Source organism: Podarcis melisellensis (genome assembly GCF_964234715.1).
Source record: "Podarcis melisellensis genome assembly, chromosome: Z".
NCBI classification, from domain to species: Eukaryota; Metazoa; Chordata; class Lepidosauria; order Squamata; family Lacertidae; genus Podarcis; species Podarcis melisellensis.
Window position 1 is genome coordinate 29,139,418 of NC_138547.1, and position 122,154 is coordinate 29,261,571.

The following is a 122,154-nucleotide window of genomic DNA, read 5'->3' on the forward strand; positions in this document are numbered from 1 at the left end:
ACTAAACCGCTTCTGGAGCAACAGAACACCATGACGGAAACCAGAGTGCACGGAAATGCCGTTTACCAGTACCTATTTATCTACTTGCACTGGTATGCTTTTGAACTGCTAGGTTGGCAGGAGCTGGGACAGAGTAACAGGAGCTCACCCTGTCCCGGGGATTCAAACCGCTGACCTTCTGATCAGCAAGCCCAAGAGGCTCATTGTTTTAGACCACAGCACCACCCACATCCCTAAATGGCTACTAGCCATAGTGGGTATGCTCACCTTCCAGTGTTGGGGCCAGCATGTCTCTGAATACTGGTTTCTGGGGATCACAAGCAGGAAGAGTGCCTCTTTGCAGGTTTCCCAGAGGCATCCATTTGTTTAGGAGGCTGGACTAGTTGAACATGATGATGGACTAGAAGGGCCATTAGAATGATACAGCAGGGCTTGTATAAATAATGATTGATTGACTCATTGTTAATTTAAATTAAAATCCATGAGCATTTTTTAAAAAATGTTATTTTTGAAGTAAGTGAAACAAAGGCCATTTACACATCGATGATGATGATGAAGTTTTACTGCTATTTAAGCCTCATTGTGGGACACGGGTGGCACTGTGGGTTAAACCACAGAGGCTAGGACTTGCCAGTCAGAAGGTGGGTGGTTCGAATCCCCACGACGGGGTGAGCTCCGTTGTTCGGTCCCTGCGCCTGCCAACCTAGCAGTTCAAAAGCACGTAAAAGTGCAAGTAGATAAATAGGTACCGCTCCAGCAGGAAGGTAAATGGCATTTTCGTGCGCTGCTCTGGTTCCCCAGAAGTGGCTTAGCCATGCTGGCCACATGACCCGGAAGCTGTACGCCGGCTCCCTCGGCCAGTAAAGCAAGATGAGCGCCACAACCCCAGAGTCAGCCACGACTGGACCTAATGGTCAGGGGTCTCCTTTACCCTTTACCTTTAAGCCTCATGGTGCTGTGGGTCTATGTATCTGGTTGTTAACCAGGTGGCTTGGGTTTTGAGCCACCCAGGGACAGCTGTGGGCAAGATTCCTACATTGCAGGCAGTTGGAGAAGATGACCCTCAGTGTCCCTTCAAATCCTACAATACTATGAAATTTATGAAAAGTCCCTTTTTTTGGACTTTTATTATATCCGCCCCCCCCCCTGCTGAAACCCTGCTCCATAATTCATTGAGCTACCTTAAAAGAATTAAATACCCAACTGCCCAAGGCTCAGAATGTGTTTGTGGAAGTGATGCAAAGTAATAAATGACAACAAATTCTTAAATATTAATTTGGCCTCCAGCACTTAACAGAATGCTTTGCATGAATTAATCTGAGACAAAGCTTGCATCAGTTTCGGTAAGGAATTTGCTAGGAACTTCCAGCTACTACGAATCTTTCAAAAGATGCTAGTTTGAAGTTCTATAACAGCATGCTTCAATTCAGTCATGACCCCCTGCTTGACACATTTTTTTAAAAAAAACTTCCAAAGAGAAATTTTGTAATTTCCTGGGAAATCATGAAAGTTTAACAAATTACTACAGAGCTTATTCCTAATTTTTGTATATGGTAATTTAGAGAATAAATGATGGATATAAGGCTGAACCACTGTTTTTTCACACAGAAGCACTTTTAAAAGTTAGGTCACATCGGTACTATAAATTTAAACCATTAGTTTTGGCTCCTCCAAATGATCCTTGGAACTTTAAGAGCCTCTTCCAAGGGACCTCTTGAGGATGTAGCTTTGGAGAGCAATAGGGGTCTCCTAAAGCTATGGTTTTCCCAGTAGTGATGTATGGAAGTGAGAGCTGGACCATAAAGAAGGCTGATCGCCGAAGAATTGATGCTTTTGAATTATGGTGCTGGAGGAGACTCTTGGACTGCAAGAAGATCAAACCTCTCCATTCTTAAGGAAATCAGCCCTGAGTGCTCACTGGAAGGACAGATCCTGAAGCTGAGGCTCCAATACTTTGGCCACCTCATGAGAAGAGAAGACTCCCTGGAAAAGACCCTGGTGTTGGGAAAGATGGAGGGCACAAGGAGAAGGGGACGACAGAGGACGAGATAGTTCGATAGTGTTCTCGAAGCTACCAGCATGAGTTTGACCAAACTGCAGGAGGCAGTGGAAGACTGGAGTGCCTGGCGTGCTCTGGTCCAGGGGGCCACGAAGAGTCGGACACGACCAAACAACAACAACTCTCAGCACCTTTATAATTCCCAGGATTATTTCGGGGAAGTCATCACTGTCAAAGTGGTATAATAGTACTTTAAAGAAATGATAGGGATATGGCCTTAGACTGTATTGTAGTAAGGAACAGCAAATTTTCTTTTCTTGAGGTGGTTGCCTATTTCTGCCTTATAGTACGATCCACCGCTGGCAAAGCATGAATCACCTTTACTCGTGTAACATATGAAAGGGAATAATCTCCCTCCTCAAATAGCTAGCCAGACAAGGAGGCAGGAGCAGAGCTGTGACGGATTATCCATGTTCACTGCCTCTTTGCAGCTTCCGCAGTTAGCAGCAAAGCAGCTTCAGCAGCTGCAATGCTAAGCCTCATTTTCTAACAGGAAAAAGTATCTGGATCTTTCCTCATCCTTCATTTTGGAGGGGTGGGGTTGGGATAAGTGTCTTTCACCCCTCCCTTAGTGGTGTTTTCCCATTGTTTGAGAACTAATGATTAAAAGGGTATAGAAATTCAGGAGTGGGACTTAAAATAAAGTTACCGGAGTGACTTGCAACAATCAGTAATAGAAAAGTTCCTGCCCTCAATAGAAAAGTTCCTGCCCTCCAAAAAGCCAAGGCACAAGAGAAAAAGGGTTTCAAAGGCAGGAAGAACAGTGCAAACTTGGACACTGCTTCTCACTAGCTAAGTTATTGTAAGTGTTCTTTCCAATAGGATTTGGTGGAAACAAGGCCATTGCTGGCGCTCCGTCATGGGCAAATGGATTATTTACCCCCATGCCATGATGACCTTTCTGGGAGACAGGGGAACAGCTTTCCAGTGGCCCTTGGTCCCCTGGCTGAGACCAGAGCATGCTGTCCTTCAGCTCTGCAGTCCTAGGACAACTTTCCATTGGACTCTGCTAGTGTGCTAGTCTGCTAGGGGAGGGGAGGGGAAACTAAACTGCCTGTATAGGAATACAGGAATCTGCTCTATCAGTTCATCTAACTTTATCAGTTTGTCTAACTCTGTATTAGGACACGGGTGGTGCTGTGGGTTAAACCACAGAGCCTAGGACTTGCTGATCAGAAGGTCGGTGGTTCAAATCCCCGTGATGGGGTGAGCTCCCATTGCTCGGTCCCTGCTCCTACCAACCTAGCAGTTCAAAAGCACATCAAAGTGCAAGTAGATAAATAGGTACCACTCCGGCGGGAAGGTAAACGGCATTTCTGTGCACTGCTCTGGTTCGCCAGAAGCGGCTTAGTCATGCTGGCCACATGACCCGGAAGCTGTACGCTGGCTCCCTTGGCCAATAAAGCGAGATGAGCGCCGCAATCCCAGAGTTGGTCATGACTGGACCTAATGGTCCCTTTACCTTTACTAACTCTTTATTATCTACACTGACAAGCAGTGTTTCACCAGAGTTTCAATCAGGGGAGATTCCAAGCACTGCCTGCCTGAGAATGAACCTCAGACCTTTTGTGTGCAAAGCAGATGTTATTCCACTGAGCTATGACACCCCTTTAAGAGAAGCTGCTGGTCCTCTGGCCAACGGATGGGGGCAGGAGAGTCTCCCCTTTGCAATAAAGCTGCTTTTTTCCCCTTGCAGGACGTGGGTGCAGCCTCCCAACCACCTTTAGGTACTAGGTTATGACACAGTCCATAGTGGGCTGACCAGAAAATGTAGCTCACATGGCTAAAGTGTGATCCTAAGCATACTTACCTGGGTGTAAACACATTGAACACAGTGGGACTTACTTTTTAGCAAACATGCCTAGGATTGCATTGTGTATCAACTCTTTCAAACTGATGGAAAGAAGTTACATTTTTAATTGCAAAAAAGGTGTAATTTTATTACATTTTTGAAAATAAAGAAAAGAAAGATGGTCAATACCCAGTAACAGCAGTGTTTTCTCTTATGTAAACATCTTTCAAAGCAGTTATTTCATTTGTATAACCATGTATGTTCAAAAAGGAAAGTAAAAAAGGATATAACACATACACACACACCCCTGGGGGACTGGTTTATTATTATTATTGTTGTTGTTAATAATAATAATAATAATAATAATAATAATAATAATAATAATAATAATAATAATAATGCTGCAATTAGCCACTGTAAACTGTTCTATTTTTTATTTTCATGGAATCTTTACTTAAAACATTCATTTATTGTTTTTATTATTATTTTAAGTATCTGTTTGGTTTTGGAAAGATGTTGGCTGGCCCAGTTTCAGACTGAAAATAAGAGTGAATAATCAAATGCTACTTTATAATGCCCTAGGGACTAATCCTGCTCTAGTTAAAATATAGCAAGAATCATATAGAATGGAGAATGGCTCCATCTTCTGACCAAAGAAAAGAGTATGAAGAGGAAAAATACAGGGAAATTTCAGCATGAGCAAAAATATAGTGGAACAGTTTTCATATTATCTCTCTGGAACAGTTAATCTGATTTGGAGATCCACCTTGACTGGGGAGGGTTAGCCTCCATTGCTTCATGCTATTGACAAAATGAGCCTATGTGTGCTTACTTGAAAGTAAATCTCAATAGTTCAATGGGGCTTAGTTGATTGAAGAATTGTATTTCTATGGTGTTTTCCATTCAAATGAATGCTGAAGCTGCTTACAAAGAATAAATAACAGTACCAGAACAGAACATTGCAAATACATCATAAATCATATAATATAATTAACAAATCATCAGTTAAACAATTACAATCTATAAAATACTATTTAAAAACCGACAACTAAAGATAAAACAAAAGTCACCATTACAGTAATAATAATAATAATAATAATAATAATAATAATAATAATAATAATAAATTGTATTTATATCCCGCCCTCCTCAGCCGAAGCCGGGCTCAGGGCGGCTAACAACAACAAAACAGTACAAAAGTACAGCAAAAACAACACTCTAAAATCATTCATTATAAAATTAATTAAATTCAAGCCACTGGCCACCATTGTGCCAGAGCTCCGTGAAGATTGCCGAAGGAGGGAGTCAGGCTGTGCCCTGGCCAAAGGCCTGGCGGAACAGCTCTGTCTTGCAGACCCTGCAGAAAGATGTCAAGTCCCGCAGGGCCCTAGTCTCTTGTGACAGAGTGTTCCACCAGGTCGGAGCCACAGCCGAAAAAGCCCTGGCTCTAGTTGAGGCCAGCCTAACTTCTCTGTGGCCTGGGACCTTCAAGATGTTTTTATTTGAAGACCGTAAGTTTCTCTGTGGGGCATACCAGGAGAGGCGGTCCCGTAGGTACGAGGGTCCTAGACCGTATAGGGCTTTAAAGGTTAAAACCAGCACCTTAAACCTGATCCTGTACTCCACCAGGAGCCAGTGCAGCTGGTATAGCACCGGGTGAATGTGATCTCGCAGCGAAGACCCCGTAAGGAGTCTCGCTGCAGCATTCTGCACCCGCTGGAGTATTAAAAAATCAGTGTAACGCTGCTTGTAATGCTGTTTTACATCATTTCCCTTCTCTGATTATCAGTCTCTTGTAAGTAAGGATTGCTGCCTAAGGGGTGGGGGTGGGAAACAGAGCCCCACTTTGGGGAGCTGCATTGTGTTGGGAAACTGGTAACTGTTCAGAACTGTGTAATCAAGAGCAAGGGCAGAAAGAAAACAAATCGAGATCTCCTGGTAGACATCTGGTTGATTTGCAGTCAATCATCAAGAGTTTCTGATTTCCCTGATTGATTGGCATCTTGTCCCTCTCAACCTCTGCACCCCCCCCGCCTGCAAATTAGGACAAGTAGTGAAGATTGCTGACACAGCTTAGGTTTAAGAGAGAGAAAATGCTTGCCTATTTTAATAAATGTTTTAACCTTCCACCTTCTTCTGACCAATGGAACTCAATGGAAGGCAGATTATACAGCAAACATTTAGAATAAAAATTAAAAGACAGTAAAAACACAATACAGCAGGCGGGGGCGGGGAGAGCTTTGTATATCCAAGGTTCACATTTCCCTTTGGGGACAGTATACCAGTAGTGGGTGGAGCTGGAGACAAAAGTAGACAGGAGCTGGAGACAAAAGTAGTGCCTATGTGCACATAGGCACATACTCTCTTCTTTGTGCAGACACAAACATCCATTCATATTTCCTTCCATACATTTCATACTCTTCCCCATTTTTCTCCCACCTCCTTCTTCCATCCCTAGCCTAACTATTGCATTTGGGGAGGGGGGAATCTGTGTTATGGGACAACATATAAATGACGTATTAGTCAATCAATGTTTATTGTGCTAGTCAAAGACAATGACACAAGCAAAAGAACAAACAGTTTCAGACTCAAAATATAAATCAAGGCACTGGCTGAAACAAACAGAATCATCAACTTCTGGTGAGACTATAACCAGGGGGTCTCCACTGCTATATACAAAATGTATTTCAGATTTAGACCTCTGAATACCCCTTACAGTTCACAGCTATTTTGTCCAAATCCTTCTACCTAATCTCCTTAGCCACCAACGCAAAAAGGGTCACTCTATGTGTCACTAATGTGTTGGAATCACTAAGTAACCACAGAACGCATACAATTGTGGGGTGATTGCTTCCTTGAACAAACAAAGGTTTAAAAAAGCTCGGGGGGCGTGTATAAGGGGCAGTATAACAAATAATGAATAATATCTTCTACCTCCAATTACCTGCATATACAAAATCTATCTGTGTATGGAATCTTTTTGTAATAACCAACCAGCACTGCCGAGGGCATTGCTTGAAAGCGCAACTCAATAAAGGGGGATATTAATGATAGGCAGGGGTTTTGACAAGTAACTGGCTCTAAAATGCTCCATTTTCAGTATAGAGGAACATGGGGAGCATTGAGATGATATAATTGCTTCTAAGTTCCCTGGTATGGAGGCTGAGACCCTACCTGCCCGCGGACTGTCTCGCCAGAGTGGTGCGTGCTCTAGTTATCTCCCGCTTGGACTAATGCAATGCGCTCTACGTGGGGCTACTTTTGAAGGTGACCAGGAAACTGCAATTAATCCAGAAAGCAGCAGCTAGACTGGTGACTGGGAGTGGCTGCCGGGACCATATAACACCGGTCCTGAGAGATCTGCATTGGCTCCCAGTATGTTTCTGAGCACAATTCAAAGTGTTGGTGCTGACCTTTAAAGCCCTAAACGGCCTCGGCCCAGTATATCTGAAGGAGTGTCTCCACCCCCATCATTCAGTCCGGACACTGAGATCCAGCGCCAAGGGCCTTCTGGCAGTTCCCTCATTGCAAGAAGTGAGGTTACTGGGAACCAGACAGAGGGCCTTCTCGGTAGTGGCACCCGCCCTGTGGAACGACCTCCCATCAGATGTGAAAGAAATAAGCAGCTATGTTATCTTTAAAAGATATCTGAAGGCAGCCCTGTTTAGGGAAGTTGTTTTTAATATTTAATGCTGTATTGTTTTTAACACTAGATTTGGAGCTGCCCAGAGTGGCTGGGGAAACTCGGCCAGATGGGCGGGGTATAAATAATAATTTTATTATTATTATTATTATTATTATTATTATTATTATTATTATTTATTCAGGAGTCTAACTAGTGACACCAATCCCTGCAGTCCTGCAGGCAACAGTAACCAAGACTGCTTTGAATGTTTAGTTTACCCCAATGTATGTTTAAATTAATGAAATCATTTCATTAATTTAAGCCTTCTTCCATAATCTGCTTTCTTGTTCTTGAGCAGTTTCTTATAATCTGCTCTAGCATTACTCCGTTTCTCCATTGATTTTGCTACAGATTTCTTCTAGAAAGCCTTGTTAAACTTTGCCAGAACTTTCATAACATCTTTACATTCTGCATCAAAACAACTGTATTGAACCATCTGAGTATATTGTTTGAAGTTTTTGAATTTAATAACCTGGGTCTGCTGCAATTTGTGGGAAGGTGTCCACCAGAACTGGCAATTCACTTTCAAAGCTCTTGCACAGAATCATCATACGATCACTAGATAATATCTTTTGAGCGTTATTGCTTAAATTGAGTGACCATTTCAATCTTTTCACACCCAAAAGCTCTCCAGAAACACCTCCTGCCTGGGGAAGACATTTTATTAGGGGACCTAATAAAGGGAAGTGATCACTTTTGTTTGTTTGTTGTTGATCACTTATTTGTTTGTTCTTGCACTTCAAATATTTTCACATAAGAAAATAATGAGGGTGGTACTTTAATATAATCAACAACACTTCCACTGTTTAGATAGCTAGAATAGATCAGTTGGTAGAGCATGAGTCTCTTAATCTCTGGATTATGGGTTCCAGCGTCACCTTTAGCAAAATATTCCTGCATTGCAGGGAGTTGGACTAGATGGCCTTGGGGTCCCTTCTAACTCTACAATTAAATGATTCTAACTATATGAAGAATGGGACGCGGGTGGCGCTGTGGGTTAAACCACAGAGCCTAGGGCTTGCCGATCAGAAGGGCAGCGGTTCGAATCCCCGGGACCGGGTGAGCTCCCATTGCTCAGTCCCTGCTTCTGCCAACCTAGCAGTTCAAAAGCATGTCAAAGTGCAAGTAGATAAATAGGTACCGCTCCGGTGGGAAGGTAAACGGCGTTTCCGTGTGCTGCTCTGGTTTGCCAGAAGCGGCTTAGTCATGCTGGCCACATGACCCGGAAGCTGTACACCGGCTCCCTCGGCCAGTAAAGCGAGATGAGCTCTGCAACCCCAGAGTCAGTCACGACTGGACCTAATAGTCAGGGGTCCCTTTACTTTTACCTATATGAAAGAATGTAAACTGACGATCTGAGGGTTCCATGAAGAATGTTCAAATAATGAATAAAAACCCTATTCAGCAGTTTCATACCCTGCGGATTGTATTTCTTGTCCAGGAAGTAGTGTGGTAAAAGAAAAATGCCCCCCAGCTCTAAACATAAGGGGAGTACGGCTCCTTCTGAAGCCCCTCCTGCAAACAAAGTAAGGAAAGGCAGCTAAAACCACGAGAACATAAACACAGCCCTTCTGGATCAGATCAAAGACCCACAAAGTCCAGTAGCCAACTAGATGCCTTTGAGAAGTCCATAAGCAGGACCTGTGAGCAACATCATTCTCCCTACTCGCTTTCCCCAGCAACTGGCATTCAGAGGCATATTTCCTCCAACAGTGGAGGCAGAGCACAGCCATTGACAGCCTAATCCACCATTTGCCTAACCCCCTTATAAAGCAATCCAAGTTGGGGGTCATTGCTACATCTCATGGTATTGTCAGAGAACTTACTGAAATTATAGCATGAAAATTGAAATGTGTGTTGGAAGGGTTTAGCAAGCGAAGGTTGGAATGTGAAGGTTGTTTTTGCAAAAGAACCATGAGAGAAGAACAAAGCAGCACGTAAGCAAGAGGAAAGAGATAAGGATGAAGGCCATTGCTATTTCAGAAGGCGGTTGAGCTATGCTGTGTGACTTAGCTGGCCAGAACAGTTGTTGTGTAGGAATGCTTAAAGTTTAACTATTGCTATGCTTTTTACATGAGGTGGCACTTTCTGCTCTAGGTGGTTAAATGGTGTCCATTACAATGCTAAATAAACACCTTGTTTTGCTAACCTCTGGAGTCTGGATTTTATTGGCCATTCCGGCCCGAACCTGCAAGGTACTGGCTACTGAAACCCAATATTTCCCCATTAGTAGAACATTCCATAGTTTAAGTACATGCTGTGTGAAGAACTATTTATTTTTGTCTGTCTTGAACCTTCCAACAATCAGCTTCATTAGGTGACCCTAGACATGAAAACTAGTGATCTTTCTCTTTTTAAAAACATTATGTGAGACTTATTGCATATTTAAAATGGTTCTACACTTATCTGATTTTTTTAAAAAAAAATGAAATTGCAGTATACAAGTAACTTTATAAAGAAAGAAGGGCCCTTGCAAAAGGGTCTGTTTTTCATCTTGCATACTGTCATTGCAAGCAGGTTGGAGGTGCTTAATAAACAAGGAGTGGCACATTTTCCTGGTTGTGGTGTGCTCTGATCTGCTTGCAGTTATGATTAAGATGATGAAGAAGATGCACCCTTTGGAAGACCAGGAAGAAGTGCCATTGGAAGGAATTGATTTTGCATGGCAAGCAAGATAGGGCCCATGAGCTATGGGTGCACCGTACAAAATAGCTTTCATTTCTTTTCATTAACACAGCTGTGAAAATTGGCTTGGAATCTCTTTTACCTCCAATCCTTTAATATTGAGATATGGCATGGTTAGAGTGTTGCACTAGGACCCAAGAGGCCAGGGTTCAAATCCCCATTCGGCCATGAAGCTCACTGGGTAACCTAGGGCCAGTCACTGTATTTTGAGGATAAAATGGTGAGTAGAACCACAGCGGGTGGCGCTGTGGGTTAAACCACAGAGCCTAGGGCTTGGCGATCAGAAGGTCTGCAGTTTGAATCCCCGCAACAGGGTGAGTTCTCGTTGCTAGGTCCCTGCTCCTGCCAACCTAGCAGTTCGAAAGCACGCAGTGCAAGTAGACAAATTGGTACCGCTCCAGCGGGAAGGTAAACGGTATTTCCGTGCGCTGCTCTGGTTCGCCAGAAGTGGCTTAGTCATGCTGGCCACATGACCCGGAAGCTGTACGCCGGCTCCCTCGGCTAATAAAGTGAGATGAGCGTCGCAACCCCAGAGTCGGCCACGACTGGACCTAACGGTCACGGGTCCCTTTACCCTTTACCTTTAGAACCATGTATGCCACCGTTCCTTGCAGGAAGGGGGGCATATAAATGTAATTTTAAAAATTGCTTTTTAAAGAGAAAAGCATGGCAATACCTGTGCAAAGTGAAAAGCTGCTTAGTATATATTTTTATAAGCAGAACCAATGTATGTTGTGAGTTGGTGGCAGAATAACATCTGGAGGTTGTGATGTTACTTTTTTGAAAATCTTCATGGTTTTGAAATATTATTTTGACTTATTATTTGCCATGAAGCATAACTGTTACTGGCACTGCTCTTGAACAATAAATGAATCAAGGGCATTCTAGAGCATTCACTTGGGGCAATGGTTCACATTTTAGTTTAAAAATACCAATTGCTGCCAATGTATCTTTGCTTCCCCCTATCTGCTTATTCAGGTGTTGCTCTCCCCCTTCCCTCCATCCCCTTCTATGTATGTCAAAGGGACTATTAATAGGCTTCAGAACTGCCAGAACAAGGACATCCAAATTTGATTCTCATGGGAGAGGAAATAACTGCTCCAGCTTGATGCAGATGGTGAGGTTTATTCCAATGCCACACATTGGGTTTTTGCAAAGTGTTGCAAAAGTGACTTTAAACACACACAGAGAAAGAGAGCAGTGTTCTAGATATAAACCAATGTGCACGTAATTCTGCAAGTCAAGGCTGGTCCAAGACATTTTTCTATCTGAAAGGACAAGACAACCCACCCCCACTTCTATATAGGAATTCACAAGGTCAGTAATTGAATATTACTTCAAAACTGGCAATAATATGCTTTCCTCTGCCATATCCAAGAGCAGCAGACTAAGGTGTGCAGAACACGTTGTGTGACAAATAAATTATCTTCCAACCATGCACATCTGCAGGAACCCCCACACCCATCCCATGAATCATGGAACTTAAGAACATAAGAAGAGCCCTGCTGGATCAGGCCAGTGGCCCATCTAATCCAGCATCCTGATCTCACAGTGGTCAACCAGGTGTCCATGGGAAACCCACAAGCGGGACCTGAGGACAAGTGATTTTGTGCATGGCATCCAAGACACGCATTCCATTTCCATGAGGACCTATGCTAGTGCAATGGAATCCCCCCACCCCCATGTGTGCCCTGCACTCCCCCAAGATCTGTTCTGCAGGGAAGGGGGAACACCCATAACAAATTTAGAGGAACATGGGTGAGGGAGGAGAGGGAGTTCTATTGTGCAAGGGGATGTCACTATGCTAACATAACTAGTTACCTAGAGCTGCACTCGATGCAACCACTTCCTTCCTTCCTTCCTTCCTTCCTTCCTTCCTTCCTTCCTTCCTTCCTTCCTTCCTTCCTTCCTTTTCAAGCAGGTTTCTAGCATTTGTAGAACCCAAGATACGAGACAAAATGTAGACAGTATTCTTCTCATTTTTTGTGAGGTTAGCCTGCTCCCCACTCAGTATTTTACTTTGTGTCCCCCCACTCCTTCCCGGGGGGGGGGGAATCCTATGCACACTTGTGTCCAACACCTTGCAGCTGCTCCCTGCTTCCCATCTCAAGCAGCTACTTCACTCTTCCTTATAGTAGGGCTGACCCTGCAGAAGATTTCATCGACCTTCACATGATCCCCAACACCTGTGGAGGAGCCCCATTTAATTGTTATAGAAAGAAGTGGGAATTGAAACAAATGAGTTCTGAATGGAAAGTTTTATTTCATTTCAGTTGAAGCCCTCCTAGAACAGCCCATACAAGTCACAGAAGGGTTACAAGAGGATTGAAGAGAGCAAGAACACAGTGTCATTTTTAGATTACTTATAAAATGGTGACCCCTTGCTATGCCTTATTATTATTATTATTATTATTATTGAAATCTGATGAGTTGGGAGATAGTATTAAAATGCATAACCATTTCATGCCATCCAATAGGATGGAAAACAGAACTTACAAGCAGAAGAAGAACTGGATCTCCTATGGAAAGCAATAAGAAACATAAAGGATATGCCTCTTTTAAAACTCCTTCTAAAGCAGGAAATCTTTCTCTAATATATCTGCAGTATTGACTTTTTGATGCTTTCAAGGAATAGGGGGAACTCTGGATGTATCTTCAATACCAAAGGTACAGGCAGCAGAACACTGGCTAGTCCCCGCCCCCTGAAAATAATAGCAAATACAAACAGCACTAATGGAAACAAAATGAAATACTGTAGTTCCAAAGTTATGAAAAAGAACAAAAAGGAAACAAATAAAACATTCAATACTGGAAAAAACCGAGTAACCCTCCCCCAAAAGACCATTGTACATCCCTATGTGAAAGTGAGCAGTAAGCCAATGCACATATGCAGATGTCAGATCTCACAGGCATGTTCCAGATTCACATCTATCACTCACTCAGCATTTGCTGCGTTTGTCACAGGTATTCTCCAAAAACTGGATCAGGGTCAAGTCATCCTACTGCTACTGACACATGCAAGTGTGAACATGTACATGCAGCAGGTCTTCACACCAGTTCTTGTATGCAAAAATGCTTCCACGTGGCCTGGAACCCTGAGTGTCTGGGGCTCCAGATCAAGAGGATAAATCTTTGCACAATACATGAAGGCCCTGTCCTTCCAGTTGTTTGTACCGTACGTATAGAAAACAGTTGGGGGACAACGACTATTTATTGGGCATGTAGGGGAAGAGATACTTATTCTGGCCCAGTTCCCCTCTCATGTGTTGGGAGCATGCATGTGGCATTCTTCTGAAGAGGGTCAAACATGGACTTGTTCCTCTTTATGTCAAGCATCCACACCTGTTAACATGAAGTTGCACTTGTTCCAGTCACCCTGTTTTTGTAGCACTCAAACCCAATGTTCTGTGCCTGGGGGAAAGGAAACACTTTACACAGACAGACATTCATTGTGATTTGAGGTACGTAAAGTAGGAGCCTGCTTCATAACCTTTCTCAGCCTCTGAGGCCCTTCCCAGTGTTGCCAGAGTGATATTGGATGGTGGGGACGAGAGGATGGACTTTTTCCAGTGTGTATTTTGTTTACAGCATTTATACCCTGATCTTTAGCCAAGAAGGCTGTCAGTGTGGCTTCCAAAAATCTGTCCTAATAGGGTTTGTGCCCATATCTCTATACTATACTCATCTACTGTTTTTACTTGTATTTTATATTGCTGATTTTATACTTTGGCACCATCTTGAGTTGGATTGTGTCTTGAAAGACAGGGTATAAGTTTTATTATAAATATGTTTTCACAGGAAACTTGTCAAATACTGCTGTACCTTAGTGAGGAACCACCACTACCTGATGAGCTTAAAGGGTTTGCTTTTTAAAAACTTGTAAGTCCTTTGAAACTGTATAATTCCAACACTGGTACTAACAATGGGGGGCGGGGGCGGGCAGCAATTAGATGACATCTCTCTCTCTCCCTTCTCCTCTCAGAAGCACATATGAAGCAAATAGTGTGAATGACACTCTTCTTATGAAAAGGCTTAGAGTCCCAAGAGGACCAGTACAGGTATATGCTATGATTAAGCCCTATAAAAATAAATTAGGGCAGGGGTTGCCAACAATTTTTGCGTCACTGAGCACATTTGAAATTTTGAGAACAGCAGTGACACCAGTTGTACAATGGTGCCACAGGGGTGTGGTATAAGGCAAAATGGCTAGTGTAGAGGCATGTCCTAACACAAAACATCTACCACATCTAAAAGAGCAGAAAAAAATAGACATTTGAAATCTGCTCTAGGGTTGTGGAACTTTATGGAGCACATTAGAGGGGGTGGGCATGGGAAGAGGAGGAAAGGGAAGTATTGTCTGAGTGGAACTCTGATTGTGTAGAATTGGATTTTATGTTAGGAAGAACTGGTGCTGGCAACATGCTCCCAGAATACGGCACCTATTCCTGTGTGACAAAAATTTAATAGGGCTGAAGAGAAGACGTAAATGTCAGCAATGCAGGCTTTGGCACAATCTTTACCTTACTCTTACCTCTGAACACACACACACACACACACACACACACACACACACACTATTCCACAGCATGTGCACAATCTTAGTGGGGCCTCTTACAATTGAGAGGAATTTAAATTCAAGTAACTGTAGGAGCTTTGATGAAAAACTAAGAAGATTCAAAACTAAAAATGATCAAAATTGTTTCACTTGGCAAACCTTATGAGCGAGTGTGAGTGTGTGCATTATAAAATATATCTTGTACCCATGGACCCTTAAATTTAAAGATGTTCCTCACAAAATTTCAACGGAAGCAATAACAAAAACACAGATTTCTATGCTGTCTTTGGCATATGTCATGATTCAGAGAGAGAAAGCATACACTGTCTTTAGCAGCATGGATGCAAAGAACAACATACTATGTAATACAATACCGGCTACATCCTTAAGTAGAATGTAATACAACACAAACTTTAATGTCAATATATACAGAGCCTTAAAAGAAAACTTTTTTTTAAAAAAAGGAAGACAACCTGAACAAAATAAATACAATATGATACAAATCCACAATGTTTTGAGAAATGAATGTTATAACGTTAACAACAGGGTTGAAGTGGGTAGGACTTTTTTGTGACTTTAAATCTGTAAGAAAATGCTGTACCCTCAAATAGCATGTATTTAAACACTGCATAATTTGCTGTCACATGATGCTTTTTCCAGGTTTTGAAATTCACAGCCAGGCACATGCCCAAACAGGTTCAAAAATGTAAACTAGGCAATGGTCTGGTTCCGACATAACACTGAAGACTACCTAGGTTAATTAACCATGGGTTCCCATTATGTCTGAAAGGGGGAAGCTATAGTTACAAAGCTCAGGACAAACCAAGAGCTTCAAACCTTGTTCCAATTTTAGGACCTATAGTTTACCACTTTAGATGTAAGAGGAAACTATGACTAACTCAAGTATGAAGAGGAAGGAAGCAAAGAAAGGGCAGTGAGGACAAGGCCCATGCATATCTTGGCTTTATACACAGAGTTGTGTTATGTCTGAATCAAACCATTCAGTGCAAGAATGCCAAAGTGCTTGGGACGGTGGAAGAATGCAGCATAAGTAAAAGTCAATTGCAACCACAGTTTTCCCACACCCCTTTTAATATGAACATTTCCATCCTAGAAAAGGGATACCGCTTCTGCTCATTTCTTCAGCAATTTAACTCAGCACAAATTTTCAGTTTAATAAAACATTTCTGAAGAGGGTATTCAGGAACTATATCTGGAAGAACTGCCCATTTGTAATTTAAAACTGCATTTACTTACATGAACCCCCCCCCAAAAAAGATGGCTTTTGACTTAAATTTGTTTTTTAAAATTCACCTATTAGTTTCAGCTACTCAGTATCTCTACTTCCACTGCAAGTCTATATTAACACAGATAACTAATTTTATAATTATCCTCTAGCATTACTGCAGAGTGGGAGCAACCATCCCTCAATCCTCATAGGAGACAAGGAGCTGAAAACCACTGAGACCTTTCCCTGTTAAAGTTGTGCTAAAATGAAGGCAACTCTGCAAGGACTCTAATGCATCTGCACAACAACTGCTATTAAGTTCAAAGGGTGTGCATAGTAGAGTTTTCTAGCCGGTTCATAAACTTAGCCATTGTGTAATTGGAAGACCCTTCCCTTGTTGTCTAACACAGATTGGGATCATACTGCCAAGTGCAGAATGAATACATATCTGTACAGGCACAACCACCACTTTCCACCAGCAGGACTATTCTAAATATGGGTAAAATTGGTTTGCCAAAAAATATAGCTCCTATTGGACCACATACTAAAAGTAATCCCTGTATTTAATGCTAATGTATTTAAATGACGTATTTACAACAAAATTAACTAGTGGCTTTAAAAAAATGACAAAGAGTGCCCATTTTCAATAGGGCAGATTCAACAAGTACTATAATATAATATCTGGGCTTTGAAACACACATAATTTGGTTTACTGAAGCCATCTTGAAGTCACACAGGTTATTTCTCTTTATATAATGCATCTGAATACAAGTGTGTGGATCCTTTGCTGCCCCATCAATTGACACAGCTGTGCCTGTAGACTTTTCATGCTACGCTACTGTGTACTTGCCAGGAAACTGTTTCTGGCTTCCTACTTTTTCAGGGTTTCCTCCCTGCCCCAAAGTCAAGGTAGAAAATCAAAGAGGCCATGTGCTGCAAGTTGCACCAGCATTACCCAATCTTTCAGGGTACCACTACCCTAAAAGGAGATCGTCCTAAGCAAGCAGCTTTGCCATGAAGATGTCAGTCACTGTTTTTTTCATGCAGTTTACCAAAGCAAGAGGCAAGAAAAGTGGGCCACAGCTTGGAGAAAGACAAATGTGATTAAACAATACACTGATTTTCCAACAGGTATTTGGGCATGGAGAGCCTCACAGAACCCAAACGATGGGCTGTGATATCATGATAATTTTGTCACATGTCTATGATTTCTTCAGGTGCAGCCTATGCACATGCACCCCAAAGGTAATTTTCCAAATTTGCATTGCATTTTAGCAATGTGCAATAATATTTCAAGATTCCACCTATATATTCAAATTGGAGACAGTATGTTAATCACTCAACAGTGATGCTCTGAATGCAGTAGTCCTCGCATTGGGAGCTCCAATTAAGCATAGGTAGATTTTTAAAGAAGAAATATTTCATGAGAAGCAACACTTTAGATGACAACCAGGACACAGTTGGTGATAGAAAACTCTATGGGGAGGGTGGGAATCTAATCACACAGGCACAATGGAGTCTCAGAGCACATAATCAAGACCATCCAACTGGGATTAGTTGACTCATAGAATGGTTACACAACAGCCAACTCACACTAGTCAGTGGTCCTCATGAATGCTTGCAAATGTACAGGGCCACATTTGAGCTTTGGGTTAGGAGATGCCATTTATATGAACAGACAGCTCCACACAAGGGGCTGTGTTGCAATTTCTACAATGACAGCAGCTCTAGAAATGGGGTTGCTGCAAGTGTGGATGTCGAAACATCCACACTTTGTTTGCCACACAAAGGTGGCAGCTCATTCAAATTTCATCTCCGCATAGAGGTCCTTGTAAAGGTGCCACTACCTAGTGCAAACCAGCTCTAAAATTCATTCTGAGAGCTAAAAGTCAGGATGCTAATCCACTTTAGCATATGGCAACCTATGGTATGATCATTCAGTGTAGGGCTATCACTGTGGATGTTCTGTATGTGCTGATGGCACACACACAGAAATAATTTAGTATCTTTCAAATTGCCTGTCATGAGTCTCTGAATAAGGCACTTCACTCTTTCGGCATAAAAACAAAAAATGAAAACAGAACAGCTTTGCTTGAATCAAAGAAGTGGTCCATTTAGCATGGAACCCTATTCTGGTTTTATAAGGAAGTGCACACTAAATCCTATACTCCATTCCCTGGTATCCACTCTTCTGCCTTTTGGTGGTGAGGATGAAGGGCAACAATACATTTGGCTGGATGCCCTGACCCCCAATCCTAATTGACAGCGATGTTTCTAACTTCCATTACTGCTTTCCCTAGAGAGAATTATCCATGTTCTAGCCATCTTGCAGGAAAACAAACAAAAGTCTGGTGGCACCGTAAAAAGAAACGCATTGTGGCAACTTGCATGGATCACAGTCCATAAAATACAAGTGATGTAACATCACTTTTCAAATCTGCTCCACATTACTTTTGAGGGGGCGGGGAGGTTTAATAGGGAGAATGCCAGTACCCAGGGCTTTTTTTCAGCCGGAACTCACTGCAACTCAGTTCTGGCACCTCTCAGGTGCGCTCCATTGCCATTAGAAGTGAACAAGGGAGGCATTCATGGTGAATTCTGGCATCTCTTTTTCTAGAAAAACAGCACTGTCAATGTCTAGTTTTCCATTGCACAGAAGGCACTCTTGTCTTCTCCTACTCTATTATATTCTGTGCTTTATGCTATGTATGCATAATTACAAACGTGAATAATTTTGTCCTAACAAACAATTCCATCTGCCACCCTCTTCTTTCAACATAGCTGGATGCTTCTATTACCTTACAGTCTCCCACAGATTTAGCTCATTTGGTATTACCAACAAACCACCATTTGTTCATAGCAGCTAGCACAGAACAAGGAAGTTCTGAGCTCAAATCCCCATTCAACCATGGACCATGAGCGAGTCACTATTTCTCAGCTGGTTAATCTCACATGGTTTTTATGTTTCAACTCTAGTTCAAAGGATCTGTTGTGAAAGGTCCCTGCCCAGGACCCAGGAGAGAGTCATCCAGTCAGAATAGACAACACTGGGCTATGTTTGCTGACAAGGCATAAGGCAGTTATATAGATTTGGGGAAAGGGAAGGACACACCAAACACACTATCCAAAATTCTTTGGAAGAGTGGGACTTTAAACTGTAAAATGTTAAGTCACACTTTCACTGATGAAATAAATGAGGGATCTATAATTTTCTTTACTCATATAATTTTATGCTCATAAACTAGGGTATATTATTGTAATGATTTATTGAATTTAGAACCTGCATTCTATTTCAGGTGTTCAGCTCCAGCTGCTCTGTCATTCCCAATGGAAGCATCAACAAAAATGATATGATCTCCCAGCATATTTAACAATATGTAAACAGTTAAAACTAGTTAAGTTCTTCATATTTAGTCACATGGAATGGAGTTTCTTTTCCCTGACTGCATTAGTGGTTATTTCAAGAACTCACATTAAAAAAGGTGATCATATATTATCAACATGAGGGTTTTTATTGGGGGAAGGTTCCATCTGATCTCATCTTGCAATATCTCAGAAGCATATTCTGTGGCCAAATATTGTGAGATCATTATAAAGTCTAGGCTAAGGCTTACTGAAATGTGCTTCTTTTAAAATTCACATCTTTGGGGTAATATACACCAGTTTGTAAATCCAATGTGGGCTAACATGTTCAGCTGCTGACCTTATGCTTAAGATTGGTTATGGCAACAACAGCAAGAAACTGCAGACTTTTCTCTACTTTTTCCATTGAGACAAATTCTCCAGAACAGATTAAAAAAAATATTTAGAACACATTTCAAAGTTTAGATCTGATCCAGGACTTCGAAGGGCTTAAAATGGATATTCATCTTTGAAATGTTTATAAAGGGTCTGGAAAAAAACGATGTACTAATTTTCTACAGAAAGTATGAATAAATTTAAAAACATTATGAAATGTGAATATGTGTTTTTTTAATAAAAAAAATCAGTATCTTATAATTCATGGTGAAATAACATCTAACGGTGGAAAGGGAAGGAAACAAGAACACAGTGGACTATCAAGGTAGCTTCAATTGCCTGTCAAGAGTAATAATGGTAATTCTATAGGTTCTTGCTCTAGAGGGCTTGTATTTAAAACCTCAGTGCAGAAACAATTATCAGCCCTTCTACAGTAAATGAAAGGGCACAGCCCATGTTTTGCAAATGTATACAGTACTGACAATGGAACACACCTAATCCCTTATCACAGAATGATAATATGTTGGAGAGGGGCTCATCTAGATCACCTCACAGTCCTAGATATTCTATACCTAATTGTCTTATTCTATTCCTAAAGCATACCCAAAATGCCTACTCACCCTTTTCTTCAAAGCCTCCGAGGATGGAGATGTCACATGTATGTTAAAAATATAGTAGGCTTTATCATTCTAACCACCAACACCTCACAGCAGTCTTACACAAAAGCACTCCCAGGCTGACCAATCCTACAGTTCTAGTGATGGCTTTCACACTACGATGAAGTGCAGGTTCGTGGCTGATTCCCTTTGTACATTTTCTTCAGTTGCCTGTTACCAGGCATACTTGGGGCTTCCATTTTAACGTACATGAGTTTTGCACCGGCACATCCTTTTCAGTTATCCTTATCTTGCTGTACCAATGAGTTAAGTGAATGGAGTCCATTGGTAAAGTGACCAATTTACAAAACTAGAGCACATAAGTTTGATTTTGTTTCGTTATTTTACAATAGGGCCAGATAGCAAAAATACTAAAACACTGACTATTTTCTTTCAATTTTAAATTTACAACTTGAGCAGTGTTGATGGTCCCCTAAACCATTTATTTATAAACTGGGAAAAACTATACAGTATTTAAAAGTATTAACATAATGCAACAGATCTTTGAAAAGGACCGTGTACAGAAAACTCTTCATGATCATTATGATGTACCCTGATGCTTTGTTTCAATGAATCACTGACACTTCCTACAAAATGTGTGATGAATCCCACTGAACCTGTGGATATCTTCTTTTTCTTCAACAGAATTCAAGTAGTGTAGGAGGAACTTGTATATGCCTTTTAAATCACAGGCCAGGCAGATACAGAGCCACTTATTGAATTTTTTCTCTTGCTCCACTTTGGTTAAGTGCCCCGGTGGAACTATAAGTCGGTTGATGTTAGCTTTTTCATGCTCCGTCGTTGAGCTAAGCTTGAAGCTGCAACAGGCTCCAACACAGGCTGAAATGTCTTGTTATTCAGTGCAGAATAGGTGGCAGCCATGGCACCCTAAAAGATAATGAAATTAAAATAGATACCCTCATGACGAATAACAAAACCAAAACCCCAATCTCCCACAGGTAACAACAGATTAGTTAGTTCCAGTTTTACCTTTACTAGATGAGGTGCATCTTGCCTGTTTAGCTGGTAATGTGGCAACTGGTCCCTACATGCTATCCACGAATGCTTAAGAACTTGCTCTGCAGTATATCGCTGATGTGGATCTACATGCAGCATATGAGATAGCAAATCCTAAAGCAAATTGGACAGATACAACTGTTACAACCAAATCTAAGCAGTGAGAGATTGGACCCTTTTGGTCTTATCAATCATATAATGACATTCAAGTGATCTTTCTTCTGAAGCAGTTAACACTCATACAGAGAGAGAAGCCCAAATGAAAAAGAGCACCATGTGTGCATCAGAGCCCACATGAGTCTCTGAATTTTCCTCAGAGATTTAAACATATAGTAAATTCCAAAAAAGCAATAGAGCATGTTCTAAATCTTAATTTTGTATAAAACAGTCTCATGTTGCTTTATGTTGCTTTTGGCCAACACTCATAACCCACTTAGGCATGCTGCAGATGTAATATTTCCATCTCTTACAGAGAACATTCTATGTGAACTATTAAAAGTCTCAATTGCATTTCATAAATTCAGTAGAATAGTTTCCGAAGTAGTAAATTATACATGTTATCGACTTTTAAATAATTATTGATCAAAGGTGCTATATGTGATGAATATATATACCGCTTGCATTTATTCTATCCTATGGGTGACATCAAATGTTAGTCATACACTGAGTGGAACCACTGACGTCAATTGACTTACGTCCATTTATTTTAATAGGTCTATTCAAAGTTTGATTTAGTTTAATGTCACCCTATGCTTTTAAATGTGACCTTTCATACAGTTTTAAAATTCCACTGCTTACCTATAAATCTAAGCTAAACAAGAACTTCTGATTTCAGAGATAAGGTACAGTAAAAGTCTCAGACATCAAATGCCATAGGAAAACAGGATAATTGAATGTCAAAATAAATGGGCTCATAATTTACATACCATCTATTCATATATATAGAAATTTAATGAGTTTTTAAATAATTAAAGCTCATGCAACACAAATTCTACAACAGCAGCTTGGGTCTGAGTTTCGTAAATAACAAAACAGGTTGCTTTTTCTACCTCCGATAAATACCTTAGGAACCAAAAATGACAGAGACCAAAGTGGTGCTTTCAGTTCTGCTTCAATACAAAATTACTTTTCAAATGCTTAGAGAAAGACCTTAAAGAGAAGTTTGCTGTTGATGTCATAGTTTGAATTATTGATCCTAGCCAAAAATGTTATTCTGATGTTTCACACAGTTACCTTTATTTTATAAATTATAAGATAAAATACATTTACACCTTTGCTGCATCTGAAACAGTGTCCCAGTTGCCTCCACTTAAAGAAAAATTCCCACTGCCTATTCGTAACAGGATTTCCTCAGGGGTATCATTGGGACCATTGGCAAAAGGAGTATACCTGGGTTCCAATACAAAAGAACAAGATTAGAATAATACAATAATTTTAACAGACATCACTGAAGCCTATTGACTATGAGGTGTCAAATTTCATGTAGGATGGCACTTACTTCACCTGTGCTAGACTATAGAGAAATAGCTACAGCCACATAAAAAACACCTGTGTGATATAGTGGTTAGTGTGCTGACTAGGACCAGGGAGACCACTCAGAGATAAAGCTCACTGCATGATCTTGGCCAATCACTATCTCTCAACCTAACCTACCTCACAGGCTTGTTGTGATGGTAAAACAGAGAGAGGGAGAAGTGTGTAGGTTTCAAGGTAGGAGTTGGGAGCAAGTCCGCAAAAACTTACAAGGTGTCTCTTTATTCAAAGAAACAAAACAGGGCAGGCCTAGCGATCATAGCAAATTTTCCCAGTAGGTCTTGCCCCAATTAGGGCGTTACGAGGACTGAAGGTCCCCACCTTCCACTGCTCTCTAAAGGTACCTCCTCCCTTGGATCCTTCCCCAGGAACCTGAAGCTCCTTCATTTTGTCTCTCTTTGCTCTGCCCTATTCATCCCTCTTCATGTTCTGAGAGACCAGGGAGGAGGGGAGCTGGTCACAACAGCAGGAGGAAACATATTGGCTTCTTCAGCAGCCTGTTTCCACTCTGCCTCTTGGTCCCCTTCCTCACCAGCCTACGCTTCTGCTTCTGGACTGCTCTCTGCCACAGCCTTTCCTGCTCACTAAACCCTATTAGCTCTTCAGCTTCTGAAACCTCATCTTCCCAATCTGCTCCCTCTTCTACTACTTATCATTGTCCTGCCACCCATCCCATGGCGCTGAGCCTTCTTCCCCTGGGGGACCCCCAGCTTGTGCCTCCCACCACTCTTCCTGCATCCAGCCAGTCCATGACAGTACAACACCTTGAGCTCCTAGGATAAAAAGTGGGATATAAATGTAATATTATAATAATAATAAACATTCAGTGCAATGATTAAATGAAAAACACTTCTTACCCAGCCAACATTGTATAAAGAAGGACACCCAAGCTCCAGATATCACAAGCAGCATCATATCCCTGTCTCATGAGAACCTAATGAAATAGAGAAGAATAAACAGTTCAATTTTTCTGTCATGAAAAGACTATAATTTGAAAGTCCCAAGTAACAGCTTAAAAGAAAATCTCAAAAACATGCTAGTTACAGTAGCTATGATTTCAGAAATGTTCCGGTTAAAGATGACAACAGTTAATATTGAAAATTGGTTTCTATGCATCTGCTTTAACACTGTTAAAAGAACAAAACGTATTCTTAACATATTTATTTTGCAAAGCTTTGTTAACTGCCTTGAGCTATGAGAACAGCTCTCTATAAATGTAATAAGTAAGCAATTTGATAAAAAAGTAACAAAACTTTACTTCTTTTGCAATTAGAAGATACAAGGCAAATAGATAATATAATGTAACTACTTTCTTGAGATGTCACAAGAGCATGTGCAAATAATATACAAGAAATTCAGCATACCTCTGGCGCTACAAAGTTGGCAGTGTAACAGGGGGTTAAAAGAAGCCCATTCTCCCCCCGAAGTTGTTTTGCAAAACCAAAATCACAGATCCTGATGGAGTCAGCATTATTTGAGTCATCCATATATAAAATGTTACTGGGTTTAAGGTCTCGATGCACCACCTTAAAAATACACAAATGTTAAACTGAAAACTGAAAAAAGCAGGAAATGATCATTTGGAGCTTTTTCAAAAAAATTTTAAAGAAAGAGACAAATACTTCAGATGCAGAATCAATACAACACGCATGTGGGCCCAATATGGGTAATTTAATTAGATACTATTCATAGCATACAGTAAATGCAACTTAACCAGGCTGCTGATTTAGACTGCAATCTTAAGAACACGGGATAAGGAATAAACCCTACTGAGATTGATGAAATTTATTTTTGAGTAAGCATGCTTTCATTAATTTTTTAAGAACTGATGCTTGCTTTTCCATCATGAAAGCAGATCCAGATTTTAGTCACTAGTGAAAAAAGAAAAACTACACATTTTTCTTTTGCCTACAGATTTCAGAATAAATTACTATTGTAAATTTACTTTTACGTTATTGCTTACCTAATCAAACTCTTGATCACAATATCCTACAGTCCTGTTTACTATGTAGAGCACTGCCTAGTTTAAAGTTACTCCACAATATTAACAACATATTAGAATGTATACGAATGTAATTACTATACAATAATCAAAATGGACATAACTTACTCCTTGACAATGAAGGTAGTCAACTGTTTTAGTGATCGTAAACAATACAGCACTTGCTTCCCGTTCTGAGAAATATTTTTGTCTGAGTATACGATCCAGTAGTTCACCTCCCTTCATTAATTCTGTGACAAGGTAGATATATTTACCATCATCATACACCTGTGGAAATTAAATGCATATGAGTAATGTAAATATTCCCAGGCACCTGATTACTTGAGAAAAGTGAATCAGAGTCATATAATATATTCAACTAAGTTTAACTTAGCATAGACCTACTAAAGTTCATATCCCTAACAGAGTCATGCTTATTAATTTCAATGTATCTACTCTGAGTAAAATGACCCCAAAAAATCTGAATTACAAAGTCAAATTCCAGTATAGGAAGGGCATCCCTTCCCTGGCAGGAAACAAGATCATGCAGCCCAGGCAGCAGGATTTAATCTCCACTCAGCACCAGATGAGCAGAGATAGAAGATCCGCCCAAGACTAGATGATTTAAAAGGGAAAGGGGAGACTTGCAAAGGCTTTTGCAAGGCTCCTCTGCTTCCAAATACCAAATTGTGTGCCAAACATTCAGGCAGCATTTTGCAAGCAAAGGCAGGGTGCAAGAGAACTCCTCTCCATTGCATTTGCATGCAAAATGCACCTTTCTTTCTCCCCTCCCAGTTTATTGATGTGGAAGAGAAAAGTGGATCCTGTCTTAAAGCACACTTTGGAGCACCCACCCCATCCTTTAAAGGAGGTGGTCACTACTTCAAAGGGTGTTTTGCAGCTTTAAGATAGAATGCTAGAGTGTTTACCTTTGCAAGTCTTTGTGCATTTTTCTTTTAAAACTTCAACAGTGGCTTGAAGGAGAAGTGAAAGACAACGTGCAAAGCTGCACAAGAGATTTTGACAGGTGGGTATTTCTGTCCACCTTTCATTATTATTATTTATCCAATTTATATACCACCCATCATCTGAAGATCAGAACGTGGTTTACAAAAACCACTAAAAATCATAACATAATAACAAACGAACTCCTCATACCCTGTTTAAAAGGCCATAGGTGGTTTAATTAGGCAAAAGCATAGGAACAGAGAAATATTTTTGCCTGGCACCTAAAGATATGCAACGAAGGCACCTGGCAAGCCTTCCTGGGGAGAGCACTCCAGAAGCAGGAAGCCACCGCACAAAAGGCCCCCTTCTCATGTTGCTGCCCTCCGGACCTCTTTCAGAGGCAGCACAGGAAGTAGGGCCTGATATGATGATTGCAGGGTCTGGGTTGGCTCCTATGTAGAGAGGTGGTCTTTGAGATATTGCAGTCCTGAGGCTTTTTAGGTCAAAACCAGCACTCAGAATTGGGCCTGGAAACGAAATGGTAGCCAGTTTAGTTGATCCAAGATGGATGTTATATGCTCAAACTGCCTTGCCCAGTGAGCATATTGCTGACAATGTACTCCAAAATTCTGAATGACCCTACTCAGCAGTTTCATGTGGATGTTAAAAAGCATTGAGGGGGATTGAACCCTGAGGAACCCCACATTCCAGGCTCCAGAGGAGTGAAGAGCACTCCCCAAGCATCTCCTCTGGAAATGACCATCCAAGTAGGACCAAAACCACTGGGTGCTACCCAGCCGTAATTTCGACAGCAGCTCCAAAAGGGTATCATGGTCGATGATATCTAAAGCCACTATGAGGCTGAGAAGAATTAACAAGGACAAATTTCTCCTGTCTCTCCCCTGAAAGATGTCATCATGCAAGGTGACCCAAGCAATTTCTGTGCCACAATTCCGACTGAAATGGATCTAGAAAATCAGATTTTCTAAGAAACCAGGTGATTGGCAGGTGCTCACCTGTCAAATAAGGCCCTGAGCGGCCTGGTAAGAATCTGTCTTCTAGAACCAAAAATATTATCCATCCCTAGTTCTAGCAGATTCAAATGCACATTTACTAAGGCCACATTGGTGTTTCATTTCACTATCTGTGTGAGTCCATAAACCAAATGAAACCACGTGCAAATGAATTCCAGGCAATGCTAACATACTACCAATTCCCACAGAGATTACATCATTTCTTATGCAGGAAGGTGCACAGATATATGTGCGGACCTCTATGTATGTCTGTGGGGTTTAGCAAAAAGGCACAGTCTCCCCTACAGCAATAGTCACATGGACAACTGAACACATGGCATAGCATTACAGTGGAACCTCCACTTAGAGACATAATCCATCCTGGAGGTCCGTCCACTGGTCAAAATGGGATGCTAGAAGAGGCGTCCTGTGCGTGTGCGCATTTGGCGACAGTGCGCTTTCGCGCGTGCGCAGGTGGCGGCCGCTTCTGCACATGCGCAGGTGGCAGAAGCCACTTCCGCACATGCGTGAATTGTGCCAAACCCAGTGTTTACTTCCGGATTTGCCACAGACACAACTTGGAACGTCCGTGAGACGAGGCATATGTAAGTCTAGGTTCCACTGTACATTCAATTATGGTAATGGGCTTTTAATGAGGCACAGTGAAATATTTTCCTGAAAATTATTAAAGAGGTTGAACTTTCTATATTCTAGTGGAGAATAGCAAGAACATGTTTTACTAAATCCATGTTTACAGACAGTATGCTTTTTCAGAAACCAAGAAGAATACATACATCTTTTAAAGTAATAATGTTAGGATGCTGTCCATAGCGCATCAGAATCTCGATTTCTTCAGAGGGATCTCTTTTACTTTTGTCAATTATCTGGAAAAATTAAACGGCATGCAAAAGTTACACATTAGTTTTTTAAAATGAAAACAGTTTTATAGCAACAATAAAATGTAAACAACTTTAAAAACCTGTAAACCACAATAAACATAGTGTTTGTAGGCATACATCTGAGCAAGTGCTTTACTTCTAAGAGAGGTCATTTCAAGGAGTGCAGTCCAGTTAAGAACATGTAAATAGTATGCTTTTTCAAATAAAATGATATTGAGTTGGAATACAAATGACTGGCTTGTTTATATGACAAAATGAGTTCTTGCCACACTAAAAGAGAAGGAATCCAGGTTGAATGTTCTCTGTACCTGAAGCGTCTATAACTCTGCTCATGTAACAGCTACTAAGATCAGTAACATCTTTCCAGTTTTTAGAGCTCTGCAACCAGCATAAAATAATCCCAATTTTAGAGGGTTTCAGAATAATACCACAGAAACACAGAGAAAATAATTCCTCTCAATTTTTTGTTCAGTGATAATATTATTTCTTTAAAGACTATGTTGCATAATGTTTTCACTGCTGGGTGGTTACATATGAGGTGCCAATATGGGAATCTTCCATGACAATTCCTCCAGCACATACTGTATATCACCCCATTTTTATTGTGAATCAATTTCACAGGTGACCTGTGAGCTAGCTTCCAACTGAAACATATATTAAAAGCTTGGGTGCCCATATTTTATTCAATTGGTTTGTTTTTAATTCCTCTGCAAGGTCTTTTCCCCACACAAATTTTAATTGTGGTTCGAGGGCCCGACCCCCGCGAAGTGAAATGAAGACACAAGGACACGTGATATAAGGTTAATGGGCTAGAAAAGGCCACAACTTTATTGATTACAGCAATGAAAAGGTATTGGCTTAGGCATTGGATCGAAACAAGTGGGTTTATTCACAGGGGTTCATCACCTGTTGATGCTAATCCAACTATAGGCTCACCCCTGCTGTCACCGCGGGTCGTGCCATGGCCTCCCGCCAAGCAGGCATCGGACAGAATACACAACCGCCAGATTCCTTTAACAGAATACGCCTAAAAATTGAAGGCATAGGCGATGGCCACACCTAGCACTTCGACACACCACAACACATTATTCCAATGCCTAACCTACCCACCAATACCACAAAAGTTGTGATGATTGCTACGAGGTAGGCGAAAAAACCAAAAAGCCTATTGCCAAATGGAAAAACTCCTACCAGGCCCCCCGGGCAACCAGGGCGACCAACCTAAGGTCCATAGCAAGGCCAATGACCTAAGCCCTAACTAAAAGGGAGTGGAGGGTGACTCGTGACAGGACGACGATGAGGAATGAGGCCAGGGAAAGGCTGGCACTGCAGCAAAAGGCTGCTGAACACGCCCCCACCGCGGCACCTGGTTGGGTGGCCACCGGGGGGGCGTGAGTGCCAGCCAGGTGAGCTGGAGGCAGGGAGCAACGCCCCCTGATGGGTGGTGCTCGGGCTCCAGCCCACAACCACTCCCCTCTCTTTCAGGGAGGAGAGTCTTCCCAAGAAGGAAAGATAAGTAGTATTTTTAAAAATTGCATAAATCTTTGACAGCAGATCTTTCAAAGATGTTCAAAAAATGTGAGAGGATGAATCACCTGTTTTAAAATAAAGGAACTGGAGATAAAAGTAATGAACTTGCTGGGGTACCTTGCAGTTGGTTTTTTAGTTGCTTTTCTGACAGTGGGCTACCATTAATATAAGAACATATGAATCTATAAAGGACTTTTCTTTGAAATGCCTTGAAGGAAGTTATTTTTTCTTAACAGAGTAATTGTGTTAAATGGGAAGGACACAGTGACAACTTCTGCCATTTACAGTGGTACCTCGGGTTATAGACGCTTCAGGTTACAAACTCCGCTAACCCAGAAATAGTACCTCGGGTTAAGAATTTTACTTCAGGATGAGAAAAGAAATCGTGTGGTGGTGGTACGGCAGCAGTGGGAGGCCCCATTTGCTAAAGTGGTACCTCAGGTTAAGAACAGTTTCAGGATAAGAACAGACCTCCAGAACGAATTAAGTTTTTAACCTGAGGTACCACTGTATACCAAAATTCAATCAAAGAAGATAGGAAGAGATTATTCATGTGTTGTCATTTCTTAAAAGAAGAGGATGATATGTTCACTTTCAAGCCTCTTAGGAATTATAAGCATGGGGAGGCGTGTAGCACTGCACACCTTATCTACTATTGACCATCAACTGAATACAGTGGTACCTCGGATTAAGTACTTAATTCATTCCGGAGGTCAGTTCTTAACCTGAAACTGTACTTAACCTGAAGCGCTACTTTAGCTAATGGGGCCTCCCGCTGCCGCCGCCTGCCAAAGCACGATTTCTGTTCTCATCCTGAAGCAAAGTTCTTAACCTGAAGCACTATTTCTGGGTTAGTGAAGTCTGTAACCTGAAGCGTCTGTAACCTGAAGCTTATGTAACCTGAGGTACCACTGCACATCAGTTGGTGTTCACAATTCATGCACTCAAGGTTTCTCTTTCGCCTAGATGTCATGATGCTCTGAGAAAAAAGGACAGCAATAGAAGTAAGGATCTGATCACCATTTCGCCAATGTAGGTCTTCTGACTGGAGGACCACTAATCACTGAACTATTTACTTGTTTCAGTTTATTATCAGATTTACCCCCAAGTGCTCTGTTGATTATCAGTTTCAAAAATATTTTTATTTGACTTCTGCTTTATTTTGAAATATGTATAGAATGCTTAATCATAAAAATCTAAGCAGTGTACATTGTTATTTTAGTATTAATAAGCACAGATGAGATCAGCAAAGCATAAAAACAGAATGTACAACACTAAATTATATGTCTGGGTTGGCATGCTGAAAGAAAAAGATTTTCAGCAGGTGTCTAAAACAATACAGTAAGGCCACTTGCCTAGCATCAATAGGCAAGGTGTTTTGAAACACAGATGTGACCGCACTAGAAGATTGGCACATAGCTACTGTGGAGCATTATATAGCACTTGTAAATAGCGCAAGTTCTGCAGACAGAAGCTGTCCAGAAAGTACATATGGAGGAAGGCAATCCTCCAACAAAACTGGTCACAAGCCGTTAAGGGCTGTATAGACCATTTATTTATAGAAGATAAAGAGTACTGTGGCATCAAAGAGACTAAATCTTTTTAAGTGTCCTAAGCAACTCCAGCAGGACATTACAAAGATATTCCTAAGTTGCAGGATACTCCCTTGGGTACATGAAGGTAACTATATGTAAGCAAGAATATGGAGTATTTATTGTAAAGCTTACAGTTGAATAATGTTTTAATAATAGGTTGCTTTATAAACATTAGAGTGAAAGGTCTTTGTTTTAAAAATGCAGATTTTTGTATTCAGCAAAAAAATAGTTAAGTATGGTTAGAGGAAAGAGATCTAAGATCTATTAATAGATTTGCCAGTACCAACTATGGAGAAAGGAACTCCATATATACCTTCACAGCAAACTCCATGCTTGAAGCCATGTGGATGCAGCGCTTACACACTGAATATGAGCCAACACCAATGTCCTCCTTAAGTTCATAAGCATCTGTGAACAGTGCACTGTTCCCATGAAGTTGCTAAAAGCAAACAAACTGTTGTTTAAAGCTATACACAATTCTTAACAATCATTTCATAAACTTCAGTAAACGATTCAGTTCCCAAACATATGGCAAATATACTTTTATTAGATGCTTCTGCAGTGTGCCCAGAGTGGTACAATAGGGCAGCAATGAGAACCATAAGGGCACAGAGCTGCAAAACAAGATCACAATTTATTGGCCTAAACTACTGATAGTTTTGTCTGCCTCAAGTAGGACCCTAGGGACAAGAAAATATAGCCATGAACTGTAAGGGAGATGCAGAGATCTAAATAGAGACCATTATTTGTGGTGTGACACCCCTTTTGTTTATATTTATTTTTGATTCAGATTTGTCATGGCCAATAGCTAGTACAATAAAGATATTTGGATTGGATTGGGCATTGGAAGCCTGATGATCTGCACCTAAATGTTAATTGCCTTATGTAAGATGTGAATAAGATATTCTACATAAGGCATGCTCTCCGCCCCCTGAACCTCCAGAAAAAACAATCCTCAGCTGGGAAAATGTGTGTACTAGCTAGAATTTTGAGACTGACAAGTTTCATCCTCTATGTTTATTTGTGAACCTGCTACAACAAGGGTGGGCAACCAGATCCAGTTGGCAGGCTGGATTCTAAAATCCCTCCACCTTCCCTGTGGGCCAACTTTGGAAGACGGGTGGAGCTGCCCACTTGTCAATCACCTGACATCAGGTGATGACTTCAAGTGAGTTCTCTCTCAGTGCTAAATTAGGAAACACCTTTAAAGTCTGTTTGCAAGTATGGTATGGATTCAAACCATGCCAGCAGGTGGACATTTTTCCTCTGCCGCTCTTCACATTTTAAAAAATGACGTTTTTGCTCTGCAGATTGGCAGAGGAAAAACCACTGTTTTCAGGCAGAATTTGAATTTCTACTATGCTTGTAAATGGACCTCAGAGGAGTTCCCTTTCAGCACCCATCAGCGGATAAAATTGAGAAGTAGTTCTTTTAAAAGCTTGCACTCAGCACAACTTCAAAAGGCACTAGATTTCAGCATACGTTAGCTGATTGGCTCAGAGAAAAGCCCTACCAGCTTACTAGCAAGTTCCCAGTGCAGCTGATTCGTCATGTATTCCAGCCCTGTATTTGCCTGCCCCACTTCTGATGTTACATATCCATAGCTGTCAACTTTTCCCTTTTCTTGCGAGGAATCCTATTCGGAATAAGGGAATTTCCCTTAAAAAGGGGGAAACGACAGCTATGCATATGACATCTCATACGATGCTACATATGATGTTCGGTGCAATACAGATGGGTGTGGCTTGGATAAAACTGCCTCGCGGGCCAATTAGATCTGTGAGACAGAGGTCTTCCACGGCTGTGCTGGAGGATTAATATTCAGAAAATAGAAAATATGCATCTTGTATATTTGCTTAATAAGCAATTACTGCAAATCTTATCACTACACCACTGGAAGAAGCTGTTTCAATAGTTATATGTGTATACAGGACCCAGGGTGAGAAAACGAAACCTTTTACCTGTACTATTGGCAATATGTTGTTGTGAGGGGAGATTTTGTGGTCTTCTATGGCCGTAGTTGCGACAAAGCTAAAGCCTTTGAAGAGCTGGTGTGCATTAGCACTAGGTGGAACTCCTGGAGAATCTAATGATTAAATTTACAATACGTTAGACAGCCCATAATACATTTTTTCCACTGCAGTTACAGATTTTTATTTCACTTTTTGAAAAATAAAGACAAGTATAAATAGTAAGCTCATTTACATTTATAAGAATTTAACGGATCTATAAGAGGAAGAAACTGACAAAGGCAGAAGGAATAAAGAGCTACTTCGTCTTCTTTCTGAGATTTGTTTTTCAAACAATTAACTTGACGATTTAATTTCCAAAGAGATCAAAAAGCATATTTCATTTTATTGTTTTTAAGCAGATTAGATCCATTCCAACACTGCTTGGATTTTAACTGAAATTTACACTGTAAATGGGCATGGTAGAGAAAAGAGTTTATATTGTTTTTTGCTTGTTTGTTTTACCGTATTACCTTTTGGTGTTTTTGCTGTGAATTCTGGATCAAAACAAAATGTGTCTTCTGGCCTCCCGGAAGCAGGTTTAAATGGAGGCAGAATCTCTCTCCTGTATAGTTTCTGAAAATGGAATTGCAATATATTATTTCCTCATGAACGCAAACACATCACATGCAAAATTAAAGCATCAAAATGTAAAGTAGGTACTTCTCTTTAAGTTGGGTTCACCTGATTCTCTAGTGTGAATCTGAAGAACTTCCAAAAGGCTACAAAAAACAATTCTCTGCATGCTTGGGTGGGGGGAAAAGACAAGAAAAATATCTTTCTCTCGACTCACTTCTTGCACATAATGGCTGAACTTGCACATTAATGCTAAGCCATGGCTTAACAGTACATGCATGAGTTGTAGTGAGCCCCAGTGAAACATTGGTTTTCTACTCTCACTTCCTCTTCTCTTCCTGCAAATTTGGAAAAAGGACTTCCACAGAGAATGGTTTTATTCTAATAAGATATAAGGCTATGAAGATCTTAAGATAGAGACAGGAAATGTAATGATACTGAATTGTTAATAAGATCAAAAATATTCAGTATGGCAAGTATATTTTGGACATTCCACTGACTGTTGGCATCCATCAGCAAATGTTTGGTAAGCAAATAAAATTGATTAGATCAAAGGTTGATCTAATAGTAAATGAAAGCAAGCCAGAGACAAATGAAATGAAAAGTGGAATCAAAGATGATACAGAGACTTTGGAGAAGAATATGGGTAAAGGATTGGCAGAACCAGAGGGTGAAATGGTAGAGTTGGAAGGAACAGATAGTGAAATAGAAAAGCCCTTCACAAGGGTGTTTGGAGGAAAGAAACAGCCAAATGGTGGAGTTCGATTCTGCAGGAATGGAATGAAGTCATGGATGGAGAGAGATAGGATCTGTAATCAACAGAGTTGAGAAAGAAATGCTCTCTCAGTGTACAATTTTGAGTGAACTCAGAAGAAAAAGCTATCAAACCTCTGGCCCTTTTCTTGGAAATGTTTTTTAGATAAGGATGCAAAGCCACATCAAACCCAACAGGAAATTGGAACAGATGACACTGAACTGGGTATGAATTAATGGTTACATAACAAAAAAAGAACTATGGAATAATATCTCAATATAACAGCAGAGAGACTTATGTGGACAATGACAGAATTTTTATTGTTATTGTTAAATATGGAGGCATGATTGTTGAACTTATTGGAGGCAAAGTTGATATGTTTGATCAAAGAAAAGCCATTGCTGTCTTTTATTAATAATAACAATTAGATAAAAATTAGAGTATGAAATGGGAAAATGAACAAATTTTAGACATTTAGGACTGAAGGTTGGAAATGGCCGCTTACCTGGTGCCAGGGTGGGTGGCAGTTGTGGTGTGTCGCAGCTGCCCCTCTACTCCCCATGGGACAAGATGCCACTTCATAGTGGCTGATTGTTTGGGGATCCACAGGAGAGCACGTCATCCTCCAAATTGCCAAATCAAGGGCATCCTGGAGGCTGGGATTGGGCAGTGACCAGAGTGGATATCTTCACTCTGGTCTGACACCTGAATATTTAGACTGGTTGTGCCTGAGTTCAGGACCACTATGGTTTAATAATTGCTGTATCTGGAGCCAGGAAGGAATTTTCCTGCAAACAGATTGGGCCCTATTGGGGGTTTTGGCTTCCTCATAGCAAAAAGGCACTGAGTTGAGATGAAGTGGTGCATCACCTCTACCTCAATCAGGTGTGATCTAAGGATATCCCATTAACAGGGACTAAATGGGTCTCTGTCCAATTTAAAAGGCCGTAGATTGTTTAATTAGCCAAAGGCCTGTGAGAAAAGGAGTGTTTTTGCCTAGTGCCTAAAGATACAGAAGAAAGGCTCCTCAAACATTCCACAACTGGGGAGTTCCCACAGAAAACACTCACTTTCCTGGAGGAGATACATGAAGAAGGGCCTCAGATGATGACTGTAGGGTCTGGGTTGGTTCATATGTGATTTCATCTCAGTCTCCCTTAATGGTTTTTTTCTTCTTTTCTTTTTAGAAAATAGGTTTTCTAAATAGATGCTAGAAGTACACAATGTTTGGCTGCTTGAACAATTTGATATATCCCACATTTATTTATTTTTTGAAAGGCAACATTACAAAAATGGAGTGTTAAATTTCAGCCTTCTTTTATGTACTCACATTCCAATCAATGGTTGAAAAGAAAGGATGTCTCTTGATTTCTTCAACCCCATCAGGACCAGCTCCTGTCATTGCAGGAAATGAAAGGTACTAAATCAAACAGCGTAAAGAAAAATATTGTGGGGCATCCAAAGAGGCTTTGACTTTTAGTTTCTCAAATAGCACCTCTCTACCTTACCTAAAATATATTGGAATATCGTTTCAAAACTAAGGGTTTTGAATGATAGTTTTGAATAGCAGACTGTTGTCTCTTAGTTGACATGCCTCAAACCTTGGGCACTCTTTGAATCCCAGCCTATATTTAGTAACCAGATTTAAGAGAAAGTCTGAGGATATGGAACACATCTACTTATAGCATTTGAAGTGAAATAAAAATTCCAAGATTGACCACATGCAGTTTTTTCACCTTCAGGTGTACCATGAAAATGAAAAAAGAAACAAGATTGTTTATATCAGGTACTGTACCCACACATACATCACTACCCAAAACAAACAAGCCCCTGTCACAGTTATTAGCCGATTACTATAATTTTATCTTTGGGAACACAGTATTTTATTAGTGCATTATACAACAAGTTCACAATAGAATGCACCCCAAAGGAGCTGCATAAACTACATCAAGGTGGGGAACCTCTATCCCTCTGTACGTTATTGTAGACCAACTCCCTTCAGCCAGAGCCTGCAAGTTCAATGGTCAAAGATGAGGAGTTTTAGTTCAGCAACATCTCCGGGGCCACAGGTTCGCCACCCAAACTACATTATTTTGAATGACGGCTCATTTTGATGAAGCAGAGTATGATTCATTATAACTTGAACACAAGCATAAATTATAGTCAGGCTGTATCAGAAGACAGAAAAGAAGGGATGTGAGGCCACCATCTGTCCTGTCATCTGGCAGCAGTCATTACATCAGGCTGCAGCAAAGAAAGAACAAGAAGAAATGCAGAGGACACACCATTGACTCCACTGAAAGACCAGCAATGCTACTGAAGTTTTCCACTCAAACAGTTCTTTACAACAACTTGAACCCAATTTTCTTATTTCCTCCTTTTTCCAAATCTATTTTCCAGCGGAAATAGTATAACCTTTGCATAAGGCAGGACAGACCATAAATGCAAAGCTAGTAAGACAACTGAATAGGAACTTAATATTTAACACTCAAGGAAATGCTTGGTTCGAAAGCATCTTTAAGACACATCCTTCTGTGGTTTTGCTAAGATTCAACAGAATGAATCTTTGATAAACAACTAAATAAGCAGGCCTTAGTTGCTTGCAATATAGGCCAGTGATGGCGAATCATTTAGAGACTGAGTGCCCAAACTGCAACCCAAAACCCACTTATTTATCACAGAGTACCAACGCAGCAATTTAACCTGAATACTGAGGTTTTAGTTTAGAAGGGGAGGTTGGTGCATCCACATGGAGAGAGAATGGAGCAAAACAGTGGTACCTCAGTTTTCGAACAGCTTAGTTCTCAACCCAAACACTTCAAACCCGGAAATTAAGTGTTCTGGTTTTCAAACTCTTTTCGGAAGTGGAACGTGCTCTGTTCTGAGTATAACTTCTATTTTGAGTGCCACACTTCCATTTTCAGAGTGAGCTCTGGAGGCGCTGAGTGAGGGAAGGCTAGGCTGGGGCAGCAAGCGAGCAGGCAAGGGATATCATCGCCACCCGCACCCCTCAGCCTGCTCCAGCTTGCAACCAAGTAGGAGTGCAATCGGACTGCTCTGCTAGGCAGCATTGCTGCTTGCACGGGAACAGGAGCTGGATTGGGGCTGCTGAGCTGGGGAGGTGCAGGCTCCATCACACTTTCCATTGAGAGGTTTGCAGCTGCACTCCCCTCAAGGGATAAGTTTAAAGGATCCCCCAGCTCCGCATCAGATCCCCTGCAACTCCATGAAGGCAGCCAGGCTGAATAGTTGCTGAGGTTGGGGGAGGTGGAGGCAGCCCAGAAGCTGCATCTGAGAGCCCCTGTACCACCTGAAGGCAGCCAGGTGCTCCTCAGCTGAGCTGCCCAATCCCACTTCTATTTGCGTGCAAGCAGCAGTGAAGGCAGGAATCTCTCAGAAGTAGAGTGGAGTGGAGTGGGGTGGAGGCTTCACGCTCCCCAGCTGAGCTGCCCGATCCTGCTCCTGCTTGCTCGCAAGTAGGAGTGGGATCGGGCAGCTCAGCTGGGGAGCGTGAAGCCTCCACTCCACTTCTGACTCCGTTCCCATTGGCCCTGGCCAGAGGGTATGCGAAGCCTCAACCTCGCAGCATCAGGAGGAAGGTGGCTGCTTGGAACTCTTGGTGGCCCACCAACGCAGCAGCGCACTTTTGAGCATGTTCATTGTGCTGTGCCCTCCCCACCCACAGCGGAGGTTCCCCAAGGGAAAATGTGCCCCCCAGAGGTTGTGGCTACGTTTTGCACACCCCGTTTTGCACACCCCGATGCACATACACACCCCCCGATGCCCCATCTGAGGCGCTTCTACTCGGACACAAGTTGAGCTGAGGACTCGACACGCTGCCCTTTCATTCTGCCAGCTCTGTGCTGGGGCAACTGTGCGCGTGCCCACAGAGAGGGCTCTGAGTGACCCCTCTGGCATGCATGCCATAGGTTCACCAACACTAATCTAGGTGATACAAACTTACCTAACCTATTTGAAGGATTCCTTTTAAACAACATCCGGAGAAGACTTTGAGCTTCAGTACTAAGAAACTGTGGCATGCCTAGTTTTGCTCTAGAAAAAGAGAGAATTCATATTCAAAGTATACTCACTAATTAAATAAAACATAGAGTATGATCTGTGCAATACACTTCAATGCAACAAGGAAGTATGCAGTTCAATTCAATTACCCTTTGAGCACATTTAAAAGGGGTTTAACTATTCATGTCATCCTCTTTCTATATTGCATCTTACACAGAATTGCATATTCTTGTTCATCTATTCCAGATAAACAAACAATTTTCTGGGAATACAATACTCCATTATGCTTTCATGAGCTGACTATTTAATCAGAGTTCTTTGCAAAGCCTTTCTCCCCATTCCATAGCCCAAAATCACTGAGCAAGTCACCAGAACAGATGCTCATTCCCTATGTAGAATCAAGTTCCAAAAGCACTCACTGTGGCTGGAGAGGGGCAAGAATCTAGTATACAATCTGGCAAGTAAAAGTGTTCATCACTTTTCCAAGAAATATACAGTGGTGCCTCGCAAGACGAAATTAATTCGTTCCGCAAGTCTCTTCGTCTTGCGAGTTTTTCGTCTTGCGATGCACGGTTTTCCATAGGAATGCATTGAAAATCAATTAATGCGTTCCTATGGAAACCGCCTTCCCCGACCTCTTCTGGTGGGCGGCATTTTAAAATCGCCCGGGACAGCGGAGGACTTCTCCGCTGTCCGGGGCGATTTAAAAGCCCCTGGGAAGGCAGGCAGGGGGGACAAAGGCTTTCTCGCCCCGCCGCTCGGCTTCGGGACATCGTTCTGAAGCCGGGCGGCGGGGGGAGGCTTTCCCGCCCGGCCGCCCGGCTTCGGGACATCGTTCCGATGCCGGGCGGCGGGGGGAGGCGTTCCTGCCCCACCGCCCGGCATCGGAACGATGCCCCGAAGCCGGGCGGCTGGGGGAGGCGTTCCTGCCCCACCGCCCGGCATCGGAACGATGCCCCGAAGCCGGGCGGCTGGGGGAGGCGTTCCTGCCCCACCGCCCGGCATCGGGACGATGCCCCGAAGCCGGGCGGCTGGGGGAGGCGTTCCTGCCCCACCGCCCGGCATCGGGACGATGCCCCGAAGCCGGGCGGCTGGGGGAGGCTTTCCCGCCCCGCCGCTCGGCTTCGGGACATCGTTCTGAAGCCGGGCGGCGGGGGGAGGCTTTCCCGCCCGGCCGCCCGGCTTCGGGACATCGTTCCGATGCCGGGCGGCGGGGGGAGGCGTTCCTGCCCCACCGCCCGGCATCGGAACGATGCCCCGAAGCCGGGCGGCTGGGGGAGGCGTTCCTGCCCCACCGCCCGGCATCGGGACGATGCCCCGAAGCCGGGCGGCTGGGGGAGGCGTTCCTGCCCCACCGCCCGGCATCGGGACGATGCCCCGAAGCCGGGCGGCTGGGGGAGGCTTTCCCGCCCCGCCGCCGGGCTTCGGGACATCGTTCTGAAGCCGGGCGGCTGGGGGAGGCGTTCCTGCCCCGCCGCCCGGCATCGGGACGATGCCCCGAAGCCGGGCGGTGGGGGGAGGCTTTCCCGCCCGGCCGCCCGGCTTCGGGACATCGTTCCGATGCCGGGCGGCGGGGGGAGGCGTTCCTGCCCCACCGCCCGGCATCGGGACGATGCCCCGAAGCCGGGCGGCTGGGGGAGGCGTTCCTGCCCCGCCGCCCGGCATCGGGACGATGCCCCGAAGCCGGGCGGCTGCGGGAGGCTTTCCCGCCCGGCCGTCCGGCTTCGGGACATCGTTCCGATGCCGGGCGGCGGGGGGAGGCGTTCCTGCCCCGCCGCCCGGCATCGGGACGATGCCCCGAAGCCGGGCGGCTGGGGGAGGCGTTCCTGCCCCGCCGCCTGGCATCGGGACGATGCCACGAAGCCGGGCGGCTGGGGGAGGCGTTCCTGCCCCGCCGCCTGGCATCGGAACGATGCCCCGAAGCCGGGCGGCTGGGGGAGGCGTTCCTGCCCCGCTGCCCGGCATCGGGACGATGCCCCGAAGCCGGGCGGCGGGGGGAGGCTTCAAAAGCCGTCCGGGGGCTTTTAAATCGCCACGGACAGTCCCGGGGCGATTTAAAAGCCCCCGGTTAGGCAGGCTTCAAAAGCCGTCCAGGATAGCGGGAAGCGCTTCCCTGCTATCCCGGACCGCTTTTAAAATGCTGGCGGTGGGGAGCAAAGCCTTTCGCCCCCGCCGGCCTTCCTGGACCTCTTCTGAAGTCCGGAGGGGGGGGAAAGGCTTTGCTCCCCACCGCCAGCATTTAAAAAAAGGTCCCCGAGATTTCCCTATGGGCTTTCGTCTTGCGATGCAAGCCCATAGGGAAAATCGTCTAGCGAAGCGTCGCAAAAACCGAAAAACCCTTTCGTCTTGCGGGTTTTTCGTCTTGCGAGGCATTCGTCTTGCGGGGCACCACTGTATCTGATACTATACAGAAGCTTTTTAAAAAAGGGGGGGGGAATGAACACAGTGATCTTAACCTTTGCACAAAAACCTGCCAGCATCGCCAGAGCAAGTTTCTTGCAACACTAACCAAAAGCTAGGGTTTGCAAGATTTTGTCTCTGCTGCTGGCAAGCCCCAAACTAACCCAATTCTAAAGATTAAACCGTTGACTGTAAGTTTAATAAGCAAAGACCCTCTAAAGCAGTGGTAGTCAACCTTTTTATACCTACTGCCCACTAATGCGTCTTTCTTGATGGTAAAATTTCCTTACTGCACACCAATGCTCGATGGAAGGTGGATTCACCTTGTGCCGTAGAACCCCCTACCGCCCACCTAGAATCCTGAAACACCCACTAGTGGGCCGTAGGGACCAGGTTGAAAACCCCTGCTCTAAAGCATAGAAGACATTAAAAGTTAAAGAAAATGCCATCTCCAAAATGTAATTTGTTCATTTGTAGAATACATTTTCTAATTATTTAGGTAATAAAGAAAACTGTATTTTTACTCTATATTTTCTTTCATTCAAGTTAAAGATTGTTATATGATATTAGTCAAATATAATTTGTATTATACTTCTTAAGTTGGAAATACTTAGAAATATTTTGAGATAGAGAACAGAAAAATACTTACTTGAGTATCATATTCATAGTTTCATTTCGATCTTTACCTTGAAATGGTAGTGTACCAGTAAGCATTTCAAACTGGGAAAGAAACAAGCCCAGATCAAACTTTTAGAAAATCTAATTTTAATTTGGAGGAATTTTGAACTGGGGATAGGAAAGCAGCAAGAAAATAATAAAATAACTAGACGTGGAATTTATGATATATTGCCCTATGAAGTTTGGAGGGCCATTAGTTAAAATGCAGCACTACTATTGGCAATTGATAGTTTGTTCAGCCATAGCACATACAGACAACAACAAACAAAATGCCCTTGGCTAAAATTCAGTCCATGAGTTTGTTGTAGTAGTTCATTGCCACAATAAAAAAGCACAATGAATATAAGATTCTTCAATCAAATGGTTATGCTAAAATGTATTAAGGTTTTCATTGTCAAAATATTGTGTGGTGAAATGTTTTCAGTTGCCATACTTCAGTTATTCAACACAGAAAATAACTACAAATCTCACACAGAAGTTAAGTATATTTTAAAACAAAAATTTTCTCAGATTTTAAACATGTGGACAATGGCAACAACATGCAGCACATCTGATTGTCATGTAAAATTAGTTAATGAAATATACAGTACCATAAGAACACCAAATGACCACCAGTCAGCACTCTGGTTGTGGCCTCGTCTGTTTACAACTTCAGGAGCCATGTACTCTACAGTACCACAGAAAGAATAGGCTTTCTTTTCTTGATCCACAGATTCTTTGCTAAGGCCGAAGTCTAAAATAGTATTATAAAATAGTTCACATAAAGAAACTTTGTGCCATAGGGGTTGCAAAACATTACAAACTTGAACTGTGTATTTTTTAGGAGTACATATACTATCCTATAGCCCATAGGACAGAAAAAATGGGATGCAAAACAGCTGATCAAGGAACTCTCAAATTAAACAGAAAAATGACTGAAACATTTGCAAATGCATGCTAACACGGTATTATTTTACTGTTATTTCCTGTACAGTGGTACCTCACAAGACGAATGCCTCGGAAGACGAAAAACTCTTCGTCTTGCGAGGTACCACTGTACTATAATGGCTTCATGTGCTCGGGGTTAATTAATATGATATTATTAGCCTAAAGGCAAAATGATGGAAGATACAAACAAAGTGGTTGCCATACTGTTCCACAAATATATGAGCTTCAATGACTCATGTGAATATTAATAAGTCACCCTTGGCTTATTATACTTCAAACAAAATTAAATAGTTGTTTTTTTGTGGATCTAAAAAAAAGCACTATGCTGGAAGACTGAACATAATCTGTACATACAATATAACATTTATTTTCAGGTATGCTTTCAGTGCTGCTCAGCAGTGAATACAAGGAAGCAGTTTATTAAATAAATTGGCCTCCTAACAAGCCATTCTATATACACGCAGGTCCCACTATCTGCCCACTTGTTACCCGCAAATTCACTTATCTGAACACAAGGAGTTATGCCCAAATCTTGTTATATGCACAGCTGACTCAGAAATCCCAACAGCCAGAGTTTGCTCATTTACTTATTTGTTTGTGCTTTGCTCATCAGCGGCAGCCATTTTGGGGCAGAAATCATGGACAGAGGGAGAGGAGAGTGAGATAAGACAACTCAGAGAGCAGGATAAGTTGTACAAATCAGTTTTTCCTCTGTAATTCTTTTGCTGGATGGTTGCAGCCATTTTAGGAAGAAACCACGGTGGGACAGGGCAGAAAAAGATCATGGATTATAAATGTTCTCATAGGGGGAAAAAATGGAAATCATTAGCTCATCGTGTGAATGCTCACCCAACAAATGATTCCCTGGTAACTGTCAGTGGGATCTGCATGTACAAACCTCTTGCCAAATTCTTGCCATACAATATAACATGAAAATGTTCATCAATGGCAAAACTATTACTGAAAAGACTCATTTTTATCTAACATAAGGAATTATGGCTGTATTTTTAAAGCCATGTAGAAACATGCCAGTAGCAGCTCATATTAACAAAGCTGCTGCTTGGTTTAAAATCAGTTTGCCTCCAGCTGCTGTGTTTGAAGTTTCAAGGAAAGAACAGGTTACAAGAATCGATCATGTCCAATTTTCTGTAAAGCTTTTTCAGACCATTTTTTTAATCTTTACATAGCTTCCACCAGTGTCCAGAAGCACAGCCTGCAAGTTAATCCAATGGTACAAAGGCAAATCCAGCCAAGAAAAAGTAAGGGGAGTGTGTGTGTGTGTGTGTGTGTGTGTGTGTGTGTGTTTGTGTATGTGCATGCATGTTTAACTGTCATCTGTAATACTATCTCCCTCCCCCTCAGGATATAGTTTAAAGCTCTCCTGATCAGGTTCACAACATATTCTTGCCAACTGCTATGAGGTGCAGCAAATGCCCGTTTACAAGTTCACATTATAATAGCATTCAAACATAATATCATATAATCATATTATTAAATCAACCAGCCATCTCATTCAATCATAAAATCATTCATAATTATAATAACATTGCAATACAATACAATGCAATACAATTATAATATCACAATTACATAATCATAAACACACAACACCATACAACCACACAATCAGATCAATATCATATAATCATAATATTTCCCAATCACAATATCATAACAATGCCATCACCAAATATCATAGCCCTCACCTCCCCAGCCCACATACCCCACCCCGGCTGGCCGATGCAAAATGAATTTCAAGGAGGGAAATTAAGCCTCTCCCATTTTACACTGGTCATCAGCAACATGTGTTGGTGGAGCTGGATATAGGTTAATTTCCTTCATTAATTATCATATAATATGATTTAATGATTGTACAATATGATAGTGTGATATTGTGATGGTATGATATTGTTATATTGATTGTATAGTTGTGTGACCATATGATATTATGACTGTATGATTTTGCTATTATGATAGTACGATATCATGATTATATACTATTATATATTATTGTTTGATATTATGATTGCAGAGTATTATATTATGATTGTATAATTTGTTTTAGCTCCTTGTGCCCCTTTAGAACAATACATCTCACAACTTAATGTTGTCTTCTACAAAGATTCATTTACTTTGCTAACAATGCCACACCAAAAGCTGAGTAAGCTTGACCAAATAACATGTTTTCACATTTCTTTTGCTGTGGCTATGTGAAATACTGCCAAAATTCACTCATAAATGCCTACTTTGCTTTTTTGTCCCTTATAATAAAGCTGAAGAGAATTTAAAGTGTGCTTCCTAACAAGCAATTTTCAACTATATTTTAGCATTTTTCTTTCTATTAAAATTGCAGCCTGCAAAATAATGCAATATTCCCCTCCATGACAGAAAGAACATTCTGTTCCAAATTCCAGTTCCCCTACGACCTATCCAAAGAACAAGACCCACTAACTGCTATTCAAGAAAGAATGCCAGCAAGTGAAGATCAACCAGGCCCAAACTGGATGTAAAGACATGCTTAGAGACCGGTATTTGTTCAACTGACCAGAGGTACTGATCTTTCGCCTCCCCTTGTCCCTTTTCTCCTAAAGCCATTCTCTTGCTTTTTTTCCTTATTTTCTTTTTAACTGAGGTGAGACACTTTGGGAGAAAACCATTTTCTACAAAATGTGACAAAAATAAGATAAATGTAAACCATTCACATGGAACCCAAACAGGGATTTTACCAATCCTCACTCATCCTAAATTTGGGGCGAACCAGCTCCTCCCTGCATACTATTTTTCCTGTTTTATCAAGAGTAAAAATTGAAAATTTTGAAGGACTCAGATGAATTTTCTCTCTTTTGGAATGACTGAAAGACTAAACTCAGATTGTTTAGTATGAAGGTACTTAAGGCAATCTACAATGATAATACCTCTACCTCTACTTATGCAGGGGTTATGTTCTGGGGGTCACATGTAAAGCCAAAAGCATGTATAGCCAAAATTCATTAGGTTCAATGACAGGTGGGATTGCCAAAGTATTTCTTCCTGAAACCCTGCTCCCTTTTCGATTTTTTTAGTCCCTCCCACAAGTGTGTAAAGCTGAATCTGCGTAAATAGTACTTCTATAGACGTATACAACATTTAAATCCAAGGTGCATTTCTGCACTTATACAACATTCCATCTACATGAGAGAAGTGTACTAGGTCTTCTTCCTGCTTGTCTTTGATGACCTTTAATATACTTTGGAGATACTAGAAGCAAATATTCTGTGTCTGCTATCATTCTGACATAATCCTTCATCTCTCTCATCAAACAACTGTGACACACAGATCCTGATACAAAACTAAGACATTAATACTTTTGAGGCTACAATCCTTTGTGTGCTTACTTGGGGAAAAACACCACTAAACAGAGTCTTAATTCTGAGTACACATGCAGTGGATTATTCTGTAAATTTCAGCAAGATGTCAGAAGGTATCCACCAATGAGTTCTTAAATAACTAAATGGTCAAACTGCTGAGCTTCTATTTGAAATATTTCCACCTGATTTATACATTTCACCTAAACATTACAGTTACTATGTTTAACTGCTTAGGTTTTTTTGTTATTTTTACTTTATGTGTCTTTTTTTATTAAACCACTGTGAAGAAAAGTGTCTAATACATTTATAAGCTGAATAAATATATATGAGGGCAATCTCAATAGCAAATGAGCTACAACAAATAGAAACCATGCCTGACAAACTGGGCCATCAAACTGGAACATAATATCTGCTTCCATCATAATTTTGGACCAAGAAATGGATCTAACAGCTGACATCTTCTGCAGAAAAGCAGAAGTAGATTAAAAGAATCATGAGGATATTAAATTATACTTTGGGGTTCTAACCCACTCAAAAAAATGCAGACAAGAACTGCTTCCACTTCACTGTTGAAAATCCTTTCAACTAGGATCCAAGGGTACTATTGCAAAAATAGAAGGCATTTCCTTTGGGCAGCTGAGGTCTCAATTTCAGAGACCCCTCTTCTTGATGCAGCCTCCGAGCTCAAATGCCATTCTGTTTCAGCGACTCCTTACAATAATCAGATGATTTCACAGAAGCAAGGCATTGGTGGTGAAAAATTATATTCAATTCAGAAGCTAAGCCAATATATTAAAACATATTGTTGCAGAATAAGTGCTTTGGCCCTATATACCTGAATGACTATCCCCACCCCCATCATCCAGACCGAACAATGAGGTATCACTCAGAGGGCATTCTAGCAGTTCCCACATTGCAAGAAGGGAACCAGGTAGATTACCTGCTCAGTAGTTGCACCTGCCCTGTAGAAAGCCCTCCTATCAGGTGTTAAAGAGGGGAAATCTACACACATAAAAACACTGTGAAAATGTTTTTTTAAAAAAAATGTTTTGAAAAAGGCATTGAATTTTGCATAGCTCACTATGTATTACTATCTAGTGTCACATTTCTATATTGCACTTTACAACACATTTAAAATGTTTTATTTGCAGCTGTGTAGCTGAGTCCAGAGATAAACAATTATATAACTTTCCGTAGACATCTGAAGGCAGCCCTGTATAGGGAAGCTTGTAATGTTTGATGTTTTGTTGTGTTCTTTTATATTCTTGGGCAGGGTACAAGAATGAATGAACGAATGAATGAATGAATGAATGAATGGAATTCTTCTTCATCTTCTTCTTTTTCCCTGATTTAATTAAAAATCTCCAAAAAGTGCTTAACAGTCAACAGGATGGTGCATGAGAATATGTGAGCTTGCTGGCTAGGACACTGGAGGAAGTCACAACAGCTTACAACCTGGCTAGAAGAAAGTCATTTCTGGCTATATGCACAAGATCCTGGCATGCAATAACCTCTAAGTCTAAAATGATTGAAAATGCACAAGAAAAAATGCACATAACAACAGCTTCAATGCAGTATCTCCTGCTATAACTTTTCAAGATACTTATATATTTTTTAAAAGTTATGTTGGTAAGTTCCACCTACCTGTTAACTTGATATGTCCTGCTTCATCAAGCAAAATGCTGAAAATTAAAATCCACATTCACCAATACACATAACAGGAGAATTTATAATACATTTAATTTAGCAAATTAAAAAATAATTAAACCAATATTATTTATATACAGGCATTTCCCCCCCCCCCAACCTTATGTGGAGGTTATGTTCCCAGACTCCGCACATATATGTGAAAAATGGGGGGGGGGCGCTATTGAGAGACGCTGGAAAACAGCTCTCTCTCAGCAGATCCCATCCATCCCATCAGTTTTCCCCGGGCAGCTATGTACCCTTGGACATGCATGCCCTGCCTGCCTCCAGTGACCAGAAAGTTGAGCTGCACTCTCTTTAGTAGTCTTGGAAGTTGCTGTAGACCGTTTATTTTTTATCTAATTTCTCCCCCACCCCTCAAGAAATAATGTTGCTGCCTATTTGTTGGGCAGCAAGGGAGAGGGCGATCAGAGGGCAGAGGGACTCTCGGATCCTGTCCAGGAAACAAAACTGACACAAGGGAGTGAGCGAGGGACGGGCAGGTGGGCAGAGGCATGGAGCACCCCCATGCCACAATGGCTCTGCTGCTGAGGAAGAAGAAAGACAAGGAGGGTGCGTTAGTGGAGGCGGCAAGACAATTGGAGCGGCCGTGCAAGCTGTTTTCCCCCACTGTCCAGGTCTCTCTTGCTCTTTTCGCAGTGTTTTGGCACCATTTCCTGGTTTAAATCATTTATTTATTTCACGGTGATGCATCTAAACATGGTCACACGTGAGTGGAATGCGCGTAAGTGGGGGGGTGCCTGTATTATATTAACAAATATGCAATACTCTATTTTCAATATATATTAGAAGAATAAAATATCTAAACTTCCATGTGATTCTATATTCTGATTACAAAAAAGGCAAATAAATCTTCGAACAAGAGTACTGTAGTAACGGATAAAATACATTTTACTTTACTTTTCTGGCTTCAGGTCCCTGTACACAATTCCCAAGCTGTGCAGATGATCCAAAGCAAGGGCCAGTTCTGCGAGGTAGAATTTCACATCTTCCTCTGTAAACATAACCTAATAAGAACTATATAGATTTACATTCTGATCTTGTTAAATTTCTGCATATCTAAGATGACTATAAACTCCCGTAAGATCTAAAAAGCTGTGATGCATGTATCCCCCATAATCCAGGATGATGGGAGCTCAGGCTGTATATAGGCCATCAGAAAAGACAAGCTAGAGAGGGCTAGCATAAATCCTGCTAGCTCCCAACGGAACAGATATTCAGATCATTCCTCCTTCTTCCCCTCACCCCTGCTAAAAGATGACTGGGATGGACAGAAGGGAAGTAGAATGATGCTAAACTCCCTAACAGATCATCATGTGCTCTACTTGCACACCCACTCCCTCCACATGAAATAAAGATCTGAATGCAGTCCAGATACTCCTTGGTATAAAAATGCTGATAACTGATTTCAGAAAAAGCCATTTTATAAAAATATTCTGCAACTTGGAATGAAGTAGGTAGAAATGTAAATGCCAAAGTAGTATATATGAAGTATAAAAATATTTATAGAAGAATATTTATAACAGGTGGAAGAGATTCAAAGCAGAGTCAAGATTTTCATTTTCTCTTGTTCCAAGGAAAAGTAAATACTTAAACACACATTCCCGTTTTAGGAATGAGCAGTTGTAAATGGGAGGCATATTTCTCAGTCCATACCGTATACTGAACGAATTACAGGACAATCCTATGTATACAGGCGTCCCCCCACTTACGCGGGGGTTACGTTCTGGGGGCCCCGCACACGTAAGTGAAATTGCGTAAAATGAGGAGCGCCCCACTTTATTAGGGACGGTGTGTGGGGAGGAGAGAGAGAGACTAACCCTAGAATTTGCCCAAGGCTGCTGGCAAGCCTCTCTCAAGTCTGTCTTTGTGCCCGAGGGGAACCAGTGTGAATAGTGCTGGCAGCTGGCCACAGAGAGCAACGGCCAATAAGAGCACCCAGCAGAACTATCACAAGAATGGGGACGCGGACACACAGCCGAGTGGCAGGGAGAAGGTATCTCCCGACCCCACGTCAATTGAAGGCTGCCTTCCCTTATTCAGTAGAAGCCCAGAGCGACTTCAGGGCAGAAGCCTCGAGCAAGGGAAGGTCTGTCTGTCTGTTTGTTTGTTTGTTTGTTTGTTTGTTTGTTTGTTTGTTTGTTTGTTGGCTATTCACATAAACGTGGCCGTGCATTAATGGGATGCATGTAAGTGGTGGGGTGCCTGTACTGCTCAGAAACATCCCACAGATTGAGTGTGCATAGGATTATAGCCTTCAGCTCATAAAAACCAAACAAAGTTATTTAGGTTTAGAAGGAAAAAAAACCTTTATTGGCACAAATCAAGATGTCACAGAGATGTTGCACGGTTCTGAGTTCTCCAGAATTCAAGATCATGGAACAGAATCCAAAAGCTGACCTCACGGTTACTACATTAGCCTTATTTTTGTACTCTTTTGTTTTTCTTCACTCTTGTCACTCCCTACTATGTGCAACATCTTGCTTGGTGAACAGTCCTGGATAACTCAAAAGCTTGCCACACTTCTGTGACATTTTGTTTGGTCCTGGTGAATGTTCTTCCCAATTGCGGGTTCAGGAGTCGTACCCAAAACACACCCATTACTGGAAACTCTGCTCATTCAATTAAATAGGCCCAGCTACTTACAGTTTTCTAAGTTGGTATGTCTTTATGATATATGTACTAATGTATATTCAATATATATCATGCAATGCACAAATGTGGAAGGACAGGGTAAAAATGTAAAATTACAAGATAGTCCATTTTGCCTAATGTAAATATTAATTTTGTTTTCAAAATTATAGAAATACGTACCTCTTTGGATAATCTTGTGAATACATCTCCTCCCCTGAGAAAATCCAATATTAAATATAGCTTCCCTTCAGTCTGAAAAGCTGATTTGAATAATCATAAGAATACTTCATCAAAATACTAAATTAATACCCGCATGCTTATCTAGAACTCTAAATATTTTAATACTATTTACAAATTAAAAGTACTCAAGACTTTTTCTACAGCAAAGATCTAATTTTGTATCCAATTTTACAATTAAACCTTTAAAGACAGCAGACAAAAGCCATGAAAGTTAAATTCATCACATGCTTGCATTCTTATTTGCATAAGTAGAAACCTCAATCTAAATTCAAGTGAACTTTATTGAGACAGGAAAGCAAACATGTAACAAATAGGCTTCATGAGGGAGTAGAATTAGCACTACAATTTGGTCGTGTTGAGGCAAAATTTCCATATTTAGCAATATGGTCACAGGTTACCAAGATGTCATACATTATCAGTGGTGTGAAGGGTCCTTTTAAAAATAGCTTCTTATAAAACTACGGCTATTTCCAGATTGGCCAAGAACAATTTTAGGACAGACCAAATAGTGCATTGAAGAGCTCATTCAGTTCAGGGATTGATCATTGTTAGTTTCATGCATGTTCACTATCAGTTTATCATGCATTCATTCATAATTAAGTTCTATTTTGCTTTCCCATCAGTCAGCAAATTTCCCCCAAAAATCTGTAAGAAAATGCTTATTAGAATTTTCATTTAAATATGCATTTCAATGGACACAAAAATACTCACCATAGTGCAGTTTGACAATAAACGGATGATTTACTTCTACTAATATATCTCTCTCCATCTTTGTACGAACTCTATCTCGAACTGCAAACAGAAATGGCTGTTATCTATATTAAGCAAGCTACCTGAATTAAGTCAGCCCCAGAAAACTTTATAAACAACCACAGTTTAGTTAAATGGCTATTTTGACTAAGAATTTGAGGGAAAATATATACAACAGGCAGAATTCACCAAGGAGTTTCTGTACACAAACCACTAATGTTTATTCTACAAAATGACTCTCCGTCACTGGAGAAGGTTGGATGGCCATCTGTCAGGGATTCTTTAACTGTGATTCCTGCATTTCAGAGAATTGGACTAGATAACCCTTGGGGTCCATTCCAACTCTACAATTTATGATTGCACTGGGTCACCAACCAGATTCACACACACTGCAACAAAAAAGTCAAGAGAAATTCACTGCAGTAGTATGATTTACAGGTATAACACGATATATAGAGAGGCCATATTTTAAAATCCATAAATCACTGCCATATCTGTTTAAACCTTTATTAAAACAAGCCCTAAAAATATATCATTTAAAGCTAGGGAATAAAGACATGCTTTTGAAGAGAGTGTAGTCTTCAACCTTGTTTTCAGTGTTCAGGATAAATACTGGAACAAATGCCCCTCAACATGTGCAGAGTCCTCTTCACTTAACAGGGATATTCTGTCACTATATTTTACATCAAAATGAGCAACTGCCAGGCAGGATAAGCCCAGGCACTTTTTAGTCAGGAAATCAAGCATTGATTTAAGATGAAGGAAACAACTGCTTTAAACAGAAGTCTGCCATCATTACGCCACACACTTTAAAATAATCAATAAGCAAAACTCATTGAACTATTTCAGATGTATGCCCTTGAGGACTGCAGCCGAACCCTTCAGTCCTACAACATATTTACTTAGGATATAAGTACCTTCAATTGAACTTGTAATTAACTTTAATATAGTAATGATTATTGAACTATAAAACAAGGCATGGTTATAGAAAAATGTTTTCACCTGGCACCTAAAGATAAGTAATGAAGGAGTCAGGCAAGCCTCCCTACAGGCAGCATTCCACAAATGGGAGCCACAGCAGAGAAGGCCCATTCTCCTGTTGCCCAGAGGGTGCTCTGGGCCACTGGTATAAGGGGCACATGAAGAAGGGGCTCTAGCCAATGTACTGCATTATTTTTTAAAAAAAAAGCAAGCAAACCTTTTAAAGAAGCTTTCTTCAGAACTTTCATTGCATACAGCTGTCCAGCATCAGGACCAAAAATTTTCCTCACGAGGAAAACCTAACCAGAGAACAGAGATTAAATATTTTACAAATGCTTACTGAATTATGCACAATGATTGCTTTTGAAAAGCTAATGTGAACTTGTAATCCTTTAGTGCAGATGTTTTCAAACTTTTTGGGTCCATGGCTCTTTTGACAAACTACATTCTTTCTGCAGCACCGCAGTGGGGCTCAAAAGCCAGTTATGTCTCCCCTTGCCTACAGAGCCAGCAGCCCCTCATCCCTCAGCCTCCTTCTCTCCTCTCCTTGGAAGTCCTCTGGGCAGCTACTGCTGTTGCCCCCCCCCCGGTCTCTGAGTTGCCCCCCTGGCCCAAAGTGAGGTGCCTCCTCACACTGCCCCAGAGGGGCCTAGGGCCTAGGAAGCACCCCCTGGCCAGCCCCAGAGGCAGCATTCACCTGGAGAGCTTGCAGTCAGGACTGCTGCAACAAACAGCTGTGCAAGCCTTTGGGAGGAAGATGCAAGAGGGCATCAGAGGAGGGAGGGAAGGAAAGTGGGACAGAGGCCAGTGTTGCCCACGGCACCCCTGACCATCATTCAAGGCACGTCAACCTTAAGTTGTGTTGAATCTAGCAACTCATTCCACAAACACACACATTTTAGTGTTTTAATAGTAGTGGAGATGAATACACATCCATTTAAGGGTCACTTTCATAGCTTTCCAATTATTAGTTATATGCCACCCATCTGACTGGGCTGGGCCAGTCACTCTGGGCGCCTTCCAACAAATTATAAAACCACAGTAAACATCAACTGTGTTGGCTAATCATTTACTCTCAGTAAATCATATATGCCTTTTCCATCTTCCACCAAAAACAATTATGTACTGTTTCGTCATAAAAATGACTAAAATACTTTCGAAAAGTAAAACATCTTGTGAAAGCAGTGGAGAAGGTATTAGTATATGTCCTTTGTAAATTTACTATAATAACTCCCCAACATGAATAGCTCACTATAAAGTCATTAAATACAAATCAAGTATGTCTTTATATGAATGAACAGGACTAGAAATCAAATATGACATGAAATTGCATTATTTAGAATAAACAGTTCTAGTTTTGTCTTACCTTTCCAAATGATCCTTGACCAAGGACTTTAAGTAATTCAAATTGTGCAGGATCTGCTTTTTCACATCCTTCTTTCACATGGTGAGTAATAGGTATCTCTTTCACAACTCCTTCATCCTATTCAAATAAAAATGAATAATAACGACCACTGAAATAATAATCTTTACTGCCCCCATCTGTCTACTTTATTGTTTGTGAAGGGGAAATTATTTATAATTTATTATTCATACAATCTACAGCTAGTGCTATAAAAATAAGCTGCTCTGCCCATAGATGTATAATCATAAACAATATATCACTACCACCTATCAGAAGCGCTACTACAAATTATCCAAAAAGTGAGGATGGGTGATGGGCTGGATGTTAGCCAACAAACTGAAGCTGAATCCTGAAAAGACAGGAGTGTTATATGTTCAAATTTCTGAAGTCGAGAAGGAGAGAAAACAGCCTGTTCTGGATGAGTTGCACTCCCCTGGAAGGAGCATGTTCGTAGCCTAGGACTATTCCTAGATCCAGCATTGTCACTTGAGGCCCTTGGTGGCTGGGTTTGCCTATTTTCAGATACAACTGATTTGCCAGCTACAGCCACTTTTGGACAGAGATTATTTGGTCACTGTACTCCATGCTCTGGGAAATTCCAATGTGCTCTACATGAGGCTGCTGAAGGAAACTTCAACTAGTCCAAAATGCAGTGCCCAAATTATTGGCTGGGGTTGCTTTTAGAGCACATATGATCTATAGAACCCCTTGTTTTAAAATAGCTGCCTGGGCCACCAGTTCATTACCAGGCTCAAGGTGCTCATTTTAGTATTTAAGCCCAACAAAACATGGGCTCCAAATATGTGAAAGACCACTTCCTTCCTTACAAACCCACTTGGTTGTTAAGATCAGCAGAGGGGGGGCCCTTGGTAGTTACACTTCCTGCAAAAGTTTGGTTGCCAATGGCCTAGGAGAAGGCATTCATTCCCTGTGGCATCCACTTAGTGGTAGAATTCCCTCCCCATGGAGGTATGTCTGGCCTCTTCACTATACAACTGTTCAGGAATACTGATGACACACCTCTTTACCCTGGCCTTTGGCACCTGAGATTCATGTTTACAGAAACCCACCTATTCTGGTGAATGTAGAATGTTTTAATTGTTTTTAATTCCGAATTTCAAAGTGTTGTAACACACCCTGAGACCTGCTGGTGAAGAGCAGTGATAAATAATATTTAAATAATAATAATAATAATAATAATAATAATAATAATAATAATAATAATAATGGGAAGGACAATTCAGGCCTCTATGATCCTTTCTATTGAAAAGCTCCTGTTTTTAGGGAGCCACTGAACGGGGAGGATACTGCAGGCAATAGTTACGACATTGTCCAAGTCCTCTCAGAGACATAGTCTCTAGTAGATCCTAGAGGTTGTGAGGAAGCAACGAGATTATCAGACCTTGAGATTAATTCATTGTCTACAAACAGAAAATAAATGCTTAGGATATGAAGCATGTTGCTGTTTTATCAACATAAAATTACAAATCACTGTGCAAGGTAGTGTAAGTTTGGGACTATGGGTAAAATGTTGCTTAAATGGGTAAAATGTTTGACAAAGTGTTTATAGTTTAAGTAGGCTAAGTGGTTAAAAGTTAGGCGTGAAACGAGGTGAATAAAACATAGATGACAGTCTCATAGTCATGGGGGAAGGAGAAGGCTAGGAATGCCTTTCACCACTTTCCTCTGGTTTGCCAACTACAGCTGTTCCTGGACAAGGATAGCTTAACCACTGTTGTCCACACATTGGCAACTTCAAGGCTAGATTACTTTAATAGGTTCTATATGGGGCTGCCCTTGGGTCTGATTCAGCAGCTCCAGCTGGTGCAGAATGCTAGTATTTAGTTATGGTTTATTTGGTCTGCCATCTTGATTCAACATGGCACTTGGTGTCTAAACATAGGAAGTCTGCCTCTTCCACCTTGGGAATCCTCATGCCAAGTTCAGTGAAAATATTTTCAGAGGCATCCAAAACTGCATAGGTTGCAACTGTCCTGCCAAATTTGGCAATGCTATCTTCAGAGCCATCCAAATTAGTACTGGTTGGAACTATTGGTTCAAATTTGGCAAAGTCATGGTAACAATATCTTCAGAGGCATACAAATGGATGCTTAACGCCAAATTGGGCAAAATCACACCAGTCATGTTTCTGTCCAGCATCTTGATTCAGAATGACAGCCAGAAGCTCCACGTTAACAAAAATTGCTATCCCAACCTCAGGAACCTTCATGTCAAGTTTGAATCAGTGCAGTTTGTACCAGTCATGCGAAAAATCAGACAAAGTCATGCCCAAGTCACGTTTTGAACTATCATCCTAATTTGAAAATGCATCCAGTGTTCCAAGGTTGATAAAAAAAATAGCTGCTCCCACGTCAGGAACAATTGTGCCAAGAGTGAAATTGGTGCAGTTTGCACCCACTGTACTGAAAATCCAGTGAAGTTACACCAAAGTCATGTTTCAAGCTGCCATCTTGATTCAAAATGGCATCCAGTGTTCCAACATCAACAAAAACCACCACCCTCACCTCAGAATCCTTCATGGTTTAGCAATAATAGCTCAAGAGGCATCTGCATGGAGAATAAACAAACCACTTTCCACAATATATAGTAGATAATGAATATATACAATGTTCTCAGACATTTACTGCTTGAATTTCAAAAGATGGTATTAATCAACAAAGGAAGTTATTACCTCAATATGCATAAAACACCTTAGATACCTCAGTATCTAAATAAGTGTTCCAGTTCCTCACAGTGATGAGAAATATAGAAAATAAAAGGCTTATATTTTCAAAACCGAATATTTAAGATGTGTAACAACAAATCTGCTTTGTATTTAAAGAACTCAGTTTTTTCCAACAATGCACTGAAGATATAAACACCACTAAGAACTTCAAATGTATATAAATGCTGACATCAGAGCCTCCATCTTTCCCTCACATAAGATTAGAAGGCATCTAAGTACTGTCCTGACACATATTAAAAATTCATCCCTCCTTTTCTTAAGGAAAAAACAGTTAAAATGCTAGTATTCATGTTGCCTAGTGACAGGAAAAACAGAAGTCATATCAATAAGCTCTAATAAAATCTTTAATAGCTACTGATGCCACACACACAACATTCAACAATGCTGTTTTCATATTTCAATAAGCTGGAACATTTGCATGAAAAACCATTTTAGTCATTCATCTGTTTCTATTTTCTTCTTCCACCTTAAGTTACTATCCTATGACATCACAATTTGTTTCTGTGGAACTTGGCAACAGTCATTAAATAAGAATTCAACAGGAAAAAGCAATCACACAATTGTCCATGGAATAGTCTCCTGTAATATAAATCCGAGGTCCTGGCTGAGTAATTTTAGATCCCATGTGCTATTCAGTTATATTCATTAATTTGAAAAAACTACATTCAGTGTATCCTAAGAATTGAGTAGCAACCACGTAATGTAACAAAAGAAAAGAACTTGGTCACTCAACAGCTGTTCAGTGTAGGCAGCAACAAAAGAAGCAGAGCATAAGTATCAGGGAGAGAAACCAGGTTTTATCAACAGTATAGTGCTCTCAATCACTTTACTTTTGTTTCAGATTTAGCCTTCTGCACATTTTGTTCCTTGGACTACAGCTCTTTAAACCTCTGTTGTCTTCTACTTTCTTCCTGCTATTGTAGTCCTATCTTCATCTACCTACAAGTTTGATCTGCTAATGCCAACTTCCTTTAGTTTCTCTACTCCAGCCCCTTAATTAAGATGTCACAATCCAGAACATCTGCAACATAAATGAAGTCCAGGGGGGTAGTCCAGAATGTTGTACCAAATCAAGCTGGTCCCACAGTACTATTACTTCCTCTTCTTCCCCCACCCTGACTTTAAAGCCAAAAAAATCAGATCACACAACCACCATCACAGCCAAAGTTGAGCAACCAAGCTATGAACAAGTCATCCAACCTTTTCAGGTCCTGATTTGAAGAACTTGCTCTGCTCTATAAACACCAACCTCACTCATTGTTTCCTTGAATACTCATTGTTATGTAATTTAGAACTGCATGTGGTATTTTATTGCTTGTAAAATAAAGTATCAGGTATGAATATTATGGTGTTTGTGTTTTTAATGCAGATACACTCCTTGCCTAAACTAAGACTTCTTCCGTTCTAAAATGAAGCACACTACTAATACGCAGGAGTCCGCAGCTTAATATAGGCGGCAACAATTTTGCACTGAGGTTCCATTCCTGGCCCCCACACGTATCAGCAGAACATGGATAAGCACCTCCTGCTCCAATTCAGCCCTCATTTTGCCTTCTTCCGGGTCCAAAAGGACCTGTGCATTGGCAGTCGCGCATCAATTGGACACACCTAAAATGCTTGCTGCCTCTATCACACTGCTTCAGTAACAAAAGAAGCCACCTTCTAACAAAGGTGAGACAATAGTTCCTTCAGATCTAGAGTCCACAATCCTAGGACTATTTGGCACCTGGCCCTGTCCTCCAAAGCTCTTACTTTCCCACTTCTTTCCTGTTCATACAGCCTTTTATATTACCCAGGCTTTACATCAGCTCCTATACAGCCCGCTGCCAAGTTGACTCCACTTCCTTTAGTTACTCTATTCTTGACTCCAGTTCCTCTCCATCCCCAGCATAGAACTATTCCTCAATTCTAGACTTCTTCAGAGTTGCCTTTCACCTAAATTTAGCTATCTCTTTTGCACTTTGTAACAAAACACTCTTGGCTACAACAGCAAGCTGCTTATCAAAAAGCAGGACTGAATCAAAAATAACTCCCAGGTTCCAAAGCTGTTCCAGTGGGGAGATTAAAGCCCCATAAATTATAGGAAGATCTATCATCACTTCTTACTTGTCTGAATTCAACTTCAATCTGTTACCCCTCTTCCACTTAACCATAGCTTCTGGACACTGATTTAGGACAAAGATAACAGCATTTGGAAACTTAGTAACTTAAATTTAGAGCTGGATGTCATCAGGATATTTGATTAAGACTGTTGTAAAACCTCTAATGAAGAAACTCTCTTCAAACCTTGAAGATTTTAACCAATCATCAGTTGGTCAAAAATACCCACAAATCACCTTCTTAGGCAAGCTACTTGAGCAAGAGGATGACACTGATTGTCTCGTTTCATTTCAGTCTAGTTCTAGGCTTGTTCTTGGCACAGAAACTGCCCTAGCCAACCTAATGGATAACATATGCCATGATAAGGGGAGTGCTTCCAGAAGCAACAAAGTACTGACAGTTATTTATAAAGCACTTCACAACACTTGGCACCTACTGGAATGGCACCTCACCCACCAAATACCCTGTTGGAATGATTGCAGAGATAGGGGAAGGCAGGCAAAGACCAGCTCCAGGGCTGGGCTGCTCTTATTTTAAGCTTGTGTGGCTTTTAACGTATTAATTACATTTTATTAGTATTGAAAACTGGACTGGGGACATGTCTCAAATATTCTCTATCTCCAGTCAAATACAGAAATCTTTTTCTGCCTTTGTCCATGTTTCAATGCCTTCCAAACTAACAACTTCCCTTCCCTTCACAAAATATGCACTGTAAGGATTCTGTGTTGCCTCAGCAATCATGTTTGTAAATGGTATTTTATGCCATCACATCATCTGAGCCAATCTGTGTATTGCCACCAAGTGCAAATAAGGTATACTGCCAGACATTAGAAGAATGGGCAATATGAAACATCCCCTACAACAGTCTTCCCTAACCTGGTCCCCTTCAGATGTTGCTGGACTATAACTACCATCATCCCTGACCATTGAAAAAGCTAGCCAGGCTGATGGAAAGACACCAGGTTGAGGAATCCTGCTCTTAATGTATGCAATACTCAGAATCATGTGTGCCTAATATCCAAGATAGCACTCATTGCCTAATATCCAAGATAACACCTAGGCTATGCATTCCATAGATTGCTTATGTAGTCACTATATGTAGCACTAATATATAAACCAAAGAAGAAGCCAACTAATAAAAAAAGAATTAGACCCAATAGCACATCACTCAGATGCCAGTACTGATGTTAGAGACCTAGAAGTTTTGCTTACAGGTCAAGCATTAGAAAACAAAAAACAGTATTTAAAATAAAATACTTTCACTGGATCCCCTGAGAAAGAATTTGGAAATTATTTAAGGCATCAGAACTTTACTATATGATTATCAGTCAAATGAAAATCAGAGCAAAGTAACACCACACAGAAAGTCTAAGGAAATTAAATACAATCCAGAACACTTTCTGTATACCTTTACTGGACAGAATGCCTATAAAATTAACATATTTGCCATAAACACACTTGAGTCTATTTCAGGCTGGCTGGTACTGCTCAAAAGTAATTTAAATATCTGAAAATGTTGTAGCATTCCAAAGTGTGGTGATGATGATGGTGATTTATTTATTTATACCTCACCTTTTCCCCTGGTGGGACTCAAGGCAGCTTACAGATAAAAGCAAACGCCACTAAAAACATAGTGTCTTATGACAAAACAAGAACTATTTTTTTCTTTCAACCAGGCTTGTAACTAGCACCATCTAAATTGCCTATGGCAAATAAGCATGGTTCCATTCCAAGTGATCAGGAAGAGCTTTGCATAACAGGCCCTCTCCATTTGTTAAGGCTATAAATGACTAACCAGCACATGTAAGCAGGCAGACAAAAAATAGTTCTGTGAACTATTAAGTATTAAGCATTTATTTCCAAGACTGCTTTCAGTAACAATAAAAATAGATTCTAAAAATTATAATAATTTGTAGTTACTTCTTCCTTCTGAAACAAAATGTCATTCAGGCTGCCTGCTGCCAGTATACGGCTTTCCTCACCCAAACAAGCATCAGATATGTATCCAACACATATGGAACAAAAATTCATTAAAAATACTACTTGATTTGCATCAATACTGCAAATCTTGAAAGTCAAACTATTTCAAGCAAGGTTACACATCACCTATGTGCATCACCTATGTCATACACTTGGGCACATAGGAAAAAAATCCTGAACTTTTCTACTGAAGAAGCAGGGTAAATTTCTATTACTTCTCTTTTACCTCTCATTTTGTCCTCCAAGTTTTCTCCTAGTTTGGTTCCTAAATAAAGCATCCAAAAGGAAATACGAAACTCAAAATATTTTGATGGCAGTTCCCACCCTTAAGAACTTATGCATGAACTTACTTCATAGGAATATGGTTCTCCTTCCTCCATAGGTTCATCCACCACTCTAATGCCATTCAGCTGCAGAAATAAATGAAAAATGTGGTTAAACAGAAAACTTGAATAGAATTGCAGAATATATCCAATACAAGTGTACTGGTCATTACATAATCCCTAATTAAATATCTTATTTAATAACCTTTCCAGAACACTGCTCAGAAGGGCAGAAATCTTAACTTCCCCCATTAATTTCAATAATGTACAATTGCCTGACGCTCCTCTTAAAAAATGCATGTTTTCTTCAGAGAAAAAGACATAAAGCTGAACGATCAGAAGTTTCAGATTATTTATACCTCTAAGTAGTATAAATAGATAATGTCAGATGGGTATTTTTAAAATTAAAACACCAATTAGTACGGATTCCTGTTCTGGAATTATAGTTGGAACCTGATTTGTTTTTTGTTTTGTTTTTCTTTTTAATCAATTACTTAAATTGCCTTGATTTAAAAGTCAAATCACCCAATTGACAGTTTTCAAATAGGTAAAGGTCATAAAAAGGGGAAATAACTGTCTGTCCATATGGCTTCTATGGTTCAAACTAGAAGAAGGAAATTTATTGAGAAACATTAGAAAAATTCTTAAAAGTTCAACAGCTAAGGAAGAATATGGCTTTCAATGAGTAATCATGTATGCATGTTTTGTAACAGAATCGCCTGTTTGAAAGCAAGATAATTAGCAAGATGGCTCAGAGGGTCTGCCTCTACGAAGGAAACTGCCCTATACAGAGTTAGATCATTGGTTTATCTAGTTCAGTATTGTTCACACTGACTGGCAGAGGATTTCCAAAGCTTTTGATTGAGTTTCTCCCAGCCTCACCTGGAGACACAAGGAGCTGAACCAGAGATCTTCTGCACACAAAGCAGATCTACAGCAGTTCTCTACTAAATCTAATTTTATTACAATTGCCTCCATTTAATAAGAGCCGTAACTGTGCTAAGATACGAGTTGCTAAATTTGATTAAACAATTGAATCATACAAACAAGGATATGCACTTGCTCCGACATGTAGAATAGTAATAATTAAAATCTGGAAAAACCTGCTAAAGACAATTATTCATTTTGCTATATTAATTACCAAACAAGTCACCCTCCTATGGTGTGCATACATATATATCATTACAACAAAACTACAAAATTTCCTGAGAAGTTCTTTCCCATTTTATCCTCATAACAACCCTGAGAGACAGCATAGGATAACAGATAGCAATTTGCCTATGGGACTGAATGGCTATTTGAACTCTTTAGTCAAATGTTTTTCCAATGGAAAATTATAGAATTTAATACACTTACAAAAGAGAAGATATATATTACTTGGAAAATTATTTCCACTGCAAGAAAAAAGGGGAGACTCTTCTCATTCAGCCAATCTGGATTGAGTTCCAGCATCAGCAGTCAACACAGAGGGCACCTGCAGAAGCCCACTGCTGAGTCAGTCAGCTACTGCTCTCTGTGGAAGCTGTGGCCAGGCTGAATTCCCAGTTGAGCAGCAATAATACACAGACAATTTCCCACTACAAGGCATTCCTGGCGCCTGTGCTCAGACCATATCTGAAGCTCTGTGTGGCTTCCTGTACGAAGATATTGAGTTTGAGTGTTGCTGGGAACAGGAGATTGCAATCTGTTGCACAAATCCTCGGCGGGATTTGTAAGGATCTTGCCTGCCACCTTCTCAAAAAACGGTATAAGTCTATTTAGACTCTAAGTTTACTTCATTGAATCCTTCTCACACTTTCAGTTTAGTAATGTGTAGAATGTGTTATGCTATAGCAAAGATAACTTTCTTCAGTTCACATTGTCTCCCAGGTAGCACTGTTAATCTTAGATCTGGTTTTAAAAGTGCCCAAAGGCAAACTTGGAAAATACATGGCCATGCCACACTTTCAATAAGGTAAAAGCAAATACAGGAATCATATAGGCTTCCCAAAGTATACTGGTGAGTAAGAAGGGCACTTAGTTTCTCATGCACCTGCAAAGTCTTCCTTGCAAATGCATTCCAGCATTAAAACAGAAAGACTGTGTTGAGAACCAAACGTTTTTCTTGTTTCTTGGCCCTAAACTTTGACTTCATTTAAAGAAGGGGAGAATACTTCAAACAGTGCTTTTCAGAAACACGTTAAGGCAATTCCTGCAGTCCCACTTCAGATGAAACAGGAGTATAGAGACTGCCTTAAAACACTTCTCAAAAGTGCAGTTTGTGCACTTCTCCGGCAAGACCATACATGGACAGCAGCACAGTTACCACTGCTGCTCAGCCAACTGCTGGAGAAGTGTAGGAACTGCTTCAAACAGTGCTTTTGAAAAGCATTTTAATCCCCACCCTTCAGCAGATCAGTGGAGAGTAAATCCTTCTGCCTTGCCCATGCAATCTTGTTCCCTGCTGGGAGCAGGGCATGCAGCCAAGGCAAAATTAAACCCTGACCTCCCACCCATCAGCTAACATCATCAGTCACATCAGTGGATGGGCATGGTTAAGGGAAATGGTCTTTCAGGTCAAGATTGGTTCATAGACCAGAGGTTCCTCACCCCTGCCTTAGGAGGTCTGCCCAGCAAGTGTGCTTTGTCTTGCCACCACCACCAACTGATCTGAACGGCTTCAAAAGCATCAGCAGTTAATTTCTACTGAAAGAAGTTAAATACATTCACTGCATTCTAATATCTGGATTTGGTTGCTCGAATATGACTTTTCAATCTCAAACAACTAACTTCATTATCAACACAGACATAACAAAGTTGTCATGTAAACCAAGTCCACTATTTGATTATTATTTTCAACAAAAGCTTAATATTCAAAGCACCATTCAATCACCGCAAAGAACAAATTAAATGCTTGCTATCAATAAAACAGCAAGTCTCAAAAGCCTCTTGTGTTTATGTTCACACATAAAGCAATTAAGCATTTACCTAAAATAAAATACCTTTCTGCAGATGCCAGCCCAATCTACCCTGTAAGTAGTAGCAGCTTATATAAATTTTGATTATTCTTACTAAATATGTTTTAAATAATCTATTTTATATACATTAAATTTCTTCTGGCACAACAAAAAATCATTTCTTGTTTTGAAACCCTAAATCCATTGATACATTAGCTCCCCAATAAAGACACATTTCCAGCAAACTGAAAAGTTAGGGCAATTGTTTTTCAATGCAGAGGCAAACAAGGGGCTAGTGAAAACAAATACTCATATGGAAGAGAGAGTTCTGCAACATTGATTGAACATCCCCCCCTCCTCATATGTGGGTCCATAAACTGAGTTTGAATTCTGGAAAGACGGAGGCATGGTGAATGGCTCCTCGATCTGAGAAACAGTCAGTTGCCTGTACTGAATTGGTTCAACTCCCTCTGGTGAAGCAGGTGCAGAGTCTGGGGGTACTCCCTCACTTCTAGGCCTCTAAAATACATATCCTGTACGGGGGGGGGCGTACTATGAAACTAATCAAGCTTAAGCTTCAGGGCCCCTAATCTCAGAAGGGCCTCTGAAAGAACTTTAGTCCACATTGTTTTTAAAAAATGGCCTAGTGGATCCAATTTTTGCTGCACGACTCAGATTGATTTTTTTTTATGTATATATTTCAACAAGCTCAAGGTTTCAGAGTCAATAGCACAGATGTTTTGAAGGAGTTGTGATCTATCATAGAACAACCCCACTGAAGAAGATAATAGATTTTTAAAAGTTTAAGTGAGGTATGGAGAATCTTTGACCCTCCAGATGTTGCTGAACTACAACTCCCAACAGCCCCAGCAAGCATGGTCAATGGACTAGGATGATGGGAGCTGTAGTTCAGCAACTAAGTTTCCCCACACCTGTTCTAGGTACACAATGTCAACAGGATGACCTATATCTATATGCCTGCTGACACTCTGTATACTTTCTTTTACAAATCCTGCACTGGACCGGATTGTGTTGTTGCTAACACAAAGTGGGAATCAATGGGGTAAGTAACAACAGGTAAGATTTAGACAAGACCCAAAACTCAGAACTACACTGCCTGAAAATAGGTATAACACATGGACTTCAGTGTGAGCTTGAGTGTCACTATGGCTTCATCAAAAGTTTTTTTCAAAAGCTTGGGAAAACCTTTCTTCAAAAGCTTTAGAAAACTATGGTTGTTGCACTTTTTAACCTAGCTCCACAAATTCCCACCACTCTAGAATTTTATTGGAAGGGGCAAAGCATAACCACCAAATATTGTCCACCAATATTTTGGACCAGGGGAGAAGAGAATAAGTAATGCAAGTATTGTACCCCTTCCCTGGTTGGATCATTGAGGTTTTCAAAGGTGCATCCTCTGGCTTTAATAGACCAATACCTGGGATAGCACTGTGACTCCTAGCCAGAGAGAATAAGTGAGGTAGTTTGCCTCTTGCTGCTTGTATAGGGGCAACTAATGCTTGCTCTAATATTCACCTATAATGCTGCAGCAACTATTTTCCAATCTAGTCTAAGTTTAGTCAAATTAATTTTTTCAGCATTTAATTAATTTAAAAGTTGGCAATAGAAGAAGTGGCTGCCCTTTCCCCCCTTCTTCCTCTGGAACTTATTGTAAAAATAAATGTCATAATATTTACAGAAATATTTACAGATATTATTTACAGAAAACGATCTGTAAATAACAAATTACAAATCTAGTAAATAAGATATATAGAAGCCTGAACCGTGAAATGATAGGTTTCAAAGATCAAATACCACCTTTCAAATCCCTTTAAACACTATGCTTTTCAGTGGATTTATTTCACACATTCAGCTGCAAGTCCTCATCTTGAACTATCAAGTAAATGTTCATGCACATGTGAGACATCAGCCTACAACCATAATAGAAGTGTAAAAGATGCACAGTACCTTACCAGTGTCCTTACTGTCACTGTTTAAAAGCAGAAGGGAAATAAATATGAAAAAAGATTTATTTCCCTTTAAAAATATTTCTTCATTTATCCAGAATTCTTTAATTCAGCCCTTATTTTTAATTCAGCCCTTAATTTCAAAAGAGGGCAAATGAACTCTAAAATTACAGCACCTAAGTAAATTTCCAAATATAGAGTTATTACTATTAGACATTTGACACCATTTGACACTACCTATGATTGTAAGAGATATAAATTCCTAAAAGTTCTCTTGCACACACACAGTACTTTTTGGAACGTACAACTTTGCCAGGGATGTTCACCATAACTGTGTTCTGTTTTGGTGAACTGTGAACCAAGATAAATGAGAACAGTTTCATAAAATTAATCTAAGCAAAGACCATTGTAAAAAGGCTACTAGAAGAATTTATTTCTTTCACATAATGAATATAGGGACAAAGTTGATAATCCAAAGATGCACTCTTCTTTCTCACCAATTCAACAATAAGAACACACACAAAAGAGGCATTAAGCTGGCAAAGCAACAGAAAATGCAAGGTTCAATTCATATTCATGACAATATTTGCTGTCTCCAAATCCAACAGCATTGTCCTAAGTAAACATCCTTTTTGTTATGGCTGAATAATTTCATTTCAGGCTACAATGTTAATCTGGCATTTGACTTCCTCATAAACTTCAAAGAGTGAAGAAAACATTTCCCACGTACAATTCTAATTTTTAGAAAGAATAAAATAAACTGAAATTTAAGTTTTGCCTTAATAATCTACTAAACCAAACTAAACCAAAAAGCGCTCCATCTCTCTCATGCACACACACATCAATTTTACATTTTAAATGCATAATCCTGTCTAACCCCCCCCCCACACACATACACCTCCAGAATATTACAGGAGGAGCAGTTCCTGTAACAGCACCCACATACCAAATGTGCAACTACTTGTAAAGCTCCATTAATTGTCCAACAGTGATGTCTGAGAATGGACACTGAAAATGTTGCATGTGTACCAAGTTTACAAATTTTCCATAACTATCTACAGTGATGCTACCTGCAAAACTCCATTACTTGTGTGATAGCATCTGAGAATGGATACTGAAAATGTTCCAAGTGAATCTTAATCTGTGCTCTGTTAACAAATATACTGTAACTGATTTCAGACATTTCACAATTTTAGCACAGATTCAACAGAGATGTCATCTGTTTCTTTCTGTATCATACATGTGTCTGCTCAACATAAAATTAGGAATCAGACTAATAAATTATTTCTAGAGTTACGACTTTAAACCAATGTTAATTTCAAAACATTTCTGCTTGTTTTGATAGTATCCAGAACCTGTACAACAATAGCTAAGGATCCAAAAGATTAATTTGATTTACATTTAAATCCTTGATTTTAAAGCAACTAACAATTTGTGGAATATTTACAAGTATTTTTTAACATTTAATCTAAAACTCCCAGATTTGTACATAGTAGTAGCCCCATACTCCTAGTACTTCACTGAAAAATGATCCATTATAAGTGATCTTCTAGCAGGTACCAGTTGGTACCTTTCAAATAGTAAGGATAGTGAAGTTGGAGTGGGGGGAACAGGAGGTACTGCAGAAACAGCACCTGTTTATGCATGAACATTCTACTAGATTTCTGGGTAGGGGAATACAGTGGTACCTCGGTTTACAAACTTGATCCATTCCGGAAGTCCGTTCTTAAACCGAAACCATTCTTAAACCGAGGCACACTTTCCCTAATGAGGCCTCCCACTGCCGGTACCCTTCCACTGTTTGGATTCCGTTTTTAGACCGAGGTAAAGTTCTCAAAATGGGACACTATTTCTGGTTTTGTGGAGTTTGTAAACTGAATTATTCTTAAACCAGACTGTTCTTAAACTGAGGTACCATTGTAAATTAAAACCATGGTTTTCCAAAGACAGATTTCACCAGTAAGACACAGTATTTAAGGCATGCTTAGGATACAGGCAAGCTTGTCATCAGCTATACCCCCCACTGTTTCATCTTTCAGAGTACAGTGGTGCCTCACAAGATGAAATTAATTCGTTCCGTGAGTTGTTTCGTATTGCGATTCTTTCATCTTGCAGAGCACGGATTCCCTGGGTTTTAACGGTTTTAAGAAAAAGGAAGCAAGCCCATAGGGAAAATCGTCTTGCGAAGCAACTCAAAAAACGAAAAACCCTTTTGTCTTGCGCGTTTTTCGTCTTGCGAGGCATTCGTCTTGCGAGGTACCACTGTAGATCATAGTGTACCAGAAAAAAATATGGGGGGAACAAGAGCTAGAAGGGCACAACACTTGCCCACAGAAGTTTCATGCTTTTGCTTCTAGGCGTTGTTGCCACTGCTTAGAAGCAGCGGGACTGGCAAACAGCCCTGCTTGGCAACTGGATCCTTTGCACATTAGTGTAATGTGTAATTTGGCCCTACACCCGACAAAGTTCAGTGGCATTTACTTCCACATATGCATAGGATTGTAGTGTTAGAAGACAGTAATGACTATCTGAGGTGTGACATGCTTATTAGTTTTTTGTTCAAATAAGTAACTTAATGAGTTACTTTAGAAGAAGAGTTTGGATTTGATGTCCCACTTTATCACTACCCTAAGGAGTCTCAAAGTGGCTAACAATCTCCTTTCTCTTCCACCCCCACAACAAACACTCTGCGAGGTGAGTGAGGCTGAAAGACTTCAGAGGAGTGCGACTAGCCCAAGGTCACCCAGCAGCTGCATGTGGAGGAGCAGGGACGCAAACCCAGTTCACCAGATTACGAGTCTTCTGCTCTTAACCACTACACCACACTGGCACCTAACAATATGCTACTTTGCACACAGGTTCTTTAAAAGAAGGCTAAAGTTGTTTTTAAACAAATGCTGCTATGTTGTATTTTAATAACTTTGAGTGTAAACACTAATCTTGCTTTTATTTAGATATTCAATAATGAATTTTATTATAGTATTTTCCTAAATTACTAAGGAACATACACTATGAGGGGAGTGGGTGGCGCTGTGATCTAAACCACTGAGCCTCTTGGGCTTGCTGATCGGAAGGTCGGTGGTTTGAATCCGCATGATGGGGTGATCTCCTGTTGCTTTGTCCTTCTGCTAACCTAGCAGTTCGAAAGCACACCAGTGCAAGCAGATAAATAGGTATCGCTGAGGCTGGAAGGTAAACGGTGTTTCCGCATGCTCTGGCACTCGTCATGGTGTCCTGTTGTGCAAGAAGCGGTTTAGTTATGCTGGCCACATGACTCGGAAAGCTGTCTGTGGACAAATGCCAGCTCCCTCGGCCTAAAAAGTGAGATGAGTGCCACAACCCCATAGTTGCCTTTGGCTGGACTTGACCATCCTGGGGTCCTTGATCTTTACCTTTTTTTTACAGACCATGATTAAGGATTCAAAAATATTTCAAAGTGTATACTGCTATAATAGAGAATTGCACAGTAATTCAGTGCTCAGGAACAGCACTATGAACACATAAACAGTGAAGGTATAAAACACTAAGGATACAATCCTGCACTGTCATGCTGCTTAAATCCCACTGATTTCAATCCTATGCACACTTACTCTAGAGTTCAGCCCCATAATCTGTATGAGTTACTTCCATGTATAGAATTTGGTGTTATTTAAAACTTCCTACCTCACAGAGAAATAAACTTTCAATTTATAGTCTCATACATTTACAACATAAAAAAATATCATCTTGAGCAATGAATGAGTTCTTCTAATAGAAGTGGACCAATAAAAACACTTGAAGAACAACCAGAGACTAGTCCGACCAGTTTTTGAAACAGTATTTAGATAAGAATGTTCATTAACATAGCATATAAATTTGCATTTAAGGCCTATTTTTTATTTATTAAATTTATATATTGCTCTGCATCCGATCTCAGGGCTGTTCACAAGATAAAAATACAGGATAAAAGAACAAAATGAATAGTTAAAACAAAAACAAAACATTAAACCCCCCTACAAACACATATATTCAACTCTTTTCTACCAATCTCAGGAACATGGGGTCTAGCACAAAGTTTCTATATTCAGTGGTATTCTGTACTAGAATATTATTACTTGCACAATGTGATTTTTTTTAAACTCACACTATGCAATCAATTTCCAGCAATAGCTACATTAGGACTAAGGAGATTCCAAAAGTTGCTGCTTATTTTTTTACCATGAAACTGCTGAGTATCTTTTTTTTCAAAAAAGTGTTCCGACATTGTTGAAACTATCAATTTTAATGCATCTAGAATGTTTGTTTAATGACACTTCTGATGGTGCCTGGGACAAAGGGAAAAGTCAGTCAGACTGCTAAAATTAAGCCACTGAAAGCCAAACAAAAGCCATTCTGACAAAAGCTGTTACAACTAGTAGAATGTAAAAGATCCTGACATCAAACAGTATTTGATAACACCCTGGCAATGGTAGTATATGATACAGAAGTTGGGCATACCACTCTACAGAGAAGATTTTATTCATCTGAACAATACTTTGAAGACTCTAACCTTGTACAGTAGTACCACGGGTTAAGAACTTAATTCATTCCGGAGGTCTGTTCTTAACCTGAAACTGTTCTTGAAACCTGAAGCACTTTAACTAATGGGGCCTCCCACTGCCACCGCACCACAATTTCTGTTCTCATCCTGAAGCAAAGTTCTTAACTCAAGGTACTATTTCTGGGTTAGCGTAGTCTGTAACCTGAAGCTTCTGTAACCTGAAGTGTCTGTAACCCGAGGTACCACTGTACAGGCTGTTTTCCATAATAAATGAGCTCTTGGGAGAATAAAAGGTTTACCAGCTTCTCCTTGGCTTAGAAACAGTTACTACATAGGTTCTTAGATCCTCTAAGGACAAATAAGGCTCAAAGTGCAGGTGGTTTATAAGGATAAAGAAGAATCTGAAAGATGGGACAATTGAATGACTTTTAAGCTGAACCAGTCTTAAAGAGATGTTTAAGGAGTGGGGGCTTGTTTTGAGTGAAGCTTGGGGTGGGGGGTTAAGAACACATGATGCAGCACCCTTGCTGAAGCTTTGCAGGTCTAAGTCTAATGCACTGCCTCATTGCGAGGCCATCTGGGACCCCCAGAGCTCTATCAACACAGTAATAAATATAGTGAATTTTATTTGAGGTGCTTGAAAGTAGTAAAGCAAAATCAGCTAAGCCAAAAACAGCATGACATCTTCCAAAGCAGATGCATCCAGAAAGGGTCATTAGTAATGCCTTATTTTTATTGCTAAGTTTTGCAGAACATTCCTTGTGTCTGTTCCCAATTTATGTAGTTGACAGATGTCACCACACCTCTTGTTTTTAAAATGGAATGTTAGCATCACTCCGGTAGGACTGATACAGGAAATATGGCAGGAATCTATAGGTCATTAGGGCTACTTAGAGGAGACACCTCAAGGGCAAAGAGCAGCAGGCTCTTTTGAGAAGTTCAAACAAAATTTGTGGAATGGAAAGGACAATTTGGAGCCTTTCAGAATTAGGATATTAGATGCAAACCATAGCAAGATATTTCAGCAACAAATTCAAAATAGTTCATCTTCTTAAGTCAACAAACACTGAAGCAAAGAGGAGTAACTCACTACTGCACCATGGTGCCAAATATGTTTTAATGCTGAAGTAAAGGAGGTAATTTTTGTGAGAGTAAAGTATTAGTTAAGTAAGAACGAACTCAAGAGTCAGTGCCTTGTTGTGAAGGGGAGACAGCTAGCAGGGTAGAGGAAGGATGCATCAGACCTTGATGTCTGGGAATAACTACCAGGAGAACTAGGGTGAACAAAGTAGGAAGTGGTTGTCAATAAAAATAGATGGAGATGGATATAGAAGTGTAGAATGGAGGCATCTGGCAACTGTTTAGAACCGAGCATCTTTAGGACGCAGAGGTTAATTTGTCAAGGTAAGGATGAAAGACAAACAGATGTGGACAGGATCTGCCTTGGAGAGGAATCTATCTGGTAAAAGTACTTCAGTGGGGAAAAAAGTGAAACCTGAGGCAGCAATAGGTAGATGGACAAGAAGAAAATGATAAGGCAATACTTTTTTGAAAACCAAGTGGTTGTAGAAAGGGGGGGCAGTTTTCAGAGACTTTTGGGTGTCACTGGAACCTGTGCAGTAAAAGAACAGAGACCTGGAATTCGGAGCTAGAGAAGATCGAAAAGAGAAACAAAAGGGAACAGCTTTCCGTTTCAGGATTCCCTCGCATTCCACTGCAAAAAGTGAGTTAGCTCTAAAATTCCCGTTCTCTGATGGGGCTGCTAAATCGACTTTTGAATAAGTCGAGGTTCTCAGTCCTCTCAGGGGGGCAAGGGCAATTAGCAAGGCCGGAGTTAGTGAAAGAGAAAGAGAAGGTGCCAGCCAAGAGGGCAGGAAAACGGCGAGCGGAGGATGCGCGCAAAGAAGAGATAAGAGAATGACAGCGCAAGTTCAGCTGTTGATGGATGGAGGAATCTATAGAGGATTGACAGGGAGGCATGATGGAGAGGGACAGTTCAGAATAACGAGGGTATTGAAAATAAATAAATAAGGAGGCGGCAGGTAAGCAAGCAAAAGACAAGTTGAAGGACCAGGTGGAGTCAAGGGAGATGGGGGGGGGATGGCATGAAAGATACCGTAGGGAACGCATGAAAACGGGGTGGGAGGTGTCGATTTGATGTCACGAAACTCCTCTCACGACACCGGCCGCCCCCCGCCGGCCCCTTCTCCCTCAGACCCCTCCGGAACCGGTTCCCGCATCCCTGCGGGGAGAGGAGGAGACGAAGCACCGAGGGCTGGGAGAACAGCGGCAAGCCGGTACTTTCCCCTCCGCCTCCCTCACTGCCCACCACCGGCAGCGCCACGCACGCCCCCTCCTCTTAAGCCGGCGCTGCCTCTGCCTGCCGCCCGCCCGATCCCCCCTCAGAACCTTTTACCTCAAGTTCCCTCAGAAAACCCAGCCCGGGACTCCCTCACCTCTCCGCCTGGGCTGCTGCTGCTGCTGCCGCCGCCTCCTCCTCCTCCGCCGGAGATCTCCATGAGGCCGGCGGCGGCGGCGGCGGCAGGAGGCGGGGGCGGAGGAGGGCAGGAGGAGGGCTCCGCTTCGGGCTCAGGCTGAGGCTCCTCCGCGCCCTCCGGCGGCGCGAAGGGCACCATGACTGTGTGGCGGCGGCGGCGGCGGCGGCTGTCGTCGTCGTCGTCCTGGTGGCGGCCGCCGCGCTCCTCCTCTACCTCCGCCTCCTCCGCCTCTCCTCCTCGTTCTCGCCCAAGCGGCGCCGCGGCGGGCAGGGACGGGGCAGCCGTTCATGCTCTTCCCCTCCCCTCGTGCTGAGGGGACGGGAAGGAGGAGGAGGGGGAGGGAGAAAGGAGGGAGCTTCGCCCTCCCTCGCTCGCTCGCCTTTCCCCTAGTCAGCCGAAGCCTCCAAGGCTGTTGCGGTTTCGCTCATCGCTCCCAGCCTTTCCATGCAGTGGCCCGTCGAGGAGGAGGAGCTGCTGCTGCTGCTACCCGGGCAGGCGGGGGCGGCTCCGTGTTACGCCGACCTCCCCTCCTCCTCCTCCTCCTCCTAACATGGCGGGAGGAGAAGGCCGTCGCTAAACCGGCGTCTCTGCTTTGGTGGGCTGTTGGGTGAGGGAGGAGTGATGTCAGGCCCGGGTAGAGGAGAATTCCCCCTGCGGGAGGGGGGAGTTTGCGAGCATCACGCGTAGGGCGGTGGGAGGGGGTGAGAAGGTAGAGTTGGGGAGGGAGGGGGAGGTGTGGCGTCAGCGATTGCGTGGGCTCGGGGAAAGGTGACGTCGGTGGCGATGACGTCGGCACCCGCCGCTTTTCCACCGCCACCCATCTCGTCTTCCTCTCTCTCCCACCCCCCCCCCCCACCGCACCACCACCGAAATGTGCAACGCTGCTCGGATCAGAGGAGGAGGGAGATTTGGCTGTTTTAAGTAATAAAGGCTATTTTATACTCGAGATGAGTTTTGGGTTGGGTGAAAGGGGTAGCGTGGGGGGGGGGGAGAGAGACAGGCAAGCAGTAGAAGAACCTATTTCATTTTTTAAAAAAAAATATTAAATAAATAAATCCAGATGCTATTGAGACAGTCGTGCTGCTGTTGCAACTGAAGCACCCTGAAAGTCTGGTGCCGCACACTAAACCGGTTAGGGCTGCAGCTCCAAACGTTTGCTTCCCACCCCCACCCCCTTCAATGTTCCATTTAGTTATTTCGTGGAATTTGCATACCTCTTGACTAAGAAGAAGAAACCTCAAAGCGGTTTACAAAAAGAATAAAACAATAACATCAATAAAACAGCTGCGACATATTAAAAGAGTGATTAAAAAATAGCTATAAGCTAAGGACCAACCAAGTTAAAACACACCAACCTGCTACATATTTGGGTTTTGTGTTGTTGTTTTTTTAAAAAAACGCAGACTTCAAAAAGAGTACAGTGAAGGCACCTGTCTGACGTCAATAAGTGCTGCCACACGTAAGGTGGATTTCTTACAAGTGCAGAATGGGTATTATGTGGCACCTGTAGCAGTGCCAGTTCCACAGATCAAAGTAAGTCAGGTATATGGCGTAAGGCAATCTCACACGTAAACTGCTCCCAAGTTGTTAAAGGATTTACATACTTGAACTTGGCCCAGTAGCAAGTCAACAACCAGTATAGGTCTCTGAGCACAGGCATTAGATGCTGACAAGGTCTCACTCCTGCTAGCAGTTGTGCCACAGCCTTCTGGATCAAGTGCAAAGGAAGCCCCATATGGAGCACATTGTTGTAATCCGATCTTGGATGTAAGCAATGCATGAACTACTGTGGCCAAGCTTTCCCAGTCCAAGGTGCTTCTAGCCTCTGAGGCTGCCTTGGTCTCCAATGACAAAACTCGATCCAGGCAAACCCCCAGACTGTCAACCTGCTCCTTCAAGGGAAGTGTAACCCTATCCAGAAAAGGCAATTGACCAATTTCTCAGACATGGGAATCACTCACCCACAGTGCCTCTGTCTTTGCCAGGATTCAAGTTCAGCTTGTTTTTCTTCATCCATCTCACCACTGTCTCCAAGCACTGGTCTAGGTACTGCATGGCTTCTCCCTGTTCAGATGCTCACTATGCTCCAAAAAGTGGCCTAAATTATATTGAATGAATGCACTTACTAGAGAATGTGCTTACCAAGTCCCAATGAACACAGGAAGCAGATCTTGTAAAATTAAATTGCAACAAGAGTCTTTGACAATTTTGTAGTCTTAAGACAACTACCTCTCTGAAGGAAAAAGTGATGGGTGAAAAGATATATGCAAACTGGGACCTTTCTTCCACACCAGGTTTCAAGGACCTGCTTCTAAGAATGTTCAGAGTGCCTTTCTCCAACACTAAGGCCTGTGTACTTTACTGCTGATTGCAAGGTGGGTAACCAGTAAGGCACTGGGCTTAGCGCCACATGCAAAGTTCAGTTTTTGCCACACCATATTATCCCTATCTCCATAAGCTCTTGAAGGGAAATGTGATGTATCGCAAGACAGATTTTGTATGCACTGGTTGAAGATATGCACTGGTTGGCTGAAAGTTGGTGGAATAATATTTATATCAAAGAGTGTCACATGAATTCTGATAGTTATTGTTAGAACATCCCTGCAATGTGAGTTACTATTATTATCTTTGCCATATTGGGGGTGGGAAAGGTTTAGTGACAGCAGGCGTACAACTAACTCATTCTTCTTTCGTAAAGTAGATTCAAAGCTATTTAGAACTTAAAAGTTAAGAACCAGTACCTTGAATTGTGCCTGAAACTGAATAAGCGTACAATGTAATTCTTTATGAATTGATCTAGTAATATGCATCCTGCTATCCACACCAGGCAGAATTCAACTTCAAGAATTCTGAAGTTTCTAAGTCATCTTCAAGGGCAGCCCACATATAATTTACCACAGCAGTACAACTGGAAGACTCACCATAGCTAGGCTATCCCCAACCAGGAATGGCTACAACTGGGCAAATTAACCTAAGCTGGTAAAAGGGACTTAGTACCACTCAAGGTTTCATTAACAGAGCTGGATCAAGGAGTATTCCCAGACTGTGCACCTGCTCTTTCAGAGGGAGTGCCAAAACATTCAGAACAGGAAAAACAGCAAGCTCCCAGACCTGAGAACCACCTACCCATAGCACTTTAATCTTGTCAGGATTCAGCATCAGTTTCTTGGCCCTTATCCAGCCCTTTACCTAATCCAGACAACAGTTCTGAAATCCTTTGAAATGTTTGTAGGCTGTCAACCTCCCACACACCTCTCCCTGGCATTTTTCCCTTTTCTTTTCTTCAGCCTTCCAACCTTTTGCCATCGTGTTCATCCTGCTCGTCTCCACCCCTTGCTTATAATATGTTTGCTTTTGGGTGAAAGGCAGTGGTTGTGGCAGAGCAACTGCAAATGTTCTTGGGCAGTACTAATTATCTGGGTTTAGCCCACGTTTTGGGACTGAACCAGCCTTGATCTCCCTGATAGATGTCCTTTATGAAAAGCAACCCTGTGTTACTCAATCTTTAAGTGGTGTTTGATACCATTAACCATTGTATCCTGGACCTATCAGGATGCCTATCAGAATCGCTGTATTACTTCAATTCCTGCCTGTGTTGCTGAGTCCAAAGAGCATCGGTAGAATACTCATTGGTGGCTGTCATTGTGCTATGGGGTTCTGCAGGGCACTATTTTGTCCCCAATGCTATTTAGCATCTAAATAATTGAGTCAGGAGCAGTCATTCAGAGTTTTGGAGCACAGTGTCATCAGTACGCTGATGACACACAGCTCTATTTCTCCATAACATCTTAATCAGGACAGGCTGTGCAAGCCCTGGACCAGTGCCTGAATGCAGTGAAGGACTGGCTGAGAGCCACTAAATTAAAATGAGAATCATAGAATTGTAGAGTTCAAAGGGCCCACACGGATCATCTAGTCCAACCGTCTGCAATGCAGGAATCTTTTACTCAACATGGAGCTCAAACCTACGACCTTGAGATTAAGAGTCTCGTGTTCTACTGACTTTATGTTTTGCACCACATTGATAATTTATATGCAGGAGCTATCTATAAATATTTTAAATAATTACTAAATAACTATTTAGCTAAAATTACTCAGTGCCTACATCATTTCCCATGTTATTTGGCCTCTAGAATATTGGTCCAACAAATAGATTAGGATCCACACATGGTCTAATTTATGGTGGGTCTCATCTCATCTCATCTAGCATGATTTCTGTTTCTTTTTTTAAGAGTAGCAGGAAGGGAGAGTGCTCTTGTGCTTGAATCCTGCTGGTGGGTTTTCCATAGGCATCTGATCAACCACTGTGAAAACAGATGGGCCATTGGCCTGATCCAGCAGGCTCTTCTTATGTTCTTATCAACATTAAGATGAAATCTTTAAAAGGTTGGTGTTTACTATTCTGGATGCTTTATAATAAACCTTATAAAGCCTGTTCTCAATCCTTTGTAATGACTCTTCCTGAGCTGAGATGCCCTGTAATCAAGGCCAAGTTTGCCTTTGGATGTGTGAAAATGCAAGCAATGCAGAGAGGTGTACGTTTTCCAGAGATGTGCATTCTGCAGATTTTCACACTTCGGACGGTGCATTCCCTTTCTCTGAATATTGTGGTCTCTTGTTAGGCTTCCCACATTTGCATTTGTAGGTATCTGTAGATGTGTGCAGCCAACCGTGGCTTCACAAAGTAATATGATAAGGGCCCAAAGATGCAAATCCCCAGTTTTCAATTGAGGTATGGCTAGGCTTCAGCAAAAAATTTAGCACCATTCCTATGATTAATTCTCTCTCCCACCATTTCCTGTGACATAGCAGAGGAAACAGTCACTGCAGCCACTTGTTTGGGCATCTGGCTTGGCTTCTTTGTAGGAGCTAAAAGGTGTAGGAGAAGCAATATTTATTCCTCCTGCCCTTGCCATTTCCTTGAAACAATCTGTGTCCAGTGACCTTAAAAACTCATGCTTGGGTGACTAACTAGAAATACATAATGCAAGGCAGGGACTGTTTTGGGCAGATTTGCACAAATACTATGTTTGTACCACATTTGTGATGGTACACACTACACAAACAGGACTCCTCCAGTCCAGATGACCATTCATTCTGATTCACTTACACAGTGATTAGACTATGTCCAGTCTTTATTGAGCATTCATTCTGATTTTGTAGGTGGTAGTTTCACAACAATGAATATTCATCCTGGTTTGCTTGCAGGTGTTTACACGTGTTCCCATTGATTATGTTTTCCCCACACTTTTCAGTATTTGCACATTATTTTCCTAATAGCAAAAGTCATTAAAAGTCATCATCTGAGGCCTCCTTCATGTGCCTCCTCTGAGAGAGATCTAGAGGACGGCAATAAGAGAATGGGCATTTTCTGCAGTGACACCCTGTTTGTGGAATGAACTCACCAGGGAGGTTCACCTTTAGGCACCATGTAAAAACATTCCGCTCCTCCCAGGTCTTTGGCTAATTAAACAATCTATGACCTTTTACACTATGGGGGACGTTATTTTTGTTTGTTATTATGGTATGTATTTTGTGTGTTTTTTATTGTAACAAATCTTTGGGTGAAAGGCAGCATAGAAATTTAATAAATAAGAATAAGAATATTAAGAAATGGATTTGTTGCATTAGGAATGCAGAGCATTGAATCCAGTTTAATTGTACAAGCTTAAATTTCCAGTATGCACTTGAATCTCTCCCAGAAAATGAGAGTCATACGTAAAACATTTATTTCTGCTCTCCACTGTTTCCCAGCTAAAAGCAGGGACACACTTCTGTGATTTACCTAACACATAATATTTTCCCCTATCCCCCTATAGCCCCATCAAAACACTTTATTTTTAGGGCTACAGTGCTTAGTATATTACCGTAATTTGTTAGACTAAAAGCATCTTTCCTCAATTAATCAAGTAAAAATTGCCCTGATTCAGCGCGCGCGTGTATGTGTGTGTGTTATGAAAACCTAATAAACTACTACAGAAATTCCAGAGGATTACCAACAATCCAGAATTAAATACATTTTGAATCAAGGTTTTCAAATCATCACACACACACACACACACAGAGAGAGAGAGAGAGAGAGAGAGAGAGAGTTTTCGCCAACTAAATGTTACTCAAAGTAGATCTACTGAAATTAGTGGAACTAAATTACTCGTGTTCATTAATTTCAATGGGTAAATTCTGAGGAGGACCAACATTGGATATAAGCTAGCTAGCTAGGAAAACTGAAGATAATAAGCATCATTTTCTCTTTTGTCTTATATAGGAAGGAATGTGCCTTTTGAGATTATGCCTGCTATAACTCACACATGCATCATTTTAAAACAAAGAATGCCTGTTTTTGGCATCATACATACATTTGTTTCCTTATGCAGGTTTAATTGACTACAGCTCATACAATCAAATGATTAAATGTCTTTAATGTGCTCTAGCTGTTGTATTTACCGTATATTTTGCTGCCATTGTGCTGTCCTTACCTGTGTACTCCACTTTCAGCGGAGAGGCATCACCAGCTTCTGGGGGATCTCATTCTACCTAGCTGCTGCCAGGAGGGTCACTGCTGCTGAACTGGAAAGGGAACTGGAGGTGCAAATGAGTGCTGGAGGACAAAAGGGGCGGCGACACACAGATGATCCTGGGAGGTTTTCCAAGCAAATAACAAGAAACTTTGTTGATTTCAACAAGAGAGGAGTGGTTTGAAGGTGAGTAGCTTTCCTTGGATTTTCAGTTGTGTGTGGTTTTTGGGAAGCCAATCAAAAGATCTTCTGTAAGACTCTCTCTATCTCTCTCTCCATATATATATGGAGAGAGAGAGAGAGAGTCCCTTGTTCATGACAATGAAGAGATTGTGGTGGGTAATGTTCTCCCATTGGATTTTGTCCTCTGAAGTCAAGTTGCTGCATAAATGCTATGCTTGTTTACAAGCAAAACAAAATAGCAAAACAAGCAAAACAAAACTGTGTGAGCCAAGGTAGCAGGGCAATACCTGGCAACACCTGCTTACAGACAGACCTCAAAATTTCATGGAAATGTTGCCCTTTAAGATTGGCTCTACCAACGCACATTCGAGGGTGTCTTGATAGTTTTGCTTTCATATGGCATCACTTGTGACTTTAGAGCATCATAGAAAAAGCTAGCAAGTGAAGGAAAAACAAAGCACTTGGGTCTGTCATTCCCCCTCCCTATTTTTTTGTAACATTGGCAAGAATGATGGAACAATCTGGTCCACCACATGGTTCAGGAGAAGATTATCTCTCTCTTGTTCAAAGGCAGTGTTCACATTTGTAAATCTGGGTACAGGCTCCAGGCTGTTGTAGCGTTGTTTATCTGAAAATGTTGGGAAGAACTACATGTTTTATTCAACTAACCATAATAATACACTGTAACACAGCTATGTGATTCTAAGAGAGAACTGCAGTTCATGGGTGCTGATATATCTGCCTTCATGTAGTCACATCACAAATGGCAATATGAGTTGTTTTAGCAAAATATATATGGTGACTTCTTCTGAAGTTTAGAAATTTGGACTGAATGTTGTTTGTTTGTTTGTTTGTTTGTTTTTAAAGGGCATTTGCAGCAGCATTTGGCAGGTTGCAAGAAAACTCAACTTAGAATTCAAAACAATCATGGGTGTAGGTCATGGGACTTTGGGATACAAGTATCACAGGTGATGATAACCAGCAAGCAAAGTAAACCATGAGCAGCAAGCCAAAAATAAACCTTGGTTTCTGCTCATTGTTTGGTGAGAAACAAACCATAAGCACTGGTTCAGATATAATGGTAAGCAAGCCTATGAGTTGCTTGCTTGTTTGTTTATTACATTTACGTCCTACCTTTTTCTCTAAGGAGCTCAAGGGGGCATACTTGGTTCTCCTTCTCCTCAATTAAGCTTCACAACAACCCTGTTAGGCTGAGAGGCAGTGACTGGCACAAGGTCACCCAATGAGCTTTATGGCTGAGTAGGGATTTTAACCCTGGTCTCCCAAGTCATAGTCTAGCATTCTAACCACTACACCACACTAGCTTTCACTGTGTCAGAATCCGGGGAGTAGCATAGGAGCCAGCTTTGGCCCCCACAATAAAATATTTGAGGCTGGGCCCACACACAGTTGATGGGCATTCCCATTCAAATGATGTGTGTACACTGTGCTATGTGATCAGTTATGCAGGGCGGGCTTATCGGGGCCCCCACAATATTTTATTCAAGTTGGCACCCCTGGGAGGAAGTGAACCTGGCACCAGTCATAAGCGGCACCCCCCCCCCACACACACACAAACGGCTCATTCTCTAAATATTTCCCAGCCTTATGTTACAGGGAAGACCTCAAAAGCAGTTATTCCTAAAGCAACAACATTTCCCATGATGAATTACTGTCCATTGGCACATATATTGGCCTGTATTCAAGTAACTAATGTCTCTTGTGGCCAAACAAATCACTTTCCCACTAATTTTTTCACCACTGTTAATTCATCTACCATCATATTAAAGGTTAAATTGTTGTCCATCTGGATGTTGTCCTTTATCGGACTCTCTTGCCTTGTCCTGCTGGCAAATTTCAATATGTCCAGATCATGGGTATCCTTAAATCTACTGGCAGTTCTGCAAAAGGTCCTTTCTTCCTCTCCTTCCCACTCTTGGCATAGATTGGAAGGAGCTAACTCCTTCCATCATACAAATTGCTAATCAAAGGTCTCCAGAGATATGATCAAGAGGGTCAATCCATTCAGATTGTCTGGCAGTAATTCCCTTTACACCTCTTCCCGGCCCAACCCAGTCACAGAACAGCTGTGGTATGAAAAGAAATAAAAGCAAACAATGAAACATATCCTCGAAAAGTGTCCCTATTTTCCAGGGACAGTCCTGGATTTACAGAAGTCGTCTTGGTTTCTGATTTGATCCCGGAATGTCCTGCTTTTTTAAGGATGTCCCTATTTTCATTGGAGAAATGTTGGAGGCTATGGAGTCATGTGCCCCCCCCCCGAGCAAAGGAAATAAGTAACTATACAACCTTTAGAAGACATATGAAGACAGTCCTGTGAAGAGAAGATTTTGATGTTTAATGTTCTATTATGCTGTGGTTTAAACCACAGAGCCTAGGACTTGCCGATCAGGTCGGTGGTTCGAATCCCCGCGACGGGGAGAGTTCCCGTTGCTCGGTCCCTGCTCCTGCCAACATAGCAGTTCAAAAGCACATCAAAGTGCAAGTAGATAAATAGGTACCGCTCCGGCGGGAAGGTAAATGGCGTTTCCATGCGCTGCTCTGGTTCGCCAGAAGTGGCTTAGTCATGCTGGCCACATGACCCGGAAGCTGTACGCCGGCTCCCTCGGCCAGTAAAGCGAGATGAGCGCCGCAACCCCAGAGTCAGTCACGGCTGGACCTAATGGTCAGGGGTCCCTTTACCTTTTACTACATGTTTGAAGCTGCCCAGAGTGGCTGGGGCAATCCATTCAGATGGGCTGGGTATATATAAATAAATATTATTCCATTATGGAATAGGACACCCCTATTTTCATTGGATAAATGTTGGAGGGTATGATGAAGCATCTACAAATAATATAGGGATCGGCCCCTACCTTAGATTTATTTATCCATTTAACAAAATTTATAAACTGCTTGACTGCAACAAAGCCACTAAGTGGTTTGGAGGATATATTGAAACTATAAAAAAAACAGTAAAATCAAGTAATTAAAAATATTTTTTAAATAATTAAAATCGGCAGTAAACTACAAAGGGAAGAGAAGTAAGATAGTGTATGGAAGGGACTTTGCTATGCAGTTATGCATCCTGGTTGTTCCAAATCTGGGCTGTACGTAGACAGGGACTGGAGTGCATGAACAACAGCCAATTTGCTTTGAGATGTGCCGTTTTTCGTTCCATTTTTAAATTATCCATTATGAGACAAGCCTTCAGAGCTATTTGCCCTCTCACTTGATGCTACATTATGAGGCGAAATAATTGTAAGTGCACTTTTGCTGTATCACCTTCATTATAACAGCTAATCCATACTACTCCCCAGCTCAAATGTTATTGTTCTGTTAACTGGTTTCCTATCAGAGAAAGTGGAGAGAAAAATCATTTTAGAGAGACCACTCATTTTAGACTGATTGCTTTGTTTCTCAACAACCTTGGTTTATTAGGAGTGTGCTTGTTGAGTTTTAAATGAGAACCACTCTCTCTCAAAACAACATGGTAGAAAATGTTCTCTTCGCAATGTCATGATATTGCTATGAATTGTTAGACTTGTTACTGACTTTCTTTGTGTAACTTAACAATGAGTTCTGATTGCATGCTATTACTGGTGGTTGACAGGAGGGCATGGAAAGCTAAATGAGAGGAGATTGGGATGAGAAACAAAATTCAACAGTCCTTACTGATAATAGGCACCACAGAGTTAATAATTTGACACAGCACCCTGCCTCTGGTGCCACTTTTAAGAGCAAGGGCCAACGTTAAGATTTTCTGAATAGACTGAGACCTAGAGAAGACAGGGTCCTAGTAGGAAGTGAAAAGATTAGGCAGCTGGCTAATTAGGGACCAGAGAGAAGATCAGCAGGGGAAAGCCATGCCACAGGTTGCTATTTTATCTCTATGGGAATTAAACATTTAAATGAAGCTGTTGGGAGGGGTCATTAGAAGGTCTGGGGTAAGGTGCCATCATTATGCTGGTGATACTCAGCTCTGTTCCTTCCCAACAACTCAATCAGAAGAGGCTGTGCAGTGCCTGGGCTGTCACCTGGATGTAGTGTTGTGAATGAAGAAAAATAAACTGGAGGTAATGAAATGCAGTCTAGTGATGTTTCAAATAAATAAACAAATGGGAGTAATGGAAAGGATCAACCAAAGAAAGGGGCGCGCACACGTGTGTGTGTGTGTGTGTGTACTCAGAAAGGTTAGAGACAAGGGGGTCTAAAAATGGGAAATTTGCAGCCAGGTGGCCCAATGTATAAATGAAAATTAGTGGGGTGGGAATTGTTTTGAATTAGCTAGAAGAAGCTTTCATTGCAGGTGCCTAGAAAATATACAGGTTTTACAAAGCATGTTCTCTTTCACGGAGAGCACGTGTTGCGGTGGGGGCCGAAAGGACACTCCAAAGTTGTGGGGCGGGCTAATTGATCGTTGGCCACTGTTGTGATTGGGCTTCCCTTGTTGTTGGGAAGAAGTTAATGTTGCCATTTGTTGATTGACAGCCAGAAATGCTAAAACTCCCTAAAGGAGGCGTAGAGCTTCCTCTTTTCGCCCTGTGCATCGGATCGCCTGTCCCCCCTCCCTATATTTAGGGTTGTTCGCATTGACCTTGCTATGCCTGTCATGTGGTCGTCTGCTCTTGGGGCAGGGGCCCGGTAGGAATTTTGTCCATCTGGCTGATTGGCTGGGGCCATTTGGTTTTTGCCTACTGTGTAGCAAATTGAAACAACTTGTAAGGTTGCGGTTAGGCATTGGTTTATGGTTTGGTTGGTTGAGGGGCATGGATTGGCTATGCCTGCCCCTCTAATGCTGCTGCTGCAAGGGATTCCGTTAAAAGAATACAGGGGCTCACTATTGCTTTTGTCCAACCCTGTAAAGGGGCTAGGGCCATGCAAGAGCCCCTGGTTGCATTTGGGGTGAGGGCAGGTTCCCTGCTCCGTTGCTACCCCCAAGTGTATTCCCCTTTTCTGACTTTCGCAGGCGTGCAGAATGTCAGTCTGTCCCCCACTGGGGGGCAGATAGTCGCAACCAATGCCTAAGCAACCACTCACATTTTTGTATTTTAATAAAGTTGTGGCCAAAAATTATGCTAAAAACCTTAAACAAAATTTCTGTGTGATGTGTGAGTTATTTGGGGTGGCCCTGGGGACCTCGACATGCAAGCTGCTGTTATGACATAAAGTTCCATACATCTGCATAATTTACCTAAATTGCTTTCTCTCTTTTTTCATAATGAAGGCTTTAATCACACTCCCTTGCCTTCAGATTCATCGGTGGGTTATATCTTCATTGTTATTCTTTGGCCCACATTGCTTAACTGCATCAACTTTACTCTCAGTGATGTCACCCACTAATGGACATTTAATCTTTCCTTCACATTCCAGCTCCTAGTCTTGATTTACTGTCATAGTACCCAGTACCCAGAATTCTCATTAACGCTCCATTTCAGGAATGCATTCTTTTCCAAGAAAGCATTTAGGACACTTTTATGTCTGTGGTTATACATGATACGAAATGGAATGCATCTTAAAGATACATATAAGGCTAAATTTGTTCACAAGAGTTTTCCTAGATCCTAGTCATCATTTAAAATTATTGCGAGAAACATCTCAAGGTTCTCTTGCATACAAAACAGATTCTAATAGGAGAGAGTTAACAGACATGTATTACATTGATTTTCTCCCCTTCCTTCAAAGGGATTGGGGTTGCATCCATAGGGTCACTCTGTTTGTCCCCATAATGACCCCCCTCAGGTAGAAACAACAAAGAGTAGCACCTTAAACACTAACACATTTATTGTGACAGAGGCTCCATGGGCTCAGGCTGAATGCAGTGGAATCTTAGTTAGCAGGTATATAAAGGTGAAAATAGTAAGGTGGGAGCTGAATGGCAATTACAGTGAGTTACTTACATGTATGTTAAATAGGCAAACATTTACTTTTTTACAGCAGCAGATTTGTGCATGGATTATAGTGACAAGAGATTCCAACTAAACATCAGGAAGAACTTTCTGACAGTAAGAGATGTTCAACTGTGGAACAGACTTCCACAAGAGGTGGTGGAGTGTATTTCCTTTGATGTTTTTAAGCAAAAGTTGGATGTCCATCTGTCATGGATTTTTTAATTGAGATTCCTGCATTGCACGGGGTTGGGCTCGATGTCCCTTGGGTTTCCTTCCAACTATACAGTTCTGTGATTCTACTTTGCATTGCTGAGATGGTTGTGTTACCACCTATAGTGCAGCTGGAAAGGAAAAACAACAACAACAAAAGCAAAACAAAAAACAGCAGACCCCCTGGCACTGGTAAGTTAATTAAAACCTGTAGCGTGACCAAATAAATAAATAAATAAATAATCTGATGAGTCAATTTAATGCACAAGTGATGACATGGAACTTTTTAATGAACCTCTGAGGTATGTTAGGCACTAGGAAAAAGAGAGAGTTATTTATTTATTATACTCTACGTGCTGATTTTCATCAACAACAAGAAGTTCTTAAAGCAGTTACATAGTACAAGTTGGTTTAGGAGAGGTTTCGAGAGCAGTGGGTTTTCACACGTGGATCTCCTCCTCCTGCTGAAAAGACAACAGTCAGCACCAGTCTAGTATACAGTACTTGCAGAGAGCATTCCACATCAAGGATGCTGTCACTGAAAAGACATCCTCTACACCTCACAGGTTCTCAGTGAATATGACATGACGATATATCAGAATGTATAGTACCTGTCTTCTATGTAACACAAACACAACCTGTAAAGGAAATGACACCCCACACACTTTGGAAAAACTGACCTAGAAACATAGATCATTGTATTTTAATATATCATTGTATTTTAGCATTCTGCTGGAAGCTGCCCAGAGTGGCTGGGGAAGCCCAGCCAGATGGGTGGGGTATAAATATTATATTAGTAGTAGTAGTAGTAGTAGTAGTAGTGTTGCCTTATATCATCCTGATTCACACATTAAGCTGGATGAATAGCTCAGCTGGTAGAGCATGGGACACTTACCGTATTTTTCGCCCTATAGGACGTACTCTTTCCCCTCCAAAAATGAAGGGGAAATGTGTGTGCGTCCTATGGGGCGAATGCAGGCTTCAGGAAGCTCTGCGCAACCCTTGGGAGACTGGCGCGGCTTCGCGCTGGGCTGCCAAGGGTTGCGCAGAGCTGCCTGCACTCCTGGGCTTCGCACAGCTATGCACAACCCTAGGGAGCCCGGCGCCAAGCCACGCCCAGCTCCCAAAGTTTGCGCAGAGCTGCCTGCATTCCGAAGCCTGGGGTGCACTGAAGAGCGTGCCCATGCTTCGCGCAGCTCTCTGCAAGCCTGAGGAGACCAGCGCAGCTCCCTAGGCTTGCGGATAGCAGGCTGTTCTGGGGGCTGGGGTCGGGGGAAGCTTGGACTTCCCCCGCGCCAGCCCCGTGCCTGGGGGGGAGGAATAAATTTTTTTTTCTTTATTTCCTCCCCCAAAAAACTAGGTGCGTCCTATGGGGTGGTGCGCCCTATGGGGCGAAAAATACGGTAATATCAGTGATGTGGGTTCAAATCCCACACTGGGCAAAAGATTCCTGCATTGCAGGGGGTTGGACTAGATTACTCTTGTGGTCCCTTCCAATTCTGCACTTCTATGATCAGCTATGTGTGTTCTATGGTCCATGATCACTTTATACCAGAGGTCAGCAAACGTTTTCAGCAGGAGGCCGGTCCACTGTCCCTCAGACCTTCTGGGGAGCCGGACTATATTTTGGAAAAAAAATAAATGAACGAATTCCTATGCCCCACAAATAACCAAGAGATGCATTTTAAATAAAAGGACACATTCTACTCGTGTAAAAACACACTGATTCCTGGACTGTGGGCCAGATTGAGAAGGCAATTGGGCAGCATCTGGCCCCTGGGCCTTAGTTTGCCTACCCATGCTTTATACTGTAAAAAACAACAACCTGGTTTAATGTGACTGCTACATGCAGGCTGCTACATGCTGCTGAAATCACATGTGCTTTGCTTCTCTGTTGCTGCTGCTGCACTTCTAGGAAACAAGCCACAATGTGCTTAGCATTATGTTTAAACCTGGACTCATGTTTTGTTTCTAAACAAACCAGGATCCTGCATTCATATGCAATGCAGGCCAGAACAAGGTTTATTTCCTGGCAGTGCAGGCTCGGGGCAGAAATGAAGCATCAGCATGATGTGTATTCACAATAAAATGAAAGGGCCTCTGACCATTTGGTCCATCTAGCTCAGTATTGTCACAGACTAGCGGCAGCTCTTCTGGGTTTCAAGGCCAAGCTACATGAGATGATAAATGCCATATTTGCATCTAATGTGCAAGGTTCCTAAAGTAGAAATTGAATTAGCTGGAGGAATTGATAATCCACAATATCACAGCAGGCATGGAGAAGGAATTTAATCCTTTCTTACCCTACTGTGATCCTGAGGAAAATCCTCTGAATAACTTGAACTTGAGTTGGTTTGTTTCCTTCTCCCTCCCATCCTTTTCCCTTTTGTGTTCTGAGGGCAGTGACTGTAATTTGTAAGCCATTATAGGATCATTTTTTTGGCTGAAGAGCAGTGTGTGTGTGTGTGTGTGTGTGTGTGTACAGTGGTACCTCGGGTTACAGACACTTCAGGTTACAGACTCCGCTAACCCAGAAATAGCACCTTGGGTTAAGAACTTTGCTTCAGGATGAGAACAGAAATTGTGCTCTGGCAGCACGGTGGCAGTGGGAGGCCCCATTTGCTAAAGTGGTGCTTCAGGTTAAGAACAGTTTCAGGTTAAGAACGGACCTCTGGAATGAATTAAGTTCTTAACCCGAGGTACTGTGGATGCGAATGGGATCCATTCCGGAGCCCTGTTCTCATCCTGAAGCAAACACAACCCGCGTCTGCACTTCTGCATGTGTGCGGGTCACAATTCGCTGCTTCCACACATGCTCGTGATGTCATTTTGAGCGTCTGCACATGCGTGAGCGGCGAAACCTGGAAGTAATGCGCTCCATTTCTTCTGGGTCACCGTGAGCGCAACCCGAAAATATTCATTCCAAAGCATATTTAACCCGAGGTATGACTGTGTATGTATATGTATATGCAAGCAAACAAACGAATGCAGGCTTGTGCATCAACAGGAAGGCAAGAGATTAACTACTGCTATCTGCTACAGTGGAGGAAATATCCCATGGCAATTCCTGATTGGTGCAATGTTTCAATGATCCTATAAGAATCTCTGCACTTCTTGTGGCCTTGAAGTCTGCATGTGTTCAATATATGTCCAAACACACATCTCAACCTTTAAAAGAGATGGCGTTCATCATGTGGTGCATAGTGCATGAATTTTGAAGCATGCTCCAACAAGTGAATGGGAAAGCAATGCCTGGAAAGTTCACTTTTAAAAAGAAACTAGTTTAAGTTCATCCTGTCCAAAAAGGAATACGTTCCAGATTGTCCTTTTGCAAAATGAACTAGTTCAGTTCTAGCTAATCCAGATGAACTTTTTAGTTCAGTCTTGGCAAAAGAAATTCAGCATTCAGTATGTTGCACAAGTTGATATGTAGAACTTTAGGATCCAAAAGTAAATCAGAAGCCACACACAAGTAATAAAATGTCAGACAAAATGTCAACAGGCAAGGCTTTCCCCATAATATCATTTTCAAACTAAAAATGGTTTCTCCTGCTTAATATGTGCCAGATACAGTGGTACCTTGGGTTACAGATGCTTCAGGTTACAGACTCCGCTAATCCAGAAATAGCACCTCTGGTTAAGAACTTTGCTTCAGGATGAGAACAGAAATCACAAGGCAGCGTGGTGGCAGCGGGAGGCCCCATTAGCTAAACTGGTACCACTGTACAAGATTAGAGTCTTCAAAGTATTGTTCAGATGAATAAAATCTTCTCCCACTATACACAGATGTTAAAAGCACAAGGTACCATTTGCTGCTCCTGTTGAAAGAGCATGAATTTTTTCAGCAGGGAAGAGATAGGAAATGCCTCACATTCCTTTCTTCCTTCTGATTGCTCAGCGACAGTAATTACATGACTAAGTGATCTTAGGAACAGCACTGCCTCCATAGCTGCATAATAAGCCTTAGAGCTTTGCCTCCATGTTTTCATGGACATCCAGTTGACACAACTGTTTTTATTTATTTAATCAAAGCTAAGAGTTTGGGCCTCCTGCTGCATGATGCGGGTGTGAAGGGAATGAACATGAATACAAACTAGAAATTGTTAACTGTTTTACTGCAAAATGAATTTAATTAATCTTTAGTTCATCTGGCAATTATGAGAACTAGGACTCAGCTATACAGCTGCAAAGAAAACGTTTAAGTGTGTTTTAAGTGCAATATACAATATGCATTAGATGGCAATGGTGAGCCTTATGGAAAACTCAACATATTTTTTAAAAAAGCATTTTCAGAATTTTTTTTTATATGTGTGTAGATTCCACTCTACTTTCAGGTGTAGTTCATAATTTTTTTACTCTAAGCACTGTGGGAAAGTAATGCAGATTTTTGTTATCACTGTGTGACTAGTCCCAAGGGCCAGACAGAGAGGCCCAACCCTGACCCAAACTATGGCTTTCCAACTAGGGGGACCCTAGTGTTTCTCAGTGTCAAGATATGAAAATGAAGGACAAGCTTCCTGGTTGCCTACTAAACTTTCCCTATAGTGTGTAGCCAAATGAGGCTGCATTGGATGTGTTCTAGACAATGTTTCCATCCATGTGGAGATGTGGATGAGGCCCAGCAGGCTTGGTCAATGACCTGTGTAAGGAGTTCGTACACCAACACCCCCTCCCAAATCTTCTGCAACACAGAGAAGTTCCCTGGCAGTTGTTCAGAAAACGACAATGTAGAAAAGGTTTCCCAATGGCAGATCATAGATTCATAGGATTGCAGAATTGGAGGGGACTCCAAGGGTCATCTTGTTCAATTCCCTGAAATGCAGGAATCTCAACTAATGGATCATGTCCTAAACTAAACTGCAATCTTAATGAGAATATCGGAATCACCAGGATGCCTTGCCCTGTTAAGCACCTCACCTTGAGTATTAAGTATCATTCACTGTTGGAGATACAGTATCTCCTGGTATGTCCTGCAGAGGACCCTAAGGTCCATGAATAATAATAGCTTAAAGGTCCCAGGCCCTAAGGAAGCCAGACTATTCTCCACCAGGGCCAGGGTTTTTTCAGTGTTGGCTATGACCTGGTAGAATGCTCTGTCCCACGAGCCAAGGGCCCTGCAGGACTTGATCTCCTTCAGCAGGGCCTGTAAGACAGAGCTATTCCGCCTGGCCTTCAATTTGAATTAGCCTGATTCTCTATTCCCTTTTCCCTTTCCTCTTCTTTGAAGCAACCCTTTCTGGGACGCCACGTTTAAATTCTTATTCACACACCTCCTTGCTGGTTCTAGTAGGACCAACTTGGCCAGTTAGCCCTGGTGATCATTCGATGTCTACTGACTGGGGTTCCCCCCTCCAAAAAAATGACCCCTGAATTTTTGAATTTTATTGATATTGATGCTGCATTTTATGTTGTATTCTATACTGTTTTATGCTGTTTTTAAGTCGCATTTTAATCAATGTTTTATATTTGCTGTTAGCCGCCCTGAGCCTGGTTTTTAAACCAGGAAGGGTGGGGTATAAATAAAATTTTGTTATTGTTGTTGTTGTTGTTATTATTATTATTATTATTGACTATACAAGTCCCTGATACATATTTCTAAGGCTGTTGTCATATGAACACCGCTCACTCCTAACCAGTGGTTGCCAGAACAAGCAACCGTTGTCAAGATTATACTTAAACTTTATCTGACTGACTTTTTTCTTTTTGCTTGCAAGATTTCTATTTCAAGAACAATAGCCTGGCAATTTCTATCAATCTTTGCATCTTAGTCATACCTTGATAACAAGCTAACCTCAGCTCCTTTCCATTCTTTTCTTCCTCTTCCTGAAAAGTGCTTTTAATATCAAAAATAACTAGATGCCATGAGAACAATATTTTCAGGAAAATATATGTATATGGCATTGAACATACTTTTTAAATATTGTTCTCAGGAAGGTTAGGGTGACATGTATGTTCTCACATTCACAGCAGTGCTTTGAGACTCTCTATTGCTGCGTATGTATAGCTTGCTTAAGGACCAAGTCCTTGAATGCAGCTATTTTAATACTGTTCCTAAGAGCCTTGAGTAAGAGTGTATGTAGAGTTCCAATCACAATTTGTCAAAAGGTGTGAGTTCACAGTTATACATCTCATTATACATCTCTGTCACTTGGGACTCAAGGGACTTCAATACCTAGGAGTGCCTTTTACCAGTTTCAGCTATTCCTGGGCAGTGCTCCATGGATTCATAAAAGATTACTGCAATGTACCAAAAGGGAAGGGATGCGGGTGGCGCTGTGGGTTAAACCACAGAGCCTAGGACTTGCCGATCAGAAGGTTGGCAGTTCGAATCCCCACGACGGGGTGAAATCCCGTTGCTCGGTCCCTGCTCCTGCCAACCTAGCAGTTCAAAAGCACAGAGTGCAAGTAGATAAATAGGTACCACTCCAGCGGGAAGGTAAACGGCGTTTCCGTGCGCTGCTCTGCTTCGCCAGAAGCGGCTTCGTCATGCTGGCCACATGACCCGGAAGCTATATGCTGGCTCCCTTGGCCAATAAAACCAGATGAGCGTCGCAACCCCAGAGTCGGCCACGACTGGACCTAATGGTCAGGGGTACCTTTACCTTTACCAAAAGGAAGAGAAGAAGCTGCCTTATACTGAGTCAAATCACTGGTCCATCTAGTGGTATTATCCACACTGACTGGCAGTGGTTCTCCAGAGTGGAATCTTTCCCCAGCTCTACCTGGAGATGCCAGCGATTGATCCTGTGTGATGGCCTGGGATTCCGATTCAGAGGCTGAACCAGAGGAATCCCAGCCTGCACAGGAGCCCCCGTCTCCAGGGCCGGCTGAACTGGGGCAAGGCCTAGATTCTGAGGAGCCTGCACCTGTGTCAGATCCTCAGGAGCAGGCACCAGGTGAAACCATTCTGGCCCCAGAGGTGCTTGAGGACTCAGTGTCTACAGGTGAGCCTCCTCCGGGGCCCAGTAACCCTTCGGCCTCTCCTGAACTGCAGAGGCTTAGGGCAGAGAGGCAAAGGGAACTGGTTGCTCCCAGGAGGAGTGCTCGCCTTAAGGCCAGAGGAGGCGGGGCTCCTGGGGGCCGGGACCGCCCCTGGCCTTAGAAGAAGATAAAGGTCAGTAAGCCCGGTCCCAGGTTGCGGGAGCAACGTCGTTGTTGGCTTCAGACCTTCCAGTGTTCCTGTTCTCTGCCCGGCTTCCTGCTCCTGACCATCCAGCGTTCCTGTTCCCTGCTCGGCCTCCTGCTCCTGACCTTCCAGCGTTCCTGTTCCCTGCCCGGCCTCCTGCTTCTGTCCTTCCAGCATTCCTGTTCTCGCCCGGCTCCCAGCTTCTGACCTCCCAGCGTTCCTGTTCCCCGCCCGGCTCCCTGTTTCGGTCTTCGCCTCTCATCTGGTGAACTCTGACTACGATCACGGTACCTTCCCCCCAGGACCAGCACAGTCTGGATGTTTTCCATAAAAGGCAGGTGCTGTATCAGTAAGCTACAACCCTTCCCATGGCTGCCCTTGTGGATGATCTAGCAACTGCAGTTAGAACAAAATGCTGCTGCTGCAATGTTGCTGTCCAAAGCAAACCATCGTCAACACGTTACATCTTTGCTCTTTGCTGAATCAGCTGCATTGGCTACCTATATGCTGCCAGGATAGGTTCACGGTATTGCTACTTGTTTACAAATTCCTAAGCAACTTGGGACCAGGCTTCTTGAGAAACTGCCTCTCTCCTTACACCCCCATCTATCCATTACATTCGATGGTAGAAGACCTCCTGTTACTGTGGACAGCTCCTACTCTTTGCCTTGTGTCCACCTAAAGTTGGGCTTTCTGTGTGGTGGCCCCTTTAGTGTGGAATTCATAAACACTTAAGATAAGGCATGCTCCAAGATCTTTTCTATGCTGAAAACATTTTTTCCCCTTACCCAAATAATTTACCCAATTTTAAAAACAATTTGTCTGAATTATTATTCTTTTTTTAAAAAAAAGGTCACCTGATCATCTTCTTGTGTTTTGCTATTATTTTATTTTTTTTTTTTTATAAAAATTTTTATTAAGATTTTTTACAGATACATATTTAACAAACAGAATAGGTTTCATAACATCCTTTCATAACATCCTTTCATTCTATTGTGGACTCCCTCACGTCTCCCGCTTCCACTTTCATCATTAAAAACGAATTTTTCCAAGCAAATTATCATCTTGTTTATGCTCTTAAGTGCAGTATTTAGGTTAAACTCAAATAAAAAATTATAATTTAATGGTAGACAGTTATTTCTGCTCTGGCTTCCTTGTTAGGATTCAACCAAATTACAACCAAATTATTATTTTAACTGCCTTATTTTTTTCATGAACATTTTATGCTGCCTTTTGGTTTTCTGTGCACTACTGTGAACTTTTAAAATGTGAGTGGTCTATAAACCTTCTTAAAAATAATAATAAATATTAATCAAGAGGGAAATATAGGAAGAATGTTATTCAAACTACAGGCTGGTTTAGCATTGTCCAGATTTCAGAAAGCAACTCTAAATGGCAAGAGGTCAGCTGCCAGTGAGGCTTGGAGAACGCCACTCCAAGCTACAGATCAGTCCAAGTGAAAATAAGCCAAAAACATTCCATGCTCAGCCCTAAGTGGACGGTAGTGACTGACACCGACACAGAATCCAAACTACTCCAGCACTAACTCAGCAGCTACTCAAGCTCCCTCATTTAGAGGTAGGGCCATAGTTCTGCAATAGAGCAGATGTTTTGCATGTAGAAAGTCCCAGGTTCAACCTCAGACAATGGACTTGTCCTGATTTGCTTGCACAATGCTTACGTGGAGGGGTCAGACAGTACCTGGTCTCCACTGCACATTCATTCTGATTTGTTTGCAAGGAGGTTACAGTATATAACAACAATTGTTCATCCTGATTTGTTTGTGCAGCAGTTATATGTCTTCTCATCAATCAGTCGTTCATCCCACCCTTTCTTCCTGCGCTTCTCTGCCACTTTCCTAAAGTCAAAAGGTCCATGTTCCCCCCTGCACAAACCTAAATCTCCAGTATGTGACTGAAGTCCTCTCACAAATAGTGATGCTTCAGGCCACCTTAGAATTAAGTAGGAGCTAGCTTCAGAGCCAGTGCCATGGTTTCATCCCTAGGAAACATGAACCAGTCATGAAGAAAGGCGACCCAGCCTGTGAAGACCACCTTTCTTATAACTTGGGATAGGTGAACTTGCAACTCTTGGCTTCCGTCAGTTTCTCATTTTTCTTATCTTAAGTTCAGTTTTCCACATTTCCTCATCTCTTTGCATTTATTTTCTTAAAAAATTATTCACCAGCATTTTAGTTCGAGTTTCTCATGACATGCACATTTTTGTATGCAATTTTGTATTAATATCACATTTTGGAAAGCAATTTTCCCCAGTACAATGCATTTGTGTATGGTTCCCCCCCCCTCAATACAGTGGTACCTCTGGTTATGTACTTAATTCGTTCCGGAGGCCCTTTCCTAACCTGAAACTGTTCTTAACCTGAGGTACCACTTTAGCTAATGGGGCCTTCTGCTGCCGCTGCGCCACCACCGCAAGATTTCTGTTCTCATCCTGAAGCAAAGTTCTTAACCCAAGGTACATACTAGTGTATGTAACCTGAAGCATATGTAACCCAAGGTACCACTGTATATGCATTTATATGTACACTTTAACACCAGTGTATGCATCCTTGTACACATTAGTTGGCTGAAGAACTGCATTGCAAAATTCAGAGATGTGTGAATTTTGAAAGATGAGCATGTTTTGGTTCACATATTGTTTTATAAATTATGAAATAGGTAAAGTCACCTTTAAATGAAAACCGAATTGAATTCCTCCGTCACCCCAACCCATAACCACAGTCACTTTTATACACATATTGGCTTACCAATTGGACTTTGCAGCTTCAAAACAGACTGATGCTCGAGGACCTCTCCTTTTTGAAATTAACTGTGGGGACTGACTGTTCTAAATAGTTTCGTCTTGTATTGAAGCACTGTCCATGAAAGCTGTGCCATTCATTTTCCTCTTGTTTTGCTTTTAAAGGACACATCCGAAATAGCAATTACTTTTGCTATGTATTTTTAAATTACAGCTTTGATACAGAGAAGGATGGTAATGTGAATCACAGCTCATGTAATTGTCTTCCTCCCACTGGTGACTTCTTCTTTTTTAACCAGGAAAGGAAGAAAGAATAATAACCCAGGGAAGTCAAAGGGCTAACAGGCAATCCCTAGTTATTTGCAATAGTTTTTATTACTTAAAAAAAAAAAGAGAAAGAATTCATGATCGGCACAGAACATGAAAATGCGTCTTTGACAGTTCAGGGTCTCCCTTCCTAAGTAATAGGAAGTGCTAGACAACCATCCTGCAGGCTGCTACATGTCCCTGACTTTTCTTGAATATCCAGTTTCAGCTGTATTTTGTGTGGCTGAGTGAAGTGACCTTGGAGGTGCTATTTTTGCTTTGTTACTTGTTTTGTTTTGCATTATTGAGGCCAGCTACCTGGGAAAGAATGGGGGGCGGGGAGAGTTCCACTCCCACACAGGATATTCTGTCACTTTTTGAATTACTTTATTTTATACAAAGATTCATATCCTGCTCTTCTGGTGCTCATGCAACACTCCTAGTAGCCAATAATTTTTTAAAAAGCAAAATACAATAAAATACAATCAAAACACAATATAATAAAAAGCAGAGATTTTCATGGCACTGAAAGAGTGCCAAGTTGGAGTGAGTTTTCATTCCTCTTATAGAACTCACGGCCATCCAGTAAAGGTGAATGTTTGAATGTTTGGGACAGAGAAAAAGGAAGTGCTTCTTCACACAGTGCATAGTTAGCTATGGAAATTGTTCCCACAATATCTGGTGATTGCCACCAACTTGGATGGCTTTAAAATAGGAGTTATTGTCAAGACTTCTTTACCGCCAGAACTTGCTGGAACTCAGTTCTGGCACCTCTCATGTGGGTACCATTGCTATTATAACAGAACAAGTGAGGCATTCATGGTGAGTTCTAGGGGGGGGGAATAGCACTGGTTATTGTTATTACAGTGGTACTCGGGTTACATACGCTTCAGGTTACATACGCTTCAGGTTACAGACCCAGAAATAGTGCTTCAGGTTAAGAACTTTGCTTCAGGATGAGAACAGAAATCGTGCTCTGGCGGTGCGGCAGCAGCAGGAAGCCCCATTAGCTAAAGTGGTGCTTCAGGTTAAGAACAGTTTCAGGTTAAGTATGGACCTCCGGAATGAATTAAGTACTATGTATATGTTTAAATCTACGTTTGGTTCTAGCTCCTATTTATTTAATAATTATTCGCCTGGATTCATACTGTTATGCTATTTATGTATATGTTTTCTCTATGCTGGTCTATGACCGTAATAAAGTACTTGACTTGACTTGACTTGACTTAACCCGAGGTACCACTGTATTGGTATATTTTAAACAGATTTTATATATGTCTATAGTTTTCATTCTATCACTGTTTAATTGTATTTTAATGATTGGTTTTTCTATGTTTTAAGCAGTTCTTGTTTATATCTGTAAGCTGCCTTGAGTTCCGTCAGGGAAAAGGTGGGGTATAAATAGTAATAGTGATAATAATAATAATAATAATAATAATAATAATAATAATAATAATAATAATACAGATTCATGGAGGATAAGGCCATAAATGACTGCTAGCCATGATGAATTTGTATGACCTTCACTGCCAGAGGGAGTATTCCTCTGAATACCAGTTTCTAGGAATCACAATCTGGGATAGTGATGTTGCACAAAGTCCTGGTTGTGGGCTTCCTTCCCATAGGCATCTGGTTGGCCATGATGAAGACAGAATACGGAACTGAATAGGTCTTTGCTCTGATCCAGCAGCAGTCTTCTTAAATCTAGCCCTATGGACCAATTCAAAGAAGTAACAGTGCAAGAAGTAGTGATAGTGTCCGAATGACTGACTGGTAGATTATGATCACACTTCATCTGAAGCTCTCAAAACAACATATAAAAAAATAAAGGGAGTAAACAATAAAAATCACTGTGGCAATCACACAGGGTCCCTGGATGTTTGATGGTCTATTGATCCCTGTGCCACCACTGTGATTGCTTTCTTCACTGCCACCAACCCGTTTATCTCGGGTATACACGGAGTCCAGACAGTTGTTAACATTAACAAATAATCAAGTTTATTTTATAGGCAGGGACAAGCTTATGGTTTCAGTTAATTTTTCTTGGCAGTTTCTTAATCTTAGTTTCTTTCAACTTCAAACTGATTATCCCCAACTATCTATCTGACTCCACCTAACAATTCCTCTCACTCTCCCACAATACAACTCTACCAATCCTCCCTCTTCCTTCTTCAATTCCCAAACCTCAACGGACTTTCAAAACCTCCCATTCTAACTTTTACTCCTCCCTTGCATTCCCACTGGCCAATCACACCACACTCATTTTAACCCTTTCATTATGACCCACCTAGGAGGCAAACACCACAATCACCAAAAGAAAAACAGTTAAATAACTAGCATACTCTTAAGAGGCTTGTGCAAACAGAATGCTTTTCTAAACCTGGTCCTCAAAACTGAGAGGAAGATCCAAGCATAGATGCCACCACAGATAAGGCCCCGTCACCACCCAACTCACTTCTGGACATGGAGGAGCCTAGAAGAAATTCATCCCTATATGTCAGGCAAAGCCCTCCTTAGAAACCCCCTATTCCCCCAGCCATAGCTCTGTGGCAGTAAAGCACACATATTGCATGAGAAATGTCCCAGGTTGAATCCCTGGCAGCTCCAGGTATAAAAATAAGGTGGTGGGTTATGGCAAAGACATCTGCCAGATACCTTGGAAAGCAGTTGATACTAGTGAGCAGATGGAGAAATAGTCAGACTAACATGCTTTCTGAAGATCAGTGAGCTGAGACCAGCACAGGTTTATGCCAACTTTCCAAGAGATGAAAATTTAACACGGCTCAGAACCTGATGCTGCTCTCTCGCCCCCACGTCAAGGGACAGCACAATATTCTTGTGCAAGGGAGACAAGACTGACATAGAAGCAGAGAAATGGAGTAGGGTGACCTGCTCCTTATATATATATAAAAACATTTCAGGCTAGTGGCTATCACAACATCCTGTGGCATAATCATGTTTTTTTGGGTGAGAGAGAGAAAGAAAAGGACAAAATAATTTCTGCTTCTCCATTTCCCCAATCCACACAGTTTACAATTTATAAACGTCTATACATGTCACACTTTTGATTCCCCCGCCCCCGCCCCGCTTCAAATTAAAAGCTCCAACTTTGTAGGTCATTTCAATTGTCTTGACTAGCCTAAGATTCCTATCTCCTATTGTCTGTTCTGCTCAAAAGCCTGGAAACACAGTAAGATAGCATTTTAAATTACTACTAATAAAGACCTTTTGTGGAATGGCTGTTTGCTGATTCACAAAGGTGACCTTTCTGTTTCTATGGTCTTGTGGGACATTTTATATAATGGAGAACTAAATCTTACAATTAAATCCAACTATCTTTCCCATGTTCCTAAAATGCAGAGGAAACACCCCCACTCCCAAAAAAGGCTTTTTCGGTGAGCTGTTATCTGCTGACTTTTCTGCTGGCAGAACACATTGTATTTTATCTACAACCACACTGCTCTTTTGGTCTTTTGTGCAACTGAAGCTTTAGGATTAACCCTGACCCTGTATGCGTAAGTCAATCCCATTGAGTTTAATGAAGCATAAAAAGGCAAAGGGACACCTGACTACTCATCTCGCTTTATTGGCCGAGGGAGCCGGCGTACAGCTTCCGGGTCATGTGGCCAGCATGACTAAGCCGCTTCTTGCAAACCAGAGCAGCGCACGGAAACGCTGTTTACCTTCCTGCAGGAGCGGTACCTATTTATCTACTTGCACTTTGACATGCTTTCGAACTGCTAGGTTGGCAGGAGCTGGGACCGAGCAACGGGAGCTCACCCCATCGAGGGGATTCGAACCACTGACCTTCTTATCGGCAAGTCCTAGGCTCCGTGGTTTAACCCACAGTGCCACCTGCGTCCCTTTAATGAGGCTTGCTCCTATGTAAATGGGCACAGGACTGCATGTTATTAGAAATAAAAACCGTTACCGTTACAACTTCATGTGTGAATAAGAACCCCATCAAAGAAAATAAGTGCCAAGCCTCTACTAGATTACGTCCCTTATTACCCGATTTCTTCTATGCTAATTTGTCACAAACTTGAAAGCCTCATTATTACCTCATTCACTTGCAAAAGCAAGGACAGTCTGTCAGTTACCCTCCGGCAGATGTCATTGCCTTTCCTCTGAAAATGTCCCAGAGCTTTATTCCTCTGAATTGGTTTAGCAATTTAACCCATTGCCAAATGTATATGTTTTGAACCTAAACATTTGAACTAATTTCTTATTTCATATACTAAATCTCTTAGATTTCCTTCTTTTTTTAAAGATGATATTCTCACGATGTTGAATGCTTTGTAAGGTACGATGGATAGGTCTGATAAAATCTGCAGTGTGGTGATGAATGTGTAGAATGCATATAGTGATGATTGAAAGAGCCAGTTCTACAGGTTCTTTAGCAAAGCAGATATGAGACTTGGATGGCCTAAAAGAAACGCCTTTCTGAGGTACGTGAGTGAAGTTGAATCTTAGCCCCAAATTGTTTGTGTTCAGATCCAACCTGGTATTTTATTGGAAATTGGCATTATTTTGATGTCAGGATAGTGTGCTGACCTGTTGCCAGCCATTGATTCAGATGTGAGTCAGACTTAAAAGCTACTCACTGAATCACTAACAGCATAGCTATTTTATGTGCCATGCATATTGCAGTACCTTTCGTTGCCACACATTCATCTTATGCACAAACAATCTCTCTCTGTGTGTGTGTGTGTGTGTGTGTGTGTGTGTGATGCAAAGGCATGAATATATGGAATATCTTGACAAGGGTTACTGTTTTTTTAATGATTTGACTTATGCAGCTGCTTGAAAACCAATGCCAGGTTTGTCGTTTCAAGATGTATAGATCAGTGCCACATTGAGTCAACAAATTGCTTCAGCGTGGGAGAAGTGAACAGTCAGATGATGTCACCATGCACTCTGTCATGAGGCCTTGAAGGAGCCAGCAACAATCAGGCTGAGAAAGAGGGGTACTGTCACTTCCAGCGCTGTCATCAAGCACCTAATCCCAGAGCATTCCAAGAGAAGCTGAGACAAAAGCTCACCGAAGCATCCAATAAGCAGCTAATTTTTTTTCTGGCACCAGTGAAGCTTGTTCTGAGCTATGTGAGATTTCAAAGGCTGAATATAAAAAGGTTAACGTGAGCATATAATAAGACTTGCATTGAATTTTTCATTGGGGATAAACAGCCAAGGTTCAAGATCTATCTCTGCAGCATGCTTACAGGGCAAGATAACGTACAAAAAAACCCACCTCCCTTGCCTCGATCAACTTCACAATCAACCTCACAAACAGAAGGCATTCAGAAATTGTTATCAGAGGACCTTGAAAATTCTGCCGCAACCAAGGCAAGGCTTTACTGTTCATGTTTTATATTATCAATCCTGGACATTTTTAAAATCTCACCTTTGTGAAAGCTAGAAGATAAAATAGTGAAATCAAAACAGCAGACTAAAACCAGCCGATTCTGGGAGAGCAGAAGAAACAGCTACTGGATTAAAATGATTTGTTTAAAACCTGCAAAAATAAAAAAAGGTTTTTATTTGGTGTTGAAATGGCACCAAAGCAGGGACCATGCAAGCCTTCCTGAGGGGAAGTGGGGCTCGTCTTGGATGTTAAAGATTTTAGTGTATGGACAGCCATAGGATGTTGGATAGCATGTAAATGCACTACACTATGACATGAGGTTAAGTGGTTGAAATAAATAAAGTAAATAATTTAATTTCACATGTCATGACTTGGGAATGAGTGTTGCACAAGGTCTGGCTTTTTCCCATATTTGTTCACCCCTGCATTTTTATTTCACACTTGAACCAGAAATGGTTCCCAAAGCAGCTACCATCATTTTAGACAGACACATCTATAATTTCATTTATGAATCGCTTCTCATAAGAAATCACAAAATGATTTACAATATGCTAACATATATTAAACAGTTACACACACACACACCTATATTTATAGAAACCACAACAATGTCTTTTTAAAAAGAAAGAAATGTATGAGGGAAGATTAGCCCCAAATTATTCATGTTCAGTTTCTGCTTGTAATTCTATTGAAAACCAGCACTTGATCAGTATCATGTCACTGTGACTTTTTTTCATTTCTTTTAAAAATACATTTAAGTAATAGTTTAAAATATTCTATAATATACAATTAAACTGACACTACAATGGAGGCCAGAGGACAGAAATAATCCAATAATAAATAAGGTTGCACGCCACCCCAATCTTTGAGTGGTGAGAGATTCCAGAGGTCCCAGGCACTTAGCCGGGGTTCATGCTTCCTTTTGGAAATGAGGCACAACAAAGACTGTGATGTCTTTAGGATATATGCAAGGATATATACAACCTGAGGTGGAGGGGTTTGCAGCATTAACACCCCAAGAGGGCCTTGCTTCCCAAATCACCACAGCCTTGAATTCAAACAGAAATCAAAAATTGCTCTGTCTCTCTCATTTCCCAGCCTGCAGCCTTGCTTCTAGCTTCTCTACACACACACACACCTCCCAATTCTGGTCTTTGTCTTTCTAAGAACCAGAAATTTGAAGGAGGGTCCCACCCTTTTCTTATCTGGCATGGAGCTGCTTCCTTTGTTACCTTAATGGCCATTTCAACCATTTGAATCTTTGGTTATATTTCAACACTTGCTAGATCCAGAGATTAGAAGGGTCTTAGATATGCAGCCTAACACCCCCCCCCCAAAAAAAAAACCAAACCCCATGACAATAATTTGAAGACCAACAGCGATAACTATTCATAACATTTATTCTTTTTAAAGCCTTTTTAAAAAATGGAAGATCACTTCCATTCTCACGAGGGTCTTGAGCAGGCCAGCCTAACCAGCCACAGAAGGGGACAACATGGAAAAAGCCCTAGATGAAATCCACCGTCCATCAAATATCAGATGATGTGTGCACCTGTAATTGCTCAATGCACTGTGTAGAACCTATAGGAGGATGTACACTTTGTGGTATAGATAACCTTAAGTATTCAGCAAAAAATTGTTCTGGCTTGCTTGCAGAGGTGGTTGGTCTATTAGGGTGAATGGGTCTATGTCACTGGGTGGGGGGTGATACTTAATTTTAAAAATATGTTTTTGGCTGTGAGGAATTCAAACCAGCTATTATTTTTGTGACTGGAGAACATTTATCTTGGTACATCTATGTTTGGTTAAAAAGCATAAAGCAGAGAAACATTACCTTGTAATCATAAAGCAACATAAGAAAGTAATCAGAAAGTTTATAAGAAATTTAAACAACAAGTTTCATCAGGCCATGCTTTGCTTTGTTCTTGGATATCAGCTGCCAACTTGCTTCTTGGCCTCTGATGTAGCCCTGCTGCCTCTGTGACTTGTTGCACACACCTCTCCATAGACTGAGCATGACAGGGCCACAGTGAAACTTGCATGAGTTCGGCAATGAACTTCTTTACTTCCGCTGTGGTAAGCTGATATTCCAAAGGAGGTTCATGTACCCTGTCAGACCAGTTTATCAGCCCCAACAGGAACGAAACACTGGGACTGGTGAAAAGTGTCTTCCTCAAATGTACAGAAAGATCTACCAGTGTGTCATCACCACTGCCCCTTAGATCAACAATCTTTTGGATACCAGCTCTTCTCTCTCACAGACATCTGAGCACAAGGGTGACTGAATTATCATTTCACTTTCAGCCTTCTTTTGCAGCAAAACTCGCGGCAGCTCAAACAAGATGTGGCTTGGGCCTTCCACCCAAGAATGTCATGCATGCAAATGATGTATTCCACTGTCAGTCTTTCTGCAGCCGATTTGCTTTTCTGCCTAAGGCAGAAAAGGTTGGAGTGGGTGGAGGTGTCGATGTGAGGCTGTCCCTGCCTCAGAGCAAAGAGACTGAGCTTTTGGTTTCAGTATGTAATGCACACTCTTGCCTTAAACTGAGAAGTATAATGGATTCACACCATGCTTGAATATGCAGAAGCTGGGGGGGGGAGAAGAGATGGTTGTTCTTGGTAACGAATAGTGTGCTTTAATGGCAAAGCAGTTAATAGCAACAGTTGGTGAAACATAGCATAATGCACACTGAGGTTAGTAGGCAAACTCAAGCAGCAGCCAGGAAAGCAGAGCTTGGGATGAGGTTTCAGGCCAACAAAGGCTAGTGACATATAGAGAGCAGAGGATGGGGACTCAAGAGTCTGGAAAATAAAGCTAGAACAGCAGTACTATTTGGAGAGGAAAAGGTCACGAGCACAGGGTGAGCTGGTGCTCATGCAAGAAGCTAAGGGGGACTTGGAACATCTGTAATCAAAAGGGTGCTAAAAGAAACAGAGGGAGCTGGCAAAGGCCTCATGCCAGGGCAAACAGCCTTCTGCTGCCAGACTATCTCCTGATAACCAGTGCAGTATCATAAGTATATCAGATACAGGCATAATGTATACTGTGCTCCAAGGGCAGACCATTTCTGGTGAATCATCATGTATCTGCTGGTTGCTGGGATTCTTAACAAAGAATGTTCAGTCAGTGCAAGATGGACTTGCCCTGCAAGGTACCAAGCAAAAGTTTGCACTTAAAGCAGTAAAGACGGTGTAGTTATGCCTTGCAATATATAAAATTTGCATAGAATCACAGAATCATAAAATTGCAGAGATTGAAGGGACCGTGTGGCTCATCTAGTCCAACCCCTGCAATGCAGGAATCTCAACAAAAGCATCTGTAACAGATGGCCATCCCATCTCTGCTTTAAAACCTCCAAGGAAGGAGAGTCCACCATCTTCTGAGGGAGTCCATTCCACTGTCAAACAGCTCTTGCTGCCAGATAGCACTTCCTGATGTTTAGTTAGAATCTCCTTCCTTGAAACTTGAATCCATTGATTCAGATCCTAACCACCAGAGCAAGAGAAAACAAGCTTTCCCCATCTTCCATGTCACAGCTCTTTAGATATTTGAATATGGCTATCCTATCTCCTCTCAATCTCTTCTTTCCCAGGCTAAACATACCCAGCTCCTTCAACCGCACCTCATAAGGCTTGGTTTCCAGACCGTTGAACATCTTGGTCTCCCATCTCTGCACATGCTCCAACCTGACAATATCCTTCTTAAATTGTGGCACCTAGAAATGGTCACAGTACTCCAGGTGTGGTCTGACCAAGGCAGAACAGAAAGACTTCCCTTCAAGACTTCTGTTGGTGCAGCTTAGAATAGCATTAGCGTATATATTTTTTGCTGCTACATCACATTGTTAATTTATGTTAAGCTAGCTTGCTTTTAAAATGCATATGCATCAGGAAACCATGGGATCTCCATTTTTTAAAAAAATAAAGTAAATAAATAAATAAATAGACCATTCAAGACTGAGATTAGCCCAAGCCTGAGCTGTTGTGTTAGATTTGTATATGTGAAACCTCTGTTCAAATCCTATTGAAGATCACTGGATCAACTTCGACTTCTCTCTTTCTCTCTCTCTCACTCTCACTCTCTCTCCCTAACCTACCTTGCAGCATGATTCTACATAAATAAATAGGAAGCAGCTTTAGCAACTGCTAGGGGAAGGCCAACCCTTTCCTCAGAAAGATGTATTGTTTCCACAGTTATGTCCTATAATCTTTGCCCATTGACTTCCAAGGGATTTTTTTAAATTGTCCCAGAATACTTAACACAACCTACCTTACAGGGTTGTTTGTGTGTGTGGGAGAAGGGGACGAGATACTCCCAAATACAGAACACTGGGGTCCATGATCCATGAAGGAACAATATTACAGATTGATCAAATGGGGTGGAACAAATTAAGGTCACAGAGATATGTAGGTTGTGGAAAGAGGGAGATGATGACTTGCTGAATCAAACTTGGCAGAATTAGAACAACGGGGAGAGGGAAGTGTGCAGAGGAAGGAAGATTCAATTCAATAAGAAATATTTGGCAGAATTATCCCAACATGTTTATAGTACAGATGGGAATGTGCGTATGATTCACTCACTGAGCAGAGCTCTTGCTCCTTTTTAGAACAACAACCCCCAAAAAAGTCCATTGTCAATTCTGGATGGTGGAAAGGACTTCAAAGGCAGCTTTTGAATATAGCAGTTGCCTAATACATGCTTAAATGATTATATTACAAACATAGGTCATCTTTGCTCTGAAAGCCCTACAACCAGGGACGCGGACTTATAAAAAATATTGGGGGGGCCCGGGAAAGCTCATGAATAATAAATAAGCTCATGAATATGCAAATAAAGTGGCGCCGCCTCCTCGTGAGCGAATAGGGGAGAGCGTGCTGCGCCTATTAATCAGCTCCAAAGGAAATTGGGTGGAGCTTTTGCTCGGGAGGGAGGGCAGGAGGCATGCAGCCCGCCCCTCCCTGTGCATTTTGGGCTGGGGGAGGGGCGGCCCTGTCAAGTATCGTATCGAACCTCAGAGGAACCTCCGAAAACGTGGGGGCTAGCCGGAGAAGAGAGGGCGAGCCCCCTCTGCTCCGGCCCTAAATAGGGAAAGCCACGCCCCCCAGCCAGCCGATTGGCTGGCTCGGAGGCGTGGCCGGTCAGGATTCCCCTGTTCTCGCGGGGGCTGAAACCACCAGGAGGAAGGAAATTCCCCCCGGCATTGGTGCTGCGAAGCGGCGAAACAGCGAGGATTCCCTAATCTCGCGGGGGACAGCCGGGGCTCTCCGGTTAGGGCGTGCGGCTGGCTGGCTGGCTGGCGAGGGAGCAGGTGGGGAGGAGGCAGGGGACGGCGGCGGCGCTCTGCTGGAGGGGCACCCGAGATTATTGGGGGGGCTGAGCCCCCCCAAAAAAATTATTGAGGGGGCTCGGGCCCCCTCAGGCCCCATGGAGTCGGCGCCTATGCCTACAACTTAATGCCCCAAATGAGCAGGAAGTCATCTTAAAATAGGGAATAGAGCAGATGGGTGGCCTTGGGTAAATCACTGTTTTTCAGCCTAGCCTGCTACACAGGTTTATTATCCTTGTAGGTACACCAGCCTGAGGTCCCTGGGGGAATACTAAGTGATCAAATCCCCCCAACCTCTACATTTTAGTTACTGTTTGAAAAATGCATATCTATAATTAGGGATGGGGGATAAATGCAATTAAGTTCACATTTAAAAGTGAGCTTACTTAATCACACTTTTTGAAGCAATACACAAAGTGAAATACAGCAGGGCAGCACAGCAGATTCGGAGAAATCCTGAACTGAATTGGACTGATTTCTGCCCTGTCTGAATTAGGTTGAGGTGGCTACTAATCACTGCAGAGCGGATTGGATTGTCCCAAATCAATTTGTAGAGAGTTGTGATGATCTGTAGCTCAAAACAATATCTCAGGAAGTCAGTAAGCCAGTCCCCAAACTGTTGCAGTTATTAATTCCAACACCATATAAGGTGTGGGGAGCAGGAGGGGAGGGGAAGGAAGGGGAAATGGAGGAAGGCTGGAATTATCTGACCCCACCCAGCATTCTCCAGTCACAATGCTTGAGGGGAGGAGGTGGGCTCTGCTTAATGAGAGCTGCAGGGCTGGCCTAAGATGTTGCCAGCCCACCCAGTACTCTCTAAGTTCTGTCTCTTAGAAAGTGTCTGGTGGTGCTGAATGGATTTGTTTAACTTGTGCTTGTTTTATATCCTCCCCCAATCAATCTCAGTCTCATCCTTTAAATTTTAATTTCGTGACTGCTGTCACAATCTGCAGTGATCACATACATACATACATACATACATACATACATACATATATATTACTGTAAAATGGCCTTATGCACATGTTATTGAGCCTACCATTTAAAAATGCATTATTTTAGGGAAAGACCACTTTGCAAAAGTGTGCATATTTGGCAAAATTCCATAGCAAAGTGTGTACATTGGGAAATTTGTACACTAAATTGCTGATTAATTTTTATGAGAACTTAAAAAAAAAAAGATTTAAACTGATATGGAAATGATGAGAACTAAAGAGTGGAAGAATGAGAAACTGAGAGAAACCAAAACTGACAGATTCACCTATCTCTATCCCTCATACAGTCTACTATCCTACCATTCCTCTTGGAACTAATTGCTATATATAAGTAATTGCCACAAACATTCCAACAATCTAATCAACACTAACAATGAGAACAGAGGAACCGTGCGTTAGAAAAAAGACCTGGAAATAGCCGTACCATAATTCATTACACAGTTTCTCAGAGCTTGTTTATTCTTCTTCTTTTTTTAAAGTAATATTTATTAAAGTTTTAAAGGTTACAAAATTAGAAAAGAGAAAACACCAAATTAAGCAAAAACAAAACAACACATCACAATAAGAAAAAAGAGAAAAAAGAAAAAAACAGAAAAATAAAGACAATTAAAAAACACATCAAACCTTCCCATAACTTATCTTTCATTTGCTTGTTTCCTTGACCTCCTCACACCTCCCTTTTTTGTATTCTAGTTCGGTTAGCTATTTCAGCAAATCCTTTCCATCTTTCCCAGTTTTTGTCCTATAATTTATCTTAATATAATGTAACTTTGCATTCTCTCCTTTCACCAATTAACAATCTATTTTTACTTAATCCTTTATCACATTTCTGCTAAAACCACATAACTTCATTCCAACATCCTTCTAACATTCCTTAATTTTACAATGTTTCTGTAGATAAACTTTAATTTTTTTTCCAATCTTCTTCCACCAACTCTTCTCTTCTTATTGTTATCATAAGCCAGAAAATCTCGAGAGATTGCAGGAGGTGTGCCCTCTCCAGGAAGATCATTCCACAAATGTAGTGCCACTGCAGATGAGACAGTGCCATACATAATCACCAAACTCGGTTCAGACAGAGGCACAGAAAACTATGTTTGCTATTGAGCACTTCCAGGCTGTCACTGTTTCATCACACACCAACAAATTCAGCTTGTGCAACTGAGGTGAATTTGGCCCTCTTGTGCATCAAAAACTCTTCTGAAAACCATCAGACTTTTGGCAGTAAAATAAAAATAAAAATTGATGAGAGCATGTACAGGAAAGTGTGAGATAACAATTGCTTGAGGTGACATTGTATAACAGGCATCCCCAAACTTGGCCCTCCAGATGTTTTAGGACTACAATTCCCATCATCCCTGACCACTGGTCCTGTTAGCTAGGGATGATGGGAGTTGTAGTCCCAAAACATCTGGAAGGCTGAGTTTGGGGGGGTGCCTGTTGTATAACCTCTCCACAAACAAATCAGAATGAAGGCTCAGTAAGTGGCTGGGCTGGTGTTGTATAACTTCTGAACAAACCCTCTGCAAAACAAAAAGAGGAACAAAAAAATACCAAGATGAATGTTCAATAACCAGGTCATCTGGAGTAGACCTTAAATTATCCAACATATGATTATGTAATGGACTGGCTGGATGCAGAGGAGTGGTGTAAGGCACAAGTTGGGGAATCCCCAAAGGAATCCACAAGGGAAGAATTCTCAGACCACAGGGATTAGTGGTGGGATGATGATAAGTGTTCAGAGGATGAAGAGGGAGCATATTGGGAGGAGGAAGTGTCAGAAGCAGATGAGGTAACAGGGTTTAGTGAGCAGGAAGAGGCAGTGGCAGAGAGCAGTCCAGAAGCAAAAGAGGAAGGAGACCATGAGGCAGAGATGAGTTGGTCTGGTGAAGAAACCAATTTCCCCTTTCCCTTGGTCTCTGAAGACCAGAAGAGGTATGAAAGAGGAGGAACAGAGACAGGTACATAGGCATAGTCTCAGATTGCTTGAGAAAGACCTGGGGAATGTGGGGACCGTCAGTCCTTGCAGGTGTCTCATTGGGGCAAGACCTACTGGGGAGAGTTGCTGTGATCACTAGGCCTGCACTGTTTTGGTTCCTTTGAACCACAGACACCGGGTGTTCTATTGCTGACCTGCCCTGACTCCAGTTCCTGACAGATGACCCTCTACCATCCACACTAACGAAACTTATCAGATTTATGCAGCTTCTTCAACAAACTGTTTGCTGGATCTATCATGAATTGAACTACTGTTAACTGATTCACACCCATCATGCAGTGAATATCATATGCCTCTAAAATCAGGATTGCACCTTTGTGAAGGGTATGCACGCATCTGGATAATTACATGGATCCTGCGTGGAAAGTTTTCCACAAATGCAGAGCAAATGGCCTCTTGATGATAGTCAAGAGGATCAGTCCAAAGTTTAACCAAAAATAACTCCACACACTATCAAATGGGAATTTTCCAAAGGCTACCATCAATAATTCAGACTGAATTGCTATTTTATGCTAGTGCACTGAAGAGAGGAAAAACTGCTTTTAAACAGAAAGGAAGATGGGTGAGAATGAATGCAGTATTGCCACAATAAAGAGGATTAGTTTATTATCAGCTTGCCCAGAATCTTACCCTAGTATTTATTTATTCATTTAGACTATTTCCATTCCATCTTGCAACTTACGTTTTCAAGATACCGTAATTAAAAAAATTAAGACAAAAATGGTATGACAGAAGCAGTTTTAAAAACCAAAGGTAATGGAATTGTTTAAATAAACAAAACACAGTACTATTAAAGGAAAGAAGAAGAGGGAGCACCCTAGACTCAGATTAAGGGGATAGGCAAATCAGTCAATTTCAGTTTCTCTCTGTTTCTCATTTTCCCACTCTTATCCAGTTCTCCATATTTCCATATCACTTCGTATTTTTTAAAAAGAAGTGTTACTCAAATTAATCTACATTTCAGTGCATATTTTCCTGAAGAGAGAGAGAGTAGAGGAGAGTAGAGTAGAGTATGGGTAAAGATAAAGGGACCCCTGACCATTTACCTTCCCGCTGGAGCGGTACCTATTTATCTACTTGCACTTTGACGTGCTTTCGAACTGCTAGGTTGGCAGGAGCTGGGACCGAGCAATGGGAGCTCACCTTGTCGTGACCGACTCTAGGGTTGCATGCTCATCTCACTCAAGAGGCCGGGAGCCAGCGCCGTCCGAAGACATTTCCGGGTCACGTGGCCAGCGCGACGAAGCTGCTCTGGTGAGCCAGCACCAGCGCAGCACACGGAAACGCCGTTTACCTTCCTGCTATAAAGCGGTACCTATTTATCTACTTGCACTTAGGGGTGCTTTCAAACTGCTAGGTGGGCAGGAGCTGGGACCGAAAGACAGGAGCACACCCCGCCGCAGGGATTCGAACCGCCGACCTTATGATCAGCAAGTCCTAGGCACTGAGGTTTTACCCACAGCGCCACCAGCGTCCCTTATAGTATAGTATGGTATGGTATGGTGTGGTATGGTATGGTATGGTATGGTATGGTATGGTATGGTATGGTATAGTATAGTATAGTATAGTATAGTATAGTATAGTATAGTATAGTATAGTATATAGTATAGTATATAGTATAGTATAGTATATATTTTGTTGCAGGGTAATTTCCCCTGCTACAATGAGTGCACTTTCATAGAACTATTTTCTGTTACATATGTTATTTATTTAACTTATATGCCACCCTTCATCCGAGGATCACAGGGCAGTATACAGTATAAAAACAAATAACATAATAACAAACAATAACCAATAACAACAAGGCTTTAGGTTGTTTAATTAGCCAAAGGCCTGGGGAGAAGAGGAATGTTTGAGAGCGGCTAATGATGCATTGTTGGAAGCATCATTCTTTGTGTGTGGCGACAGAGGGCCACAACTCAGTAGCACAGCATATGTCTTTACAAATCCTGGGGTGGGTCATGTAGGGCAAGATGTCTCTGAGATGGTCAATACCCAGGCTATTGATTTATTTAACTTGTTCATTACATCAGTGGTGTAGCGTGGGTTGTCAGCACCCGGGGCAAGGCAAGTAATTTGTGCCCCCTAACCCGTGGATTTGCGCCCCCTAACCCATGGATTTGCACCCCCTAACCCATGTATTTGCGCCCCCTAACCCTAACCCCCAGATGTTGCACCCAGTGCAGCCACCCCCCCCTGCACCCACGCTACGCCACTGCATTACATTATATCCCACCCTTCCCCCAAGAAGCTAAAGATGGCATTCCCTTCAAGTGCCCCAGTTTTCCAAGGACAGTCCTGGAATCACGAAAGTCATCCCAGCTTCTGATTTGGTCCCAGAATGTCCCTATTTCCCCCACCTGCACCGCTGTCAAACTCAGGGAGAAGAATGATTTGTCCCAAGGGATGCTTGTCCCAAGCAATGACAATGGTGGCAGCAAGCATCCCTTTGCCTCTTTGTGGCTTCTCCATGGCCACTGCTGCTGGCCTCCTCCTCTGCTGGGGAGCTCGTAGCAGCTGTTAGGAAAGTAGGTGAGGAAGAGGGGCTTCCACCACCATGGCCCTGCGCCATGTGATGTGTTGGCTCTGAAGGGAAGGCAGAGGGCAGGGCTACCCTGGGCAGGAATCAAAGCAGGAGCCCAAAGTGTCTTAATTTTTTTTTAAAATGTTTTGTGCCTCCATGTCTATTCTTGCCCATTTCTAAAAATTATTTGTTTAAATCTACCAAACAATAAGATAAAATAAAATTGGGTTAAGAGGGGTTTTCTCAGGGTGGTGTAGGGTATGTCTGCTGTGTCCCATTGGTGTCTCTTGTGTTTCTTCCATCTGTAAAGGTAAAGGTAAAGGGACGCGGGTGGCGCTGTGGGTAAAAGCCTCAGCGCCTAGGGCTTGCCGATCGAAAGGTTGGCGGTTTGAATCCCCGCGGCGGGGTGTGCTCCCGTTGCTCGGTCCCAGCACCTGCCAACCTAGCAGTTCGAAAGCGCCCTCAAGTGCAAGTAGATAAATAGGGACCGCTTACTGGCGGGAAGGTAAACGGCGTTTCCGTGTGCTGCGCTGGCTCGCCAGATGCAGCTTTGTCACGCTGGCCACGTGACCCGGAAGTGTCTCCGGACAGCACTGGCCCTCGGCCTCTTAAGTGAGATGGGCGCACAACCCTAGAGTCTGTCAAGACTGGCCCGTACGGGCAGGGGTACCTTTACCTTTACCTAAAGGGACCCCTGACCATTAGGTCCAGTTGTGGCCGACTCTGGAGTTGCAGTGCTCATCTCGCTTTATTGGCCAAGGGAGCCGGCGTACAGCTTCTGGGTCATGTGGCCAGCATGACTAAGCCGCTTCTGGCAAACCAGAGCAGTGCATGGAAATGCCGTTTACCTTCCCACTGGAGTGGTACCTATTTATCTACTTGCACTTTGACGTGCTTTCGAACTGCTAGGTTGTCAAGAGCAGGGACCGAGCAACGGGAGCTCACCCCGTCGTGGGGATTCGAACCACTGACCTTCTGATCGGCAGGCCCTAGGCTCTGTAGTTTAACCCACAGCGCCACCTGAATCTTCAATACTGGGTTAGTGCCAGCTAGTCTCCTCCTGGTTTTAGTCACCTCTTTGTTTTTTGTTTCTTTAATTTTGACCCCCACACTCTCCACTCAAGCAGCTCAAGGTGGCAATATATCCTCCTCCTTTGCATTTTCCTCAAACAACCCAGTGTAAAGGTATCTTACAGAGCAAACAACTAATCCAAAACTAGGGTAAAATCTGACCACCGCTGTGCAGGAAAATGGGACATTTCCAACAAAGCATTTCAGTTCAGCTGATTCTTTACACAACTTCACCACCGGGTGTCAGTACAGTAGCGCATATTACACAGAGAATGAATCCACAGTTTGTGTCCCCTTCAAGTCAAGAGCAGTTGGAACATATTATGCTACAATTCCATCCTTAGCCCCATTTGTTTTCCCAATAATTGTCACCTCAGTGGCAGAGCAGTGTCTGTTTTGCACCCACGTTCAACCCCCAGCGTTTCCAGATAGGACTGAGAGAGACCTCCAGTTCAATGTTCTGGATAAGAACCTGTAAAGCAGCAACAGCTAACATGGTGCCCTCCAAATGCAGATAGAACCCCTCATCATTCCTGACTATTGGCCATGGTAGCCAGAGCTGATGAAGCTGACCAACATCTAGAGCAGTGTTTCCCAACCTTGGGTCCCCAGCTGTTTTCAGACTACAGTTCCCATCATCCCTGACCACTAGTCCTGCTAGCTAGGAATGATGGGAGTTGTAGTCCCAGAACAGCTGGAGACCCAAGGTTGGGAAACACTGATCTAGAGAACATTGCACTGGCTATCACTGCTGTAAAGGCAGGCAGAATTGGGCAAATCTCAATTTCATTCCTGGACAAACAAAACCAGAGCAAACAGATTTCTTTGCTCCACTAAAGTAGTAGTAGTATTAATAATAATAATAATAATAATAATAATAATAATAATAATAATACAGTGGTACCTCGGATTAAGTACTTAATTCGTTCTGGAGGTCCGTACTTAACCTGAAACTGTTCTTAACCTGAAGCACCTCTTTAGCTAATGGGGCCTCCTGCTGCCGCCGCGCCACCGGAGCATGGTTTTTGTTCTCATCCTGAAGCAAAGTTCTTAACCCGAGGTGCTATTTCTGGGTTAGCAGAGTCTGTAACCTGAAGCATCTGTAACCTGAAGTGTATGTAACCCGAGGTACCACTGTAATGGTTTGGGTTTGAGAAAACAATTTTCACAAAGAAATGTTGCCTCTCACATTCATAGCAGAGATAGCCTGCAAAATGCACACAGAGAATTTGTGTAACAGATGCTGCAGAGTTGGGATACTATGTCCTTGTGCTCCTTCATAGTCACTCATGTTTCACACCTGCCCCACATTTTCCCCACATTGTTCCATCACACTCAGCCCATCAGCTCCCAGAATTCCAAGTTCTACAGAGAATGAGACATAACTGCAAAATATTTGGAGGGGGATTGTACGTAAACCAAGCAAAGGAAAGTGTACCTGCATCATAGACTCAGCTGCTCAGCTTCAGGGATTCTCATGGCCCCTCCAGGTGCTCTATTTACTGTGCACTCTCACATGATGATTTGCACTCATGATGGTATTGGGGAAGCTATATGCAACCCATCGGTTTGCACCTGCTAAAGTTATGAGGCAGGCTTACAGCTTTGTTTCGAAGCAGTGCCTGCCTCATAACTACTTGCTGAAATCCTGGTGGTTTTTATACTGCAAACATTCTGATTTAATTTTTTGTCCTGCTTTTGTTGTGGTATGGTGCAGGAGTGCCCCTCCATATGGCAATAATGCAACAACACTGGAGAAACATCTCAAAACTAACAAAGCTGAATGATGTGTGGACAGCCAATATAAATCCACCACTAATTCCACTGCCATTATTGCATCAATAACATGTTGCAAAAAACCCCAATCTGGAGAGGCTCACAGGGCTTGGAAGACCAAATATGATGGCAGGAATTCTACCTGAATAAGCCAGCTTGGCACCATATAGACATCATGCTGTTTCTGTTCCTAACATAACTATTTGTGGGGACTGTATTGTGAGAATGGATTGATTTATTAAATTCACATGCCCGCCTATCAATAACTACAACCACCAAAATCAAAAGGAAAGTAGATACTCATTAAAATCAACAATGAACAACAGCCAGACCACATCTTTTCATTACAAGAAAGACAACATCAAACAGCCTGGGTTGATCTTTTGTAAGCCACTCTTGAGAGCCTCATGGGCTGTAAAGCGGGATATAAGTATTCTAGGGTTGCATATACATTATACATTTAGAGTACATTTAATAATTGTACTGCTCTATTCTGCCTTGGTCAAACTACACCTGGAGTACCACATCCAGTTTTGGGAGCCACATTTTAAGAAGGATATTGACAAGCTGGAATGTGTTCAGAGGAGAGTGACCAAGATGATCAAGGGTCTGGAAACCAGGAGTGCTTGAAGGAGCTGGGCATGTTTAGCCTGGTAAAGAGGAGTCGGAGATAGCAATCTTCAAATATCTAAAGGGGTTCCACATGGAAGAAGGAGCAAGTCTGTTTTCTGCTGCTCCAGAGGGCAGGACCTGAACCAATGAAATCATGTTATAAGAAAGGAGATTCCAATTAAACACCAGGAAGAACTTTCTGATGGTAAGAGTTGTTTGACAGTGGAACAGACTCTCCTTCCTTGGAGGTTGGATGCCATCTGTCCTGGATGCTTTCGTTGAGATCCCTGCATTGCACGGAGTTGGACTGGATGACCCTTGGTGTCCCTTCCAACTCTACACTTTTATGATTCTGTGAAATCCTGGGAAGAGCTGTAGCACTGTGAGAGGTAGGCTACAGTTCCAAGGATTCTTGAGGGAAAGTGATATGGTTTAAATGGATGGGCCTTAACAGTGTATGCAGCCTAAACAAACAAATATTAACTTATCTGAACATGCAATTTTACTTATTTGATGTTGAATTCAAGGTGGTTCTTTAAAAATGGTGATCTTTAAAACCTTCATCCTTAATTCATGGCAGCGCACGTTTAAAATAGAGGTATTTTTGCCAGAATAAGTATCAACAACCTCAGATATGCAGATGACACACCCTTGACGGCAAAAAGTGAGGAGGAATTAAAGAATCTTTTAATGAGGGTGAAAGAGGAGAGTGCAAAATATGGTCTGAAGCTCAACACCAAAAAACCAAGATCATGGCCACTGGTCCCATCACCTCCTGCCAAATAGAAGGGGAAGAAATGGAGGCAGTGATAGATTTTACTTTCTTGGGTTCCATGATCACTGCAGATGGTGGCAGCAGTCACGAAATTAAAAGACGCCTGCCTCTTGGGAGAAAAGCAATGGCAAACCTAGACAGCATCTTAAAAAGTAGAGACATCACCTTGCCAACAAAGGTCCATATAGTTAAAGCTATGGTTTTCCCAATAGTGATGTATGGAAGTGAGAGCTGGACCATAAAGAAGGCTGATCGCCGAAGAATTGATGCTTTTGAATTGTGGTGCTGGAGGAGACTCTTGAGAGTCCCATAGACTGCAAGAAGATCAAACCTCTCCATTCTGAAGGAAATCAGCCCTGAGTGCTGACTGGAAGGAGAGATCGTGAAGCTGAGGCTCCAATACCTTGGCCACCTCATGAGAAGAGAAGACTCCCTGGAAAAGACCCCTATGCTGGGATAGATGGAGGGCACAAGGAGAAGGGGACGACAGAGGACGAAATGGTTGGACAGTGTTCTTGAAGCTACATGACTGAACGACTAAATAACAATTTCTTATACATCACCTATCTGACTGGGTTGCCCCAGTCACTCTGGGTGGCTTCCAACAAAATAAAGAGGAAAAAACAACAACACATCAAACATTATAAGCTTCCAGATGGAAGTCTTGATGGAAACGGGGGTGGGGGGAATGGCCAACAACAACAACAAAAACAACAGAGAGTGCACTCACTTTCTCCTGGACCACAAAACAGGTAGTGGTATTCAGTGCTTTTTCCCCTAAAAAAAATATGTTTAGGAGTACTTTCATTTTGACTCAACAAAATCACAATTTTATGGTTCAAATTGGGAAAAATAAATACAGTAAATGGACAAAAGTACAAAGATTCACAAAATGTTTAGCAGTATGTGTACCCCTGCATCCCTCCAGGGGGGGGGAAAGCACTGGTGGTATTGAAAAACGTGAGTGGAGGGGAGGCAGTTTTGTGAAACTTTTGTCCCACTTTCAAGCAAAACAATTTCTGTTAAGATCTTCTGGCTCAGTTGTAGTTACAATATGTGTCTTGCTTGGCCTCTACAGTGAAGAAAGGAAGGCACCAATATAGCAAAGAGGAAAGGGGAGGTCACCATGAAGATGCAGAACAGACAAATTGTTAGATCTTAGATGAAGTGCCTTAGAAGACACTTTTAAGGGACAATTTCTGCCACTTTCTTTTTCTCCCCCCTGCCCTAATTCTCCAGTATTAAAAATTTTTTTAAAAAAATTCACAGTGGCTGCCTTCTCCACTCCCCACATCATCACTGCATCTTGGAAGGACACCAGGGCAGTCGCACAACGGAGGAAGCAAAAACGACACCCAGGCTGCCAATACTGTTGCTTTTACAATCGCTTGCAGTGGCAAGGGGACTGGGGGGTGGAACCTTAGAGGGAAAGTGAGAATCTGTACCAAAGCCACTGCTGATAGGGAGAAGACCCCCAAGAAACTGCTAACAGGTTTCTCTGCCCCCCTGTGGATAAATTTAGTGAAATAGCCCAGCTCCCGATTTTTCTGCTCAGAAATAGAGTTGAGAATTTCAATGGGCACTGTTGTGCACATTGGGAAAGGGCTGTAGCTCATTGGCAGAGCATCTGCTATGCCCCAGGGACAATCCCTTGCATCTCCAGTAAGGGCTTGGGATGTCCTCTGTGTGAAATCCTAAACGGCCACTGCCAATCAGTGTAGACAATAATAAGCAGGATGGAACAGTGTCCTGACTCAGTATAAGGCAGGTTCCTTTGTTTCTAGAATCATACAATTGTAGAGTTGGAAGGGATCTGGAAGGGATCATCTAGTGCAGGCATAGGCAAACTCCAGCCTTCCAGATGTTTGGGACTACAATTCCCACCATCCCTAGCTAACAAGATCAGTGGTCAGGGATGATGGGAATTGTAGTTCCAAACATCTGGACGACCAGAGTTTGCCTATGCCTGATCTAGTCCAACTTGCTGCAATGCAGGAATATGCCACTGTCCCATACAGGGATCGAACCTGTGACCTTGGCGTTATAAGCAGCACGCTCTAATCAACTGAGTTATTCAGTGTTCTTATGTGTAGTTTATTGCCCAATGTGTTTTGAGCATTTAAACTCAAGGACAAGAAGTCTTGTGTACAAACCATCAACAATTAGTATTGAACCCTAATGTAAAAACTCCTATTTATTTCCATGACGCATTTAAGTTTTTAAGATAAAATGTTTTTATTTTTTTTAAAAAATGAACTCCATCAGGTATGACTCACCTTCCTGTGGGCACTGTGTACTGTCTTCAAAAACTGGAGCTTGTACCATTTTTAATTATCCCCCCCATAGCTTTGAGTCAAAGACAGCTTCAAAGGGAAGAATATTTTCTATCAAACATACATACTTTTTCCTAGATGTGCATAAACATGTAAGACGCAATGATGAGGAACATCAATTTTCAACCGTGGCCGGAAACTCGCTGTAAATTTTGCACAGCCGGAATAGAATTGTTAGCTAATTATGCCCTCCTGCCACTTACACATCTTCCTAACTCTAGTTGTTTACTTCTCTTTGAAGGAAGGGGGTGATCCATAAAGCCCTTCGGAGAAGCAAAGAATGTTCTGCAGGGACTGAGATGCTAGGAAAACTGCCCAGCATTGATCCAAATCCCTGGGGGAGGGAGAACATAGTTGAGAACAGGACAGGTATCAGTAATGAGCTGCGCCAGGGCACTGGGTTCTGGAAGCTGCCTGAGAGTGCTGTGTTTGATGCCATGCATGAGCAGCAGATGCGCTGGAGATTGATCCATTTGGGGAAATGAAGAACTGCCTCACCAACTTCAGTCTGCCCTCAGCTGCTTGCCTGCCTTCTTATTGACAACCAGACAGGGAACGCACTGTCTGCTTCCTCCTCCTTAGTTTTACCCTTGTGGCAGTGGAGGACCTTGGGGTTTCAAATTTCAGCTGTGCCCTATCCTATGTGACGCCAAAATTTGGTGCCCCTAGGGCTCTGCGCCCGCTGCGAGTGAGTCAGTCACCCTCCCTGAAATCCACCTCTGCTTGTGGACCTCAGGGAGGATGATGGGGACGGACAGACTAGAATTAGTCATCTCTGCCTGTCACAGGCAGTTGACTTCTCTGTCTTCCACCCTACCAGTTCCAATAGGCACCAGCCACCACTGGGCACACGGCACTGTAGTACTTGTCTGCATACCTGGAGGCTATGATAAGAACCAACAAACTGAAGCTGAATACTGGTGAGACGGTGGCTTTGTGGGTAGACAGTTCCCGTGTATGGGATTTAGGTAGATGGCCTATTCTGGGTGGGGCACCACTGCCCCTTAAATAACAGGTGGTTAGTCAGGTGATGCTCCTAGAGTCTAAGGAGGCTTATGTAGCCTCTATGGCTAAGAGTGCCTATGCCCAGCTGCGGCTGTTTTGCCAGTTACTGCGGTTGGTTCAGAATGCCGCTGCCCCGATGCTGTTGTGGGGTAATACAATGGGATCACATACACTTATCCTGAATGAGCTGCACTGGCTACCAGTGCCCAAGTTGTCAGTAATAGCACACAAAACTAGAAATGGCTTAGGACGCAAATACTTAAAGATTGGGCACATTATCCAGTCCCAACCAACCCATGTTTTGAGATCTGCAGATGAGATCTGGCTTGTGGTACACTTGGAGAACATAATCTGGGGGCACATGAGACAGGTCCTTCTTGGTGGTGGTGCCTTGGTTATTAAACTCCCTCCCTGTGGAAATCACTGTTGTCTACATTTATATGCTTTTATACCCATTTGATCCAACAGGCCTTTGGAGTATAATAAGATGGACATTACTTTTATTGGTCCTTGTGGGATTCAATGCTGACTTCTCTGCTGCACTTTGAGTTGCATGGCTGGACATTTCCATTGGCTCCCCTCTTGAGAGGAAGGGTGTAGTCAGTAGAGGTTGGCAGGATAGCATTTCCCTGCATTGGGTATGTGCCACTTATGCCTTCATCTAGTCAGGTGCCATGATGGGAAGTCCCAGGCAAAGTGATATATGATGCCTTGTGTATAATGAATGTATAAACATCTGATTTGGTGTGGACAAGCCCTCTCCTTGCTGTGGTGTCCGTCCCAGGTTTATAAAATCTGGCAGACCTGGCAGGCTGCTTTGCTGTAAGTCTACACCTTTCTTTAATAAAGCACTTGAACTGATCCCTCTGATGTTTTTGACATCCTTCTTTGATATCCCTGCACCCAACCACTCTCAGAAGTCCTCCTTTGGGCCTGTGGATCAGGACATATTAGTCATGATGGGAGGAGGTAAAGTTCCTTGCACTGCTGCCCACTACTGGTTTGGGTGTAATAAATAAATGCAAACACGAACCCATTCTAAGCAAATGCATGCACCTCTCACTTGGATAATTCACTTCTAGAGATTTGGGGAAGGGAAGGGGGCTGAATTCTGCAGAAGGATGACTTGCTAAATAAGGATAGTTGTAGAACACACCCTCCCATTTTTGCAGTCCCAAACTGGCAGCAAAACCAGGCAGTCTTGCAATCTTCTGCTGGTCCAATATAACTGGTGGGTTATGATTAGCTTGGCAGGGTACAGGCTATGCATACTATGTGTAAACTATGGTTTCGAGTGCACAGACCAAAACAGGCTAAAGCCTGTTAAAACATGAATAAGGTTCTGCTTCCCTTTGAAAACTCTTTCCCCTCATTGTCTCACCAGAACAAGGAAGAATGTTCCTTTTAGCCATCTCTGGGTCTCTGCCAGGCATTGCTGTTTATGCCAGATGAAGATGAAAGTCCTGCATGGGGCTGCTTCCTTTGTAGCATCCCCTGCCACTCTCCCCCTCTACAAGCTGTTAATTAGCAGCATCAACAGTGGGGCGAATCAGAAAAGGCTGGATTGAAATCATTAATGAAGTGTGAGGTTTGCAATATTGATGGAGCTATTAGCAGCCCGCAAAAGCACATGAATACAAAAACTGAAATGAGCAGCTTTGTCTGGAGGGAGCAAACCAGATGTTTTCTATAAGAGACAGGGGGTGGGGTAGGGAATCGAGCCATGACAGCATCTTTCAGGTCCATGGGGACATTGGAAATGAGGAGGGTGGAGGGATGGGGGGCAGGTATAGGACCATGCTAGGTGAACAGTGAACCACCGCTTGGTTGGATCTAGACACATCAAATAAGCATTTCAGTTTTTGTTGTTTAGTCATTTAGTCGTGTCCGACTCTTCGTGACCCCATGGACCAGAGCACGCCAGGCTGTCTTCCACTGCCTCCTGCAGTTTGGTCAAACTCATGCTGGTAGCTTTGAGAACACTGTCCAACCATCTCCTCCTCTGTCGCCTCCTTCTCCTTGTGCCCTCCATCTTTCCCAACATCAGGGACTTTTCCAGGGAGTCTTCTCTTCTCATGAGGTGGCCAAAGTATTGCAGCCTCAGCTTCATGATCTGTCCTTCCAGTGAGCGTTTAAGAAATAGTAATAATAATGCTGCAAAAAACCACTGTACTCACTTGGATTTGGCTTCATGATGACTTGTGGCTTCATAATGAAGGATCAGAAACTACTGCTTCCTGACCTCACTCTAGAGCCTTGTGGGAGACAATCATTGTGCTCACCACCAACTACGTATGCAATGCCTACTGTTAATAAGTTAACCCCATACTTTACCTCTGTTCACACATTTCCCCCCAACATCACAGAACTTGTCTCCCTCCCCCCCAAATCCTTTTGTGCACCCAACAAACAGGATGACAAAGTTTGGGGTACATTTTGACTCAGCTCCAACTGTAACAGCGCTGCACTAAAAATGTGCTCCAAAATCCAGGAAACAGGCCCTTTTCTCCCTCTCTTGTGACCACAGGACAGCCCTTTTGAGGGATGGGAAAAACAAATAAGGCAATGTTTCTGTTATTTATACATGGCAGGCGCCCCTCACCTCATCAAAAGATGGCTACATTTTTGTAATCTCTTTTCCTGTCAATAAATATAACTCATTAAATCTGTGGGCTAGGCAGCTTGTTACTCAGAATGCCTCATTATCTGAAATTGGGTTACGTCCCATGACAACCCACATTTGTATCCAAGACCCTTATTTAACCACATAGATGCTGCTGTCATCTGTATAATAATCACCATTCTGATAGCCAGCATTGAGAAGAGAAGGCATTGGCCATGTCCATTTTAATGAACCAACAAGGCTGAGAGACATCTAAGATGACCTTTCATGTGTGTATGAAGAACACCTCAAAAATTGTTGTTTTGAAGCATTCCACCAGAGTTTGTAGACAAGAAATGTAGTGACAA

General features: G+C 42.0%; 1 protein-coding gene and 1 long non-coding RNA gene across 5 annotated transcripts; one reads left to right on the forward strand and one right to left on the reverse strand.

The window, feature by feature from the left end:
- Nucleotides 1–12,460: 12,460 nt before the first annotated feature.
- RPS6KA6 (ribosomal protein S6 kinase A6) lies at nucleotides 12,461–102,791 on the reverse strand. Of its 3 annotated transcripts, none has more exons than XM_081897368.1 (22): nucleotides 102,681–102,791; nucleotides 60,519–60,578; nucleotides 53,304–53,420; nucleotides 52,155–52,236; nucleotides 50,918–50,998; nucleotides 50,147–50,226; nucleotides 48,233–48,339; nucleotides 47,270–47,307; nucleotides 41,942–42,084; nucleotides 41,323–41,393; nucleotides 38,218–38,306; nucleotides 35,584–35,648; nucleotides 33,397–33,499; nucleotides 32,876–33,000; nucleotides 31,228–31,353; nucleotides 27,685–27,774; nucleotides 25,059–25,217; nucleotides 24,313–24,474; nucleotides 23,806–23,882; nucleotides 22,687–22,804; nucleotides 21,389–21,529; nucleotides 12,461–21,286 (listed from the first exon to the last, which is right to left on the reverse strand). In XM_081897368.1, exons 1-22 carry the CDS (start codon nucleotides 102,771–102,773, stop codon nucleotides 21,161–21,163), a joined length of 2,253 nt encoding a protein of 750 aa, XP_081753494.1. In that variant the 5' UTR covers nucleotides 102,774–102,791; the 3' UTR covers nucleotides 12,461–21,160. The 3 variants fall into 3 exon arrangements, with proteins under 3 accessions (XP_081753494.1, XP_081753493.1, XP_081753495.1); XM_081897367.1 differs by lacking the exon at nucleotides 102,681–102,791 and adding an exon at nucleotides 72,370–73,120; XM_081897369.1 differs by lacking the exon at nucleotides 102,681–102,791 and adding an exon at nucleotides 61,374–61,484.
- Nucleotides 71,138–80,219, forward strand: LOC309362068. Of its 2 annotated transcripts, none has more exons than XR_014164766.1 (4): nucleotides 71,138–71,923; nucleotides 74,706–74,786; nucleotides 78,907–79,112; nucleotides 79,977–80,219. It is a non-coding gene; the product is annotated as an uncharacterized lncRNA (long non-coding RNA). The 2 variants fall into 2 exon arrangements; XR_014164767.1 differs by lacking the exon at nucleotides 71,138–71,923 and adding an exon at nucleotides 72,118–72,210.
- Nucleotides 102,792–122,154: the final 19,363 nt, after the last annotated feature.

Bases quoted from the DNA above. Each gene is read 5' to 3' on its own strand.
- RPS6KA6 (XM_081897367.1), bottom strand. From the start codon at position 72,549: ATGGTGCCCTTCGCGCCGCCGGAGGGCGCGGAGGAGCCTCAGCCTGAG. The intron at 50,227-50,917 runs GTGAGTATTTTT...TATTCAAATCAG, and splicing joins TATTGTCAAACTGCACTATG to CTTTTCAGACTGAAGGGAAG. The intron at 35,649-38,217 runs GTAAGTTTGTAT...CTGCAATGACAG, and splicing joins GAATCCTTCAAATAGGTTAG to GAGCTGGTCCTGATGGGGTT.